The sequence below is a fragment of the Mauremys mutica genome, chromosome 6 (genome assembly GCF_020497125.1).
Source record: "Mauremys mutica isolate MM-2020 ecotype Southern chromosome 6, ASM2049712v1, whole genome shotgun sequence".
NCBI lineage: Eukaryota > Metazoa > Chordata > Testudines > Geoemydidae > Mauremys > Mauremys mutica.
The window spans coordinates 107,512,501-107,656,679 of NC_059077.1; the positions used below are offsets into that span (position 1 = coordinate 107,512,501).

General features: G+C 41.4%; 4 protein-coding genes across 4 annotated transcripts; 1 reads left to right on the plus strand and 3 right to left on the minus strand.

The window, feature by feature from the left end:
• Nucleotides 1-13,361: 13,361 nt before the first annotated feature.
• KIAA2026 (KIAA2026 ortholog) lies at nt 13,362-84,527 on the plus strand. Its single transcript, XM_045021351.1, has 8 exons — nt 13,362-14,065; nt 24,641-24,841; nt 33,959-35,400; nt 52,236-52,312; nt 60,539-60,628; nt 77,482-77,597; nt 79,131-79,318; nt 80,192-84,527. The coding sequence occupies exons 1-8, from the start codon at nt 13,536-13,538 to the stop codon at nt 83,845-83,847; spliced, it is 6,300 nt and encodes a 2,099-aa protein (XP_044877286.1). The 5' UTR covers nt 13,362-13,535; the 3' UTR covers nt 83,848-84,527.
• A 6,175-nt stretch (nt 84,528-90,702) lies between these two features.
• On the minus strand, nt 90,703-91,277 carry LOC123372526 (interferon beta-2-like). The gene is given in 2 exon segments (XM_045020693.1): nt 90,703-90,995; nt 90,998-91,277. Coding segments are annotated over 2 exon segments (573 nt in total).
• Nucleotides 91,278-100,280: 9,003 nt separating this feature from the next.
• LOC123372254 (interferon beta-like) lies at nt 100,281-101,566 on the minus strand. Its single transcript, XM_045020262.1, has 2 exons — nt 100,993-101,566; nt 100,281-100,324 (listed from the first exon to the last, which is right to left on the minus strand). The coding sequence occupies exons 1-2, from the start codon at nt 101,564-101,566 to the stop codon at nt 100,281-100,283; spliced, it is 618 nt and encodes a 205-aa protein (XP_044876197.1).
• Nucleotides 101,567-108,945: 7,379 nt separating this feature from the next.
• On the minus strand, nt 108,946-111,079 carry LOC123372255 (interferon beta-like). The gene is made up of 2 exons (XM_045020263.1): nt 110,506-111,079; nt 108,946-109,076 (listed from the first exon to the last, which is right to left on the minus strand). The coding sequence occupies exons 1-2, from the start codon at nt 111,077-111,079 to the stop codon at nt 108,946-108,948; spliced, it is 705 nt and encodes a 234-aa protein (XP_044876198.1).
• Between the last annotated feature and the right edge of the window lie 33,100 nt (nt 111,080-144,179).

The window sequence follows — 144,179 nt, forward strand, 5'->3', positions numbered from 1 at the left end:
GGCAGCCTATTTTCTAGAGCCGCCCCTGGATCTGAACCCACCAAGAGGCAGAACTGGGGGCTGACTCTCCCCTGGAGGATAAAAGGAGCCCCCTGCCCCACACCCTGTCCTGGGTCCATCCTTCCCTCATCACAGAGGCTCCTCCAGGAGCTGCATTCGGAGGTTTATAAATTACAGCTCAGCAAACAAGCTGCTGGCTGCCAGGAGCCCTAGGCAGCCAACCAAAGGCACACCAGCTCCACAACCACTGCACTACAGCCCCCATCTACACCACACTCGACAAACAATCCATTGTGGTGCAAGAACCCTGTGCAGGCCCAGCAGAGCATACAGCACCTCACCCCCAGCAACACAACCACAACACTGTACACAGCCCTCCTCCTCCCATACACACCATAAGTGACCTGAACTGCACAACCCCAAGTATTATACATCCCTCCCCAGTGTACAACCCCCAGTCCTCAACCACCACTGTGCAGACCCTCTCCCAGCCGCACAACTCCCCTGCTACACAGCCGCCCTGCAACACACAACTCTGTCCGGCGCACACACTATACACACGTCCCCACTACACCACTCCCCGAACTAAAAAATGCACAATGCTCTGAGCCGAGGGATGGAGGAAGGTGGAGTCGGGGCCGGGGGGGGGGGAAGCCTCGTGGGGCAGGGGGCCCCTACAGGGCCCGGGGCAAATTGCCCCACTTGCCCCCCGGGCGACCCTGGAGCTCGCAGCCCCGCCTTTGCCGGCTGCTCAAAGCAGCAGGACAAGCTGGAGCTCAGCTGAGCTGCCCAGCTGCCGGTGGCTGGCCTCTGCGGGGGGCGGGGGGGCATCCTCATGGGGCAGGGGGCCCCTGCAGGGCCCGGGGCAAATTGCCCCTGGAACTCCCAGTCCCCCCTTACCTTGGCGGCTGCTAAAAGCAGCAGGAGGAAACTGCGGCTGGCCACGCTGTGGCTCTGTGGGGGAGGGGCTGGGGATGGGGGGGGACATCCTCGTGGGGCAGGGGGCCCCTGCAGGGCCCAAGGCAAATTGCCCCACTTCCCCCGGGGCAGCTCTGGAGCTCCCAGCCCCCCCTTACCTTTTGGTGGCCGCTCAAAGCAGCAGGATGAAGCTGGAGCTCAGCTGAGCAGGGAATCCTGGGAGCTCAGGTGGGGGACAGGGCGGTCGCATGGGCCACATCCGGCCCGCAGACCAGAGTCTCCTACCTGCCTGGCTCTTTAACAGCCGGTTCTCTACCGGAGTCTAGTTCTAGCGAACCAGTGCGAACCGTCTGCAGCTCACCACTGATTAAAGCTTGTGAAGTGATCATATACTATGGTATCATGATGAGAGCCAAAAGTACCTAAGATTGCTGTCTTTGGAATGGGGGCAGAGGCTGAGATCCAGTTCTGCAGGTGTTATGAAATAGGAGCATGTTTTGCAATTGTTCTGGAAGGCTGCAATCCATTGCATGTATTATAATTATATACTGACTGTACTGTTCTTTAGCTTTAAAGTTGTGATTCTAATTGCACATTTGTAGCCTTATCTAGAGTTATGGGTTACTTTAACCAATCACCCACCCCACTCCAATGTTAGGGGTTATGCCTATTTTAATTTGTGAGGATTCAGCCCCAAGATTCTGTACAGTAAAGAAGTTGCAAATAAAGGGGAGACCCCATTGTGTACAACAGGGACAACACAATGGTCTTTTTGTAATAATTACTTTTGTTAGCCAACCAAACCATACACACAGAGCAATCTGGTAAAGGAGAAAGAACACAATTTGAAATGTCTAGCATTTCCATTACTCACACTGTCCCTTGCAGAGAAAACCAAAGTGTCAGTTATCTTCATTCGCACCATCATTACGAGTGCTCATAATCCTACAGCCCCTTGGCACACAGGCCAGGATACAACTTTTATAATGTGTTATGCTGACACCCAATGGGTTCATACATATTTAGGAAGGTATCAACCCCTTTTTCTTACTTGAACTTCCACACCCATAAGAATATAAGGACGGCCATACCGGTTCAGACCAAAGGTCCATCTAGCCCAGTATCCTGTCTTCCGAAAGTGGCCTATGCCAGGTGCCTGAGAGGGAATGAACAGAACAGGTAATAATCAAATAATCCATCCCCTGTTGCCCATTCCCAGCTTCTGGCAAACAGAGGCTAGGGACATCATCTCTGCCCATCCTGGGTAATAGCCATTGATGGACCTAACCTTCATGAATTTATCTAGTTCTTTTTTTAACCCTGTTATAGTCTTGGCCTTCACAAAATCCTCTGGCAAGGAGTTCCACAGGTTGACTGTGCATTGTGTGAAAAAATACTTCCTTTTGTTTGTTTTAAACCTGCTGTCTATTAATCTTATTTGGTGACCCGTAGTTCTTGTGTTATGAGAAGGCATAAATAACACTTCCTTATTTACTTTCTCCACAGCAGTCACAATTTTATAGACTTCTAGCATATCCCCCCTTTAGTCGTCTCTTTTCCAAGCTGAAAAGCCTCAGTCATATTAATCTTTCCTCAAATGGCAGCCATTCCATACCCCTAATAATTTTTGTTGCCCTATTCTGAACCTTTTCCAATACCAATATATCTTTTTTGAGATGGGGTGACGACATTTGCATGCAGTATTCAAGATGTGAGCATATCATGGATTTATATAGAGGCAATATGATATTTTCTGTCTTATTATCTTTCTTAATGATTCCTAACATTCTTTTTGACTTTTTTGACTGCTTTTTTGACTGCACATTGAGTGGATGTTTTCAGGGGACTATCCACAATGACTCCAAGATCTTTCTTGAGTGGTAACAGCTAATTTAGACCCCATCATTTTATATGTATAGTTGGGATTATGTTTTCCAATGTGCATTACTTTGCATTTATCAGCATTGAATTTCATCTGCCATTTTGTTGCCCACTCACCCAGTTTTGTGAGTCACCCCCTACTATTTGGGTGCCCTAGTTTTCATAGGTTTCAGAGTAGCAGCCGTGTTAGTCTGTATCCGCAAAAAGAACAGGAGTACTTGTGGCACCTTAAAGACTAGTTTTCATAGGCTCTTATTAGCTCCCTTTATACTTAACATTTACATCACTCAGTCAACATAACAACTTGTGGTTAGCACATTGTTAACACCCTCTGATTGCAAAATACTCTAAATGACTTTAACTGGTGCACTGCAATATGTATGTCCTAAATATTAGCAGTTAACACTTCTATTCCTGTGACTGACATAGGATCATTTCTGACATGCTACTCATGTCAGATTCTCTTTAGGCCTGAGGCCTTGTTTGGCTAAGTTAAATATCTAAGTTAAATAGTCCCAGTATTACAACATTAATTATTATTGTTCACTTTTATACCTAACTATACCCATTAACTTTTATCCTTGGCTATAAACAGGAAATTCAGATTTCACTCTTCCATTGGGAATATGTATCCAAGTTGGATCTTGGTATGGAGTCACATAACATATAAGCAGTAATACAAAACACATATATGTGTTTAAGATCACAGAAATAGGAGCAGTTCCTTCTGTGTTTTTCTGCAGCACACCAGACTGAAATTCTATAGCAAGTCTTCCTGTTTTCTCTTGTAGACAGTACTGAATTCTGTGGCAGGAAGAAACAAGTAGGAAATATTAAAATTAATAATAAATCGTGTTTGTTTTATTAAAGACCTTTCTGTGAATATTGTTCTATGAATTCTATTATAAAACTTTGAATTATGCTACAGAATTCAGTCTGTTGCTAAAGAACGTGGGGAGCAGCAGCTCGAAGGGGGATAGTACTTGCATTCCTCCTAGCTGTTGGCAGAGGTCAGTGTGGGGTTCAACTCTCTTCTGCCCAGGAGGGGACTTTCTCTTTCTATTCTTCTCCCTGCCTTATCATCCTCCAAAGGGGTAGGTTCAGCAGCTTCTCTTTCCCACTCTCGCTCTTTGTATGGTCCCTCAGGAGTGACAGTTGTTGTGCCCACAGCTTCTCATTGAGGCATTGAATCATTTTCCGCCCAAATCATCAGCCATTACTTCCACCTTTTACAGAACACCTCAGAGATGGAGAACATGATATTTCGGCGCATCACAGGAGCTAAAATAATCCTATAGTTCCATTAAGGTTTTATGCTTGGTTCCATCCATCTAAAATTACACTCTCAAGTTGTTGTAAATTTAGGTCTCTTTTCCCCCTTTACACGTTTGAGCTTGTTCATTTTGTGTTTTGCAAACAATTAAATCATATTTACTTCAAACATTCCTTCTGAAGCTTCTTGCTTCCACTAATTACAGGTGACATGCTTTCAAGAGCACCTCTAAGAATCTCCTTCACATTCCGTGTTTAACAAGCAACCAAGCCCCTCTCATCAGGGCTCTTGAGTTAGGCAATAGCACACTGCTGTGCTATGCTATTAACCCAGGACGTTAATAATCTTTATTTCATATCGTATTGCACCTATGCCGAGGGCCAACTCCAGGAACCAGCTCAGCAAGCAGGTGCTTGGGGTGGCCAATGGGAAGGGGCGGCACATCGGGCTCTTCTGTGGCAATTCGGCGGCGGGTCCCTCGTGCCACTGATTGCGATTGCGGCTTTTTTTTTTTCCCCCTGCCACTTGGGACGGCAAAAACCCTGGAGCCGGCCCTGCCTGTGCCTGATGTATCACAAATTTTATGGATTTAATATTTACTGACCAAAAGAGAATTAGAAATATATAACAGGGACAGTTAGGATGCCAGAAGTAGGGAAAATGAAGTGTAGGTAAGGGGGGGAAAGGATTTTCAGCAGATACTTGAAAAGAGATGACGAGCTGATAAGTCAGAAAGAGAAAGATACAAGAAGCCTGTTGCAGATGGTAGGAATTGCATAGGGGAGGCAAGTGATAATTGAATTAGGCATGGTGGTGGGATGTATATACCCTATCCCTAATTGAACCTAGAAGAGGTTGAACCCCTTTACTTGTTGGAAAGGTAAAGCCTCTTCCAGAGAGAGGTGTCAGCCTGGAGAAAGAAGTAAACAGTTGGAGCCCATTATGCAGCTGGGAGGTGTCTACAGTTGTGTTGCCTCAGCTGAAAAATCATAAGAAGCCATGAGATTGTTCCAGTGAGGGATTCTGAATGGACAAAATCTCTCCCCTTCCTGTTTGGTTGGGAACTAGGGAGCAGGGTTCCTAAAGTAAAGAAATAGTTCAGAGTCAGTGAAGAAAATCTCTAAAACTTACTTCTTTGCTCTTCAAAGAAGCTGTGCCAGATGGAAGCTAGGCTGAAGGAAGTTGGCCTGTTTCTTTTGTCACTGGGACTATGCTAAGGGAAGCCAGGACTGGAAAGGGGTGGTGGCCGCAAATCAGTTTGGGCAGCTGTTCCTTTATTGAGAGAGATAGAGATCATATTAGTACAGTTTGTAAATTGGAATGTGAAATGGAAGAGAATTCAGTAGTGTTCTTTAAGGATGGAATTATATGTTTGCATTGTTTCAAATGCATGAGAAGGTGGAAAGTAGCATTCTGTGTTTCTGGAGAGCTGGGACTTTAGCCACTTATACAACTGTAAAGTGAGTAAAATGGGATCACTAGTGTGAGTGGAGATAAGAGGTCTAGCCCATGACTAGGAGGCTGAAACTGTGTGTGGTGTCTGAAATGTGCCAACAGAAAACTGCCTATTGTAGCTATACAGGCCTCCACTGAAACAGACACTAGATTGACCTCGCTACATACTGAGGTATAAGTGGGAATTCAGAAGGAGCCTCTAAAGAAAACAGACCTCCCCCCCACCAAGAACTACACAATGTGTCCTCTACTCACAGCTGTTTTGAGAAGAGCAAAGGGATTATGCAACAGGGAGTAAAAGCTCTTCCCAAACTACCGTTTACCAAAATTATCATGACAATTTCTAGATTCCAAAATTATACAAAATTAGAAATATTTTGTTAAACCATACATAAAACTTCTTGAGCAAATAAAACTGAGAGGGAGCCTGATAACAGTCTTCAAATATGTTAGGGGCTGTTAAAAAGAGTACAGTGATTGTTCTCCATTTCCACTGAAAGTAGGACAAGAAGAAATTTACTGCATTTGCAGCAAAGAAGATTTGGGTTAGATATTAAGGAAAACTTTCTAGCTATAAGGACAGTTCAGCAATGTAATAGGCTTCCAAGGGAGGTTGTGAAATCCCCATCACTGGAACAGATTAAAACAACACCTGTCGGGCCTGGTCTAGGTATACTTGGTCCTGCTTCATTTCAAAGGACTTGACTAGATGACCTCTCAATCTCCCTTCAGTCCTACATTTCTATGACTCTATAACTCACCCAACAGGCTACCCTTTGGCTTTGGCTTGACTAGTATAAAATTTAATTCCCAGAGTGAATTTACTGAGAACCTAGGAACCATGATATGATCCTGGGCACCTTTGAAATACTTTTCATGTATGTATGTTCTAGCATAGAAAACCTATTTTTGGAAGTGAATTATTTTCAGTTACAGCCAAACGTGTGGCCACTTCACTCTTCCTTGCACAGATGAAAAGTACCTTATAAAATAATTTCAACTAAGTTGGTGCTGTTTCTTTTGGACAAAATACTATATTTGGCAGGCAGGGGCCCCATGGTGTTGGCTGAGGGGATAACATGACCTAGCGCATCCACCTGAAACTCCCCTTCGGGGAGGTCGGAAGTAGCCCCAGAAATGGACAGTGCTCCCTACAAAGCGATACTTTTATTGAAGTAGGGCAAGTGCTCAGCCCACATCAGGGGATAATACCAGGGAGAAACTGTACAGCAAGTTATAAATGCACATTTCCCAAAAGTAATACAGTGTTCTTCTTTGAGCAGTGTCTCTATGGGTGCTTCCCTGTAGGCGTGTCTGCATCCCTGTGCTGCTGATTGGAGAACTTCATTTTTAGCTTCCTTTGAAACCTCTTTTCCCCCCCTCATTCTACTTTTCTACTATGCTGTTGCCTAAAAAAAAAAAAGGAAGGAAGGATTTCATTCTTTTGTCAACCATTGGTGCAGGGAAGGGGGAGAGACCCCTGTGGACAAGGGTATGCCCAGCTCTCCGGGATTTAAGAAGTGCTGCACTTGCAGTGAGGCAATCCCATAGTGGAAAAGCATTTCCAAGAGCATCTGCTGTCTCGGCAAGGGCCACATCCAACAAGAGTGTTCCCTCTGCCAGCAGCTCCAGCCAAGATCCCGCAAAGACAGACAGCTTTGCTAAAAAAAGTCTTTATGCAGGCAGCATTCTGACTCCAATTTTCCGGTGGGTGTGAGTCTTCCCCTCAGCCTTCAACTATGAAGAATAGTGGGTCAAAGAAACAGACTGAGGACTCCTCCCACAAGTCAAAAAATAGAGCGGGAAGTCCCCTCAGTGAGTCCAGGAATAGCCGTAAGTGATCGCCATCTACCTCAGTATCCTCAGCACCGCCAGCACTGGGACCACAATCTGGCACCCATGCCTCACAGTGACTATCAGTATCCAGTGCCACTGATGGGCCCACAGACCCTTTGGGCATGGGCATCGAATCTCCAGTACTGAGGGATAGGGCAAACACCCTAAGGAGATGCTCCGGGTACGCAAATCCACATTGGTACTGCCAGGGACAATAGCCCACCAGGCACCGGAGAGATTGGTACAAATGAAGTCTTCATCCTCCCCAGCACGGCCACCACGACGATTAGTATCGGTGGAATTCCAGTGACCTGGGCATGATGGAGCCATCCAATTCTCTGCCCCTCACTACCAAGATCATGGCACCAAGCCTTGGCTGGACATGGGGCATTTCCCCGCAATCGTGCCATGCCCCTCCACTGTCAAATGAGGGGTCAGATAGTGAGCCTGAGGAGGTTTCAGAGTACTCCTTCCAAGCTCCATATGGGACCCACTATCAACAGGGTACAGGAATGTACCAGCAGATGGCACCACCACCATCGTGGTACAGCCATCCATGGGCACCTCCACCAGGCGCTATGCCACCACAATGACCATACTGGGATCCTGGAGTGGCACACCGACAGCCTGCCTCGTGAGCTTCAAGCATTGCCTGACAACCCTTCAGGCACGCTGCTTCAGCCACAGCATTGAGGGTCTCAGAGCCTCAGGAAACAGACAACAAGCCCTCATCCCTATCCATGGCAGACAACTTTCGTCTGTTCCTGGAGCTGGCAAAAAGAGTAGTGTATACCCTCCACATACCACTGTGTAGGGATATTAAAGAAGGTTTATATTAGACATGGTTTATATGAAAAATAATTTATTGTTAAAAATAATTTATTGTTAATTAATACTTTATAACTGAAGGTTTATATTAGAAGTAAATGTGATTCCCAAGATTTAGCCTCTAACCTGCAAGCCACCAGCTGTGTCTGTGTGAAGCCTGCTCAAAGAAATACTTTGTATAAAACTTATTAAACATTAATTAACTCTACGTAAGCCAAAACAGTAGCTGTTATAGTATATAGATAGAGACCCCCACCCTCTGTAAGTTTTCATCTCACTTTATTTTTGATTATTAAAAGACTGGGAGTCTCACATAAATTGGTAACACCCCAAAAGGTAAAGAGACAGTGAAATAGATGTGATTAAAATAAAAAATGTATGTGAATGAGTGTCTAGTTTAAATAATGAATGAATGGTTAGGGAGTTACCAGCCTGAAGAATTCAGTGTCGGCCAAAGAAGGTGTCAAGTGGAATCAACCAGATAACCCCCGGAGAGCAAACTGGAATCCACCCCACCACCTCAAAGGAAGGAAAAACAAACATCTGACAACATGGAGCCAGCCACCGGAGCCAGCCACCTGCTGATTGATTTAGCAACAGCAGAATAAAGCAACTCTCATGGACTGACATAGGAATAAATTCCTATAAAACTGGACTCTGAAGACTAAGGACTTTGAGTCTATGGTTCTGCTGCCGGCCTCCAGGAGCATCAGGTGCCTCTGACACAGACTCGGCTCCATCCTCATGACCAAGATACCTGGCCAGTAACTTGTCATGAGCAACGTCTAGGTTGGTAATTATAACACCTATACAGAACCTAAATGAATGATTGTGTAAATGAATATATATATGTATATGTGTGTGTGTGTGTGTATAAAAGAAATAAGTACTAATAGAAATAAGTAGTAAAACAACGTTGTTTGCTTTTATCTTTTGCTTTACTATTATATTTACAATAAATGTGGCATCTTTGCCTTATTCCTCTTAATAAGATCCTGCTGGTTTTTATTATATTGGTATAACAACTGAAGGAGGTCAATGACACACCACCAGCGCATCGATAACCTTCACTCTTAGTCCTCCTCAAAAATCACCCTCCCAATCAATGAGGCCATCTTAGATCTGGCTACACCGGTGTGGCAAACTCCGCCATTGGTAACCCAATGTGCAAGCATGCAGACAAGAAATATTAATATTATTATTAAAGGAATCAGAGTTCCTTTTCTCCCACCCATCACCCAGTTCCATCATGGTGGATGCTGTAAACTCTTGAGGCTGACAACATCATTCCATGGAAAAGCCCTATGACAGGGACTGGAAGTGCCTCTATCTCTTTGGCAGGAAGGTGTATTCCTCGGCCACCTTACAATTTCATATTGCCAATTACCAGGTGCTCACAGCAAAATAGGCGAGAATCCTTCAAGGCCATCTTTCGGGAGGGTCAACCGGTAGCAAAAACATCACTACAGTTGGCCCTTGATGTCACTGACATGGCAGCCAGATCCATCTCCCCAGCTGTGGTGATGAGACAGGAATCATGGCGCCACTAATCAGGATTCCCGAAGGAGGTACAGACCATGCTGGAGGACCTCCCCTTCGAGGTTGAGAAGACAAATGCCTTCCTCCACACCTTGAAGAATTCTAGGGCCACTCTCAGGTCACTGGGAATCTACACACCAGTACAAAAGAGACATTTCAGCCCCCAATCCCAACACAGGCCTTATTTGTCCCAGTTCCCATCACAGCTCCATTTATGAGCCCCCCAAAAAAAGGGGAAAATTCCCAAAATGTAAGCTGTCCGTAAGGGGCCCAATCGCTTTTCCTACATACGGAAGCAATGAGGCTATGGAACTGGTGCATCTCTCACAACATCACCTTGTCAGTGGCTTACTTCCCAGGCACTCAATATTGTACAAGCTCAGTTGCAAATTTCCGCACTTGGGCAGTGGGTGAAGCTTCCACTTGGGGAGGTTAGCTCCCTGACCTGCTTCTTCTGGCCAAGGCCATGCCCCTGCTTACTGCTCTCAGCACCCCCATAGCTGCTGAGAGCTCAGATGCGACCATGGTGGGGAGGGGGCTGAGAGCTCGGCCAGGTAGAAACAGCCTGATGCTCAGTACGAGGCTTGTGTGGCATTTCCTGCGCACTGCCACCTCCTTCCCTCAGGGCGTGTGGGGAACTACAGCTGCCAGGAACCCTGTAGCTCCCTCCCCTTGGCTGTGTCATGTATGTGCTCTGCCCGGTCCAGCAGCCTGTAGTGGCGGCCAGTAGCACCACAGCCCATTTCTGTGAGGGGAAAGGAAATTCTGCACAAAAAAACATTAATTTCTGCAAAATTCTGCATTGTGCAGTGGTGCAGAATTCCCCCAGAAGTAATCATAATGCATTAGACTTTCAAAATCCTCTTTCATGTCCTCAGATTAGTATCGGGTTGTCAAACATGAAATCCTTGTTCCTTTGACAGAGTCACAAAATGGTTTTAGCTTGACTTCAGCATAGAAACTCCTCATTCGTCATGGATTTTCTCAAAATCAAATAAAATGCTTTTACAAGCAAACTTGTAATTGTAGCTAACCTTCAGATTGCTGATTCAAAAAAAGGTGACTGTTCAACATGTTCAAAGAGTGCTTCAGCAGCTACTAGAACTGGGAATACATGTAAACCTGATCACTAAATCTGCAGCTGTCTTAGACAACAGAGCTTGGAAGGTGTTGAAAATGTCACTCTTCACTTTGAGAGGGGTGTTTTTGATGATTATGTTAGTATCTTTAGCTGTCTTTTTCTAGGTGCAACATGTTGAAAATTACTTTTGGTATTAATTTGGATTTTTGTGGATTGGCTACAGTACAGATGTGAGACATATTATGGATACTTGGAATCTCAAAATACTGCTGTATCAACTTTATAAATATTGTATGTATAATTTGGGCTAGGGATTGTATTATTGCTCCATAAGGGAGTTACAGGAGTTTCCTACAAGAACTAAAATCACTGGGGGAGGATAATAACCCATTTGAGGAAGCCTAACCCCCTGGGAAAATTGATGTATTAGTTTGACCTGGTTAAAGAAGGCTATCAAACAAAGAACAAAGAACCTGACGTAGGGAGTGAGGTTACTCTCACTTGACCCAAGAACAGAATGACACTGTGGCCAGGGAGGATAGAGCCTGAGGAAAGGGTTTGAAATACTTTGTCAAAGATGAATGACTGCCTGTAAGTTAACACTTGTATAAGACTATCAAACAGCTAACAGGAAGCTTTAACAGTACTGGAGGCCCTATTCAAAAGGCACATGGAAAGACTCAATACAGAGAAGAACAAAGGAAAAGATGGGCAGAACATTTTTAGGCTATTTTAAATAGCCCAAGCAAACTATTATAAATATGTGATGCAGACCTACACTAGAGCTTGATATTGATTTAGGAGATATTATAGTGGAAGTTATTAAAACCATCAGTAAACTGAAAACTTGAAAAGCAGATGGAGAGGATAACATTATTGGAGAGATGCTTAAAGCAAGCGACAAAACAATCCTCCAGACTTTCCTTGTGTTTTTGGATAGAACAAGGAACAGAGAAAAGAACCCAACCCACTGGAAGGGAGGCCTTATTGTAAAATAGCCAAAGAAGGGTGACCTTACCAACTGCAATAACTGAAGAGGAAACAGGTTACTCTTAATGCCTGGGAAAATCACGTGGAACATCATCTTGGAATGTATCAAGAAACAAATAGACTTGCAATGCAGAGAGAAACAAGCAGGATTTAGACCACTGATATCATTTGCAGACCATATTGTTGTTCTCAGGCCCACTATAGAACGAAGTGTGAAGCACAAAATTGTTTGAGAATGCAACAAGTGGGGGAATAAAGTTAGCATCCTCAGCGGATCAGAGGTGGGAGCTGACATTTTGGTAGCAAAGGAGAGAGGAAGGGCAGGAGGTGAGACAGGCCTTGGCAGTGAACAGAAGCAGCTCCCTTCGATGGGCTAGTAAAGGGGGAAGCAGGTGGGATACAAAGCGACAATGATCGATGCAGCAGCATGCTGCAGTGAGATGAGCAGGCCAAGGCTGCATTTGTCAAAGCCAGAGCAGAGGAAATTGCAGGGGCTGAGCTGCAAAATGATGACAGCAGTATTCTGGTCTTGGCCATAGCGTACAAACAGCCTCACTTCAGCAAGGGCTGGCTCCGGTGCGCCTATCTCCAGCAGCACCCTGGCTGCTGCCAAGCCACGCTACCCTGAGGCTGAGGCCAGCCCCACTGCTCCTGGCAAATGCTGTCACGCAGCGCCGTTTTCAGGTCGCCCATGCGCACTGACTTACCCGCCCGGAGGGGGGCGCGATACCCCCAGACTGCGCATGCGCCTTAGATTCGCACTCCCTCCCACAATAAGTCGCTGTCTAATGACGGCATCGCAGCTGGCGTCCAAAACAACCAGCGCACTATTTCGCGGCCGCCACTGTCATTACGCATGCGCGTTGGATGGGGGAAGGGGGGCGCCTCTCTTTCTCTCGCCCCTTCCCAACCTGCCCAGGGGGGCCGATCCGATCCCCTCCGCGGCCATTAACTGACAGCGCCGCCGGCTCCCCGCCCGCAGCCATGTCCCGCCGCGGGTAGAGGGGAGGGGGACAGGACGCCCGGCCGCTCCCCGCCGCTCAGACACGGGCCCCAGAGGCCGCCGCCGCCGCCGCGCGCCCGGGCCGAGGCACCGAGTGACCAGCGGCTGAGGAGCGGGGCCCCAGCCGGGCTCGGCTGCGCAGTCTGGGCCGGGCCCGGGGAGCGGCCGTGGGAGGTGACCCAGCGCCTGGGAGCGGGGCGGCTGCCGGGCCCGGGGAAGAGCGGGGCGGGCTCGGCTCTCTCGCCGGCCCAAGGTAGGGTCAGCCCGGCCGGAGCCGGGCGGCTGCTGGCGGGGGCGGGTTCCCTCTCCCGCCGAGCCGCGGCGGAGGGCGGCCGCTCCGGGCAGCAGACGTGCCCGGGTATGTGCCAGAGCCTCCTTGCTCCCCGGGAGAGGGGCGGCCATAGACCCGGGCTGCCTTGGCGCGTCCTGGGGCGGGCGCAGACCCCGGCAGGGAGGGAGGGAGGCTGGTGCGGGTACGGACCGCGGCAGCTTCTCGGGGACTGTGCATGGGAGTCGGCGGAAGCAGGCAGCAGCTTCCCCCCGGCTGGCACAGCGGGCAGACGGGCCCCCGAGGCGTAGGGCCGGCCGGAGCTGTGTGTCGGTGCGGAGCCCGCCCGGCCGCCGGCTGAGGGACTGGCCTGAGCGGGCTCTGGCTGACGCTGAGGAGCCCGTGCCCAGGCTCGGCCGCTGGCGGGTAGCAGGGGAGCCCGGCCGCAGCGCCTGTGGGGTGCATGAGCCTGGCGCAGCCCGAGGGGGACATGGAGGCTCCGGCCGCCGGAGATACTTCAGCCGCCCCCGCGCGAGTCGGCGGCCCGCCAGAGGAGGACGAGCAGCAGCAGCCGGAGGAGGCGAATGCGGGGGACGGCAGCCCTCGCTGCCGCTGGCAACAGAACCTGAGCCCGGAGCTCCAGCAGGGTTACCGGATCCTGTGCGAGTTTCTGCTGGAGAAGCACCGGCCACTGACGGCTCCTTTTCTGAAGCCCCTGCGAGACCAGGCCGCCGTCGCGGAGGAAGGAGAAGCCGCCTCCCTGGCAGGTCGCAGCGGCAGCGACTCTCTTCCACAGCAATCGGCCGGGATGTGGCTGCTGAAGATGGAAGAAAAATTTTCCAGTGGACAATACGCTGGAATCACGGATTTCGTGGCCGATTTTCGGCTAATGCTTGAGACGTGTTACCGGCTGCACGGGGTGGATCACTGGCTCTCCAAACAGGCCCAGAAGCTGGAGATGATGCTGGAACAAAAGCTGGCGTTGCTGTCCCGGTAAGTGTAGCGGACACCTACCTGTCTGTCTCCTCTAAAGAGATTCTGACAGGTGCCAATTATGTGGGTTAGGAGCACACTCCTAGGTGAACCTTATAGGGTTGGAGGACTCACTCCTGGCAAAAGCCACTTTGTGCTTCACTTTCCTTAAATTGTTTGTTTTTGTGAATGTGCAGGCCGAAATATGTAATGAAAACCAGATGCACACTAGGGCTCAACGCTTTGTGCTTAGGGAACTTGTTTCTGAAGGAGGAGCCCAAGCCTCCCACCTTTAATGACAGCTAAAAAAATGCATTTGTTTATTTTAGTATTGCCTCCAAGCTACTTCCTCTTGGATATTTGATACTGTTAGAAGCAAGTAAGAGTGCATAGCCACTGGAGAAATTCCTTTTGAAAGGAGAGCTTTACTGCTAGAGGTAGATTATGCATCTTTTAGTTTTGTTTGCACTATGATACAGTGACAAGCATTCTAATGTTATTTTACTTAGATATATCTAAAGATCCAGATCCATAAATCCTCAATGTTAGGCACCACTATGATCCACAGCTTCTCTCCCCCCCCCCCCCCCCCCCCCCCCCCCCCCCCCCCCCCCCACGTTGCTGTCTAATGTGATAGGCACCTAAACTCTCTCAGTGCCTAAGTTTTTTTTTTTCTGTAAAAATTCCATGGGTGGTGCATGAGCCAACTTTGGGGGAGGCTAGTCCCTGGCCCTGCCCCTCCTGCCTGAGGCCCCTCCGCTCCCTGCTCCTTTTGCAGCCTCCGGAACCCTGAGCCCCTCCCTTGCTCCCAGTGCCTGCTAGCTCTGCTGCCCCAGTCCTGGCCTGCCCTGCCCGAGCGCCACCCAAGCACAGGGCAGGCAGCCACAGAGCCTCCAGCCCTGGCGCTCCGGGTACTGCAGCCCAGTGTTGGGCGGCCTGAGCGCCAGGCAGCACGGCTCCAGTGCTGGGCGGCCCCAGCTGCCCCAAGTCCCAGCCACAGGCAGGCCGACTGGCCACCCTAGCCCCAGCATGCTTCCCAGAAGAGGAACAGCTTTCCTGGGCTGGGGCCATGGGTGAAGTGGCAAGCAGGGAGGGTGCTTTGGGGTGGAGCATGGGTGGGGCCATGAGGGGCAGATTGGGGAGGCTTAGCCTCTCCCAGCCTATGATACGTGCTGCTCATAAAAAGTTCCCTTGGCACCTAAGTTTCTGCATTTGATTATATGCATTATTGTCTCACTGTAAGCATCTGAACACCTGTCTCCTGCCTAAGCTCCAGAGCAGTGTGTGAACCCAAATGCCTATCTCGCATACAGGGCCCAATCCAGTATGCGTACTCAGAGGCTGCCTGCTGGATTGCACCCCACCCAAAATTGGGGGTGGGAGAAGTGGTGGTGCTCACTTCATATCTTTTATCTCAGTGATTAGAGCTCTCACCTCAGTGTGAGATGCGGTTCAGTTCCTGATGGGACTGTGATGGAGAAAGGATTGGAACAGGGATCTGCCACCTCTCAGGAGAGTGCCTCAGCCACTGGACTGTAGGATAGTCTCATGTGAATCCCCCTCAGTCTTTCCTGTTGAAGTTGTTCTACTTTAGATAGTAATTGGAGCCGGGGGAATGAAGCCTGGGTCTCCTACCTTCCGGGTGGATGCCCTTTTCACCGGGTTAGCGTCATTCTCACTCTTTCTCTGTCCCAGTGACTCTTAAGTATTTATACACAGTGGAACATCTTCAACAGAAGAGATTGAGTGTCCTCTCCTCGGCATTTCCCATTGGCTAGTTTAGGCACTCCTTGCCTAGCATGTTGCCTTTTGTGATCTCATTCTTAGGTGCCTATCTTTCCCTGTGCATTTTATAGGGAGTCTAGGGTGCAACTAAATTAGGTTTTGTGGCTCTCATTGTTGTTCCATGGATTTTTTTTTCTAGGCACCTAAAAGTTAGGTGCTGCAGTACCTAAGTTCCTTTGTGGATCTGGGCCCAAGAGTAGAGCCAAGATAAAAACTTTGCATTAGACCTCACTTCTGGGGTGCTGGAACAGATGGTGCCATGGCCCCCACACTTTTCACTGGATGTCAGGGCAAGCGATGGGGATGGGGTGGAGAGGAGTGAATGGAGGAGTAGGCTCTTGGGGGGGGGGGAAGAGGTGGAGTGGGGCCTTGGTGGGGGGAAGGGGCAGTACGAGGGTGGGGCCACCATTCGGGTGCCTCTGCCCCCCCCTCAAGGTGCTTCCACTGCTCCTGCCTCACTTCATTTGGCCCATAAATATTGTGGTTGGTGCCATAAAAGCAGAGGAAGATTCAGTACCTACCCCAAAGTCCCTAATCTAAGGAGGCGAAACAGACCCAGTGATATTGATAACCATATAGAGCCTTAGCAGATTTCTTTTTAATATTGATAGGCATGTATATCCCTAGTAGCATCTTTCTTTTTAGTCAAGACAACTGAAGAATGTGAAATAAAAAAAAAAGTGATTTAATTTAACCCTTCTATCTCAGAAGTTTCTTTATCAGCAAAAGTAGAGTTTTGGCTAGACTTCTTAATCTGTATCTGAAACTGGTGGGCCGGTCTGATAGTGAAAGATGAGTCAGTCTTTAATGGGAACATCTGTGGGTGTCCCCTGCCATACAGGTATTAGCTCTGATAGGTGGAAGTGGATAGCTGCTGGTGGCTGTGTGTGTGGACTAGCTTCAGATTTATTGGTGGCTCAGAATAATAATGGTTTGTAAATTAAATAATTACTTGGGTGTAACATACTTTGTACCTTCTGCAGGCTGAGCTCATTGGACATCAGGGACTCCTTGCATCCCTCTGTTCTAACACAAAAGGTCCCTGTGTGCCATCCTCCCATTGGCCTCTTTCAGGAACTTTCCCTGCATCTTGTCCCTCTGTGCACCTCCCATTCCCTCATGACAATGTCTCTTTTAGGCCCCCATTCATGGGGATTCTTGTGCTCCCTATTCTCCCTTCACCCCGTATCAGGGTCTCCAGTTTCCACCTCACCAGGGGTTCTGTATGCCTCCCATTCCCTCTTCCAGCTATTTCAGGGCCCCATGTTCTCCCGTGCCAATGGGCTGAATGCACACCTACATCCCACTTTCCCCTACCATCATCATTTGTCTAGGACAGTGGTTCACAAACTTTAATAACCTGTGAATCCCTTTTACTAAAATGTCAAGTCTCGCAAACCCCCTCCTAAAAATGAATATTTCCAGGGATTTTCTCCTTTACCTGAGTATAAATTACAAAAGCAGTGATCTTGGAAATATAAAATTTGGTTTTATGACATGTTTATTACACACTATTGATTTATTTGTCATTACAGTATTTTTATTACATTATGAAAATGGCAACACTTGTCCAAGATCTCACTTTCGTAGCTTGTATCACTTTGAATAAGCCTGTTATAAGACAAGGCTCCTGTGTTTCTTCAAGGAGTATCAGATGTGAAACAGCATGAAGGTATTTAAGAATCCACCTCAAAGAGTTCCTCCTACACAAGCATTCGGGTCTTGAGCAGTCCAGGCAAACAATGCACGTTACAACAAAGCTTAAACTTGTTCTTCATAATAATTTAAAAAACAATACTAGCTGCCTATTTAATATTAAAAACAGCAACAAATATCCACCTCCCTTTCCATTTCTTATAAGGAGTCTTAAAGTTTAAATCTCCTCAGTGTGATAGAGAAGCTTGCTTTGATCTGCTTAGCTTTTGGAAGTCCAGGGGCTCCGGGCTGCTGACCCTGTGCTGCCCGCCGTCCCTAGGGACAGCTCTGTCCGCCGTCCCTAGGGACAGCTCTGTCCGCCGTCCCTAGGGACAGCTCTGTCCACCATTAGGGGATTTTTTCCCAAGAACCCCCTGTAACATTTCGCGAACCCACAGAGGTTCACAAACCTTAGCTTGGAAACCACTGATCTAGGAGATAAGTCATTCAGGGTTAAACTCTAATGGGATGATGGGCAGAGATGAAATATAGGTATCGTTGTGGTGGAAGGCATTGGTGCCATCAACCATTTGTTTGATCTGTAGGCAATTGCAGAGATGCTAGAAGCTGCTTGTGTGGTAAACAGATGGCAGGGGTTCCAAGAATCCTCCATTTTCTCTCTTGCAGTTTTCTGATTTTCCAGAGTTCTGGCCATTGGTGCCTAGAACATTCCCTGAAAGTTTGGAATTGATCAGATGTGGCATTGAGGTGGATAGACAAACAGAGAAATGCCATCAAGTTGAGTATATGGCCTTCAAAGCTTGGCCAGTTAACCAAATCAGATTACACAGTTATACCTCTACAAATGGCTTTAAAATTGTGACAAGGATTCCCAGGGTACAACTTGGGGACCACTGTGCCTCCTTAGCTCTCTAGCCTGGGTTGTCTCTCACAAAGCTATGCCAGTGACCAGCAGAAACACCCCTCCAAGCGCTGTAATCACTCAGCCATCAACATCTGGAGCCACACACCCAGCTAAATTGTGTGAATGTTCCTTGATTCATTTATGAATCATACAGGGAGAGGCACCAGCCAGTTGCCCCAGAAATATACCTCTTACACTGCTCAAGGCTCCCATGGACAGTGCAAGCTCATTAATAAGTTTGCCACTTCTTCAAAGGAAAGTGGACATGCAACAGCCTTTGTAATCTGAGCTGCGATTCCCCAAGCACTTCAACTTGTTTTAGGTAAAATATAAAACAAATTTATTAACTACAAAGAGACTGATTTTAAGTGATTATAAGTAGCAGGCATAGAGATCAAAGTTGGTTATCCTAGACATTCAGTCTAAATTTAAACTTCAACAGACTAAGCAAGATTTGAATCAGTCTCTCACCCTGATAGAAGTTACAGGCAGCTTACACTTCTCAGTATTCATACTGAACTCCCTTCCAGCTTGGGACCAATCTCCCAATTTCAGTCTTTGACTTCCAGATAATCTTTCAGGTGTTGAGATTTTTAGGGGGGTGGGGGAAGAAGCCAAGTGTTGTCACTGTACCTCTTTTATACTTTCTTCCAGCTGCTAGAAAGATCCTTGCCCTCACCTGTGGGAGTCCCCATTGGTGAGGCAGTCCCCATTGCATATGTGCCCTCTCTGAGAAGTCTCTGGGATAGTGGATTCTTCTTGACGGGCCATTAATACCTATCTGGCCAGTGATGGTTGCTCCTTGTCCCAGTGAAGGGCCAGCTGTGGGCATAGACTCATAGACTTTAAGGTCAGAAGGGACCATTATGATCATCTAGTCTGACTTCCGGCATCTCCCAACCTCATAAAGTATTTTAGTAATACATGCAGCAACACTTCATAACTTAACATACAATGATAGTACATACAATTTAACAGGATATTAAGGTTCAACAGATCAAGACTTTTAAAATGATACCTCACAAGGCATGCATTGTAGGAAACACATATTAGTCATATGACAGTGTGAATATGGGTGTTCCAGGATGCTAATTTGAGGTACAGAGTGTCACAATAATGGAATGATAAGTGAGTTTTATCATGCGGGATGTTGTACTTCTCCATTTTGAAAAAAACAGGTAGAGTGAGTATTGTGAGTAATTATCACAGCCTCAAACTAGGCCATCTGAGTTATGATGACTGAACCTCAAGAAAGCTGAATCTGGATAATAAGTGAAGACTTGGATGTTGTTAATTTCTCAGAGGGACCTAATTCTATAATTGTTTTAAAAATATAGCTGCAACAGCTAGTTAAATTTATATTATAAACTACTGATGGGGAAAAATAGGACCCAGTTAATCTAAAATGGCAAATATAGCAGAAATTGGCAGAAGACTCTCTTAAAGATCTATATAGAAACTTTTCTAGTGCTGAGTCCTGGATTTCTAACCTTCTGCAATGGACTGTGAGCATCTCTAGAACAGGAACTGAAGAATGTCTTTAGATTACTACATCTAGCCTGAGTGGTGTGTACACAAGAATGGTGTGGGAATAAGACCTGATGTTTACAAGAAGATGAAGTCATAATAAAGCCCATTGAGGGTGTTCTCATCAATAAAAGGTGAATCAGATGTTTTGTCTGGGTGGTGAAAGATGCCAACTTCTAAGGAATTATACTCTTTTAAAGTAGCACAGCTATGGACCGATAGTAAATTGAAACTTCGTATTAAATATTTCAGGACTGAACTGCAGGGATATATCCAAGATTTCTGTAGTCAGCTTGATTGGGAATGATAAAATACCATGTAGAAAGAAATGCTTTTAGGAAGGTGGTCAACTACAGGGACAGTGATTTACCCCAGAAACCTTTTTTGTTTTTCAACTAGTGTATTTCAGGCCTTGGCTTGGAAACTTGGTTGCACCAATGCTGTTAGTGGGATTGGGGCTTAGTTGCTTGTGATTACCTGAAGCAGCTCCCCTTAGACAACACAGGAGACTGGCTTTGGGGTGCACTGTGTCTAGCTTTTGTCAGTTAGAAGGCTTTTCCAGTCAGATATGGGACATTTGAAAAGAGAAAACTAGTTCATATCTGTAAAGAAATGAGTTCACTTTGTAACAGAAGTTTTTTAAATATGGGGCACACTGTATCCGCACCCATGACTATCGGTGACCTGTTGGCTTCCTGTTTCTTAGGAAGAAGGGGGCGCTCATGGAACACTAATCTCGGAAGAATGGTTCAACAAAAAATGTTTTGGGAACCTTCGGTATATAAGGTTGCATTTAGATCTATAGAGAATTTGATTCTAAAAAGATACTCTGAAAACCACTTCCTAAGCAAACTGACACAGTGAATTTGTTGACCTTGAATTCTGTTTCTGAACATAAGTGAATGCTTGGAGTCACTCAGTAACTGGCTAAATGAGGTACCATACTGTTAATATCCTTAAGAGTTAGGGACTGATGAAAATGTGTGTAATTTTAAAGCTTCAGCTGAACTTGATAAAGTAAAAAACACTTAAAATCAGCACAAAAGCCCCTCTCCCCAAAAACACACACAATGTGTTATAAAAATATTCTTTGGGTATGAAAGCATGACTTTTGATTAAAGAGCAATCTTTTTATAAGGGTAGTAATCCAATCTCCAACTCAAACTATACACACACCTCTGCATTTAAAGACACTTCTACTGATATAGGCTAGATATTAAAAATCTAGTAACTGTAGTTCTTTTGGTACTGTATTGTCTGTGAAATATACACACATGGTAGGTACTGGATTGCTTTTCAGCTAAGCACTCTTGCACCTGTGGAAGGTGGAGTATCTCAGAAATTACCTTGTGTTGATCACCTGTGCACTCATCTCATTGCCAGGCGGCCTAATTGCCATCTAATTCTGTTCCTTCCTTTCACCACTCTAGATCAGACTATAATTAGAATTAGTGTACATGGGGGCACTCTGGAAAGTTAAGATGAAGTAACTAAAGTTTTGAAGTTAATGTATGTTAACTTAACCTCAGTTTTGATTAAGTCGTCATAGCTTCCCACGTAGACAAGCTCTTAGGCCAAGTCTATATGAGGATGTTAAATCCAATTAATTTGTTTGCTGTAAGTGAAGCTATTTAACTCCATTGAACTGAAGTTATTCCAAATTAAGGTACTTTTTCTTGCTAATCATTGTGTCCATGTAACTCTGTGCTTTTTCGAATTAACCACTCAGTATTCTGGGTAGACATCCCATGGTGCAAAGCTCTGCTACTCAGTTCTGTGCCCTGATTTTTCTCATGGTACATTGTGTGGTGAAACTACAGGAATTCTGACAAGGTGGCGGGTAGGGAGCAAATTAACAAACTCCGATGATTCCTTTGTTGCTCACAGTGTTTACCCTGTAGTAAGTAGAGCTAATCTTTCTTCTCTTTTTATGCCAGTTTATTGTGTTGGTGGTTCATTCCTTTTGTGTTGAGTAATTTGGGAGACTACTCTAAATATGGTTAGAATTGGACTCTGCTTTATCTCCTGTATATATGTATTTCATAATCATGAGCTCTTCGCCAAGGATAGTCTTGTCCCAATTTCCTGAGCTCAGATTTGGACTCCATCAGCCAAAGGATTACCATTGAGGATAACAAGTGGGGTGGGGGTTGCAGAGCAAGTGGCAACCATTCTGATAAACTATTTTTGTTACAGCAGTGCCTAGAACAGTGATCTCCAACCTTTTTATGCCCAAGATTACTTTTTGAATACAAGGGCAACCTAGAAGCTACCCCGCCCCTTCCCCAAAGTCCCGCCCCACTCACTCCATCCCTGCCTCTCTCGGACACTCGCTCTCTCCCACCCTCACTCACTTTCACGGGGCTGGGGTACGGGGTTGGGGTTCAGGAAGGGGTGTGGGCTCTGTGCTGGGGCTGAGGGGTTCATAGTGTGGGAGGGGGCTCTGGGCTGAGCCTGGGGCAGCGGATTGGGGTGCAGGGTTCAAGGGTGAGGGTTCAAGCTCTGAGAGGGAGTTTGGGTGCAGGAGTGGACTGTGGCAGAGTGTTGGGGTGCAGGAGGGAGTATGGGGTGCTGGTTCTGGGCTGGGGCTCAGGGCTGGTTTGGGGTGCTGGCTCTGGGAGGGGGCTCAGGGCAGGGGGTTGGGGTGTGGTCTCCCACTGGGCAGCATTTACCTCCAGCAAGCACCGTCCCTGCAGCTCCCATTGGCCACAGCTCCCCATTTCTGGCCAATGGGAGCTGCAGGGGTGGTGCTTACAAGCACAAGCAGTGTGCAAAAGCAGACCCCTGGGGCCGCGGGCCATGCTGGCCACTTCCGGGAGCGGTGTGGGGCGGGGACAGGCAGAGAGCCTGTCTTAGTGGCAGCCCTGCTTGGAGATCTTCCAGGATTGATCAGTTGAATGTGATCCACGGGTTGGTGACCACTGACCTAGAATGTGCTAGGTTTGTACAGACCTATAGGAAGACAAGGTTCCTGCCCTGCAGATCTTACATCCTAAAAAAGAGATTACAATCTAAGTGCTACCTTGTTATTGCCTGCTGCATGCTATTCCAGTTTGTTTGCCAGTGGGCCCTAACAACATCCTCAGAGTACATTGCAGTATAGTCTATAAGTGACCAATATATGGACCTTTTTATTATGCTTACAGTGGAGAGGAACAAGTAGAAGTAGTGTACAAGTACAGATGGGAATTTTCTGTTCTTGACACTTCCCAAGATTACACTTTTAACCAGGGCTTTGAAGCTGTGCTCTGCTCCAGGTCCAGGCAAGAGCCTGCAACTCCACTGTCCCGGAGCTTCTCCGCACTCCAGCTCTGGGCTCCGCTTCAAAGCCCTGCTTTAAACTGCTTCATTTTCAGGCCGGGGTAGTGAAGAGACATTACTTTAACATGGGTGTTATAGAAATACCTATATTTTGCTTCTTGCTCTCATTCTGTTCATCCTCAGTGTGATGGCTGATGTTGGAATGGCATTTTGCACACTCTCTGAACCTGAATGTGAGAAGTTTGTGGTGTTTGTGAGGTTTTTTTTGGGGGGGGGGGCATGGTAGCTCCCTTTTGTGCATTCTTTGTGCCCAAAACTTCTGCACCAGTATGTCAGGGAATATATTAAATTAATAATAAAGGTCCTCAAGTATGTTGGCAGCCAATATCTCTATTTTTTGCCTTCATAAAATTTCATAACCTGAATTACTATTATTTGCATCTTAGCTTACAAAATATAATTGCCTAGTCTTATTAATAACTGGTAGCTTGTTTTCTCTGTTTTGCTGTTAATACTCTTTACAAAACAACCTTTAACTCTTCAGTCTTTAACAAGTCTAATATCTTATTGTGTATATATTTTCCCTATTTATTTGTAGTAGAGAGAGACATTCTCTAATTTGTTAGGTACAGTCTGGGAAATTGGTGGCGGTTTGGGTTCTTACCTTTAGTAACCCTAGGGTGACCAGATGTCCTGATTTTTATAGGGACAGTCCAGATTTTTGGGTCTTTTTCTTATATAGGCTCCTATTACCCTCAACCCCCTGTCCCGATTTTTCACACTTGCTCTCTGGTCACCCTAAGTAACCCAGGAAAAGAGTGTGTAATTTTTCTTGATTTTTTTGACAATCTAAAATGATGACTAATTGAATAAAAAGACAGTGTTGTGAAAAGTATTTATCATTAAACTTCATTAGAGTTTCCTAACATAGTGTAAGAGAGAGATCCATAACAAGAAAAGATTATTCCTTTGTTTTCAGCTATTTCATTTTGTAAATATTTCAGAGTAAAATATTCCCAATTTTGTAATCTGCCAAAGTTTCAAATTTTAAATTGTCATGTTGAGTTTGCAACAAATCTTTTGTTTCGGAATGCTTTTGTGTGTTCTGAAAATGGCCTTATCTGAGCTCAAATATATAATACTTGTGTGTGTAGATGTTTAAAAAATACATAATGTGGAAATTAATTTAGAAAATCTAATTATTTAGGAGATAGCTATTCAGCATTTTAATAGTGTAGGTCTTCAAAAATTCTCAGGTGATGGCATCTAAGTTTAATATTTTGCAAAGGAGTGGTCATTTGATCTCTGAAGAATTTGTTAGTTCAGTTGTGGATAGTGAAGACACTCTAACAATATCAGTTTTTTCTGACCTAACCTAGTTGTTGTACGTTTCAAAGGTGTAGGTAGTGGATTGCTGCTGGTCAGGAAAAATTATTTTGCATTGATCTATTTTTTCTTGCAAGGCACTTGAGAGAGAAGACAACAATAACAGTAACATCCAAAGGGTACTATGGGTTGGAAGATGAGAAAGGAACAGCATGCACTTCAACAAGGCGTCGTTCCACACCTCGCAGTTTAGCAGGCTTGACAGCAGGCATTTTTGAGTCCATAATGGTTCAGGTTCTGAGACAAGAAGAACAACAGAGAGCAAAAGAAGAAAAGAGGTAAAAGGAAAAAGTAAATTTTTTTGTAGTCTTGCCTTTCCATTTCTCAAATGTTTCTCTTCTGGAAGACCAAATACATCACCTATTGTTTGTGGTACAGAGTTCACTTTTGAACCCTGGACTATAATATAGTTAAGAACACAATTACATCATGGTGATTGCCACTGTCCCAGAACCCATGAATTTTGCCATATATTTGAACTCAACACTGAAAGGTCACCACTGTCATGGAACCATTTTGCCATTTATATGGACCCCTGTGGCCACACATTAGCAATTTGTTAGTTTTGCATCAGTCTGTTCTCAGTGAAAAAAGGGCCAGATCTAAGGAAACTGACCTATAGTTAATGTGCAGCAGATGGTCAGTGCTTACTAATGAACTGTTCATGTTGACCCTGCTACTGCATATTAACAGGTCATAAGTTTGCCTTGATCAGCTGCTGTGCATTAACAGGTGATTAGTTCACCTTGATTGAGTCCCATTTCAAAGAGAACTAGATCAAAGTGAACTAACAAACTGTTAATGTGCGACAGCAGAGTCCACTAGGTTACTGTGACCATAATGTGAAATTCTGTTGCAGTTTTTTACTGGGACTGTGCCATGAATTACACATAATTTTACCATTACAAAATGGTATCCGCAAAGCTCTAGTTAGTCTTAATTCACTTTTGTTGTTGGAAAATTTCCCAAACACTGTAATGGTGTAAATGATTTTAAAATTGCTGATATTTTAATATCAGGAAATTTGTAATAGCATTTGAAAGTGAGAATGCAGTAGTCTATGGACATATTCCTTGTTTGCTCAATCCTGATTTACCATACTTCCCCTATGACCATTTTTTGTATGACTATAGCAGAACTATAAGCAGTCACTACTGAAGTGCAGAAAACAAGTAACTTGAAACATTCTTAGTCCACACTTGTTGAAATAAAAAACTACATATACATTTTAGTCTAGAGCAACACATTCCTTAATTCAATACATTTTGAGAATAGTTTTATTCATCCTGATATCAATAGCATATAATCAATTACCTTTTTTATTCTTTGTATGGTGTGTGTGTGTGTGTGTGTATGTATGTCCATTTATATGTTCTGTATAGGATGTTTTAAAGTATTGTTCAATAAATATTTCATTCTGTGGAGCACTTTGAAAGAGATCCACTTATGGACTGTCTCCTATCAATCCCAAACTTATCCCATAGTATTCTTTTTCTGTTCTGGGGCTCTGTGAACTATGTTTGAGGATCATTCTTACAAGGACTGTATGTTGATAGGGCATATCGCTTGTTCTCCTTTTCATTTGTCATAATGTGTAGTTCAAGGTCGTAGTATCCACATCCATGTAGAAAATAGTGGAAAGGGAGAACTTACTTATTAAATCCGAAGTCGTCTAAGGGAGCCTATTTCTGTGTTATCATTCTCCTCCAGATATGAAAACAGTAGTATGGAAAGGAACTAGGCTGGAGATCCGCAGGTAATTTCATGGATCTTGGCTCATGTACCTTCATGATGCCACTGCATAGTTTCCAAGTCTCTTCTTCTCCAGATCCGTCAATGGCAGCATGACCATTGAGCTACCCATGCTGGAATTGGCTCACATCTATTTCATGTGACTTTTTTGTGGGGACCACCATTAGGAGAAACTAATGAAGCATCAAACAACATTAACTTCCATGGTTGCTTAGCCCCCATTTCTGCCTCCTTGGGAGTAGAGCATGCCATGTCAAGCGGCTGTTCTCTGACTCTCTTTTAACTTCTTGGGTAGTCAAGGTTGATGTGGGGTTTTGTTTATAAACACCAGTTTTGGGCCTTAAATATCTGAGGGCAAGTCTACACTACAAAATTAAGTTGACTTAAGTTACATCGACGTACCGCCACTGGAATAATTAAATTGCTTTTGCATGTCTACTGTACACTCCTTGTGTCAGCAGTGCCTCACCAGGAGTGCTTAGATTGATTTAAGTGTCAGTGTGGGGCATTGTGGAACGGTTTTTGAAGCAACAGTTGATTTAAGCAACTCGGTGTCTACACTGACATTGAGTCAACCTAACCACATCAATCTATGCGCTTCACCTCTTACGGTGGAGGAGTTATGTAAGTGTAGTGGGCGAGTTACATCAGTGGGAGCTACATTGTAGTGTAGATGCTTACAGAGTTAGGTTGACATAGGGCAGCTTACGTCGACCTATCTCTTAAGGTGAAAGCACTGCAGAAAAAACATACTAAAAAAATAAAACCTGCATGCATGCTAATAACCTTACCAGAGATCCTCCTCTTCCCCCCACATCTCCAGTAGGGGCTCTTGTAGGAGTCACTCCTTCAAACCCCACCATGGAATTTTTCTGTGGTTACAAGTTACTAATGGCTTCAGTTCAGAACAAGCAGATCATCCCTGTTTTTCATGCAGCTCGGACCTTTTTCTCCAACCTTCAGGAACAGGTAACTAGCAGACAGTGGTTCTTTCTTCAGGGTGTAGTATCAAAAACTTGGGTTTTTGAATAACTGAAGATGGGGTGGAAGGAATTTGCATTCAACTCCCTCTAGATATTTCCCAGGAAATCCACTTCATATGTATTGTCCTTCAGAAGACCATTCTGTCTGTCATAGCAGCAAAGAATCCTGTGGCACCTGCAGACGTTTTGCAGCATGAGCTTTCGTGGGTGAATACCCACTTCTTCAGATGCAAGAATTCACCCACGAAAGCTCATGCTGCAAAACGTCTGTTAGTCTATAAGGTGCCACAGGATTCTTTGCTGCTTTTACAGATCCAGACTAACACGGCTACCCCTCTGATACTCTGTCTGTCATGTTGTTCAGTATAGTTTTTTTGATAATTCATGTCCACAATAATATATAATCTTTGCATTTAATAGGATGGACTCCAAAGATACTAAAACTTAATTCAGTAGGGTTTTCCCAGGATATTACCACATCTGCTACTTATCCATGTAAACAGCAATCACATCAAGGAAAAGAGTGCTAGATGGGAAATACTTTGTTTAAAGCTGCTAATTCATCTAAAGTGCAATTTAATAACATTCAAGATAATTGATATTTTTACCAAAAGATTATTCAGTCTTTTTCAAATCACAAAAAATTAGTTTGCCATCCTTTTCCCCCATGCAATGTTAAGTATGCTAATAAAGAACATTCACGGTAAACAAAACAAAAAAAAACAAAAAAAACTGGATGCCTGAAGAATGCTCAAGGTCTACTTGAGCGGGATTCAGCTAACCATTGTTGCTGATTATTTCATTTCATTAAAGGTGTGGAAGGAATGAAATTGTCCAAATCTATTATCACAAGATGGATCAGATGTTGTATGTCAGAAATATAATAATCTATGGATTATCCTACTTATCAGGCATTAATGTACTCGGTCTTATTTTGGGCAGAAAGAACCTTTCCTTCAGTGAAAGAAATATATAAAGTAGCAGCTTGGTTTTTCATTTGAGATTGCATTTATAGGTGTCTTTGGATGCATCTTTTGGGAGATGAGTACACTAGGCTGCTAAGTTTCTCTTGTTTTCTTAGCTTATATTCGTACAATACTACCATTCCTGTTGGTGATTCTTTGTTACTTCCCACTTAGAATGTATTCACAGATAAGCCACGAGAGAGGAAAAAATGAACATTTCTTGCCTGCTCATTTCTTTTCTGAATGGCATGTTCACCCAATCTGAGAAGAACCCCTTGAAGAACCAATGGGTGTGAACATTTTTAATAGAATGTGTTTATTTACAGTAGTTTATTTTACTTTATTGAAATTCACATTTTTGTGTTCTTGTTACACTAGCATCAAATTTATTATATTTTGTTTAGCAATTGTGTATATACACGTAATAACATCTGACTATTTTTTAATAGTCTCCTTGTGTTCAGTTTTCTCCATCTTCCTGATTCTATGGATTATCAGTTCCGCGTTGTGGGAGCTTTGTAAGACCCCATTGACTGCTTGCTTGAATTAAGAATAAAAGTTGTAAAACTGGGTTTAGTGATGTAGAGTCAGATTTTCAAAGGTATTTAGGCACCTACTGGAATAATCCCACTAGGCACCCGTCTGCATTTTAGACACCTAATATTTTTTCAAACTCTGACCTTCAGCTGTTCTATAGAAAATTACATTTAAAAAAACCCCAACCCTATGTTAAAAGAATGTAATTTAGGTTGCAAAGTCAAGCACTTAAAAAGTCAGGAATGACAGAATTAGGTTTGGCAACACAACCTTAATTCTGAACCCATGTGTCCTTTCTGTATACTGAATGAGGCAGGGGTCTTCTGGAACAATATTGTACACCTCTACCCCGATATAACGCGACCTGATATAACATGAATTCGGCTATAACATGGTAAAGCAGCGCTCCAGGGGGGCGGGGCTATGCACTCCGGTGGATCAAAGCAAGTTTGATATAACGCGGTTTCACCTATAACGCGGTAAGATTTTTTTTGGCTCCCGAGGACAGCATTATATCGGGGTAGAGCTGTATTTGATCATGTAATTGAAGACTCTGTCATAAGGTAAGTGAACAAGGTGGCAGATTTAAGGTGGTGTGGTCAACCATAATTCTAGTATTTCATAACTATTGAGTGCATGATTGAGCAACCTAAATAATGTTTGACATAGTAATATTGAATATAATTTCCTAATTTGTATTTTTAAAGAACAAATATGTCCAACAAAATGTATTATGTGCAACTATAACATGCACGGGGCCTGGGCATGGCACATGTATGTTGTGCCCACCTGCACTATGTACCAGTTTAAGGGCTGTGCATAACTGGGCCCTACCTGACTATACACAAGGTGCAATAAATAGCAAAAAAAATAAATAGTTTTTTAATCGCTTTCTGTCATACTCTGTTACTTTTAAAAGTAGCAGGTAAATAATTTTCAGGGAGAGTATGATTTTTTTTCCACAAATACTTTGCTTTCTTAATTTGTTTCAGATATATTTACCATCCAGCCGTTTATTTTTATGTTAATTTCAAATAGTTAAAATTTTGGAAGTTCTCTCTCCACAGAAAGCATAAGAGGAGTCTTTAAGTGCAAGACCCAGAATTGATAAGTTCATATAGCCACTAAAATTCAGCTAGAGCCCTTATTCAGTATAAATCCAGTTGAAGTCAGTGTGAATTTTTGCTTGTCTAAGGAATGTAGGATTCTACTATAAGAAGAGGAAATCTATTTATGACATCTTATTGGACATGTCATTCAGAGAGAAATGTTCAGATCAGATATTTTTATTAGTCAGATAATACGTAGTATCATTTTGTTGCAGTCACTCTTTACAGGTAAAAATAAAACATACAGACTCCCTTTTAAATGTTACTTTACACACAATCACACACCAAGTATTGATATCATGTTTTGATTTCTAGTTTCTCTTTCCAAACTAGATATGCAATACTGGAGATAAAATATGACCACAGCAAAATATTGTGTGATAAAATGAAATGTTGGAAAATATGGAAAGACTTTGTGCAATAAATGTTTATTAAATGATGTAGACTCATTCTCAAGAACAGGTTTTTAAAAACAATAAAATCTACACTAGTTGCATGGGTTTTTGGCCCCATACCGGTGTCTCATCTGCCCAGTAGTTTGTGTCCAAGGACATGGCAGTTGATGCCAAGAGGCAGCAGGGGAGGGAGCTCCAGCCCAGCCCCCTTCCTGGGAGTCCCCAGTGGGCATGGTCTGAAATCCATGGCCCAGGGAAGGTGTGGGGTGTGTGTGTGTGTTTGTCTTTCTCCCCTCACTCCCCCAGGCTCCTAAATCAGCTGCTGCATAGCAAATCATTTCCCTCTGGGACATCATGAATGGTGGCAATAGAGACTAATGTGTGAGACTGGGGAGGAGCCATCCTGGAGCAGCCCTCCCTACACCCTATTCTCCCGGCTGCCCCCCAGAACCTCTCCTAAACACTGTAGCTCTGTCACGCACAATCCCTCCCATACATACCCCTTACTGCACCCTCTACCCCCCCCCCCCCGCCCCGCTCACCCCTCACTTGTGTTTCTTTTAAGAAAGCGACCGGAGGACAAAAATGTAATGTTCAGTAGAGTTTGTAGTCTCCTCAGTACAAAAAATAATAATAATTGAGGGAATATTGATGCCTATACATTTCACCAATGCAGTACTAATTGCATGAATGTTTTACTAATTAGTTTAACTACTTTCAAAAATATTTTCAAAGTTCTATTGAACTAATCAGAACAGTAAAATAAAAAAACCTTAAATGTGCTTAAATATAGGGAAAATATTTATATAGCCAAATTTAGTACTTATATTCTGCATGGGTGTGGCTGCATGCGATCTTTGGCTGTCATTTCAACATCTTTAATAAATTAAGGATTGGTTTTGGTTATTAACAGCTATTCCTAGTGACCGGCCCCCTTCACCATCTGCTAAACCTGACCATTCCCTTCCCAGTGGCAACCCTGACACTCCCATCTCCAAGGTGCAGAAACCCTTTTGGTCCCACCTTTTTTTCAAGCCCATGGCTCTGATATACAGAACTTACCTGTACATCTATTTCAGTGTAGAGTTCACATATTCAAATAAACACACTACTGTATGTTAGAGTGTTTAGCTGCTTGGGAGGAAATAAGGCATTTGGAAGCCACCTTATACAGTTGTGAAGGAACGGCAGGCTTCTTGCAGGTGGATGAGAGGTTTAGGAGTGCGTGGCAATTGAGTGGATGTTGAGCACTTAACTTCTTTTATTTTCTTTTTTCTATTCTACTGCCCCACCCTCAGAAAATTAACTGAGAAACCCTATGTTAGTACAATATTGAAGTATAACAATTCAGTGGACAAAAGTTAGAAAATGTAGACGTGAAGGTTCCCAGTTAATTCGGACACCTTTGCACATGTGTGTTTGTTAATGGCATATATTTTTACTTCTTAATAGAGGCAGTCCTCGGACTTACGACACAATTGGTTCATGAAAATCGTGTCCTAAGTCAAAATGTTGTAACTGCGAACCACAGTACACTCAATTGCAGGGACCGAGTGTCGTAAAGTTGAAACCAGTTGTTGTAACTTGAATCGGGGTCAATTCAGAAACGTTGCAAGTGCTGTTCGTAGTAAGTCAAATGTCGTAAAGTCGAGGACTGCCTGTAATTGCTAACCTTGAAATATAATGCAGGACAGGTACAGCTCACTTTACTCTTGCAAGTAGTCCTGTTTACTTCAATGGGCTTAATCATCCAAGTAAAGCAAGCAAGCGTTGGCCTTATATGTATAATGTGGCTGAATTAACCCTAATGTGGGAACATCAACTTTTGATTTTACTGAAATTTTTTAATTTAAATTCTTTAGTGTTGCGTTAATATATCTTTCTGCGTTTAATAGATACATAAATAACAAATATCCAACAATATAGTATTAGGAAACTTCATCTTGGGGATCAATTACAAACCATTTGAACTTTCCTCATGATTTGTCAGTTGAAACTTTCATTGGAATTACATTTTGATATCACATATTTGTCTGTAGTTCTTGCACATTCATAAATACATATAGCATACTTACTCTGTGAAAAGTGCTAGTCTGTGGTATATTTCTCCCTTTTTGCAACAAAGATGCAATCTAAACTAGGCTATTAATGCAATACATAGTCATAAATCTGCCACTTTATACATTTTTATGTATACTTTAGAGGCTAGTACTTAATAGTTTTCTGTCATCAAATGGAGTCAGTGTTTGGGTCTTTTGGCTTAATTGGGAGGAGTTAATCCTTTGAATTTATATTTTATATTAATTCAGTTGTGTGTTGAGAGGGAGAATTGGGGCAAGCAGTTTGAAAATAAGATAATAGGAACTGCAATATTGGGTCAGACCAGAGATTGGGCTAGCTCAGTATCCTTGTATCTAACAATGGTCAGTACCAGATTCTTACACTTTCCCTTTGAAGCAACTCTGTAGTACGCAGTTCTGGAATAACTTTTCCATGGGGAAAAATTCTTCCTAAACCTGAGAGTTAGAGTCTAGTGTTTGCCCTCAAACAAGAAGGTTTATACCCCCATTCAAATTTTAAAATAAAAATCTTTCTTTACTGTCCATACATATGTCCAGTTCTTCTTTGAAATCTGCTACCTCTTGGCCTCTATCCTATCTTGTGGCAATTAGTTCCATAGGCCAATTTTGTGTGTAGTGAAAACATTTCCTTCAATCAGTTTTAATTTTGTTGCCTTTGCATTTAATTGAATGTACCTGTGTACTTGCATTATGAAAAAGATAAATAGAAGTGCCCTGTCTGTCTTCTCTATACGAGTTATTATTTTGTATACATCTCTCAAATTCCTCCTTATTAGTGTGTTGTCTAAAGTAGCTTTAGTCTTTTCAACCTCTCTACTGAAATTTTTCTGGGTAGGTCTCTATTTATATCATCGGCCTCTGAATACACACTATTTCTGCTGTATCCTTTTTGATGTGGCACCAGAACTGAATACATTATTCCAGCTGAGGGCATACCATTTATAAATGTAATATTATTTTTTCTGTGTTATTTTCCATCTCATTCTTTATGCATCCTCACATTTTATTTGTTCTTTTAAACCCATATTGCACATTGGTTAATAAAACACACATGGAAAAATGATGTATACATTACAATACCTTTAGTTAAGTGTGTATATTTATGTATAAATCAGAAAGATGTTAAATGAAAACAAGAGACAAGATAGCTGTTAGAAGTTACAGTACAGCAGTGTGAGGGTAAAATTTCCAAGAGTTATGCAGTTCAATAGGATTTTAATTGGATACTTGATGAGAAAACAGTGTCTGCTGACAAAAGGGCTGTAGAAGTGTTATTGGGGGAATACCTGATGGTATCTGCCAAGATTTTTCTCATCCCTCACCTCTTTTTCCAATTGACAGCTGATTGAAGTATAGGTAAAATATAATCACCTACACTTTCCCATTCTGAGTACTGATGTGTTATGTAATCCATATTAAAGACAAACTGAATTCTGATTTTACATGCTGTGTTCTTTGTTGCTTTAAACAAAGTATATTTGTTTTTTTCATTCTGTATTTCTGTCTTTTCTCCACTGTTTTTTTTAAGGTAAATCACATTTGAATTTTTGTGAAATTTCTTTTATTTCAATAGGCTACGAGAGCAAGAACGAAAAGAGGCAGAAGAAGCTAGTCAGAAAGAAATAGAAGAATGGGAAAAGTCACTTTTAGCTGAAGCAGCACCTACAAGGATGGAGACCATGTGGGAAATTCCAGCTATTGGTCATTTCCTTTGTTTAGCACAACAAATTCTAAACTTGCCTGAAATAGTCTTCTATGAGTTGGAACGTTGTCTTCTAATGCCTCAGTGTAATGCTTTTTTATCCAAAATAATGACTTCTTTGTTAAGTCCTCCTCATCGCAGATCTACCTTGCATCGAAGACCAACTCTTCCTTATAGGACTTGGGAAGCAGCACTTAGACAGAAAGTGCAACAGTGGTACACTGTTGTGGGGCAAACTGACAACCCTGATGGCTGTGCAGAAAAGCTTGGGCTATGCCCCCAGTTTTTTAAAGTCCTTGGGGAAGTTAATCCTTTGGCGGGAAAACCATTTCATGAGCTCCCTTTCTACCAAAAAGTATGGCTGCTAAAAGGCCTCTGTGACTTTGTATATGAAACACAAAAAGATGTTCAAGATGCTGTGCTTGGGCAGCCTATCCATGAGTGCAGGGAAGTGATCCTTGGTTATGATTTCTTGGAGAATGCCTATGTTCATTTTCCACAGTTCTGTGGTGCTGATGTACGGATTTACAAACAGAAGCCTTTTCAAGCCCCTGCATTTCCAGCTCTACCCATCAAAGTAAAAAAAGTACCACGGATTAAATTGGAGAAAGTGAAATGTGAGTATGTCAGCAAAAGCAATGGGGAAGTCCGATTTGGTGGTAGAGAAGAGCGGCTACCTCACTGTAAGTTAGAAGCAGGGAAAAGTATGGATTCTCTTCTTTGTTGTCCAGCAAAAATTCACTTGGATAGCTTCAGTATCACCACGGAAAAAGAAATGAAACCCAACTGTGAAATTAAAATGCATAGAGCCTGTGACAAAAAAAATCCTGGTTGCTGTAAAGAGAACCAGGAGAAGCCAATTAGTCCAGGAGAAATTGTTGGCTTTGGGGAACCTCTCAGCCCAGGAGAAATCAGGGTTGTAGAAAATGGAGAGAGAGATCATGAAGCTTCCCTAATAAAAACTGAGCTCAGCCCATTAAAAACCAATACCCTTAAAACCTGCCAAGTACATGTGAATGGGAGTCATAGCAACAATCCAGACATGAAATGCCACAAAGTTACTAGAGAAATGATTTTGGAGAATTCACTATGGAATAAAAAGAAACTAAAACTTACTAAGATGCGGGCGAAAAAGAAGAAAAAGAAAAAAAAGAAACTGAAAGACATTTTGAATGCACATCTGCAGAGAAAGCGTGATGACCTGCAGAGAAAGCGTGAGATTCATCCTCACCCATTCAAAACTTACAAACCTGAGATCCAGAATAAGTTGTTTATCATAAAAAAGAAAGCAAAACACAAGAAGCACAAATCTGGTAAGTTGATTTTATTATACACCACTACCTTGATATAACGCCACCTGATATAACACGAATTTGGATATAACGCGGTAAAGCAGTGCTCCGGGGTGGTGGGGCTGCACACTCCGGTGGATCAAAGCAAGTTCAATATAACACGGTTTCACTTAGAACACAGTAAGATTTTTTGGCTCCCAAGGACAGCGTTATATCGAGGTAGAGGTGTACTAAAAATGAGAGAGAAGGTGATAGTGGAGTGTTCTTAAAATAGACTTTGTAGTGTATTTGTTATATTTTATTTTGTGAATGGGAACAGTATCATACATTTTACGTTTCTGATATTAAGAATTTCACATTCAGTATATGGTATGCACAGAGCAGGTCCATCAGTTGATAAAATTTGACAAAACATGATTAATGTGCAGAATTTTCAGGGTAGCCTGTAGTGAGTAGTTTTCTGGGAGGCTTTTCACTTGATGCAAAAAACATCTGAGGCTATATCTACACGCACGGTAGCATACAGACACCACATGCCCCCTAGCACAAGTAAAATAGCAGCATGGTATTTAAACAGGATATTAATTGTGCAAGCTGTTTTACATGGTGCTGCCATACTTGTATTATCAAACTCTTTAGCAAGGTGATCATCACTAGCAGTGCTCTCAGAAATATTAATTGTTTTTTAAAGAAATGATTTTACAAACTCTTTTGCCATGTGTACATAGTGAAATGTTTTTTTACATTTTGAACATTCAGATTGTTGGACTGAACAAAGTGTCTGACCTTCCATCATTTTAAAATCAGTTGAAATTATGCTATTGACTTCAGAGGGAGCAGGAGCAGGCCCTTAAAAATTATTCTTTCTGATTTTTTTTTCTAACTGTTGTTACAAATACAATTTTTAATATGATAACTTGATTACTATGACCGAGATCAGGGAAAAATTGCTATTTTCAGTTGGTTCACATTGTATATCTTATATAGTGGATTGAGCACTAAAAATCTTGCTATCACAAATTCCTCATCTGTGTTAGCTGCTATAGCTGTAATTTGATGCCCAATTTTTGTAACATACTAACTTTTCATTTTGTTTTAATGCTTAAAACATAAATAACATTATCTTAAGGCAACTTCATGAACTAGGATCTGCTGTCAAATGAGTCTGTAGACAGTTGTAATTTGTTTGATTCTATTTTAAGGACTTCTTTATTTCTACTAATCTTTATTAAGGTATACTTTGTGTACCAAGCATGTTATATTGTGAGAGCCTGTTATAACAGAAATGAGTATGCTAGGCTGCAAATCTTAAAAAAATAAAAAAATGGGAAATGAAATAGTATTATATTAGTCATAAAATGAGCTTCTGTAACTAAGTAGTAAATCTAGCAGTAAGCTAATGGAAATACCTGGTTATTTATATCAAATTGCACTTTGTGTGGTAAGGAATCCTAGTTTCGCACTGGAATTATGGTGAATTTGTCATGGGAAATATTAAAGAATGTCAATGCTTTGTTAAATACATTTCCCTGTAATTCAAGTCTAGTATCTACACTTTTCCTTCATAGATTCCCACTCTCAAATTAAGTGGGCTCCAGCAGATGGCGTCGGAATGCTCTCACACATTAAGAGTTTTTCAGTATTTCCTTATCAAGGTGACTGTTGGGAATGTGGGGGAAATTGTACAGGGTGCCGACCCTCTATATATATATATATATATATTTTTGTGTAATACATTTATAATGTCCTTATCAGAAGGCATCTGAGTACCATGCAAAAGAGACAAATACAAAAAATACTAAAGCGAAATCAGCTAAGAGTACAATGTGCTGCATAAAACCCCCCTTCCCCCCCCCCAAGAACACCACCAAAGGATCAGTTTCGATCTAGTAAAAGGAATAGATAAAAGGTATTCCTCTAGGACGAATTTCCACAGTTGAGACTCTCAGACAGACATGGAACTTCCTACAGCCTTGCCCTGATTGAACCTAGAGACCAAGAGCAAATCAAGGCATCCACATACTGATGGGTTTGATGTAAGAACCTAGAGAGAAAAAAAGATTCACCCCAGCCAATGTCTGACAGGAACGTAGAGTAAGAGACGATCACTCAAGTTGAATTCCAGAAATTGACGTGGCAGGGGAGAGGGAAGGAAAAGGTGGGAGAGAACATCCTAGCTGGGTTTGGGGAGAACCGTGACCTACATTTTTTTCTCAGCTTGTTCTCTTGTGTGATGACAATCCTCATCTTCATAAACAGAGGAGCTGCTGCTGTGGAGATACTGTTCTATGACACATGGATCTCACAGCGGTAAGGGAGCCCCTTCTCCTCAGTCTTAGGATGCACAGTATGGAAGCATGATGAGGGACATATAGGGTCAGGAAGATTGCTTGACTGAATGGGGCAAGAGATTGTCCTGTGTCTGTCCTAGCCCATTCAGAATTTATGGCCCAGAGTGGTAGATATATGGGCTTCCAACACTGGTGGGCTCACCTCCTCAGCTCCCTCTTCTCTGTCTGCTCCCAGCACTAACATCAGCCCTTACTTACCCCATTCTCACCACACCAGCAGGGGAGGGAGAAGAGCTTACAATAAACCGTGAAGGAGATATTGGGCATTCCTCTCACCCCATCGACACTAGATATGCTTGATATAGGGAGGGGAGGGTGAAATCTACCTTGCAGAGCTCTGCTTCTGATGAGCCACCTGAGGTTTGTTGAAGTGAAGATACGCAGTCAGGATGCTCTGCCGCAGCAGATTTTGTAGCTACTACAAGGAAGAAAGAATGGAGAAGAGCAGCTAAAAGCAGATGCAAAATGGATCTGTAAAATCTGCTGGTGCAGCTCTTTCAGACTGTCAGCCCTTTAATGACCCTTTAATGGGGGAATTCTGTGCCAAAAATTAAAAATTCTGTCTACAATATTTTAAAATACTGCATATTTTGTCAAAATAACACAATATAATCACACCAGTTTCAATTATTTTAGTAATTTATTTCAAAATACCTGTCAGCACCTGTCTGTACCAGTACAGACAACAAAAAAGATTCAATAAATGTTTTTTGCCAAGTAGATTTCTTACTAGACATATTAATACAGAATTCTTGAGTAATAATTCATTTAAATTACAGTACAAAAATGTATTTCCTGCACCCTTCAGAAGCAGTGAAAAGGCTTGGGGGAGTCAGGGGTAATGGAGGAGCTGAGGGAGAGGTAAGTAATTGCTGGAAAGGAGCCTAGATGTGAACTTGGAAGGTTGTTGGGTGTGAGTGGGAGAAGTATGGAAGAGGGATTGTTAGGGAGCCTCCACCAGGCAGACCCTGGCTGACCCTTAGCCTCTGTCATTCAGTCAGGCACATATTCCCTGTCCCTATGTGTCCTTGAACCACCACTCAGCCACTCCTGCTCCCCCATCCCCAGGTGGCCCTGCACCCCACTCCTTCTGCCCCATGTGGCCTTGTACCCCCACTCAGCCACCCCTTCCACTTGTGTCCCTGTGCCCACACTCAGCCACCCCTCCTCCCCCCATCCCCATGTGGCCTGGCATCCCCATTTAGTCACACCCCCAATTTGTCCCTGCACCTCCCTGTTCCCATGTGTCCCTGTGCCCTCACACAGCCTCCACAATCTCCCCATGTGGCCCTGCAACCCCCTGACGCCATATGGCCCTGCATTCTCTACCCTACCCTCATGTGACCCTGTGCCCCCACTCAGCCACCCCCTCCCCATGTGTTCCTGAATCCCCACTCCCATTCAGCCCCTGCCTCAGTCAGTGACCCGCCCCCCCCCAAGAAGTCCCATGTGCCCCACGCTGTCCATCCCCCATATTTCATGCTTCCTGACCAGGCCCCCCTGGGCAGGGCATTGTGAGGAAGGCAGCCTCTTCTCTTCCCTATCTGCAGCTGGGGCTGGCCTAGGAGCGCCTGCTCTCTGTTCTGGTGACACAGCAGCCCCAGGTGGCAAAAGACATAACTGCAACACCTTTCCAGCAGAATGTATTTGGGAGGAAGGGGGGGAATTCTGCATAGCGCATCAATTCTGCATCTGTTCAGGAGTACTTGTTGGAAGCAGAACCCTGCAATGCAAGTTGCCTCTTCCCCCTCCCCCCCCATGGCTGAATTGGTTTTGTGTTATACTGAAAGTTACACTGAATAACAGAAATTCTTATTGTTTTAGCATATTTGAATATAAAAAGCATGATTTCACATACATACTCTTTCTAAATATTGCCAGTTTAAAGGTATGTATGTTATCTGAGAGCAGTTAATGGGATTTGGTAAAAAATGTCATAAAATCTCAGAAGTAGTGGTATCAGTATATATTTATTCTTAGGTATACTCTGCTTCCTTCAGAAGTAACAGGTTTTCATGTTTTGATTCTTAAAATACTCTTCTGTGTTTTTAATAGGCTGGTTTTCGAGTTATGTTAAATTGAACAACTAGATACAGCCTTAGCTTAGCTAGATTCTCCAGCACCCCTCTGTAATATGACACATTTTCCCCCATAAGAGTCTCAGAAGGAGAAACCCATTTTGTATCTTCATGTGTTGTCCCAAGATAACTCACAAAATATCTTTATAAACAATTATAGTTTATGAATTGCTTAGCTTAAAACTTTTCATAATTATTCTGAATAGGACTCACCAGAGAAAGTTGCCTTTAACCTGTCAAGAGCCTTGTGATAGATGTACAACTGATATAATGTTATGAATACTGAAATGTAACCTTTTTATGAAAAATTTGTGACAAGGTCAGTGAGGTAAAGTTACTGTGTAACTATGGTGTTTTATTAAAATGTCCTGTGTGATTATATTGATTTAAATTATATTGGAAATAGAAGAATGTTCATTATACAGTTGTAATGCTTGAATTCAGTATTGTTTGTACAGGATGGTGACACAATGGCTTTCCACATAAGAACGCCCAAGCACGCTCTGGGAAGACAGTGGCATCCATTCAGGGTCTAGGTTGAAGTGACTTAGCTGTTTTCTCAGGCTGGGAAGCTAATGAGCAAAAGGACTATAATCACTTAATTATCTTGATCTCCACAGAGGGCAGGGTGAGTCACCAGAGGCTCTCCAGAGAATGTCACTGAGCTCCAATAGGCAGACAAGGTGACAGAGAGACTCTGCGGAATAGTCTATAAGGAGCGGGTCCTATTAGGGTCCCCATGTGGAAGATGGTTGAACACCTGGTAAACTAGATGAGTTGTATTGTATTTTATTTAGGGCTGTCGATTAATTGCAGTTAACTCACGTGATTAACTCAAAAAAAATTAATGGCCATTTAAAAAAAAATCAATCATGATTGATTGCAGTTTTAATTGAACTGTTAAACAATGAATACCAATTGAAATTCATGAAATATTGTTTTTCTACATTTTCAAATATATTGATTTCAATTACAACACAGACTACAAAGTGTCCAGTGCTTACTTTATTATTTTTATTACTAATATTTTCGCAGTAAAAATGATATAGTATTTTTCAGTTCACCTTATACAAGTACCATAGTGCAATCTCTTTATCGTGAAATCACAACTTACAAGTGTGTGTGTGTGTGTGTGTGTATATATATATTTTTTTTTGTTACATAACTGCCCTCAAAAACAAAACAATGTAAAACTTTAGAGCTTACAGGTCCACTCAGTCCTACTTCTTATGCAGCTAATCTCCAAGAGAAACAAGTTTGTTTACATTTACGGGAGATAATACTGCCTGCTTCTTATTTACAATGTCACCTGAAAGTGAGGACAGACATTCACATGGTACTTTTGTAGACTGCATTGCAAGGTATTTACCAGATGTGCTAACCATTCGTATGCCCCTTCATGCTTTGGCCACCATTCCAAAGGACATGCTTCCATGCTGATGACGCTTGTTAAAAAAAAATGCGTTAATTAAATCTGTGACTTTCCCCCTCCCCCCCACAAGGAGTAAATGTATGTCTCCTGGTCTGTTTTACCCACATTCTGCCATATATTTCATGTGGTAGCAGTCTCAGATGATGATCTAGCATGCTGTTCATTTTAAGAACACTTTCACTGAAGATATGACAAAACGCAAAGAAGGTACCAGTGTGATATTTCTAAAGATAGCTACAGCACTCAACCCAAGATTTAAGAATCTGAAATGCCTTCCAAAATCTGAGTGTTACGGCGTTTGGAGCATGCTTTCAGAAGTCTTAAAAGAGCAACACTCCAATGCGGAAACTATAGAACCCGAACCACCCAAAAAAAAAGAAAATCAACCTTTGGCTGGTGACATCTGACTCGGATAATGAAAATGAACATGCGTTGGTCTGCACTGCTTTGGATCATTATCGAGCAGAACCCATTATTAGCATGGACGCATGTCCTCTGGAATGGTGGTTGAAGCATGAAGGGACATATGAATCTTTAGCGCATCTGGCATGTAAATATCTTTCAATGCTGCCTCCAATGGTGCCATGCGAACGCCTGTTCTCCCTTTCGGGTGACATAAACAAGAAGTGGGCAGGATTATCTCCTGCAAATGTAAACAAACTTGTTTGTTTGTCTGAGTGATTGTCTGAACAGGAAGTAGGAGTGAGTGAACATATTTTTGAATGCAGTTATTTTTTGTACATAACTCTACATTTGTAAGTTCAGCTTTCATGATCAAGAGATTGCATTACAGTATTTGTGTTAAGTGAATTGAAAAATGCTATTATTTTTACAGTGAAAATATTTATAATAAAAATATAAAATGAGAGCACTGTACACTTTGTATTCTATGTTGTAATTGAAATCTATATATTTGAAAGTGTAGAAAGCATCCAAAAATATTTATATAAATGGTATTCTATTGTTGTTTAACAGTGTGATTAAATCACGCAAGTCAGACCTGCTAAGATATATTGTGGTTGATACACAGGAGACTGCAACTCAAGGCCTGGTCTGAGTGTGGGACAATTGTGTGAATCTACATTGAGTGGTGACAGCTCCTGAGGCTTGAGATCTAGAGGGGTGTGCTTAGAGAGACCAGGAGAGATTAGAGGTACAGTACTATGACAACTCTACTAAAGTAGAAATTAAAATAATTATTTTGATTCTTGTAAATCTGATTCATTGATATAGAAAGCCCATTCTGGGATGGTGCGACAGCTCTCCCAGAATGCAAGAGATTCCATGAAATACTTTGCTTCAAAGGAACTTTGATATAAATCCTGAACCTCGTAATAATGTTCTAAGAGCTTCAAAGCAATACACTTGCTGAGTATTCACTGTTTCTCCCTTCTTTGTAGTCAAAATTGCAAATACTTATTTAGAACATAAACATGGTTTGTGTTTGGTATGGAATTCAGACTCTGAGATTTAAGTACTAATTCCTTATAACACATGCGTAATTAATCTGGTGGTGTTTAGTATAAATTCCATCCACACCCTCAACTCTGTTCTTGGAGATGTAAAAATTCTGTTACAGTAGCATCAAATGTAATCTAGATCAGTGGTTTTCAAACTGTGGGTCACAACCCAGTAGTGGGTTCGGAATGTAAGGCGCTGGATTGCGGCAGCTCTGGTCAGCACTACCTACCGGGCCATTAAAAGTCCTGCTGGCGGTACTTACTGGCTAAGGCAGGCTAATCCCTACCTGTTCTGACACCACGCTGTGCCCCAAAAGTGGCCAACAGCAGGTCCGGCTCCTAGGTGGGGGGCCAAGGGGCTCTGTGTGCTGCCCCTGCCCCGAGCATCGAGCTTGGGGGAGGGGGAGCAGTGCCTGTGGGTGAGAGCTGCCTAGCCGGACCTGCTGCTGGCTGCTTCTGAGGAACCTGCCTTAGCACTCCTGTGCACTGCTGACCAGGAGCCATCCAAGGTAAGATCGTGCCCCAATCTCCTGCCTCAGCCGTGAGCCCCCCCATCAAACCCAGAGCCCCTTCCTGTACCCCAAACACCTCATCCCCAGCCCCACCCTGAAGCCTGCACCCCCAGCCCAGAGTCCTGTCCCCCTCCTGCACCCCAACCCCCCATCCCAGCCCTGAGCCCCCTCAAACTCAGAGCCCCCTTCTGCACCCCAAACCCCTCTTCCCTGGCCCCATCCCACATCCTAACCCCCTCATTCCCACCCCCACCCTGCAGCCCTGACCCCTGCAGCCCAGCCCAGAGCCCCCTCATCCACAGCTCCACTGGGTCACGGGCATCAACAATTTTTGTCAAATGGGTTGCCAGAAAAAAAGTTTGAAAACCACTGATCTATATTTAGAAAGGCCTCTCAACTAGGTCATGAGCATATAATGAAATACTGTAGGACCACTTTATTTTTCTAAGTTGTAACAAGGTTCTTGAAGCATCAGGTCTCTGTGTTGTCATTCAGCACCAATGTCCTCAGAAATGTGTCATCACTGAGATTTCATTTTATTTGCTATCATCATTCTGTGTTGTGAGTCAGTTAATTATTCATTTTGTTGTAAGACCTCTGTTTTGAGAACAGGCAGATGCAGACAATGTCAGCATAGAAACACCTGATGTGCACTCTGTCTCTCGATTTGCTGGACTCCTGAACCTTGCTTATTTCTAGATGAGGAGCTGTTGGGTGGGACTAGAATAGTCTACATTTAAAAATAAAAGAAGCACCTAACAAATATGAGATTTCAGTTGCTCGCTGAACTTCAGGGAACAAAAGGAGGGGATAAAGTGTGCCCTACGCTCTTATAAAGGTAACCTAATCTACCACAACTCTACCTCTCTTCACCTCTCTTACCACCGTGATAGTTTAAGCACTAAAACTGAAGAAAAAATAAGGTCCCTGTTTTAGAACAGATCTGTGGAACTTTATATAGTACATGTTACTCCAGTTCAGAATAAGGAGGGAAAGCTCTCTCTATGGGAGGAAAGAGGGAGTTGCAATTAGATGTTCCCAGGCTGCGGAAAGTGAACTCTGATGATTTCTCCACAGGCACTTCAAATTTAGTAGTCCAACAAGGATTTTTGTTGTTGTTTTTCCCATTTGTTGGGCTTTGGTCTCATTCTCTCAAATAAAATAAAATATTGTTACCACTAGGAAGTTACAAAGGATTGGAAGAAAGCTAATGTTGTGCCAATATTTGAAAAAGGTAAACAGGGCCACCTGGATCGGTATATGTCGGTTAGCCGGACATCAGTCCTAGGCAAAATAATGGAAAGACCGATATAGGTCTAGATTAATTAAGAATTAAAAGAAGGTAATATAATTAATGCCAGTCAACATGAATTTATGGAAGATAAATCTTGTCAAGCTAACTCTGAGATATCAAGTTTGGGTGATAAAAATAGACATGTTGATGTAATATATAGGCAGTCCTTGGACTTGCGACACAGTCATTAGTTCCCTAAAAATTGCATCGTAAGTTGAAACGTCATAACTGGGAACTGCAACCCACTCGATTGTGGGACCGAGCGTCATAAAGTCAAAACCAATTGTTGTAAGTTGAATCAGCGTGTCAATTCAGAAACGTCATAAATGCTGTTTGTCGTAAGTTGAATGTTGTAAAGTTGAGGACTGCCTGTACTTAGACTTCTGAAAAGCATCTGGCTTGGTACTGCACAACATTTGTATTAAGAAGCTAGAATGATACAAATTCAACATGGCACACATTACATGGATTAAAAATGGGCTAACGGATAGGTTTCAAAATGTAAATGGGGAATCATCAAGAAGTAGTTGTGCTTCTAGTGCTAGTCCTATGCTAGTTATTTTTACCAGTGACCTGGAATAAAACAGAAAATCATTACTGATAAAGTTTGCAGATGACACGAAGATTGTGGGAATGGTAAATAATGAAGAAGATTGTTCTGGATCAGTGACCTATCTGGATCGTTTGGTCAGCTTAGGCACAAGCAACCAATATGCATTTTATTATGGCCACATGTAAAATCATATATTTAGGAACAAATAATGTAGGCCATACTTACAGGATGGGGGACTCTATCCTGGGAAGCCGTGACTCTGGAAAAAGACTTGGGAGGGTCCTGTTTGATAATAGCTCAACATGAGCTCCCAGGGTGAGGTTATAGCCAAAAGGTCTGATGCTATCCTTGGGTGCATGAACAGATGAATATCAAATAGGAGTCATAAGGAGGCTATATTACGTCTGTATTTGGCACTGGTGTATGACCACTACTGGAATAATGTGTCTGCTCAGTCATCTCAGTGGCTTACATTTTTCAGATATTTTAAAAAAAAAAGTCTGTGCATATATAATTTTTATACACCCGTGTTTGAATAAGTGTGTAATGCAAGGAGTGATTTGCAAATTAAACTTCTTGGCCCTGACAGCACCAGCTATGTGTGCAAGTGCAAGGCTGTCACATAATATTAGAGGGAAGCCATCTCCCTCCTAAAATCATATCACATTGTGTTTTGCAGTAACAGCAAGTAATCTAATCATAGTTTGATATATCACAAAACCTACTCTGTCTTGACTGAAAATTAAATGCTTGTGTGCCTTTTCCGCCTCATTCTCTACACATCTTCCACCTTCTACAGTGAATGACTGAGTCGTAGAAACAATGGCCATAGTCACTCCACACCCCTCATTCTATCACTGAGTACTAAATGAGGCAAAGGTCCTGTGGAAAAAAGATCATGTGATTAACGACTGAATTGTGGTGCATTCACATTATAATACCATGTAGTTCTTACATTTCACTTTTCATCAATAAATCTTAAAGTGCTCATAAGGAAGCAGATTTAATGAAGGCATAATGAATTCTGTAATTTCCTAGCTTTTGAATTTTTAGTAACATTTTTTTAAATGTAGCTGAGACAGTTCTTGGGGTACCCAGGACTCAGAGTCACCTTGTTATCCCTTGCCTTCAGCATGAGGGAGTCTTGTTTATGGCAGCTGAGTGTTAGCTCCCTAACATCACTAGCCTTTCAGCCACTCAAGCACTTTCATCTGGGCAATGCTAACTCAGCCTTCACCTTGCAGGTTAACAGGTACATCCCAGTTCCTGAATCCCTTTGAATTATTGCCCTGTGATATCTAGCCCCTGCCACTGGCTACTCATAGATATTCCCAATCCTGTGCCTCCAAAGGAGCAGTGTACCCCAGTTCACCAGTTTTACCTTAAACCACTGCTCTTGTAAATCATATAGTACCTGTGAGCACTTATAATAAAACAAAAGTGGATTTATTTAAGAAAGAATACAGATTTAACTAGAAACAAGACAGAGTGATGAAAAGAAATGGAACTCAAGCCCAATGTTGAGAACTTTGACTGTGACAGTGCTATCTATTTTTTCACGATTTTGTTCACAAACTCATCAAATTAGGCCTGTTCTTAATATAGTGCTCAAAACAGTCCACTACTGAGTTCCATTGTGGGAGAGTTAGCTTTTTCAGAGCAGCTGCTGCAAAGTGGTTGTTAACTGAAGTATTTTGCAATTTCAACAATATTCGCCTTTATTTCTGGAACACTGAAGTCTTTGGCGAGGAGGTGCATCAAATGAGCACTGCAACTGTATGTTATTAGCTTGGGACTCTCTTCAGTCTTTTCTAAATAATTTCTTCTCATCTTGTAAACATTTGCAGCATTGTCTGTGACCAAGCTGCATACTAGACATTTGAATTTTTTTTTCAATTTGTTATGGTTTTTACTGCTACTTCTTGTAAGTATTCTGCTGTGTGTGCATTTGCTGATATATCAATTGTTTCTGTAAGGAAGACATTCCCTTCTTCTGTTGTCACACAAGCACATACAACAGGATCATTGTGGATGTTGCTCCGCCCATCAAGACTCAGGTTAACAATTTTACCCTCTAGACCTTTTGCACACTGCTCAATTTCTCTTTCATACACTTTATCCAGCAATTTGCCTGCTACATCTGCTCTGTTGAGTGGACTGTATACTGGTCTTAATGACTGAATCATGTTAATGAAGTGTGGTTTCTCAATCATACGGAAAGGAGAGTTTGTTGCATAAACAAACAGGACAATTTTCCCATCGATGACCTCTTTTTGTAATCTGCTGGTTCTTATCACAAATTTATCTATGGTTCTGGAGGATGGAGATTTTTTTTCTTTTTGCTACAGGTGATATACTGTGGCTATGTGACATACATGATGTGACAAACGCTATCATTGGCAGATAACTCTGAAACTATAGAAAATGATGGTGATCTTGAAGATGGATAGTCTTCAGAATCCTGTATGTTGAGGATGGATTCTCCTAAACAAAATAAGTCAATGCAGTTATTTAATTATTATTACCATACTGCTCATTTCATATTACTCATTGCATTCACTGACACTCAGTACTACTTTAAAGGTGAAATTATAAAATAAATATCTATCTATTTCAGCTATTTTTTTTATCACAACTGCATCTAAAATGATAGTACCACAGAGTAACAACTATATTTTTTTGCTCAAACATGAGAATTCAAGAATAGTCCAGAAGGAAGACAGGCAGTCCTTAAGAAAGAAGTATGAAATAAAAAAGTTTACCAACTTGAAGATCCTCCATGTTCAGACCTATTCCTTTCATCATCTTCAACACAGCTTCCTCCTGAGAAGGAACACGTCTCATGATGTTGTTTCATTAGGGCAACCAGGCCTTGCATTTCTTTGTTGCACTGTTTGCATTTTCCATGCATGCCTGTTTTACCCACAGGTAGAAAAACTTCATTAAAATATTCCCACACTGGGTCTCTTTTACAGCCTGCTGCCATTATAGGTTTTCCCTTCTAATGAGAAAATGGTATGGTAGATCTCAAATCAATGAAGGCCATACTCAGAAAGACTTCTGGAATATGCTGCTCAAACAGTTTCATTTTTGTTTCTACTGCCTGTCCCTCCCTTCTCAAATTTATCTCTAGACTTCTTCTCCTTGTCCGGATCTATTCTGCCCCTAACAATCTTCTATTCATTGAACTTTTTGAAACTTTGTACTTTTAGAGAGAGGTAAGGGATTGATGCTGTGTACACAAATTTGCAGAGGGACAATAGGGTTGAGGTCTGTTATTTCTCACCCACCCCTATTTATTTAAAAACATTTTTGCTGTTAACAAACATGTTATCGCTGGAGACACAAATCTGCAGTTTGAGAACTGCAAAACTAAGCATCTCTGATGGTATCTTTTAGACTGAGCACTGAGTCCCATTGGGTAGATAGAAAGATTAACCTAAATAATCTATGCAGAAGCCCCTCGAGCCCCATCAGATTGGGTCCCTAATCCATGAACTATTAGAACTCATTTACAAAACTCATTTAAATATTACATGACTATATTGTCTCATACTATAGAATTAGAATTTATAATCCCTATTCCATGATGAGATATCTTTGAGCTATAATGTATCTTAATTAAAACTATTTTTAGATAAAATGCTTTTTGAGGAAAAAAACTTATCAAAAATTTTGATTTAAAAAAATCATTTTTTCCAACCTGATTTTATGCAAGATAAGTCATGTGAGATGTCGTTGGAGAAGTTATGCATATTGACTATGTATCTGTATTTCAAATGTAGTTACACCTCAGTAATTCCCAATAGACAAGATGCTTTCAGTCTAGATAATGGGTGGGGAAGGGCCTATTCATGGCAATGGGCCATTAGGAAAAAACAGTAGGCATTAGGAGAAGCTTATCTCCTACATAAGCCTTCTGGAGAACACTCTACACAGCCTGTGAGTAATGGCTGCTATGAATCTACAAGGACATGTGATCTGACCACATACTGCTGGACTCCATCTTGGGATGTCAGTATTTTTCCACAGACTGGTCTGGGAACCAAGCTTTGAAACAAAGGGTTCCCACCATATGCAAAAGCTATATAAGGCAGGGAGTGACTCCATGTGGTGGTCTTAACTACCTACACAAGAAGACTCCAGGAAACCCCTGAGAACGGACTGAACTGGGGGAAGTGCTGGGTCCAAGCTATAGGGATTTCTAGTTTGTGAATGAAACACTTGGGGATTCCAAGCTGAAAAGCAAGTGCAGCTTGCTTCCTAAAGAATCTGCAGCCTGCTTGTATCATCTCTTAGGGCGAGAATCTGCTAATTCATGTCCAGTCTATTTAGTATATTAAGATTAGCTTGCATTTTTTGTTTTTTTGTGCTAGGTAATCTCCTTATGTTTGCTATCCCTTATAATCACTTAAAACCGATCTTTTATAGTTAATAAATTTGTTTTTATTTCATCTAAACCAGTGAGTTGGCGTGAAGTATATGGGAATCTTAGCTCAAGGGGCAAAGACGGTTGCATATTCCTCTCCGTGTTGAGGGAGTGGGTGAACGTTATGAGTTTATGCTGTACAATTCCCTGTGCGGCGCCAGACAGTATAATTTTGGGTTTATTCTCCAGAGGGGGAGTTGCCTTAGCTGTGGCCTGCATGTAACTGCAGCTGGGTGTGTCCCTACCTGTATGTATGCTGGTGAAAGTGCAGGCTGCAGGGCTTTTCAGCTCGTCACAGCAGTACAGTGTGAGAGGGAGCCCAGGCTAATGGGTCAGGGGGCTCAGTGGTACCCCAGCTCGAGGTGGCACCCCGGGGGGAACCCATCACAGGGTCCCACAGGGATGTGTCCTGAGTCCAATTTTAGATATCTTCGTAAATTTGGATAATGGTATAGAGAGTGCAGTTAGAAAGTCTGTGGATAATACCAAGCTGGGAGAGATTGCAATACTTTGGAGGACAGGATTAGAATTCAAAATGATCTGGACATAAATAAATAAATAAATAGGATAAAATTCAGTAAGGACAAATGCAGAGTACTCTGCGTAAGAAGGAATAATCAATTTCACAAATACAAAATGGGAAATGACTACCTAGAAACAAGTACTGCAGAGAAGGCTCTGCAGGTTATAGTGGATCACAAACTAAATCTGAGTTAACAATGTAATAATGTTGCAAAAAAAGCAAACGTCATTCCAGGATGCATTAGCAGGAGTCTTGTAAGCAAGACACAAGAACTAATTCTTCCATTCTGCTCAGCACTGATAAGGCCTCAGCTGGAGTAATGTGTTCAGTTTTGGGCACCACACTTTGGGAAAGATGTGGACAAATTGGAGAAAGTCCACAGGAATGCAACAAAATTAATTAAAGATCTAGAAAACATGATCTATGAGGAAAGATTTATAAATGAATTTGTTTAGTCTGGAGAAGAAAAGACTGAGGGGGGGGACATGATAACAGTCTTCAGTTACATAAAAGGTTGCTATAAAGAGGGAAATAATAAATTGTTTTCCTTAGCCATATAAATGTGTGATCTGTTTTTGAATCCTATTAAGTAGTTGGCCACCATGAGACATTGTGACAATGAGTTCCACGCATTCTTTACGCGTTTTGAAAAAAAGGATTTCCTTTTAATAGTTGTATAATTTGTCACCTTTCAGTTTAATTGAATGTCCCCTTTTTCATATGTTGTTATAGCAAGTAGAAGTGCTCAGTCTTTGTTTATGCTATTAATTATTCCATGTTTGTCTATCATGTCCCCTTTTATTCATGTTCTTTTTAAATTATAATATCCCAGTGGTTTTCAGCTGCTTCTCATATGGAAGTCTTTCCACGTCCACCATTATTTTTGTCTCCCATCTCTAGACCACTTCTGTTTCTGCTATATCTTTTTTGAAATAGTGTGATGAGAACAGAATATTCTATAACAGAGTATTCCAGGTGACAATTTATCATTGATATATATAAATAATATTTTCACTATTTTCTATGCTGTTCTGGATACATCCTAACAGGAGCCATATCTTTGAATTTGCACTACAAATCACATTGCACACTAAAATAATTAAAATTTATCAGACCAAATTTGGAAAAATATGGACCAAAATATGATTCATGAAATTTTAATCACCTCACAAAAAAACCCCAAAACACTTACTCCAGGCAAGTCAATGAGAAGAATTTGGTAATTTTTTACCTGATCCATACTAGAGGGAAAAAAAAGGAAACTTTATGTGGTAGGTTGTTTTTAAATTATTTGGTTATTTTTGTTCATTTGCAGCTTTTTGCAAATTACTCTGAGGTTTGGAATGGTAATAGTAGTCTTGGCAGAGATGGATTAATGGTTAGAGTGCAAATGAAGAGATCAAAGATGTTAAATATGTACAGTTGTGGGTGGTTGTAGAAATAAAGAAACTTATCCCCTGGGTATCTTGCCCACGTGTAACATTTATAGCTATTTTGTTTGAGAGATTACAAGGAATATTATCCCTGATATTTTAAGGGTAAACTGATTGCCTTTAAAGTTTAATAGGAATTTTTCTTTCATATCATTACATTGTGCAGTTGGGAAGGAAATGCATTGTGTGGAAGGCGTTTGCCTTATTCTAAAGCAAGATTAGGTTTTGGCTGCTGCCAGGTACAGGTTGCTGGACTAGACTGAGCAGTGATCTCCTCTGGTATGGTAACTCCAGTGTGTCCATGAGGTGATTTCTAGAAATTACTTGTGCTCTGAGAGCACACTTAATATCACACGCCAAAGGCCCCAGGCCTAATGTGTGGATCAATGTGGGGTACTAATCAATGTGGGATACTAACAGCAGAGAAGAGTTTTTGTAGGTAAGGTGTTTTTATTTTTTTCCCAATTTATGTTTCTGGTTTAAATTATGCACACATCCCCCCCGCCGTCACAATGGTAGTGTGACTGTTTCTTTCATAGTTTACTAATGTTCTTAATTTTCATTTGGTGTGTTGGGGTTTATTCATTGTTGAAATAAAGCTGCCCCACACACAGGTACTTGTAGTTTAATGTTTGCTTTTGCTGAGTTTGGTTGTGTTTCATGATGTTTACATGACTCACCATCAGCTATCTGTTAGTTATAATTTAACTTTCAAGGTTGTATGTAATTTGGTTTTATTAATGAAGTGCAATAAACAGCATTATGAATCTTTTCTCTTTTAATCTTACAAGGAAAAAAATCCATATCTAAAAAAGCAATTACAAAGAAGAGGAAAGCTGTCACAAAGTCTTCGGTGCCAGAATTTCAGGTAAATGTCTTAATTTTGTTCTATATACTTGAAATCTAAATGTCTTTAGAGCATGTATCTCCTACTGCAATTGGCTGTGACTCTAGAAGTTATGCTTGCAATTAATGAGGAGTAACTTTCTTATTTTATTCCCATCACGGACAAGCAGATCCAAAGAATTAATCTGATAGCATTTTCAGATGTGTGTGCTGCTTTTGTGGTAGTAAATGTTTTTGTATATATTTAATCATGTACAGCCTTACATAGTGTTGCCGAGAGCTACTTAAGTAAGATCGTTTGTCAAGGAAAAAATACAGAACATGCTTTGAAAAACTAATAATGATTCAGGTAATACTGTGTACATATTAACAAACCTGTAGTTTCTATGGGTATAATTACCGGTAGTTGCATTTTTACATATTGTGTGACATTGCATATTCTTGTATAAGGGAAACCTTGCTTGATTTACTCTGAGGCTGAAAAAAGCCAGACTTGTGAAATCTTTTTTTTTTTTTTTTTTTTTTTTTTTTTTTTTTTAGTTTTAACTCTTATCTGTACATGAACTTCAGACTGGAGAGCTCAGAGAATGCTAACTATAATAGTGTTGTTTTCTTGTGCTACAACAGCTAAAGTCTTTCAGTATTTCTATTATAGATCATGATTTATGTATACATGTTCACTTGGATTGGAGCGCTCCTGTAACTACAAGAATGTCTTTTTACTCATTTATATCTCTTACCTAAAGAAAGGCATCAATAATATTCTTAGCACTAAGGCCTTACATAAATTGTAATCATTCTGGAAAACCACAAATAGAACCATTTCTTCTGTGAAGATGCAGTGTCCCAGAAGAGGTCACAGGAAGAATTTCTAAATGGTAATGCTTAGTAACTAACCCTAGATGCTAGATCACTACCTGTAGCTAAACATTTTTGTTGTGCTCCTTGTATGGTACTAGATTGCAACTAGCATCTGTAGAAGTGTTAGATTATAGAGGAGGAAAGGGTACTGATAAAAGAGAGGGGGGGGGAAGGAAAGTATGTTAAGTATGCCACAAAAACTGTATTTCCTTGGCACATTATCCACATGTATTTTAATTTACAATTATATATTCATAAGGCCCTGCATATGCTATTGGTTTTTTAAAAACTGTTTGTTAGTCGAGCTATGATTCCAATGTAGATAAGACATAACTTATTTAAAATGTCTTCCAGATAATATGGAGCCTCAATGAGTTTTAAAACTATTTTGATTAAGTTCTAACCTGTCAATACTGGCAATACAGCCTTACTAGGAAATCTTTTTTAATAGTGTGCAGGCAGGGCTGAAAAAGAGGAGTCCTGTCCAAGAATATATGCATATTAAAGGAGTTATAGTGGAAAGACTGCTAAAGTTTTTGGATATGGCAGGATAAAGTGTGCCTTTATAATGCTCTCCTGGTGCTCTGTGCTCTAAATATGTACTCAAGAAATATTTACAGCATTTCATTAATATAGTGGTAGTCTTTTAATTAAATGAGGCTCTGCAAGCCTGTTTTTAGGGCATGAAATATGGAAAGTGAGGCACTTTAATAATCATAAGAGTATTGCTATCCTTGCACATAGACCTATTGTAAAATAAATACATAAAGTTCAGAATTGTTCTCAGAAGTTGCTTTATATACATGAGACATATCTGGCAATATAGAAACTCTTCACGCTGTACAAAACCATAATGTGGACATGCCAATTACATATTATTTATTGAACTTTATTTTATCAGGATAGATCTTATTGGGGAGATCCTTTAAAAAGAATCTCAGTGGCTGAGCAAATTATTATTCACACCTTGTAACAGCCACAACCTGCCCAAAATAAACTAACAGCAGTAATAACTGGTGGAACCAGAGTCCCTTTTTGACTGGACATTCCGGTCAGAAACCGGATGCATGGCAACCGTAGCTGGGTGGGAGGGGTCACTGTCACCATGCCTCTGTGGGCCACAACTGAGAATACCAAATTCAGGACAGACTGCTGAGAAATAGGGCAGACACACCCCAAAACTGCTGGTTATGCTCCCAAACCAGCAACAAAAGTAAATTTCTGTTTCACCACACTGACTAACAAGAAGTCAAAAAAAGCGTCTCCTTAGGCATTCCAGTCTTGGATTCAACGCCCAGACACTAGACTTAAAGAGAGTGGTTATTTAAAACCCATTTAATCAAACAAAAGGGTCCTCTGTCCCAAAGGACCAGCCACATACCCAGATCAATATATAACTCAGATTTTACTCAATAATCATGCTATTGCCAATCCTGTAGTATCTAAAATCTAAAGGTTTATTTATAAAAAAAGAAAGAAAGGTGAGAGTTAAAATTGGTTAAAGGAATCAAATACACACAATAATTGCCAAGTCCTTGGATCGGTCTTGTAGCAGTGATGGAATAAACTGGCTTGCAGGGGCATCAAGTTTGTAGAAATTTTGGTGGTGCCCAGAACCTGCCCCCCCCCAACTCCGCCCCCAACCTGCCTAAGGCTCTGGGAGGGAGTTTGGGTTTGGGGAGGAGGTCTGGGGTGCAGGCCCTGGGCTGGGGCAGGGGATTGGGGTGCAGGATGGGTGAGAGGTTGGGCTCTGGGAGGGAGTTTGGGTGGGGGAGAGGGTCTGGGGTGCAGGCTCTGGGATGGAGTTTGGGTGCTGGGTGCAGGCTCCAGGCTGCGGCAGGGAGTGGAGGTGCAGGCTCTGGGATGAAGTTTGGATGTAGGCTCTGGGCTTGTGCAAGGGGTTGGGGTGCAGGAGGGGGTGAGGGTTGCAGGCTCTGGGAGGGAGTGTGGAGGGCTGGGATGCAGGCTCCGGGAGCGAGTTTGGGGGCAGGAGAGGGTGTGGGAGAAGGGGGTGGGGGTGCAAGCTCTGGGACGGAGTTTGGGTGCAGGCTCTGGGCTAGGGCAGGGGATGGGTGTCCAGGAGGGGGTGAGGGGTGCAGGCTCTAGGACAGAGTTTGGGTGCTGGCTCTGGGCTGGGGGTCGGGGTACAGGCACTGGGAGAGAGTTTGGGGGTAGGAGTGGGTGTGTGGGAAGGGGGTGGGGGTGCAGGCTCTGGGAGGGAACTTGGGAATGGGAGGGGGTGTGGAGGGAGAGGGTACAGGCTCTTGGAAGGCGTTTGGGGGCTGGAGGGGGTGTGGAGGGAAGGGGTACAGGCCCTGGGAGGGAGTTTGGGGGCCGAAGGGTGGAGTGCAGACTCTGGGAGGGGGTGGGGGAGTGTGGCACTTACCTGGAGCTCCTAGGCAGGGCAGGCCGGGAGTCTCCATGTGCTGCTACTCCTCCAGGCACTGCCCCCGCAGCTTCCCATTGGCCACAGAGGCTCTTGCGGCGAGACACAGACCCACCCCGCCCAGGGGCTGTAGGGAGGGGCCGGCAGCCACGTGGAGTGAGCAGGCAGGAAGCTGCTCAGCTCTGCTGCGCTGCCAATGATGAGTGGAAGCCATGGGCTGTTTTAAATGGCCTGGGGGATGCACCGGGTGGAAGGCAGGGCTGAGGGACAGACCCGGCCTCAGAGTGCTGGAGCCGGGCCCATGGTGCCTGGGCACCACGGGCCCATAGAACTTTCCGCCCATACTGTCTTGTTAAGTCTCTGGTTGCTTCCAAATCATTGGAAGGTCCTCAGTCCTTTGGTTAGAATGCTCCCATTAGCATGTTCATAGTCCAGAGGTTTGAGCAGGAAAGAGACAAAATGGAGGTGTTTCCAGGGCCTTTTATTGCTTTTGCCAATTGAAGGGAAATCCATTGTTCTTACTGTGGAAAATTACAGGTAACAAGATGGAGTTTGGAGTCACATGGGCAAGTCACATGTCCATGCATGATTTTGCTCAGTCATAGCAGAAGCCATTACTGGAACTCTAGTTAGAAGGTGTGGATGGACGTCTTCCATGGTCCATTGTGAGTTAAGTGTTCCTTGATGAGCCGTTTAACTTGTATAGTCCCTTCAAGATGTGCAGGCTAAATACCTTGTGGGCGTTACCACAGGAGCAAACATATTTGAAATAGAGGTATACAGCCAATACTCATAACTTCAAATACAAAATGATACATGCATCCAAATAGTATAATCATATTCAGCAAATCAGAACCGTTCCATAAACGCCTTACTTGACACACCTTGTATAAGATTTGTTGCAATTATATAACAGTGGTAGCAACAATAATCTACATGGTCATATTTTAATCAGATAATGTCACAGTCACCTCTGTATGTCAGTAGCTGCTTCTTGGGATTTCTTGGATTCAAGAAGTCCCTAACAGCAGAGCAGATGGAGGATAACTGCACAATGGAGGTGAAATTGTTGTGTAATGTTACAACAGCTGTGAAGGTTGATGAAGGCTGCAGCAAATAGAGCATTTCCAATCATCATGGTGTCCATGCCATTGGTTTCAAGTCCTCTATCTGTCAAGGATAGTTTGGTGACAGTTGTGCATCAGTCTTCCTACTTTAAAAGAAGTCCCGCACAGGCATCTTCCAGATTTTGGGGAAATGACTTTTGTACAAGTCAAAAGTCCAGTGGTGATCGGCGAGTGGCGATGGGAACAGGACAGTGAAATCTTGAAGTTCCTAGTCACAGACTGACACACAGGTGGTGGGTGTGTGATACAGTCGTCTTGCTCGAGGTTTGAGGCGGGTCGAGCATCTCGGCAGCTGCATCCACGACTGAGCAATCCTTTTTAGGATTCACTCTGCTCACCCCACATGGGAAGGGGTTTAGAAAAGGTACCTTAAAAATAGTCTTTCCTCTGTTTTTCCTGGCTGGATAGCCGCATCCAGCAGGATCACCACCTTAGCGGTCGAAAATGTAAGAAACTTTTCAACTTTGGAACTTGGAATGTACGTACCCTGATGGACAATTCAAACAGTGACCGACCAGAGCGAATACAGCCATTATTGTTTGTGAATTGAATCGGTTTAACATCAATATTGCTGCTTTGTCTGAAACTAGAAGAGCTGATGAAGGACAGGTGAGGGAGGAGAAAGGAGGATACAGCTACTTCTGGGAGGGAAAATCTATAGATGAACCCCGATTGCATGGAGTGGGCTTTGCTATAAAGAACAAGCTCGTAAGGTGCCTCTGTAAGGTATCAGTTGGCATCAATGAGCGGTTTATGACACTTTGAGGCTCACCAAAAATCAACAGGCAACTATTGTGAGTGCCTGTGCACCAACTCTGGATGCAGATGAGAATGTAAAGGAAGATTTTTATTCTCAGTTGGAAACCATTTTATTGGAGACCCCTACAGAAGACAAGATCATCCTTCTGGGGGATTTCAATGCACATGTTGGACAAGACTCAGACCTGTGGAAAGGAACTACTGGGAAAGAAGGAGTTGTCAAAAGCAATTCAAATGGAATTCTGCTCCTGAACAAGTGTACTGAACATAAACTTATTGTTACGAACACCCTTTTCTGACAAAAACGTTCAAAACATCTTAGAGACACCCACTGTCAAAGCACTGGCATCTCCTCAACTATGTCATAGTTTGTGCCTGAGATTGTAGCGACGTACTTCTCACAAGAGCAATGACAAGTGCTGATGACTGTTGGACAGATCATCGCCTTATTTGATCCACAATGAAAATTAAGATTGCTCTCAAATGGAGGCTGCAAAAGAAGCAGGTGAGGCGCAAGCTTGAACATTCAAGATTTGAAGGACCCTATTAAACATGGCCGCTTCCAAGCAGTCTTAGAAGAAAAGCTTCCATCAGAGTTTCTAGAAGAAATTGAGGAACACTGGAGCCAATTGAAAGTCGTAATCATCAATGCCTGTGAGGAAACCATAGGCTACCAAACCAGAAGACATCAGGACTGGTTTGATGAGAATGATGCTGAAATTGAGCAACTCATCAATGAGAAGAGAATGGCATTTCGTGCTAGACAGAACAACATAAATTGTAATATAAAGAGAGGTTTCAGAGTAGCAGCCGTGTTAGTCTGTATCCGCAAAAAAACAGGAGTACTTGTGGCACCTTAAAGACTAACAAATTTATTTTAGCATGAGCTTTCGTGAGCTAAAGCTCACTTCTTCGGATGCATAGAATGGAACACACAGACAGGAGATATTTATACATACAGAGAACATGAAAAGGTGGAAGTATGCATACCAACAGGCAGAGTCTAATCAATTGAGATTTCTAATAATCTAATAATTTGTTCAGCATTTGGCCAAACAGTGTATTTTCCCTATTTTCATTTGTGGAAATGGCTGGACCATTTTTGCTGAAACTTAATCAAAAAACAAACAAACACAAACAAACAAAAAATCATCAGCCTGAGGCAGAAACTTGGCCTGGGAAACTTCAGCTCAAATGGTTCATGTTTTGGCAAAGTTATAAGCAACTGAAAACAGTTTTGTAATAGAAAGAACTGAGCAACTTAAGAGTAGGTGGCGCTACTAGCTACCTGAAGAGCAGATTGTGCAAACATATACTTTTTGTTTTTGCAGTAAAGAAGGAATACTTTGAAAAAGCCTAAGATATATTGATCATTTGCTCACTTATTCTCTATTACTACTTGGTTTAATAAAGTTAGAGTTACTCCACTTTCTTATAAAGACACACTGAAGTGTGCATAAAACTTTTCTTTTTTCAGTAAAATGCTATGGAAAGTAATTGTTGCCTGTATGCATTAGCTGTCTTTCAAACCTCAGTATTTTGCCAAAAGATCGTATACTATATTTTATTAACAAGGCTATTTTTAAAAAATTGAGTTGGAGAAGGGAAGTATCAGAAACAACAACAAAAAATTGTATTGGGGGAAGGTAGGCGTATGGACCCTTGGAGCCTGAAATAGTCAAATCACCGTACATAAGATTTTATTTTAACTTGCTCCTGTGTTAAAACAACTGAAATCAGAGTGCATTAGAATAATTTGATGATTTGCCATAAATATTAGTAATTGTATTCTGTCATTTTTTATTTTGTGTTCTGTTATTGTTAAAAGATTTTATTATGTTTGTAATCATGAGAGAACATTTTGAAGATGGACTTGAATGGTTTTTGGTATCACTTATTTTGATATTTTAAATCCAGTGAACAACCATGCAGCATTATAGCCTTTGGAAAAAAAAATTTCTAGTTTTATAGTTTCTAGATTAAAAGCCTATTGTTGACATTAGTAACCCAGAATTCTTCTGCTATTTGCTCACATTGTTTGTACTCGTAGACCTGGTCTACATTAGAAGATTAGGTTGGTTTAACTACATTAGGATGTGAATAATCCACACTAATTAGCAGCATAGTTAAAACTACCTAAATCCCCATGTAGACAGCACAAGCTACTGCCTCTCGGGGAGGTGGGTTACCTACACCAATGGAAGAATCCCTCCCATTGGTGTGGGTGGTATCCACAGAACCACTTCAGCAGCGCAGCTGTAGTGGCACAGCCTTTTTAATGTAGACAAGCCTATAGTTAATCAAGAAATTAACAGCTACATTCTGAAAGGAAATATTAAGAAAACAAGCCATCTGTTGAAGAAATTAGTAACAGTACATTATATTGGGTTACATTATATTGGGTGCTTTATTTTTGTTCAAATCATGTTACTTTGTGAAAACAGCTGTGTTATCTGATTACCTTTCATGGGTGTCTAGTGTAAACATGTGCAACTCATTAAAATCAGTGAAGTTGTACTTCCTTACACCAAGACTGAATTTGGCCCATTGTCTTTTGTTGACTTTCTATTTTAAATGATCATTACACTTATTTACTGGTACTTTGTATAAACAAAAATAAGGTGTAATTACCTTACTAGCACAATTGCCGCTCAGTGTTAGCATGGATTCACTTGCTAAGGAATCGTTTGGAACATGCACAAAGGTATTCAGAGGCACAGTTAAAACTAGGGCAAGTTTCCTGATCTGTGTCATTCTGCACTGTGAGTTTGTCTTTTAGAAAGTACCTGGATTCTGATGCGCAGGCATTGACAAGTGGGGAAGTGTAAATTATGTAAGAACTTATGGAGACGCAGCCACCGGTATCCAAATTTCAGCGGCTCCATCTGTATGTAAGCTTGAAGACTGAAGTCTATCTAATAAGATTTTTCTCTAAAAGTTATGGGGATTTTTTCCTTGTTTGTTATATATTAATTGCAGAAGTAAAGAAAAGATCAAGTGGTAAACTTAAGCATTAGAATCTGTTTTTTAGATGAAGTGGTTTTTTTTAACTTCATTGTGTGTTTTTTAAATGATGCATTACCAAGTCTTTTTTGTTTGTTTGTTTTGTTTTTAGCTTATTTGCACTAATCTTGATGAACTCAGGGAATTAATCACAAAAATCGAGAATGAACTCAAAGATCTGGAGAACATAAGAAAGAAATCGGTATGTGATGTTCAAAAACTTTCTTTTGTATGGGTATAAAATTGTTCCAGTTATTTTCTGAAGCCTGTCAATTGTGAGAATGTGTCTTATGAGTAGTTGTATCAAAGCCTCTAGAGTTAACGAGTTAGAAAGATTTTATTTTTTATTTCCATCATATCTTTATATTAGTCTTCAGTTCACAATTGCTGTCAAGAAACAGTAGAATTAATAAGTATATAGCAATCTTTAACCATTTTTTCAGGGTTTTGATTCAGTAAAGCTTGGGCAGGGCAATAGTACTTTAAACAAGAGTAGGTTTATTTGTACTTATTCTTTGAGCACCTTTCCTTGGGGCCACATTCTGATACTAATTCAAAGTATGGAATCCTCACATATTTGTGGTCCTGCTTAGATTTCCAGACACACACATGGTTACACAGGGCCCTGTGATATAGCCACACAATGTCTACGCTGATGTCTGACTCGTCCCGTTCCACAAATGTGTAGTCAGATTCAGCTTAGCTGACTTTTGTATTTATAGTCAGCTGCTGAAGTGCTCATTCAGGGGAGGCAATGCATCGCGATCATTTCATCTGGCTTTGGAGTGGGGACTGAGGTACAGATTCATACCTAGCAGCCATTGGACCACATAACTCAAGACGCTGTAGCCAAGAAGCCAGAATCAGACCCATTGGACCAAAGAATCCAGCAGATATTGGGTGTGGTGGCAAAGAGGGAGAGTTTCCCACCAAGATGAATGTTTTTGAAAGAATAAGTGGTGGAACCCATTTGTTTTCTTGAGTCTCTGGCTCAAACCCCTTCGACTGAGCTCCATTCTCCTTTCTGCCTCTTGATAAAAGTTTCATCTATGGCAACTGTGATTAACAGAGTTCATAAAAATGCCACAGAAATGCCTAACAATTTTAAATGACTTTGTCTCTGTATTTTAGAAGGAAAATAGGCTATATTGCTTCAGGTGCTTGAAGACGTATGTTCAGGTCACCTTAGGTTATTGATACAACAAATATTCTATTTGCAAAAAAGAAAAAAAGGTGGATTTGTAGGTTTAGAGAAATGGAGGTGGTATTAAATGTTAACCTGGACTATGAAAAATAGAGGCTTCACTTTAAAAACTCAGAATGATGCCTGTAACAACACTCAAAGCTGCAGTTATGGACCCCATTTGAAATTATTTTGTAGCTGCAGGAGTGCGGCCTGGTTTCAAGACTAATAGTCTGAGAGAGGTTTTCCAGAATGGCAGAGATTAGTAATACAGAAGTAATATCTATGTACAGCAGTACAAATTAATAGTTGTATGTGTATTCTGCTGGTGTTCCTCCTATAATGGGTTATCTAATACTAGCAAGACTTTTAGAAGGGTATGTAAATATCTAAATTTTTCATAATTGCTCATTAAAATGTAACAACACCTTTATATATGCTGTGCTTGGTTCTGGTTGCCTCTAAAAGAATATAGCATAAATCCTGGGGAGTACAGATACAAACAATGCACAGAGTCAGGAAAAGACTTCCATGTAAAGCTCTCTGGGGGAGGGACCATCACATTCTATACATTTGTATAGGCCTACTATAATGAGGATAGCAAAGAATCCTGTGGCACCTTATAGACTAACAGACGTTTTGCAGCATGAGCTTTCTTGGGTGAATACCCACTTCTTCGGATGCAAAACTTGCATCCGAAGAAGTGGGTATTCACCCACGAAAGCTCATGCTGCAAAACGTCTGTTAGTCTATAAGGTGCCACAGGATTCTTTGCTGCTTTTACAGATCCAGACTAACACGGCTACCCCTCTGATATAATGAGGACGTGACCTGCTTGGTCTCTAGGCACTACAGCTGTGTAAATGGTACATAAAAATAAAATAAAAATGTAGGAACATGAAAAGACTGGGACTAAATTTAGTTTCGTTTAAAGAGGAGATTACTGAACGGGGAATTAATAAATAATAGCAGAAATTATGCAAAATAATGAATGCTATAGAAAAGGTAAATCATATGCTCTATTTATCCTTTTTCATTATGCAAGAATAAAAAGATATTCAGTGAAATCATTAGGCAACAAACTTAAAACTGATAAAAGGAAGTAATTCTTTACAACACGTGATTAACCTGTGGAGTTTATTGCCAGGAGATGTCATTGAAACTAAGAGTTTAGGAGGCTTCAAATAAATTTATGTTGATAATAAGACAGCCACAGTTGTAACATCCACAATAAATTAGATAAGAAATTTAAAAAATAGAATCGATATAAATTTTAATTCTCTCTCTGACAGAAGTTAACGGATTATCCACATGGAAACTTAGTGAGTGGCAAGCTGGGGTGTAAATCTACAGCACAGTGGCCTGCTCTGCACTAACTGGTCTTGTGGACCCTGCTACCACGCACTAAAAAGTTCTGTATTGCGTAGGTCGAAGTGTGATCTTGGACTTCTAATATACAGTAGCAGGATCTACAGAGCCAGTTATTGCATGGCAGGCTAGTGCGCACTAAGTGTTCCTGTGGATAAACCCTAGGTACGTCTAGATGACCCGCTGTATCGGCGGGTAGTGATTGATTTCTCGGGGATCGATATATCGCGTCTCATCTAGACGCGATATATCGATCCCCGAACGTGCTCCCATCGTCTCCGGAATTCCACCAGCGCGAGCGGTGGTAGCGGAGTCGGCAGCGGGAGCCGCAGACGTCGATTCCACGCCGTGAGGATGAGAGGTAAATCGATCTAAGGTACTTCGACTTCAGCTACGCTATTCACATAGCTGAAGTTGCGTATCTTAGATAACCCCCCCCCCCAGTGTAGACCAGCCCTAAGAATAACATTCCCTTTTTGGGAGTGTTTGCCATGAGGTTTCTTGCAACTTCTCTGAAACATCTAGTTGTCGCAGAGACAGCACCTTGCACTAGCTGTACCACTGTCTGATATGGTATTGCAGTTCCTATGTTATATTGCGTGTTATCACGCAATATAACAGTTAAGTTATAGTTATAGTTAAGACCAGACTCTCTTAATTTGTTGCCCAAAAAAAGGTTCAGCGGCTTTTTATATCTGATGGTCTTGGGCTGAGCTGTACTATTCTTGCGGCCTGTTTTGTTTTTCGCTCTCTCTGTGTGGCTGTCCAAAGAGTGACACTGAAACTCTTCTTGCAGGATCATTGGAAGAAGCTGAATTATCAGAGGCCTTTTTTTGAAGTTATGACCCCTTTGAAGCGGCTGGAATTTCTCTCTCCTTCATGACATTCCCCCTGCTGATCCCCACTGTAGGAGTTGTATTACCTGTCACAGTGAAACATTGCTGTGGGGGAGGATGTATGTCCCTCAAACCCATTGTTTTAAAACAGTGTATAAAATCTCCTACCCACAAGTCATCCCTCGGTTTCTCTCCACTAGTCTGTTCTGTCATGTAATATAACTCTCTCCCTCTGTAGTTGTATTATTAAATTTAGTTAGATTTTTTTCTTATCTTACTCTGTTAAAACTTGCTCACTGCTATAGTGTGTTGCATAGTCCATAGTTGTGTAGGTTACTGCTTGTTGTAAATATTAGGATTTTGTCTACTAACTTCTTTTTGGTTGCAATCAATGCTGCTTGTAGGCACACAGCTATGAAATTCTGGTCTTTCAATAAAGATGCAGACAAAGGTGATAGGCCTGCTATTTGAGGGGAGAAAAAGGGTGTATCAGAAGGGCCAATTCTATCAGCCGCTTTTCCTCCTTAGGTGGATTCCAGTCTTACCAAGGATCTAGGGCTAGTGATCTGGAAAAGATTAAGGGCTATTGGAGGCATAAACTGTCTTTTTTTGTTTGGTCTCAGGGCCATCAGGTTTTTGTAATTCTGGCTAAAAAGCTAGTATTAAGATTTACCAGAGGACTTTGGTAGCCTTACCCTTATTCTTCCATTTAGGGACCATCTGTGCTCATTTTTGCCAGATTTGGAAATGTTTCTTAAGACCAGTGAGTCCTTGAGTTTATCTGATGATGGGAGGAGCACACCCTCTAGTTCAAAACCAGCTTCTTCAGCTCTTAAGAGATTTTTTTCATGAGAGACTATCAGAAGAAGTTAACTTCTTAGAAACTGCAGAATTGATGCTAGAGCCTAACTAGGCCAGGGATTTTTATTCCTGATATTTAGTCATTCCAAACTTCTTTCTTCACTTACATACTTCATACGTACATTCATACATCTTCCTTCTCCTTGCTGCTTGGGCGCTAACAACAGGAGGATTCAGAATGCAGAATGCAGTACTCCTACTCTCAGTTCCTCTGCCCAGCACCACAGGGGATCCCTAGAGCCACGATGAGCAATTACTAGGAAAGTCCTGCTCAGCCCCTGCGGCTCTAGAAAGGAACATGCTCAATGAATGTATTGGGTTAGTGCATGTGCTGTTCTGTCAGCACTTAGGAACTGTGAGGAGATGGAGCGTGCTCAGTGCAGAGTAAATCTTCAGAGAATTTAGTTGCTAAGCTAACATATTTCTGAGCACATGCAAACTGCAGTTTTTAGAGTTTCGTCGTTTGGTCAAATTTGGGTGGATTTTCACAGGAATAGCAAATAAGCATATCCTTGATACACCTCTACCCCTATATAACGCGACCCGATATACCATGAATTGGGATATAATGCGGTAAAGCAGTGCTCGGGGAGGAGGGGCTGTGCACTCCGGTGGATCAAAGCAAGTTCGATGTAACGCAGTAAGATTTTTTTGGCTCCCAAGGACAGCGTTATATCGAGGTAGAGGTGCACTAAGGTAACTGTGCTGCCAAGATTCAGATCCCTGCTCCAAAACATGGAGGTGCCAGAGCCTCTTAATTAAACAGTTGTAAGATTTCTTTAACATAGGAAAAACAGCATATTTTCCTCAGATCTCATTTTCTGAAATGGCTAAGCAGTTTTATCTGAAATTTTCAAGACAGTTCAGCCTGAGGTAGACTTGTGAGCATGGAAAATTTCAGCCCTTATGGTTTTAAGTTTTACAAAATTATAAGCAACTGAAAATGGATTCGTATAATGGAAAGTGATGTGCAACCTTAATTTAGCTATCAGTGTTGCTATCAGCTGCGCCTGCAATAATGAAAATAATGGACCTATTGAAAAAGTTTTTCACTCATTCTGTGTCTGGATGTATCAAGCAACTTGATCCTAGACTCCCCTGTACAATTTAATATCTTTTGCTTTAGTCGTGGGTAGTGTTCTTCCATCAAGGAAAACTGTGCAGAAGAGGATCAATCTCCTGATTACTACTAGATTTGTAGCAGCCTAATGGCATAGATCACAGGTGTCCAACATGTAGCCCTTGAGGATGATGGGTTAAGAAGAAAATGTGTATTTGATTATGAACTGAAAATGAGCTACGCCTTTCATTTTTAAACTGGAATTGAATCAGCCCCATCGCTGCATCCTGCCAAATTGCCTCGCACCACTTTCCTTGCTGCCCCAGCCCTTCATAGCAGTACCTCTGATATGAGCTGGGTGCTTCCTGAGCAGCTACTGTCCTTTCCCTGCTGCAGCTGGTCAGCAGCTCCCCTGCTAGCTTACCTGTTGCTTTGCAGGGAATAAATCTGGCTAATCCATTGCTTGCTTGCTTTCTGGGCTGTGGGAGTCAAAGAGATGCAGGAAAAGGAACTTGAACAAATCTGCTTGAGCTTAGGGAAGTATCTAGCAAAGGATGGTGGCTCCTCTTCCCCATGCAGGTCAGGGCAGCCCCAGAGAGGGTAAAAAGAGGAGACGCTGAAAACTATCAACAAGGTACAGCTCCCTGATTTTCTGATGGCTGCTTTTGACTCATGCTAGCTGGCATTATCTTCTAGGAGAGGCCGTACACCAGCTAGGGATAGTTCCAGCCATTTCTTCTTCTCACTTCCAACACACGCTTTGTGCCAGGGGCTGTAAAAAGGGAGGCATAGGAGTTGGCTATACTAACTATAGCTCCAGGGGAATCTCCAGGTGGAGGCTAGTGTGTGGTTTCTCCTCGCTTTCTCTGCCTGAATGGTATAAAGGGAGTAGAATAGGGCAGAGTATCTGCCTCAAAATATTGATTTTGGCCCCTTGAGCTTTCAGAAACTATGTTTGTTCCTCAGGATGAAAAGAATGGACATGACTGATGTAGATTTTGTGATTTTACTTTGGCCGGTTAATGTAAAGCATGTGGTGTTTAGGATTCCAGTCCATTTACAGTAACTAGTTTCTGTCCAGAAGAGAGGACAGGGACAAGTAGAACCACTGGGTTTCCTATGTCTCTGATTCCAGCAACAGGCCAGTGTATTATCACACTTATACATGGAACATTTAAGTAACTAAATTTACACAGAGGAAAACATTCCATTTTGTAATGGACTTGCTACCACTTGCTTGTTGAAATTCTTGCAATCTGAAATAATTGATTGGGGTCCTACCAACATTTTAGTGAATTCACTGAAGCTCCCTAACTGATAAACTAAAGAAGCCTGCAGCGTCTTCTCATTCAGCACCCATGGAAACCTAATTGTTGCTTGTTTTTTATGAATATGTGGTAAGAATATTTTTGTTGTCATTCAGTTGTCTCTTAGTTTCATTCTCTTTGACTTACTTTTGTGAGTAGTGTATTCCATGTTAGGTCATAAAATTTATAACCTACAAAACACATTTGTTCTTTGAGTACCACCTTCATAATATTTGGTCAATGTAGTTATAGCAGGTTCTCGTTTTGATAAACCTACTGATTGTGGTACATGTTGCTGGTGATATGTACACAATGCTTTGAGACCCACTGCCATAAGGAGTTGCCTGTTATATTTCTTAATTTTCTTCTGTATTTGTGAAACTTAAAAGATAGGTAATGCTATTGCCTGAGATAAATATGGAAAAGTAAATAGTTGGAAAGGTGAATGGACCTTTATTCCTTTATAGCAGGCTGTAACAAAGTGAAAAATAAGATGATCTGCTGACAAAGTAGAACCACAACGGGCAAAATCTGGGCTTGCTTTTGGCTTACGTTGGGGTGGAGAGTAAGGATATAGTTTCATGTTAATGTACAGGGATTTATACATGCAACTCACTTTCCATTAGAATAAAAAAAAATCATCTGTAAAAATGTTCACACCCTTGAAACATTTTATTTTCACCTACATCTAGACTCTGGCTTACTATAGCCAGCTTCTCATTGCCCTGCCACTTCTTCCTCTGTAATGTCTTGACTAATGTTATCTCTACTTTCTGGCCTCCCTGTGTCTGTACACCACTTCTCCCTACTCCAGTCTTTCCATGGTAGTGTTGTCAAGGAACAAGAGTTTCAAAAATTGGAACCTAAAGCGAGGCGTGTAAATTTATATTTACATATGTAGGAGTGGCCTGATTTTGAAAACTTCCGAGAACTTAGAATTTTCCATTGTAGGATCTGTGGGAAGCTATTGGATGCTTAGCACTTTGGAAAATGAGGTCATTTATTAGGGGCCTAAATATGAATGAATAAGTCAAATCTTAGGTTCCAGTTTTTGAAATAGAGTCCAAAATAATTTTCTTCTTCTACTGCGCTGACTATATTTCCACCTATTTCCTCTTTCAAATTCCTTTCACAAGCCCATCAATTTCAAGATACTTGTCCCCACTTTCAAGGCTCTGTATATTTTTGCCCTAGCCTTCAGTTTTTTCTTAAAACACCTGTAATGCCTCTTCCTTCCCTGTATTTAACCCAAGTTTTTTTCCTAACTGCTCCGTTTGGCTCCTTCTCATACAGTTTTGTGTATTCTTTCATGATTTCTCTTTGTTGGAGCAGCTTTCCAGTGAATATTTTCCAAGAGCCATCCTCAGCCAACTCCTGACTACCTACTTGTTCTCTGAACCGTTCCAGCTGTAAAAGCCACATACTACTCTGGGTGTTCTGCATTTTAGTTTTCTTCATTGTATTGTTTCATGCCTTTAGACTGTGAAATATTTACGATAGAGATGCTGTTGTTTGTTCAACTTGTTCTAAAGTGCCTTATATATCTGAAGGTATATATTAATCTTCAGAAGTAGGTAAGGCAACATATCCAAACATCAGCAGTAGTTATAATTAAATATCTAACTTTTCTTTAAAATATTGGCATGAAATGATGTAGAGAAATGTTTGGTTATCAGCAGTTAAGAGGGTGGAAGATTCAACTAACTGGAAGGGAATTTAACAGGATTGTTAGTATTCATAAAGAAAAACCCTGTAAATCTTCAAGAGATGGCATATAGTATATGTTGTAATGTGTTAAGAGAAGGAATGTTGGTAAAAACCAGGAGCTTCTTTTTGACAGAGAGCAACAAATGACTAGTCCAGTGTTGAAGAATCTTACTGTCTCAGGTTAGTTTATAACAGTGGTTCTCAACCAGGGGTGCGTAGAAGTCTTCCAGGGGGTACATCAACTCATCTAGATATTTGCCTAGTTTTACAATAAGCTACATAAAAAGCACTAGAAAAGTCCGTACAAACTAAAATTTCATATAGACAATGACTTTATACTGCTTTATATACTATACACTGAAATGTAAGTACAATATTTATATTCCAATTGATTTATTTTGTAATTATATGGTAAAAATTAGAAAGTAAGTAAATTTTCAGTGATAGTGTGTTGTGACACTTTTTTGTATTTTGGTATTTGATTTTGTAATCAAGTAGTTTTTAAGTGAGGTGAAACTTGGGGTATGCAAGACAAATCAGATTCCTGAAAGGAATACAGGAGTATGGAAAGGTTGAGAACCACTGGTTTATAAAATTTACAGAGCTCATACTGAGAGTAGAAAAAATGTCTGCTATTTTTGAATTAAGCTTTCCCAAATTTTCTTTAAAAAATAAGATGCTATAAATTAACTAATGAAATGATCATTTGTTTCCTTAAGGGAAAGTAGAACACTTGGCTGAATGGGCTGACGATATCTCTCTGATTAGGCTTCTTGTAATTAAGACTAAACCACAAAATGAAGACATTATCAGCAGCTAGGAGTCTATTGCTAATTTGCTTTCATTTTGTGATGCCTCAGTATTTGAAAACAGAAACAAGATTTCTTTATTTTCATTGATACTGTTTTTCAAGACCCATTTCTGAAAGAAAAGTGCTGATGTAATCAGTTGTATTTTGCATGATTCTGAAAGTGTATCAGCTTGTTGATCTTTCATGATAAAACATAATTGGCAGTAGTTGTTTAAGGATTTAGTATAGCAAAGCTCTAATGGAACTGTTCTCAAACTGTGGGTTGGGACCCCAAAGTGGGTTGTGACCCTAATTTAATGGGGTTGCCAGGGCTGGTGTTAGACTTGCTGAGACCTGAGGCTGAAGCTAAAAACCGAATCCCACCATCTGGGGCCAAAGCCCAAGGGCTTCGGCACGGGGTGGCAGGGCTCAGGTTACGGGCCCCCCAACTGGGGTGAAAGCCTTAGGGCTCTCCCCCCCAGCCCTGGGTGATGGGGCTTGGGTGTCCCGTCGTCCCCCCCCCCCCCCCCCCCCCCCGCAGGGGGATCAGGCTTTGACATCCCTCCCCCCATGGCCTGGCGTCGTGTAGTAATTTTTGTTGTCAGAAGTGGGTCATGGTGCAATGAAGTTTGAGAACCCCTGGACATATAGCTCTATCTTCACAGAGGAGATCACTGTTGAGGTTTGGCAGTTTCAGATTGTCCAGCAATCACTTTGTTGGTAGTTGTACTCTTCTCAGGATTCTGTTATGTGGAGAACGTTGTTGTAACTAACCAGATAAAATTGGGATGTACCACTGGTGAGGAAAAGAATAGTTAACCATTAGGTGAGGATCTACAGAAGTTTTTTATTGTAGTCTGGCACATTTGCCTGCTAAGAGAATACACGAGCCCTAAGAGAAACAAATTATTACTCATTTTGTATTAGAAATTAAGTCTTATTTTCTGTTAAAGGAAGTACTATTAATATTAGTATACAGCCACTGAAAGGCTAGGCCTCATTTTTGAGAACAGCTTGGTTTTCTTGGCTCTCCTTGCACATCTTGAAGTCCCAACCAGATATTTTTAAAGAAACATATTGAGCTGAAGTCTGATAATTTCTCTGCCAGTTCCATAGCCACAGAAGAAATTCTTAACTATATAATTGATGGAGAGATGTGCAATGAGTTTTTTAGAAGTTCTACTTTCTGAATATGAAAGACAGTTCACAGATTTTCATTTGTTTCCACTCTTGTTCCTCAGATGACAACTAAAGCCACATATTTTATATATATTTTTTATTTGCAAATTATCTTGCAGAAGTTAAAATGCATCTCATTGACCTGCAGCCACTTTTATTGTTAACTAAAATGGAAGCACCTGTGTTTTATATTTTGAATGCCCCCATAAGGTTAAATCCTGCATTTTTAGTCACTCAGAACACCTATTGAATCCAGTGGGACTGAGTAAGAATCATTGTAGGATTTCTCCCATAACTAAGGTAAGAAGGGCATTCAAAACATTCTGGACTTAAAAGTTACCAATTTTTTTCTTTAGGTGTCTGATGTCCAAAGCAGCTGCAGTTCACCAGCTCCCTCTCCGTGTAACATCACTAGAACACGCTAGACTGGTGATGTCACACATTCCACCGAACCCCGCTGCAGAATGGAGCAGGCCTATAAGGGTAAGGTAAGTTTTCTCCTTCCACCACCACCCTTTTTGAACAATATTGCATGGTTTTATAAGATTCCTAATATTCTTTATTTTATGTCCTGTAGGATATAAAATACGAATTTTTAAAAATCTTATAAAACTGCATAATATTGTGGTTGTGTGTGTGTGTTTATTTAAAAAATAAAAGTTTAGTCCTTACCCCCTGTATACATATCCTGGCTCCAGTCTGCTTTGGGGTTCCATGATGAGTATGCCATTATCAGACTAGTGTATGCTGGGGCGTCACGGAGAGCGGAGTCAGCATTCCATGGCTGCTCTGGATGTCGGAAACCTAATTTTTTTTAAAAAAGGTAAGTTTTAAGTTCAGAATTTGTTGACTGTCTCTCTAACCTTAGTCATATGGGAATATTCAGCACATAATTCTAAATGATATTTTCCTTTTGTTAAATTTAGTTAAGCCACCAATAAAGAGAATATTTTACACCTTTCTTTATACAAATTTTTGATCATTTGTTCAAAAGTCCAAATATCATAACTTATTGCTACCAGAACAAAAATACTAATTTTTGCCACTGCCTATAAATAGGAGTCGCATTGGGGAGAAAAGCAGTGGTATTGGTACTCTCTTCCAGCTCTGCCCCCAGTTTAAAGCTCTGCCTACAACCCCAAAGTTGCTGGATATTTCTGTTTAAATGATCAGTAGAGGAATAGTTAAGAATGTTGATTGTAAAGTGTTGTTATAATCATGTTCTGCAGTAAGCTCAAGGAAACAAGTTGTAAGAGGTCACATTTCTCTTAAGAACAAATGTTGGACCTCTGCTCAAAAACTGTTTGGGGGAAAGGATCCTTACCCCTCCACTACAGTGGCTTGATGTGGAGCATATCCACTTCTACTAATATAACCCCAAAGGATTTGGTAATGTTGAAACCCGTATACATATCCCCGTCACTGAGGGAAGGAGTTGTGCATGGAATCATAAAGTGACAGATTTATTAGTCACTTCATGAAACCGCTTCTGTAGAGTTCCCTGAGCAGCCAAACCCTCTTTCTTTGTGCAGTAGAATCATAATTGTTCCACTGCATTTGGCCCTTTCTGTGCCCAAGGAAGAAAAGCAGCATTTGGTTGTAACAGCTATTTTTCATTCCATTTGTCTGTAGATTCGGCACTGAATCCAGTCACATTCAGAACATGGTCTTTGAGACAATAGGGACTAGAAATAATGATTTTTAAATGAAGGCTTAATTTCTGTAGAAACTAGTGGGCCACCAAGGAATTGCTTATATAAGCATAATACCATGAGCTGACCCAATCTAATCACTGCCTTTAACTGTGAATTAGTTTTCTCTGTAATAAAGAATACAAGGCTATATGTTCTACCATAGATGTGAAATAGAGTCCTGGTTATTTTGCACTTGTGTAGGAAGTAAAATACTGGGTTTTGTAATGTACCTCAGAAAACATGTTTTCTATTTTCATTGTTTTTGACTTGTTTTATGTATGAAGTATGCTAGCAGATCATTTATTCCACAAAAGGTCTTCTCACAAATCGCACTCTCTGTCCTGAAAGCTACATTGAACTGCACTGATTAAAAAAACCTGGTCCATTAAAACAAATGGCCTTGCACCTTTTTTTCTTACCAACTGTGTGCTTTGAACATATGTGAGGAAAGAGTACTTGGCACATTCTGTTCTACTCATCATTATGCATTAATACCAGTGGGTTTATCTCCAACAGCTATACTCCAGGATCCTGAGAAAAATGAACAGTTGGGATTCAAGAAGATAATTAGATTTCAAATAAGCCATGATATTTTGTATCAGTCGCACAGAAGTGATTGGGAAAACAAACAGAATGTGGCGTTGTCCAGAGATTTGAATCTGGATGACATGAATTTTCTTAAGAAATTGAATTTAGAATTTCCCATCTTGCTTTTTAAGTTAGAGGAATGTGACCTCTACACATCTGATGTTTCCTCCTCAGGTGATTTTAATTTAATAAAAGATCATAGTCCATTCTTACACTAAAGCCTATGCTTGTGCCAGTTTGGTCAGCACATTACACAACTTTTTACTTTAAAGTTTATTCAGTGGCCCAATCCACCTAATATAAATTCTGCTTTCCCTGCCCAAATCAGAATATCAGTCATCTCTAGAGGTAAAAGAATCTCAGAAAAATCCGTTTATTCCTTCAGTCTTTGTTCCACCCAAGCTTCATTTCACATATTAATCCATCATCTTTATCTTCCTTTTGTGTGTCTTAATTTGTGCTGCATTCAAGACATGTACAGTATCTCAATGTCCTGAAATCAGTCTCATTCTATTTAATTATTTTAATGTCTTGTTTTATTGTTACCCATTTTATGTATTCCAATAGTACTATATGATATACAAATGCATTTATGTCTGTAATTCTCTATGTGGAATTTTAAATATACTCTTTAAAATGAAATAAATCTGCTCAAACTAAGTATTTTCTACTGTAAATAGTTCTATTGGCTACTCACACGAGTAATCAGGATTCTAATTAGGCTAAATTGCACATATATAACTTTTTATTATAGTATCCATTGACAGTTTTTTACTTCAATATATAATATGTGCAGTGAGACCAACTTACACATGGGGGAATTAAAACATAATTTCCTGACTTTTCTGTGTGTTAAATCTTAATCATAACTTGGCATTAATGTATAGCTTTTCATTCAAGTACCTTGTTTTTTGTAATTTTAATTAAAGAATAAGCAATGAGTAGTCATTCATTCTGCTGTATAAAATGCAAATGATTGCACATCATAGTAAAAACAGGAGGACTGTTTTCAAACCAGCTACCAACCTGAGTGATCATGCTGTGGACTGGGGGAAGTCTCCTGGGAATGGGTGGAAAGAAATCCTTCCAACAAGCCATGGAGACTACTGCAGACTCTTGAAGGGCTGTAACTTCAGGCCTTAATCCAACTCTTCTTGCAGCCACCTGACCCAAAATCCCATGCATTCTAGGGTACAGAAGCAGAGCTCTGCAGCAAACTAAGGGTGCAGATCAAATGTGGAGATGAGTTCCCACCAACTCCTCTCCCTGTTTTTGCAGCAGAACCATGCCGTCTTTCCCTGTCTCAATATCATCTGTGGCAAGAGCAAATCTAGGATTTGGCCCATTGAGTCCAGTTCGTTCCTCTAGTACACTGAACTTAGTGGGGTGGCAAAAGTATGAGGACAGAGTCTGGATATCCAGACTCATTTTTATGACTATCTCAATAATTAAGCTCGTATATGTCCTGCTTTGTAAAGTGCCATGTAAATTCATAGTGTTATATTACTAATTTTTTTAAATAATCACAATTGATGGCCACTTAAATAACTAGTAAGAAAAACAATGTATGTTACTCTGTTTAACATGCATTCTTCATGGAGGATTATACAAACAAAGATTCCATTTGGAAAAAAAAACCATTTGAGTTATCTGAGTGGAAAAATTAAGGCTGTCAATTAATCTCAGTTAACTCGCGATTAACTCAAATTAATCACGATTAATTGCAGTTTTAATTGCACTGTTAATAGAATACCAATTGAAATTTATTAAATATTTTGGATGTTTTTCTACATTTTCATATATATTGTATTCTGTGTTGTAATTGAAATTAAAATGTATATTTTTTATTATAAATATTTGCACTGTAAAAATGATAAACAAAAGAAATAGTATTTTTCAGTTCACCTTATACAAGTACTGTAGTTCAATCGCTTTGTCGTGAAAGTGCAGTTTACAAATGTAGATTTTTTTTTGTTACATATCTGCACTCAAAAACAAAACAATGTAAAACTTCAGAGCCTACAAGTCCACTCAGTCCTACTACTTGTTTAGCCAATTACTAAGACAAACAAGTTTGTTTACATTTATGGGATATAATGTGGCCCTCTTCTTATTTACAGTGTCACCAGAAAGTGAGAACAGGTATTTGCATGGCACTTTTGTAGCTGGCATTGCAAGATATTTACGTGCCAGATATGCTAAACATTCGTATGCCCCTTCATGCTTCGGCCACCATTCCAGAGGACATACTTCCATGATGACGCTCGTTAAAAAAAGTGTGTGTGAATTAAATTTGTGACTGAACTCCTTGGGGGAGAACTGTATGTTTCCTGCTCTGTTTTACCCGCATTCTGCCATATATTTCATGTGGTAGCCGTCTCAGATGATGACCCAGCACATGTTGTTCGTTTTAAGAACACTTTCACTGCAGATTTGACAAAATGCAAAGAAGGTACCAATGTGAGATTTCTAAAGATTGCTACAGCACTCGACGCAAGGTTTAAGAATCTGAAGTGCCTTCCAAAGTCTGAGAGGGATGAGGTGTGGCGCATGCTTTCAGAACACTCCGATGCTGAAACTCCAGAACCCAAACCACCAAAAAAGAAAATCAACCTTCTGCTGGTGGCATCTGACTCAGATAATGAAAATGAACATGCGTCAGTCCGCACTGCTTTAGATTGTTATCGAGCAGAACCCATCATTAACATGGACGTATGTCCCCTGAAATGGTGGTTGAAGCATGAAGGGACATACGAATCTTTGGCACATCTGGCATTTAAATATTTTGTGACGCCGTCTACAACAGTACTCTGCAAACTCCTGTTCTCATTTTCAGGTGACGTTGTAAACAAGAAGTGGGCAGCATTATCTCTTGAAAATGTAAACAAACTTGTTTGTCTGAGTCAGTGGTCCCCAATGCAGTGCCCGCGGGTGCCATGGCGCCCGCGGGGGCATCTTAATGCGCCCGCGTCCTGGCCCTCGGGAGAGCACACGCCGAAATGCCGCCGGATTTCAGCGACATTTCGGCGGGGACGCCTCTCGATGACGATGCTTGCTGTCGACAAGTGACGTCATTGAGAAGCATTGCCACTGACAGCATTTCGGTGGGTGCTCCACTGCCGCAGTGGTCCTTCGTCTGGCACCTGCCAGACGAAAAGGTTGGGGACCACTGGTCTGAGTGATTGGCTGAACAAGAAGTAGGGCTGAGTGGACTCTGCAGGCTCTAAAATTTTACATTGTTTTATTTATGAATGCAGTTTTTTTGTACATGATTCTGCATTTGTAAGCTCAACTTTCATGATAAAGAGATTGCACTATAGTACTTGTATTAGGTGAATTGAAAAATACTGTTTCTTTTGTTTATTTTACAGTGCAAATACTTGTAATCAAAAATAAATATAAAGTGAGCACTGTACATTTTGTATTCTGTATTGTAGCTGAAATCAGTATTTTTGAAAATGTAGAAAACTTCCAAAAATATTTAAATAAATGGTATGCTATTGTTTAACAGTGAGATTAATCGTGATTAATGTTTTTAATTGCACGATTAATCATGATTAATATTTTTAATTGCTTGACAGCCCTAGAAAAAATCTGTCACAAAAAGAAAGTGCTCCTCCTTCTGTTTTCTGATAATTCAGATATAGCCCAGCATAGAACTTTCCCAAGAAACTCACCTTTGGATAAAATACAAATGTAAGACACGTTAGCCCCAAAAGTAATTTTCTGGGAAGTTTATAATCTTAAAAATTATAAAATATCTTTTGTTTTTGTAAAGTGTCTATATGTATCTGGTAATTCATAAAATATGTACCTTTAATTAAAAATAGTGTTTAGGTTTGCTGTAATACAATTTTAGGCCCTAATCTTGTAAACATTTACACATGAAACTTTACACATTTGAGTAGTCCCTTTGAGCTCACTAGGACTACCTCAGATGTTTAAAGTTATTCATGGAAGTAAAGTTAAGCACACGTCTAAACGTTTGCAGGATTGGACCTTAGTCCCAGTTTTCAGCATCCTGAAAAGGTAAACATTTCAGTAAGAGACCTTTATTTATGAGGATTTTGTTTCTGGGTTTGTTTTCAATAAAAGTATTCTGAATAAGATTAGTGTTTGCCTTACTAAAGCTGAGACTGGACTGCATTGATAAAGTCAAATGTAATATATAGTTAGTTTTGTATTTTCTTTTTTATACACCTCTACCCCAATATAACGCGACCCGATATAACACGAATTTGGATATAACACGGTAAAGCAGTGCTCCGGGGGGGCGGGGTTTCGCACTCCAGTGGATCAAAGCAAGTTCGATATAATGCAGTTTCACCTATAATGTGGTAAGATTTTTTTGGCTCCCTAGGAAGCGTTATATCGGGGTAGAGGTGTATGTTGCATGGAAGTACACTGACACTGGTGTCAGACTAATATATTTAATAGATGCAGCTATAATGAAATAATAAAGAAATGTTTTTATGTTTGCAGGGAAGATGGTACCATCGGAAACAAGCAGTAAAGGAATTGCACTGTACATTGGTACGACTGCTAAATGAATTGTTACCATGGGAACCAAAACTAATGAAGGCTTTTCAGAGAAACAGGTAAATGAGGTACTCCTTGGAACAATGTCAGAGAAATGAACAAAACACAAAAGTTACATTTTTTTTAAAGTAATAATTGATGCTAAAATCCTGGTGACAACAGTCCTTCAGGGCTATGTGTGAGGTATAGACAGTATTTTAGTTTAAAGAGCTAGCACTTCTGCATAACATAAAAACATCTAACAACTCCATAGATAAGATTGAGCAGAGCTTTTTGTCTAACAACTGTTTTTTCAAAATGTCGTAAAATCCCCATGCATACTCAGATTGTTTTTAGAATTACTATGCCAAGCCAATGCCCAGAGTAGAGTTAATTATGGAAATTTGGATTCCTTCGGTCCCATGGGTCCTGAGATACACCATCTTTAACTGAATACAGTTTTCCTGTTCTTACAAATTTTTTTGCATCCACTTGTGGTTCAAACTTTGGCACTGATTTGGACGAAACTGAGATTACCTGATTGGACTGACCTCAGCTGGTGTCAGATTTGACCTCAACTGTAGACCAGTGCCAAGCTCCACGTCCAGGAAGCTGTATTTGAAATGTTTTTAATAGGTCTTTCTAGCTTTGTAGATTACACTTGACCACTTTACCTGTTCTAGACAAATCTCCGAAGACTTGCTAGTTGTTAACATCTTGTACTAAGGATTCCCTCTCAGTCATCTTCAGTTACCAATGTTTTATCTTTCTGGTTCACTTTGATATATTCCAGCAAACTGTAGAACTTCTCAGAGCGGAAGTGCTGAACAGAGGACAAAGAGTGCCTGGTAGTGTGTGAATGCTAGGACAAATGTGGAATTCTGATGGGCATTGAGAATATGTAAAATTGTATTAAAATGGGGTGAAGCACTCTTATGGTCCCATCTTCTTGACATACCTAGTGGAATATCAGGCACTGGAATGTCAATAGCAACTGTTCCAGCAGCCCTGAGACTTGAGACATTTTAAAAATTCTTTCAGGCATTCTTAAATTTTTAGAGCCAAGAGGAAACATTATGATCATCTAATTGGATCTAGTATATAACACAGACCAAAAGCAGAAATCCCTGATTTCTCTAGCTGGAGCTGTACCTCAACTCAGATGTCAAGGTGAGCACAGGGAACTTGCTGCAACTGATTCCTGAACCAGTAGAGCTGCACCTAAAACAGTGAGGGTCTCTGAGAGAGTATGAAGAGGAATGATGGCATAGAATAGTGTTGGATACAACACAAAAAGTGGCAGATACTGTTAGCAATAGGTCAGATTCGATTTGGTCCCAGTACCTATTGCCAGCTCCAGGGGGACAGAATTTTGGTTGTGGCAAGAGGGGAGATGTTACCTTAGCTCTGTATTTCCTGGTTTTCAGAGGGTTAAGTTTAGTCACTGTGGTCAGTTTGGAAGAGCATAAGCCTGTGCTAGGGAATCTTAACTATGTTAATTAAGTTTTTGGGCAGTAAGTATAGGTACAAATATGAACAGTTAAGTATTTTCTTAATAAAATATTTAAAATAGGTTGCAGAAGTTAGTCATTATGTCTGACATTCTGTTCAAGGTCTCGACTGAAGAAGGACTATGATGATTTCAAAAGACAGCCAGACCATGATAAATTTACCAGAGAACTATGGAGTAATGAAGAAGGTGAAGTTGATAATGGAAAAGAATCTTTCAATGTAGTAGCCAGTAAATCTTCAGAAGCTGCAGAGCATCTGGAGATCCTGCAAAAAGATCCCTCAGAGTTTGGTAAGCACTTAGCTGGGATTTAGTGACCATGCGGACGTGCTGCAAGGCCTACAGTTTTCCTGTGTTTGGTGTTGTGGTTTTTTGTTTGTTGTAGCTGTGTATTACATGTTATTTTTACTATAGTGAATTATATCGGTCTAGATTCCGTGCTGACCTCCTTCAAAGCATAGCTGAGAGAAAGGGTGGGCAAAGGTGGCTTTGTGCTACCTTTGTGCCCTCTGGATTCTGGCCTGTGGTGGGTGCTGAAATGGTACCCAATGTGAATTAGAGCTTAGAACTGACAGCATCTGCTACAGGGCTGTCTATGGCTAGTTCGACACCGCAAATTCCTGTTGCCCTCAGTGTACCCTCCTACTCCTGATCAATCCCTAGCATTTTCCCTGTGCTTTTAATAGTTGGGATGAATTGGGATGAAAGGCAGTGAAGCCATAACTGTCTATTGGTTTTGTATAAAAACTTCTGGATTTCTTTTTTTAATTCCTGAATTTCCTTTAAATTAAAGCATTGTAACATCAAATTCTGGAAACTATGCTGTCACTTAGAATGCAAAAGTTGTAGTTTGATGCATTTATAAATACAAATTTAGGACTTGATGATTTTTAAATGAAATTCTGTGCCTGCTCAATAGGATTTTAAATGTAAATTGGTTGGAGCCTAAATTATTATGTTTTTTTTTAAATTATGTTTAAGCATGTAGATAATGAGATGATTAGTACTGTCATCCCATCAGAAACTATTATTGACATGACAGCATGCTTATAAACTACTGCATTGCTTTTAGCTAAAGACTAATAAACCATCATATAGCTGTGTCAGTTGCAAACATTTAACTTGTGATATATTTACAATTACTTGTTTTAATTCTTTCTGCAGATGAAATGAAACTGCTAGAAATGGATTTTCCTGCAGGAAGGAGCAGGCTACTGAAGAAAGAATTGACTTCTAAAGAAATACAGAAGACACTGCCCAAATCTATTAAACGTCAGTCCAAGCAAAATAGTTACCTGGATGATAGCACAAAAGACCTTTCACCAAGGAAGAAAGGTAAATTAAGCACAAATGAGGCTACAGTCCAGAGTGCAGAAAGTGAGATGCACACTAACAGTTGTTTGAGTGAACTGAAACAAAGCGAGCTATTGCCTCTAGACTCATTTGCCCTGACAGATTCTGCAACGTCAGTATCAAGCTTTCTGAAAGAGACCAAACCCATCCAGGCTTTGCTTGCTAAGAATATTGGGAACAAAGTGACCTTAACAAATCAGCTGACCACCCCTATGGGTATGGACATATTTGCTTCTGAAAAGGCAGTTATGTCACCTGTGGAGTCATCTCCACTAAAGCCAGCATTGCCCTGCGAGACCAATTCAAATAGTCCTTTACAAATGGTATACAAAATGCCAAGTGGCCATTGTGTACCAATAGATATCCATAACAGCTCAGTGAAGATTCAAATGCAGCCTGTGATTGACCCTAAAACAGGAGAAAAAGTCATGCAGCAAGTTCTAATTTTACCCCCAAATTTTCTCATACAACACAAAGAAGGAAAAGCAGTGGCAAAGCTGCACTGTACATCTTTTCCACAGGCAGCTCATGTTAATGATTGTTTAGCACCTGTTCTTGTAAATCCAACTGTAAATGCTACCACTCAACTGTCTTCTACAGTTTTTAACAAGAGTGTTACACATTTGTCACAAGTGACTAGTCCAGTGAACAGACCACAACCTTTGTCCTCTGTAACTGCAGCAAGTAACTTACAAGCATCATCAGTTAAAATGAGCCAAAGTGAAGCTGGCAAAACGAAGACTTCAGTTTCATCTGCCACATTTTCTGTACCTTTACCTTCATCCACTGTTTCCACATTAGGTCAGCCTTTGGCATCAGCAACAACACAAAGTGGATCTGCAAATACTACTTGTTCCATTCACAGTCTAGCACCACAGCAGACTAGTGACTCCTGTGAAGCTAAACAGGAGCTTAAAACAGTGTGTATAAGAGAATCACAGTCCATTCTTGTCACAACACGAGGGGGGAACACTGGAATTGTTAAAGTACAGACAAACCCAGACCAGATTTCACCTAATGCTTTATCTCCAAATTCAGTTTTCACTTATGCACCTCAGCTTCAGGCATTTTTGGTTCCAAAATCCACTACGTTGTCAACCTCTACTTTTTCATCTATAGTGACAGCCGCATCTAGTCTCCCACTGTTTGGTCAGTCTTTTGTTTCTGGGTTTGCCCCCTCAACAACATCTTCTGTTACCATTCCAGCCATTCCTGCAGGCTTAAACCAGATAATAGGGAAAAATCTCCAATTTCCATTAGGGCAGCTTCCCACTAGTGGCAGTTTGGATCAAGTAATAGAGAAAACTCAACAGGTATCATCTACTTTCTTGTCCTCCATTTCATCAACTAGCACTTTGGTGCCAGCAACTCCAAACAGTACTGTTAATGTAATTAGCATTTCTTCAGGAAATACTGAACAAAGTAGCACAGGCATTACCCAGACTCCTTCAACACAGCAACAAGTTAATATTAAAACCAAAAAATGTCCTGTTACACAACCTGAGACAGCTACAGCAACAAATGGAGATGTGATCCGTGGTACTCCGATTCAAAAACTTATGTTGGTCACAAATCCACCTATTCTTTCTCCTTGTGGAGCTACAGGAGTAAATATAATACCTGCTCCAACATCCACTGGTGTTAGTGCCCAAAAATTAGTTTTCATTAATACTCCAATTCCCAGTAGCTCATCAAACACCAGTCTAGTGGCAGAATCATTAAAACAGACCCTGCCTTCCTCCATAGGCAAAACATATGTTAACACCCCAGAACAACCTCAGTTACTTCTAATTCCATCTACAATGGGAGCACCAGTAAAAGTAAGTTCATCACCTACTGTGTCTCAAGTAAAAGATGTTAAAATTGGACTAAACATAGGTCAAGCCATTGTAAATACCACAGGCAATGCACAGCATGTTCCACCAATTAACATATTGAAGTCTGCAGCCCCCAAAGGAACAGATGACATAAACAGCAAGGGTTTTATTTTGCCTTTGTCAACAAGTGGTAGTTTCGTTCCAGGATGTTCAGGTTTTGAGAGTCAAAGTATTACATCTGTTAATGAATCTATAGGTGTTGCAACAAAAGCAGCAAAAGCTTTTACAGTAACAACAGCAAATGCATGTTTAGATTCTGTTTCAGTGACACCAAGTGGGACTTCTATTGGCACGCGACCCACTGTTTTGGTTAGTGGAAATGACACTTCTTCGAGAATAAGGCCAGTTTTAACTAATCGACTGTGTACATCAAATATTGGAAATACTGTGGCCATATCGACTGTGAAAACAGGACATCTTGCTTCATCTGTTCTTATTTCAACTACACAACCAAGAGTATCTTCTCAAAGTGTATCATCTGCTTTACAGTTTCCAGTTACCTTGCCTGGACCTGTGACAGCCTCCACTAAAGTCATTCAAACCGTTCCTCGCTTGACAGCAGTTCCAGCTGCTGCACAATGTCTGCCCCTTCCAAAAGGACAGCCCCCCACACTGATACAATTTCAGTCACCAGGAATTTCAGCTGCAGTGCCAACTAATGCAAACTTTCACAAACCTCAAAATGTAATGCCATCTGCTTCACCAAATACAGGTAAAATAATTAGTTTTTCCAACTTCGCTTCTCTCCCATGCCAGCAGATACCTCCTAGTTTAGCAAAATCAGCTCACGCTTACTCTTCTGCTCCAGGTGCCTCTGTCATTCAGACTGCTGCTGCTTCACCGATTGTAACTAGTCAGGCAATGGGTCTGTTGAATGAAACTTGTATTCCACAGAAAATAGTTATTAACACCTCTACGTCTTTGGCACCTGGAACTCATATCATGATTAATGGCACTCGATTTATTGTTCCACCGCAAGGCCTTGGAGCAGGCACTCATGTTCTTCTCATCTCTGCTAATCCAAAACATGGGCCTCCTTTACTTCTTAACAATGGCCAAGGGGCTCGAGGTGTACCATTTGTTAATCATATTCCCCAGAACATCACACTAGCACCAAGTAACTCATTAAGTTGGCAGACATCAAAACATCCTCTGAAAAGCTCTACAAAAATTGTGAACTCTCTTGGGACAGCAAACACTCTGCCCATCGTACATGCAACACCACAGATAGTAAACACTGCTGCTAAATCATGCGTTCCACCCTCTACAACAACACTGTCTGTGTCTTCAGTGATAAAACCTCCAGTTAATGTTTTGGCTAAAACTTCTTTGGTTCCTGCCATAAATGCTGGTAACTCTCAGTTACCAAGTAGCACTTCAGTATTTCACTTAGATACATCTATCAAGAAACTGTTGGTCAGCCCAGAAGGAGCCATTTTGAATGCTATAAATACTCCAGCATCAAAGGTGGCTTCTTCTCTGTCTTCATCCCTGTCACCAGTTGCAGTGTCCAAAAGCATAAATGCTACTAGTGTCTTCCCTGCTTTTCAGTCATCTGGCCTAGGTAAATCTGACAAAGCCGCTTCCTGAATTTGGAATGATCGAGCCAATTTCACATATTTGGGGCATTCTTTGGACTTTGGAAATCATTATAACTGTTGAACATTTCTTACACTGTTTGAAACATACTTTAAATAGTTGATTTCTTTAAACTACTTTGTATTAAATTGCAGCTGTTTTCACTTTCCTTGTGGGAGATGTAAGAGGTTCTGTTTGATTTCCCTCTAAGATAGGCTTTCAAAGGGTTATTTAATAAAATGGTCAGAATGACCAACTTGTAACTATACATAGCAAAGTGTAAAATTTGGTTTTAGTTTAAAGGAATCTAGCATTTTGCACATTTACATTGACATGTTTCATTTTACGATTTGAACCATTAGGCGGCATGGTTATAACAGTATGTCTTTTTTTTTTAATTTTTGTCAAATCTTATTTTTGTTTGATTTGTTTCTGTAAAAAAGATATTTATGCATTGTAAAAATCCAGTCCATGGTGTAAAATTGTACATATTCCTGATCCTTAACAATCTGTACTAAACTATATGTACAAAGAACTATGCTGTCTTATTTATGTTTTGTTTACATAATGTATAGTTTTTTAAGTATTTTAGTAATTTTGGACCAGTGTACTGTTAAGCAACAATGCAGAAGAATCTGCGTGTAATAAATCGAGTTGCTGTACTGCTTTGTTTTGACAATATTTTAAGACTGTATCTATTGCATCGTGGGAGAAGAATTTATGCGTGCACCTCTTTCCAGTGTGCATGCATTAATACAGAAAAATCTTGCAGTGTGGAACTTTGCCAAAAAGAATTATTTAAGCCACCAAGCTTTGAGCTGTGATTTGCATTACATATATGATTTCAATAGTTAGGAACAGGTTTCCTGTTTACAGATTACATATTTCAAAGACACTCTCATTATTGAGGCTGTGAGTCTTTAACGGAGGTCATGGAAGTCACTGATTCCGTGACTTTCCAGGACTTCTGCAGCTGCAGCAGCTGGTGTGTCTGACCCCAGGGCCGCCCGAGCAGCTGGGGTGGCCCTGGGACCAGCCGCACCGGCCACTGCTCTGGTAGCCCCAGACAACTGCACTTGGGTCCTGCCCCAGAGCAGTGGTCTGGGAGGAGCACTGCCGCCCTCACCCGGAGCAGCAGTGGTAGCAGCAGGGCCCCAGGCTGCCTCCTGCCTGGAGGTGCAGAGGCAGCGGCGGGGCCCCGGGCCACCCACCGCCCGGAGGAGCAGTGGCGGGTCCCCCCCAGGCCACCTCCTGCCCAGGGGAGCAGCAGTGGCAGGGCCATTGGCTGCCCCGCCCCGGGATCAGCAGCCCCGCAGGGTTCTGGGCCGCTCCCCTCTCCGCCCCAGAAGCAGCAGTGACGGCTGGAGCACCCCTCCACCCCCCAGCAGCAGCATCCGCTGAAGTGTCCCCTCCTCCCAGGCACGTAAGATTTAGTGACTGATTTAGCACCTGTGACTTTTACTAAAAATACGCCTGACTAAATCGTATTCTTACTCATGATGAAGTGATTTTTGACCTTTTTTGCTTTCTCTTTGATGTTGCAGAAGAAATCATTTTCATTACTTTCAAAATGGTGTTTCTGTCAAATCTTTTCTTTTGTGTGCTTATGATCTATTTTTTCCTGTTTCTTATAGCAGATTCATATTTTTTGTATGTATATGAATATTTTTCAGTAAGCTGGATGGGGGGAACCCAACAACACATAAATGTAACTTTTACTAATGTATGAAATTTCCTAATCATAGGAACCTTTTTCTATGGGTATCCATCCTGTTGGACAGAACCTACAGCAGGTACTCACTAGGCTGAGGACAATGGGGGACACTTAACTTTAAAACTACGTTCTGATGACAGCATCATTACGCTAAGTAGGGTGCCTGATTTGGGAAACCAGTTTGGCCAAGTTGGTGTTAAGGAGAATGGGAGTTAGGAGTTGAAAGTTACTGAAGGTGGACAAAGAGACAGATAACAAAAACAAAAGGTTCTAAAAGAAATCACGGGGGGAAGACCCACAGGACATTTGGGCAAGAGGAAGGAAGGGGATGAACTGGCCAAGGAAAGGTTATCTGAGCTGGGGAGAAGGCTCAGTTTTTGTGCATATAATAGTGATGCATTGCAACAGAAGGCTGTTGGATGACCCCAAGTGACCCAAATCCAGGCCCATAGAATGGCCTGGTGTGTTGCGGAAACTGAGGTAGGGAATTGCATATAGGGTTTACAATTTTTGTTCCCATCTGTGTATTTTCTGTGTGATTAAGTAAATAGCAATAGTGTTAGAACCCTGTGCAAAGTGTCTGAGTGTTATAATCTGCACTTACTACATGGCCCCTGGAAGAGGTAAACACCTATGGGTGTACTTCTGGGAGAGGACATGTTAAAGCACATTCTGAGCTTCAAAGACTTCCCAGTTCACATCTCGGACAAGCCCCCACTTATAATACTGACAAATCCCAGTTGTCAGCAGGCAGGATTGAATCTGGGACATTTGAACCTTAGTGTATGAGCCTTGACTGTATGAGCTGAAAGCCACATGGCTCTTAAGCCAAGGTTGTAGCAGACTCCTCAATCTCTAGATGGTTCAGGTGCCACTAGAGGGCTACAGAGCACCAACTAGGCATGGGTTGCTTACTTCCCCTAGCTGTGGAAGCACAACCCAAGCTTCAGAGACTTCCCAGCTGATATCCCAGCTAGGGTGACCAGACAGCATGTGTAAAAAATCGGGACGGTGGGGAGTAATAGGTGCCTAAATAAGACAAAGCCTCAAATATTGGGACTGTCCCTATAAACTTGGGGCATCTGGTCACCTAATCCCAGCTGCCCAAAAATGACACTTTAAAAGGTTGTCTGAGGCAACTCCATGCAGCCTGGATCAGCCCTGGAAAATATTACTTGGCACTGAAAAGATGGGGGCAGGGAATCTAATGGGACCAGAGCTGAGACAGATGCTGCAGATCTCTGTGTCTGGAGAGACCTTTTTGGTCAGTGCAGAAACCACAGAATCTGCTGAGTCTGGAGATGGAACGACAGCCACTTCCATGAGGAAGTCAACAGACAAACCCTCTCCTTCTTCCTCCTGCACAGGAGTGGAAGGCTATAGGAGAAACTCAGAGGGAGATATTTACAAATTTTTCCTCTGTTTTAAGACGTGCGAGCTGGGATTCCCCACAGTCATGGCTGTTCCTTATGATTCGGGTGATATTGTCAAAGAGCTCAACTGAACACTCTGTTCAGCATTCCTCCTTTTTTATTTAAGGTGTGATGGAATGAAGGGGAATAGTTTTCCCCAGAGCTGAATGAGTTTGGGGTTGTTAGACTTTTTCAGAAGAATTCCGTATTTTTCCTGGGTAGTAACTGACTGACGTATTCCACCAAACGGGGAGCTGCATTTTAGAGGTGACAAAGAGAAACTTTGATAATCCTAATACAAAATGGCCTCTTCCTGCTCTCATTATTCACATGTAATTTTGTTTGTGGTGTACGCCCAAGAATGAATTTAGCCTGGGCACACACAGAGGTAATGGGATCATGCAGCGGGGCCACAAATGTGAAAGGAGCGCATGTGAGCACAGACTTAATATTGGGGGCAGTGCTAGTAAATGTACTGTGGATAGGTGCTGGATACATACAAACCTGATTTGATTTTGGTGTGAGGAGAGGGTATGTGAATGCACATAAACCTGATTGATGGGATATGGGCAGGCTAATTACAAACTAACAATTGGTGTGTGTTAAGGGGTGCATGCACCAGTGTAGCCTCTTTCAACACAACCGTCTACTACACCAAACATCCAGCTTAACAACGTTTTTTGGGGAAAAGTAACCTGGTAAAAAGTAGAATAGTAAAAGGTGTCAGAGTTCAGGTGTGGTGTGTGGTCTGTTTGAATGGAAAGGCTAATTATCATTCAGTAATTATTATTTTTAATATGGAATTACTGCAAACTGTGACACTGATTCATCAATGTATTTAAGCATGTTCCTAACTGGAAGCGTCAACATCAGTGGATGGCTCACATACTTTGTTAGTTACGTGCATAAGTACTCTCTGGAATTGGCGTTTTAAGGCTGAACAATTACAGGGTTTTTTTTTATTCTCCTTTTCAGTTCAATAGCTATTTAATTCAAATCATTACTACTATAGGTTACCATTTTTCATAAAATATTTATTTATAAGTAACAAATATCTATGATAAATAAATAAATGACTGACAAATGTCCTGTTACAAATATCATAAAACAATCTGAAAATATTTTCACAGTGCACATATAGAATAAATAGTAACAACAGCTTTTAAAATTTGACTGCATCTCATTTTAAATCATGTATAAAATATTACTTGATTTTGGTCAGTACTTCTAAAAATGTTGGTATTTAAATTTCTAAACTTCTTTATGAGTTTGTCCTATGTTTGAAAACCCCATAATTCCACAGAGATTATCCTACTAGCACTGAGGCTGAACTGCTTGTCTTTTATGAAATAATTGGTATATCTTCACGTTCATCCTGGGAAACTGTAGGTCCTTTCTTCCGGTTGGAGAGTCCCATTTTCCATCACTGCAACCAAGTATGTCTCCAGACGCCCAACTGGCTGATGAGTCTATGTTGGAATCTCTGAATGGAACTCCCACCTCAGGTAGTTTCAGAGAGACTTTTGCAAAAGCAGCAGGAAATATATTGGAAGATTTTGTGGATTGCTACCTTGGCATTCCCCTTCAGGGTCACTCGAGGCTTGAAAACCTCTTGGGGCCACCTGAAACGTGTCTCTTCATTCTGACATTAGAGAAAAACTATGCACATCTTTTTTGTTTGAAAGTTTTTCCAGTTCACATTTGTTATGCTGTTAAGCTATATGTTACAGTTCACAGATGAGATTTGATCAGAGAAGAGTTGAACCACAGAAATATATACCAAACACATAATGTCAACGGTGTTTAAGGTCTAACTCTTAATTTTCTTGTAACTTTTTTGCATCAATAGCCTTCATTTTGAAATTTAAACTTTGAGTAAATCACCAGAGTATTATCACATAAATTGTCATATGGGCAGTTGGAATTTCATTATAGTGTGAGTGTATTGCATAATACAAGGTCAAGCATCATGGAGTCTTAGAAGTCACTGTGGGAAGGATCAGTAGAGAGGAGGGAATCCACTGCATGGTACATTTTCATCCAACTGTTTTAACCTCTGTAGTTGCTGCATCCTCAGCTGGAATGAAATGAGATTTGGTTGAAACACAAAGGGAAAAATAAATTTTCCATTGCATTTATGTCAATTAATTAAATGAAAATATCTTTCTACACCTTATAACCTTACAAGTCTTATGCTCAGTTCATATATTTTATAAATGTCTCTAGGAAACTTCTCAAGCTATGGTATATGATGAGGACAGATTAATAAATAGCAACCCTGGTCATAATAGAAATATACTACATATGTAGAAGTCAGCGTACTTTGGGGGTGGAGGGGAAGAATCATTATTTGATGACCAAAGTACTGGTGAGGTGGCTAAGGATTCCAAATATACATACTTTGTTGCATGGATTGCCAATTATGTAGTGCAGGGGTCGGCAACCTGCGGCACGCATGCCAAAGGCAGCACGCAAGCCGATTTTTAATGGCATGCTGCTACCTGCCGCCTGCTGGGGTCCTGGCCCCACTCAGCCCCTCTGCCCACCGCTCTCTCCTGCAGGGGCAGGAGGCAGAAGCTTGGTCCTGCCAGCAGCCAAGCTCCCCCTCCCTTGCTGCTTCCCCCAGCATGGTGCTTTCCTGCCCCTCCTCCTCTCCTTCCCTGTGCCGATCAGCTGATCACCCTTGCAAGGGGGAGGGGAGCGGAGCCGCAGAGTGCTCACTGCTCTGTGGAGGAGGCAGAGAAGAGGTGGGGACAGACGGGGCCCTGGTGAAAGGGGTGAAATAGGGGCATATCCCCTCCAGTCCCCTGCCGTGAGCTGCTCATGACAGGGTGCTGGGAGTACCTCCACGAGCTGAGCACCCCAGCCCTCTGCCCTGACCCCTACAACCCCAGCCCTGACTTCTGCAACCCCTGCATATACTCAGCCATCCCACACCCTGACTCCTGCACCCCCTCACACATCTCCAGCCCCCGTTCTGACTCTTGCACCTCCCCACATCCCCACCCCCACCCTGAGCACCAAACGGGAGCTCCTGCACACACACCCCACATTCCCACCTGCACCCCCGGCCTGGGGTCCCAGCTGCCGGCCCCGCTCAGCCTGCTGCCGGTCTGGGGTCCCGGCTGCCGGCCCTTTACCAGCTGGGGTCCCGCAGGCCCCGCTCAGCCCGCTGCCAAACTAGGTGAACAGAACCCCAGGCCTGCAGCGGGCTGAGTGGGCCGGCGGTGTAAGATCAGCATTTTAATTTAAATTTAAATTAAGCTTCTTAAACATTTTGAAAACCTTGTTTACTTTACATACAACAATAGTTTAGTTATATAATATAGACTTATAGAGAGAGACCTTCTAAAAAACATTAAAATGTATTACCAGCATGCGAAACCTTAAGTTAAAGTCATTAAGTAAAGACTTGGCACACTACTTCTGAAAGGTTGCCGACCCCTGATGTAGTGCATAACAGCACCTGATATGTGGGAGATTATGAAGAATTGCAAACCTAAATAATAGTAGAAACACAGAAAAATAAATCCATGTAATTGCAAATCCATTTCCAGCAGATGATGGGAAGAGTCTGAAGCCGCTGCCATGGAAATAAATTGCTATTTGGCCATTGACCCTGTAGAAGAAGGATCAGGCCCTGTATAAGCGGTGTTATAAAATATCTGCTATCTCTGTTCAGTTGGAGTAAATGAATTAATATTAGTGTCACTTATACAAGGAAAAGATTTGTACTGTGTTTTAGTTACTAAGCCTTCTAGTGAGTTTGTCAATCAGTACAAAACATCTGGGTATTTCCACGCAAATGATCTCCCAGGCACACAGGTTGTATTGCTTTTCTTTCAGGAAAGCATCTATCCCCTGAAAGTATTGTTTCACTCTCTGACTGGTGTGCTGGAGGTCCTCACTTTCTGGGTAGGTTAATTCCTTCTCCATCTGTGCCCTCCAACATGCCTCCAGCCGCTGGATTTGCTGGTAAAGTCCACTTTGGAACCTGACTATAGAAGTCCCATCCCAGGCACTTTAGGTGAGGATTTTGCTAAGATGTTGAAAATCTCTTGGAGGATCTCTTGGATTGCCATCTTGGCATTCTCCTTCTGGAACAGGGGGAGTTGGGAAACTTCCTGGGTGGGCTTGAAAGCTGCCCTTTCATGTATGCATTGTGAGGGGAAATTTCCACTCATTTTCTGCAGAAGCTCCAAGCTCTCTTTGTTCATTTTCTTCTGCTGGAAGTGAAGCATGGTACAGAGCCAAGATGCGATTTCAGTGGAGAAGAGCAGTACGAGGCAAACGAGCAGCAAACACCTGGAGGTCATGATGATGTCTATACAGCACTTTCCTTTGTGTGGAACCTTGAGCCTGGAGTTTGTTGAGGGTCCTATGTAGATTGTAGCGTCTTTCCTTCATGTCTCTGAATTTAAGTATTTGGTTGGAGAATGTTTCTTTGATCATTTTCTGTTTACAACATTTTCTTTCTTGGAGGTTTCAGAGTTTTTCTTTCTGTTTTTCTTGCTGTTTTCTAGTTTTTACCACGTTTCCTCCTCCTTTTTTTGTGAAAGTGACCACCTATGACAGTACATAACCCTGTTAGCTCATGTTGGATCCACACACACACAGCCTTTTTGTCATACATTAATTTTTATAATTTATGAAGATCATCCACAATTCCGAAATGGTACGGAAAAGACCTTCAATTCGTCACCCGGTGCACTTCCCATTCATAAACTCCTTCATTTGAGAGACAGAAATAGTTTAGGAATATTTAAAGGTTGCTAGACATGGAGGAAGTAAATATGGGAGCAAAGGGTTAGTCCTGCCAAAAATATTGGCAAACCTCAACTTTAACCATTTCTTCCAATTTAGAAGGCACATTTAAAATGTAGACAGCACAAACCGTTGGTATTTCCCTTCTGTGAAACCACAGGAGCTAGAATGCTCTGAGAAAATGAAACCTTAACTCATTGTTTATTTCCAGGTCTTTATATGTATACTGTAGCTGATGAGTAGTTGCAGTTGGAAGGTGTGAATATCATGTCCTGTTGATCACTGCAATAATGATAATAGTGAAAAATTGAGACTAATTTATAAAACAGGATGAGCAATTAGTATAGTAACATGCTAGGGAGGTACCCACATGGATGACTATGATTTACAATGTGGTCAGAAGGAGGTTATGCAGAGAAGTCCCATTATGTATTTTTTACCAATTGTGTCCCTGGGATGAAAGAATTCAAATAATTAAAAAAAAAATCAAATGCAAGGCCAGCGGGGGGCCCGCCGATGGCCACAATTAAAAAAAGATAAAAATGCATGTGAGCACAGGCTTAATATGGGGGAGGGGGGTAGTGCGTATATTGTGGGTAGGTGCTGGATACATACCCTCTTCCCCCACCAAAATCAAATCAGGTTTGTATGTGAGTGCACACAAACCAGATTGATGGGGTATGGGCAGGCTAATTACAAACTAATTTAATTGGTGTGTGTTAAGGAGTGCATGCAATCTGGATTACTAGGGAGGAGGGCACCAATCTAGCCTCTTCCAACACGACCATCTCCTACATTACACATACAGAACAAGAAGTTTTTTTGGGGGAAATGTAACCTGATAAAAAAGAGAAGAAGAAAAGGAAGCAGCGTTCAGGTGTGGTGTGTGGTCTGTTAGAATGGAAAGTCTAATGAGACATTCAGTAATTGTTGTTTTTAATATGGAAGTACTACATACTGGGACACTGAGTATTTAAATATGTTCCCAACTGGAAGCACTAACATCAGTGGACTGGGTCATATACTTTGTTAGTCATGTGCATATGTACTCTATGGAACTGGAGCTTTAAGGCTGAACAATTACAGGGTTTTTTTCTGTTCTCTCTCCATTTATTTATTATTTTTTGTTTAAATAGGTATTTAATACAAGCCACTACCACTCTAGGTTGCCATTTTGTATAAAATAATACTTTATTTATAAATAAGAAATATCTTTGTAAAATACATAAACGAGCAATAAATAATTAATTGACTTCCATAAATATCGTGTTACAAATAAATAGTAGCAACATCTTTTAAAATTCCACTGCATCTCATTTCACATGATGTATAAAATATCAATAGATAGTACTTCTAAAATGTTTGGTTTCCAAACTGCTTTGTGAGTTTGTCCTATAATTGAAAATTTTCTAATTCCCCTTGGATTCTCTTGCCAGCGCTGAGGCTGAATTGCTTCTCTGTTAGGAAATAATTGCTATCTTTTCATCCTCACAAGCGCTAGGTTATAGAATATCAGGGTTGGAAGGGAACTCAGGAGGTCATCTAGTCCAACCCCCTGCTCAAAGCTGGACCAATCCCCAGACAGATTGTTTGCCCCAGATCCCTAAATGGCCCCCTCAAGGATTGAGCTCACAACGCTGGGTTTAATAGGCCAATGCTCAAACCACTGAACTACCCCTCCCCCCAGGTCCTTTCTTCCTGGTAATAGAATCCCATTTCCTATCATTGCAACCAAACATGACTCCAGATGCCCAACTTGCTGATGAGTCTAGGTTGGAATCTCTGAATGAAAGTCCCACCTCAGGTAGCTTGGGAGAGATTTTTTGCAAAAGCAGCAGGAAATGTGTTGGAAGATTTTTCTGGATTGTCACCTGGGCATTTTCCTTCAGGGACACTCAGGGCTTGAGAACCTCTTGGGACCACCCAAAATCTCTCTCTTCATTCTAACATTATAGCATTTTTCTTTGGAAGTTGTTCTGGTTCACATTTGTTCTGCTGTTATACTGTCGTTATACTGCATGTTAGGGTCAGAGATGAGATTTGATCAGAGAAGAATTGAACCACATACAAATACAGCAAACACATAATGTCAGCAATGTTAAAGGACCAATCCTTTCTCTTAAAATTCGTAATTGTCTCGTAACTTTTTTGCATCAATATCCTTCATTCATAACGGTTTTCAAGTACATAAAAGGTTACTGCAAGGAGGTAGGAAGGAGAAAAATTCTTCTCCTTAATCTCTGAGGATAGGACAAGAAGCAATGGACTTAAATTGGAGGAGGGGTGGTTTAGATTGGCTATTAGGACAATTTTCCTAACTGTCAGGGTGCTAAAGCACTGGAATAAATTGCAGAGGGAGGCTGTGGAATCTCCGTCATTGGAGATTTTTAAGAGCAGGTTAGACAAACACCTCTCCTGGATGGCCTAGATAATAATTAGTCCTGCCATGAGGGGACTGGACTAGATGATCTCTTGAGGTCCCTTCCAGTCCTCTGATTCTATGATTGTGCATTTTAAACACTGAGTAAATGAACAGAATATTATCACATAAAATGTAATTTGTGCAGTTGGAATTTCATAATAGGGAGTCAATTGCGTAATGCAAGGTCAAGCATTATGGAGTGTAACAAGTCACTGTGGGAATAATCAGCAAAGAGGAGGGATTCCACTGCATCCTTCTGTTTTAACCTCAGTAGTTGCAGCATCCGGAGCTGAAATGAAATGTGAATTGGTTGAAACACAAAAGGGAAAAATATAATTTCCATTGTATTAATCTCAATTACTTAAATGAAAATATTTCTTCACATCAGAATCTCATAAGTCTTTTAGTATGTTCATATTTTTTTTATAAATAGATTGAGGAAGCTTCCCAAGCCTTGGAATACAAGACATAGTTCTCATGAGGACAGATGAATGAATAGAAAAAAGATAATCATAGAAATACACTACATATGTAACTGTCAGAGTACTTGGGCGGAGGTGCGAGGGGGAATATCACTACTTGATGACCAAAGTGCTGGTGAGGTGGATAAGGATTCCAGATATGTGTACTTTGTTGCATGGTCTGCCAATTACCTACTGCATGAAGCGCCTGGTAGGTAGGAGATTGTGAAGATGTGCAAAAATAAATGAGTAGAACCAGAGAAAAATAAATCCATGTTCCTGAAAATCCATTTCTAGTACAGGACAGGAAGAGCCTAAAGCTGCTGCTATGGAAATCAGTTGCTATTTGGCCACTGATCCTATAGAAGAAGGATCAGGCCCTATATAAGCAGAGTTATAAAATATCCACTATCTCTGTTCAGCTGTATAATTGACACTAATGTTAGCAGCCGAGCTCCATCCTCTTTGGAACCCCCTTCAGGTAGCTGAAGGCTGCTATCAAATCCCCCCGCCCCCTCTTCTGCAGACTAAACAAGCCCAGTTCCCTCAGCCTCTCCTTGTAAGTCATGTGCTCCAGCCCCCTGATCATTTTTTCTGCTCTCTGTGGGACTCTCTCCAATTTGTCCACATCCTTTCTGTAGTGAGGGGCCCAAAACTGGATGCAGTACTCCAGATGTGGCCTCACCAGTGCCGAATAGAGGGGAATAATCACTTCCCTCGATCTGCTGGCAATGCTCCTACTAATGCAGCCCAATATGCCATTAGCCTTCTTGGCAACAAGGGCACGCTGCTGACTCATATCCAGGTTCTTGTCCGCTATAATTCCCAAGTCCTTTTCTGCAGAATTGCTGCTTAGTCACTCAGTTCCCAGCCTGTAGCGGTGCCTGGGATTCTTCTGTCCTAAGTGCAGGACTCTGCACTTCTCCTTGTTGAACCTCATCAGATTTCTTTTGGCCCAATCCTCCAATTTGTCCAGGTCACTCTGGACCCTATCCCTACCCTCCAGCATATCTACCTCTCCTGCCCAGCTTAGTGTCATCTGCGAACTTGCTGAAGGTGCAATCTATCCCATCATCCAGATCGTTAATAAAGATGTTGAACAAAACTGAAGTCATGCTTTGTATTTTTATCAGGCATGTCCCTTGGTTGTAGTAATTCAAAGAATTTTTAAAAAATCAGAATCCATGTTCACCATTTTTACTGGTTCCTTCTCTTTTAACTTTTGCTTTCCCCTTGGCGTAGGCAGGGAAACCCTTCTCCTTTGTTTAAACCTCTTCATTTCCTGTGGTCACGTTTCATTTTCTGGTTCTCTTTCCCTAGCACAGACTGTGCTAGACTTTTCCATCATGTCAGGAAAATGTGTTTTCATTCAAAAAGAAAACTATTTTCACTGACGTTAGAAAGGAAAAATCACATGAAGAAACCATGAAAACATTTCTGTGCATATTAATTTGGTTAGCGCCTCCCAACTATTCCTGCACTTTTTGTAAGAAATTTCAGATTTTTGCATCAGCGACATGAACATTTCTGTAAAGCAGAGAAAGCAGACTTAGCAGAGCCCCCAGATCGCCATGGGCTGTGCTCCCCAGTTTCTGGTTACTTTCTGTGGGTGTTGGGGAGGTGTATTCCACACCAGGGTGAAGTCTAGGGGAAGATGTTGAGGCGAGAGGGAAATAAGTCATGTGAATACGACGGCAGGCTAAGGTAACCAAGTAAACACAGGATACTGGGGCGGGGGAGCCAAATCATCTTTTTCAGTAAATCCGTATGGTAACAGTCACAGGTTCCGGCTTCCTCCAGACCCCCGGGTGCTCAACCACCCCCTGCTCTGCCCTCGGCCCCACCCCCACCTGCCCACTTCCCACAAGCTCCCACTCCTGCCCCGCCTCTTCCTGCCTAGGCTCCTCCCCGAGTCCTGCCCTCACCCCTTCCCCAAACCCCTGCCCTGCCTCTTCCCATCCTCACACCACTCCTTCCTTGCCTCTTCCCACCCACTTCTGCCCCTCCTCTGAGCGTGCCCCATCCCCGCTCCTCCCCCTTCCCAGCGCCTCCTGCACGCCGTGGAACAGCTGATTGTGGTGGGTGGGAGGTGTTGGGAGGGAGGGGGAGGAATTGATCAGCAGGGCTGCTGGCGGATGGGAGGCACAGGGGGGGAAGGGAGGGAGATGGCTGCCGGTGGGTCCTAAGCACCCACTAATTTTTTTTCATTTTTTCAGCCCTGGAGCACCCACGGAGCTGGCGCCTATGGTAACAGCAATTCAGGGGTGCTGGAACAATTTTTATAGTGGGGGATGCTGAAAGCCATTGAACAAAAGTGTGACCCCCATATATGATGGAAACCATGCATTCGCTTCCTAATATTACTTCATGCTGGGCACCCCAGTGCCCCTGCTTCCAGCTCCCCTGCAGCATGTATGCGAACAGCTAGTCTATTGTTTGAGGAAAGTTAGTTCCAAACTGCTCCGAGCCTGCTGCAGAGGATCCGTGCAGGGATAGAGCCCTCTGCATGTGACTCTTACCTGTGCCACATGGAAGTGAGATGAGGGGCCAGGAAGTAAGATGCTTTTGCACATAGTTCCCGCTTGGGTTGTTCTTCGTACAGTTATGATCCACGTGGGGGGCCTTTAGCGAGCAGACGCGCATTCGGCTCTGGCAGTTAGTTCGCAACGTCAGCTGCACAAAAATTACGATGTGTAGAAAGACCTTGTGTTCTGTACAGAAACCAGAGCCTCATCTGTTTCTGTGATGAAAGCTGGAGACAAACCTGTCACTATTTCCTCCCGCCGACCAGTGGAAGGATGAAGGAGAGCTTAAGTGGGGATCTATTAGTAGCATATTCCTCCCTGTTTAACCCCCTGTGGTTGGCTTTCCCACAGGAAGGCCTAAAATCATAGATGATAGAAATCATCAAATGGCTCCTTAAAGAAATGAATTGATTCTTCCATGTAGCACAGCTTAAAAACAGTGTGATGGAATGATTGTCAGGAGGTTCCCCTCTGCACCGTAGGGGTAATGAATTAGTTAGACTTTGAAGAAGAATTTGTATGGCTCCCACATGCTCTGTTACTGCCGTGTACCCCCAGAGAGGGGGATACATTTTGGAGGTTGTGAACCAATCTGTTTATAATCCTTGACTTGTTTATATAGTGTGGTTTTTGTTTTGTTTTGTTTGGCTCTCATTTTCATGTAATTGTGTTTTGTCAATATAACCTGTAGGCTTCAACTCCACCAAAGAATGAATGAAGGCAGAGAGACTTGAGCAGGAAAGAACTACCACCACTGATGGGCACAGCTACTGAAAGCCTCCACCATAAGAAAGAATAGACATTTATTTTAAGAGTTAACTCTTTGTTCATGCCTCTAAACCAGCAGGTCCCAAATTGAGGTTCATGTATCAGTGGGGCACATGAAGGACCTGATGTACATTCCTAGTACTGAAATTACTATAAATGCATTCCTAGTACTACTTTTCTTTGTGAGCATTTGCTGTACCTGCCATGAAGGTGATACCTGATCTCGAATAGGTGGGGAAATGGTCCACAGAACAATTTTTGTAAGATTAGGCCCACATCATAAACTGTTTTAGAACCCCAGAGGAAAGACAAGCAAAGGCTTCTGCAGTGGCACCATCTGTTGACTTTGAATATACAGAGGCTCCTATTAGCAACTCCGTATTTTCGGTTGCATTATAAAAGGGATTTCCAGTAGGGAATATGTTCTTGTTTTTTCCCTAAAGTCAGATTGACAATCATTTGTGAGAATTCACACACAATTTGTTTTTATACTATTTGAACATTTAATGTAGTGGCTGTCTGATTTCTTTTAAAAACTTTTAAATAAGAAATCTCCGGATTTAGTGTCTGGCTTAAATTTGTCCTAGGCAGTGCTAGAATGCCTAGTAGCGCTTCAGAATACTATCTACGTACCCTGATTTGGCAGAGAGGCAGATCCTCACTAGGTCTGGTCTAATGGCTAGTTTTGTTTTGTTTTTTGTTTTTCAAATAATTTTTAATTATTGGGTTTAGGGTATTTTTTTAGTCATTATTCACATTACAACTGAAATTTTGATGCACTGTGCTCATAAAACTGGTGGTTGTTGGTGGAACATGCAGTCCATGAGCACGTGCTTGTTTTTGGGGCAGTAGGGGGAGAGCAAAAGGGGTAGCCCCAGGTGCTACAAACCTTAGCAGGAGGGATTGGGTACATGCAAACTTGATTGATGTCATTTGTGAGGCAAGTGTACCCAAGTCGTCTGACTGGAGGGGGAAAATTAGGCCCACACGTCGGAAAGGTGGTGGATAGGGAGACTGAGTATATGGAAACCTGACTAATTGGGAGGAAGTTCACACACACATCTCTTTAGTGGGAGGGAGGGGCAAGCATTTTTTGTATCATGACAACCTGAAGTCTTCCCCTCGGAATGCTAATCTCTCTATCACCCTTTTAACTGGCCCTTAGAAACCAGCCTATTTCATCACAATCAGCTACTGAACCATACACCACAACTACAAGTGCTGGGGGGAAAAATATCATGAATGTGGAGAAATGCAAAAGCTGCAGAACTGAGGTTGTGGTTTGTGGTCTGTTGGAGTGGTAAAATTAATTACCATGCCTATTTTCCTCTGGAGTCACTTCTGAATCAAGGTTTATGTTTACAAGGTACTTCTGCACGTGAACATAAGACTCGTGCACTTAACCTTAGGTAAATGTTGACAAGTCCTTTGCTGAACTGGAGTCTTAAGGCAGAACAAGATCAGATTTTTATTAGGTCTTTGCTTTTTTAAATACATAATAATACAAATCACTACTGCGGTAGGCTGCTATTTTGTATAAATAAATGTTTATAAATATTATAAAGTACATCTGAAAATGATAAATAAAAGTAATAAATAAATATTATCAATAAATAAAAGTAGATCAACACCAAAGTAGTTACAAATCCAGTAAAATTATCTGAAAATATTTTCACAGTGCAGGAGGAGGATATATAGTCTCACTAGTTTATAATTCCAGTGCACTTAATTATACATGACCTAGAATTTGGAGTGCTGTTGTTTGCTTTGTATCCTTGCAGCAAAACAGGCCTCCAGGAGCTCCATTTGCTTATGAGTCCGTGTTCAGGTCTTTGAATGGGATTGTCATTCCAAGCAGCTAGGGAAGGAATGTGGCACGAGATGTAGCAAATCTGTTCAAGGATTTTCTGGACAGCCACTGTCTCTGCCAAGGGTTGAGAACCTTTTTGGGGCCACATAAAGTCTCTCTCTTCTTTCTGACTTTACAGGAAAATTATCCTTCCGTTTTGTTTGGAAGTTGACCTGGTTCACATATGTTATGCTGAAGCGAAGCCAGTTACAGTTCAGAGGTGAGATTTCATTTTTAACAGTAGTCCAAGGGAAATTCTGAGCAAACGCGTAACATCAATGATTTGGAAATTGTAAGGTTTTTCTCCTTCCGTTCAAACACTATGTTGTCTTCTGGCATATTTTCAGCAATATCTTTTGTTTTACATTTTCTCATGTGAGTAAATCAATCTGGTAATGGCAAGAAATATATAAATTGTGCAACTGGAGTGTTGGAGGAGGAGTTTAATGCAAGACAGACAGATAAGAGTCTGGAAAGGAACTGCTTGTAGGATCAATTTAAAGACGAACCACTCCAGTGGAGGTATAGTTTCATTCAGCTGTTTTCGTAACATCATTACACGAAGCATCACATGCTGAAATGAAAAAGGGGAATAGTTCAAACATGGAGAGTTTCAAATATCAAATATAGACCATCTTTTTCTAACCAGATGTCAAATCATAAATCCTGAGCCTTACTGCACGTATGATCTTGTGAAAGTTCTTTTTTTTTTTGGTACCAAATGGTTGAAGTGTAGAGGTAAACAGAACAAAGAAAAGCACAGTAAGTAGCCTTGGCCAGCCCTATGTGCAGAAGTAACTGGCAGAATTAGATGGTGGGATAGAAATGTGTGCCCACAGACCATCCATTTTCTGGTGTCCTGATTGGAATTTTCTCTTAATAGGCAGTTGTTAAAAGTGGGCTTGTTGCTGTTCTTTCCCCCAGCTAAGATGCTTACTGGGCAAAGTTCTATTTGGTATGGTTAATTCTCAAAGGATGATATTTTGTCATTAGTTAACAGTTATGATATATTTGTATATTTTTCATATAGAATACTGTGTGTGGGGTAGCACTAACCTATATGCTACTCTAAAACGGGTTTTATTAACATGAGTTTGAAATAGTAATTTTACCCATACAGCTATGGGAGAAAGATTGGGCCCTATTAATAATAAGAATTATAAAATTATGACCCATCTCTCTTCAGCTGTTTTATTCGTATAATATTGGAGTTTTTCTAGGAAAAAAACAAATATATGGTACCTTCATTTTCAAGTCTTTTTGTGAGTATGTTGAGAATTGGAAAACATCTGGATATTTCCACACGGATGATCTCCCAGGCACATCGGTTGTATTGCTTTTCTTTCAGGAAATCGTCTATTGTCTGGAAGTATCTCTTCAGTTTCAGGCTGCTGAGCAGGAGGGTCTCGTTTCCTGAGTGGGTTATCTCCTTTTCCATCTCAGCACTCAAACACGTCTCCAGCTTCTCAATCTGCTGGTGAAGTCCATTTTGGAATTCCTTTATGGAAGTCCCGTCCCAGGCAGCTTGGGTGAGATTGTTGTTAAAGATATGGAAGAGCTCTTGGAGGATGTGCTGGATGGCTACCTTGGCATTCTCTTGCTGGGACAATGGGATCTTGAGGATATCTCTGGGCTTGAAAGCTGTCCTTTCATTTAAACACTGGAAGGGAAAGTTTCCACCCATTTTCTCCAGACGCTCTAAACTCTCACTGTTCATTCTGGTTTGTAGAACATGAAGGCTGTTACAGTCCAGACATGAGATTTCACTGGAGAAGAGCAGCAGGAGGCAAAATTGCAGCAAACTCCTGCTGATCATGATGATGTCTTAGATTCCCTCTGTTTGTGCAGAACGTGAGCAACTGGTGCCTGTTCAAGGTCTTTCGTAGAATTCTGTGTTTTCGACCCATGTCTCTTGAATTTAAGTGTTATGTAGGAGAGTTGTTTTTCTTTCATCACTTTCTAGTTTTCAAGGTATTCCGTGCCTGAGGTTTTTACTTTCAGTTTCCTACTTTTTATTTAAGGAAGCGAACAAACAATCGGAAGAACAAAACTGAAAAGAGTCCCTTTTTAAATATCAATAAAACCCTACATTTCTTTCCTTAGGTTCCCCCCTTCCCCATTAGATAAAGAAAATGTAAAGGGTAAGAAGAGTGATGATTAACAGTTGTCATACAGTTACAGGTTAGAGTAGGGACCTGTCTGTCTACTCCCAAGTACCTGTAGCTAGCACTGTTAGGTATGAATGTCTGTTACCTTAGTGCACTGAAGTGATAACAATGAATTTGGGAAGATGCCACGCGGGGAGGGGGCGACTAATGCAGAGCTTCTTTTTGCCAGACCCTGCAGATAAGAGCAGTGCAGTGATGTGTTAAGCTGCTGTTCCTTCACTTTGCCAGCAGATGGAAAACTTTCCCTATCTACAAAAAGAACAGGAGTCCTTGTGGCACCTTAGAGACTAACAAATTTAACTGGCATAAGCTTTCGTGCCCAAATAAATTTGTTAGTGTCTAAGGTGCCACAAGGACTCCTCGTTCTTTTTGCTGATACAGACTAACACAGCTACAACTCTGAAACCTTTCCCTATCTGGTGTGACACTGAAAATCATAAAATCCTGCTATGCTCTAGCTGTCTCCTTCCTTCCTTCCAAGCTTTCCAAGGGACCTCTGAAAATTTGATCAGGCGTGGAAGAATTCCTGTGGGAGACTGGGGCCAGACAACTATTAATCTCACGCAATTTCCTGGCCATTTGAAAGATGAGGGAGGAAAAACCTTGTGTGTAAGGATTACCAGGGGATGGACAGAGGGCACTGAGAAACTGGGAGCTCTACTTAGGAACCTGACACCAGCTGTGAAAAAGCAGAGGAACAGGTTTGGTTGAATTGTATGAACATGTTATCTTGTTGGGCACTTCTGAGTACTGTAGTTCCCAGGGATGTAGTGTAGTGACATAGACGGGAGTTGTCCAAAAAGATGATGTGGTAGGTAATAAATATGCTAGAGAGCCTGACATAAATGAATGAGGTTTATGGTTTCAAATGTGATTTGACTTTTCACCATTTGTGCTTTTTTTCCCCTTATTTCAATGTGTGGTGGGTTTTTTTTTCTGGTCTTAAACACTGAAACTGAAGTGGTCTCTTGAATGAGCAACACATTTTGTAGCAAGTTTCCCTTTCTGGTTTTCATGCCATAGCACTAGGCTGCCATGTTGGAGTTTCCATCAGTAAAGGGGGAATGGTTTTCAATCTATTAATGTTAATTTTTAAAAAGGAAAGGGAGAAAATATAAGAATATTTTGGTTTATTAGTTCTGTCACATCTCACTTCCCCCATCTCCTCACATGCTTTCTTTTATCATCATACAGAGTTTGTGCCCAAACTACTTGGAAATGTTTCTTTAAAGAATGAAGTTTATTGTATATAAATATACTGTATACAGGACCCAACACTTATACACCCCAGTCTCCCATGGGAGTTCTGGGTGCGCATTTTGTGGCAAATTGAAGCTTAGGAGGGAATATTTAAAAGAGAGAAATTTAAAAAGCTGAACCATAACAAGAAAAGCTAAAGTAAGAAAGCAATGGAAGTAAAGACACCGTCTTTCAGTATATTTGCATCAGCAATTAGCCTGTTTTCTGGGAAAGATTAGATGCAGACTCAGCTGGGTGAAATATTTGCTAGAATTTGATGAAATAGTGTATATTTAAATTTCAATTAAAAAGAGCAGAAAACTTTTCTGGGATTTTTTTTCCCTTTATATGCCAACCATCTTTATTTGTATGCATAATTAGATTAATTTGGATCCCTTATCTGCAAATCTGCAAATAAATTCAGATTTTGTTAATGTGTTTATTTATATTGAATTTGCTTTGACTATTCCCTATTCATAATTTACTGCTTGTTCTGTATGATGGTTCACCTAATCAATGTAATTATATCTCTTCTCTGATTGAATTCGAAGGCAACCAAAACTGCTTTCAAGATGGCTTTTCTGGAGAGAATCCTCTTTAAAATGCATATTTACAGACGTACTTGTTAAAATTTGTCTTTACCCAAATGTTCTTTTCTAACAAACTCACACGTACAAATATTTCTGAAAATGTTTACAAAGGGCCAAACATTTTTCATTAATGTTTAATAAGTCTCAGATGTTTAGGCTATGGCTGAAATTTGTTGTTTGTAGTGCTGTTATTGACTGATAGTGTTCTGGAGAGCTATCTTCATACTCAAAATGTGGTAGAGAAGTGGATCCTTACTAGATCTGATCCAACAGGCAGTTTTATTACCATCTTTTAAAATGTTGGAGGCAGGGTAATTTTTAGTCAATACCTGTGTTTTGTCAATATAAGTGATGCACTGCAACAGAAGGATGCAGGATGGCCCCAAGTGACTGTGATCCAGGCCCATAAAATGGCTTGAACTGTGGAGGAAACTGAGGCAGGGAGTTTCATGTTGGGTTTACTATTTTTGTGTCCTTCAGAAAAGAGCAATAGTGTGTTAAAATCCTGTGCAAAGTGCCTGGGTGTTCTAGGCTCACCTACCATATGGTCCTTTGAAGAGGTAAACAAGAAGGCTCACACCTATAGATGTACTTCTGGTAGAAGACATGTTAAGCTGTGAAAATATTTTGGGGGTCATGCTGGTCCTGAGGGTTGAAGGCTGATGAGCTGCAGGGCTCTATTTCCAGGAAGAGGTAATAGAGTGAGAGTCAAGGCCTAGGAAATGTGCCAGGGAGGCCAAGGGAAGAAACAGGGCTGCCAGGGAAGCTGAAAGTTCAAGCGGGGTTCAGTGTCTGGTGAGCTACCAAGAGGGGGCCCCAGGGAGATTTGTGATATGGGGATAAATGGGCTCATGCCTACAAGCCTGGGGGATGAAATTTGTGAGCTGAGTGACAGAGATAGGGATAGGTGCATGCAAGCCTGATTGATGGAGGGGGGTAAAGCAGGCTCTCACAAGCTTCATTAGTGGGGGAGAGAGAAGGGGCACACTGAAACCTGCTTGATGGTGGGGATTTGAAGGGCTGATGGCTGCGGCAACCTGTATGGAACTGAGAGGGAGGAGCACCGGTTGCAGGAGGGATGTTTAGAGGTGGCACTGGGAAGCCAGTCTGTGTGCACATTGTTGTAACTGCAGATAGCATTCCAGCCATCAGGGAGTCCCCACAGGTTCATACCCTGTATGTGGTATATGAAAGGGGTGCATGCCAAACTGATTGATGGTGAGGGGAGATGGCTGTGCTTATGCACATTTCATTTGTTTGAGAGGGGGAGGGGCAAGCAAGCCAGGTTGGTGCAGGGGAGTGAACGCAAATCTAATCTGGGAGATGTGTGTGTGTGTGGGGGGGGTGTATGAAAATGTGTGTGGTGGTGGTTGGTGGTAAACACAAGCCTGATTACTGCATGGATGCATGCAGTTGTGGGGAGATGGGAGTAGCCAGGCAAATGCAAACCTGACTGAGGGAAGTGAGGGAGGGCAGGGCCGCGCCGCCCGCGGCGGGGGAAGGGGGCAAGTGGGGCAATTTGCCCCGGGCCCCACAGGGGCCTCCATGAGAGGTTTTTTGGGGCCCCCGGAGCGGGGTCCTTCACTCGCTCCGGGGGCCCCGGATCTTCTTCCACTCCAGGTCTTCGGCGGCGGGAGGTCCTTCCGCTCCGGGGCAGAAGGACCCCCCGCCGCCGAATTACCGCCGAAGCGGGGGTCCCCCGCCGCCGAAGACCCCAGGCCCCCTGTATCCTCTGGGCGCCCTGGGGGAGGGTGCACTTGACCCAGCTATCGGGAGCTATGCTGTCTGGCACACAAGGATGAATTTAGCCTAGGCTGGGCACATACAAAGGAGTCAGCTGCGGGGAAGGAGAAGACATGCAAATCTGCTGGGAATGCGTGTGGGCACACACTTAGAGGGGGTTGATTGCTTGTAAATATATTGTGGAGACGTGCTGGATACATGGAATCGTAATTGATTTTAGGTTGGGGGTGTGTGAATGCAGGCTAACCTGATTTTGCGGGGACATAGATAGGCTGGTTACAAATGAGTTTAATTGGTGTGTTTTTTGGCAGGGCATGCAAACTTGACTGGTGGGGAGAGAACACCAAACTAGCCGCTCCTTACATAACCATCTTCTACACCAACCATCCACAACTACCGGTGTTGGGAAAAAATAATCTAGTAAAGGGTAGAAGAGGAAAAAGGGGTAGAGATCCGTGTGGTCTGTTACAGTGGAAAGACTAATTATAACACAGTTCATATTTTTTTCATATGGAAGACCAGTGAACTTGAGATTCGTCAGTGTATTTAAGTGTGTTCCCAGCTTGAAGCACGAACTTCAGTGGGATGGGTCTCATGTGCTTAAGTACTTTCTGGAATTGGAGTTTTAAGGATGAACAATTATAGAGTTGGAGTTGGTTTGGGGTTTGTTTTTGTTTATATAGGTGTTTAATACAAACCACTACTGTTGGAGGCTCCCATTTTGCATGATATAATATTTTATTTATAAGCAATAAATACCTATGATGTCATAAATAAGAAGAATAAATAAATAGTAGACTGACATAAATATAGTGTTACAAATACAGTAAAATGATCTGAATATATTTCCACAATGCACAAATAGAATAAATAGTAGCAACAGCTTTTAAAATTCCACTGCATCTCATTTTACATCATGTATAAAATATTAATTTATTTCAGTTAGTATTGTTTAAAAGGTTGGTATTTTAATATCTAAACTTCTTTTTGAGTTTGTCCTATAGTTGAAAACTTTCTAATTCCACTTGGAGTCTCTTGCCAGCACTGAGGCTGAACTGCTTCTCGGCTAGGAAATAATTGATATCGCTTCACTTTCATCCTGGTGAGCTCAAAGTCCTTTCTTCCTTCCTGGTTAGAGAGTCCCATCTTCCATCACTGCAACCAAACATGTCTCCAGATGCCCAGCTGGCCGATGAGTCTATGTTGGACTCTCTGAATGGAACTCCTATCTCAGGTAGCTTGGGAGAGATTTTTTGCAAAAGCAGCAGGAAATATATTGGAAGATTTCTTGGATAGTCAGGGACACTCAGAACTTGAGAACCTCTTGATGCCACCTGAAATCTCTCTTTGTTCTGACATTATAGGAAAATTATCCACACCTCTTTGCTTGGAAGCTGTTCCAGTTCACATGTGTTATGCTATTTTACTGTGGTTATATTGCATGTTACAGTTCAGAGGTGAGATTTGATCAGAGAAGAGTTGAATCATAGAAATATACAGCAAACACATGTCAACAATGTTTCAGGTCCAACCCTTTCTTTTAAAATTCTTAATTGTCTTGTAACTATTTTGCATCAATATGCTTCAGTTTGCATTTTAAAGAATGAGTAAATGAACAGAATATTATCACATAAAATGTGCTTTGTGCAGTTGGAATTCCATAATAGAGTGAATGTATTGCATAATACGTCAAGTGGTAGGAAGTGTTAGAAATGACTGTGGGAAGAATCAGCAGAGAGGAGGGATTCCACTGCATCCTTCTGTTTTAACCTCAGTAGTTGCAGCATCCAAAGCTGAAATGAAATAGGAAATAGTTGTAGCACAGCTTTAAAACAGTAAGCTGAGATGAATGTCATGAGATTCCCCGCTGCACTATACAGGTAATGAAGTAGTTAGAGTTTGAAGAGTTTGTATGGCTCCCAGGTGCTATGACTGCCATGTTTCACCAGAGGGTGGGCGGTACATTTTGGAGGTGGTGATTTTGTCATCCTTGACATTTTCATACAGTCTATTTTTGCTCTCATTATTTTCATATAATTGTGTTTTGTCAATGTAACCTGTAGGCTCCAACTACGTGAAGGAATGAATGAACGGAGAGAGATTTGGGCAGGAAAAGAACTACTACCTCTGATAGGCACAGCTACTGAAAGCCTCCACCATAAGAAAGAATAGACATTTATTTTAAGAGTTAACTCTTTGTTCATGCCTCTAAACCAGCAGGTCCCAAACCGAGGTTCATGAATGAGTGGTAGTACATGGAGTACTGGGTCATGGTCTAAAGAGAAGTAGCAGTTCTCACGTTCCTTTAAAGACAGCTAACATTATTTAATGCATTTCTAGTACTACCTTTCTCTGTAAGCATTTGGTGTACCTGCCACAAAAATGTTACCTGATCTTGAATGGGAGGGGAAATAATCATTAGAACAATTTTTGTAAGATTAGGCCCACATCATGAAATGTTTGAGAAACCCTCAGATAAAGAGAACAGAGGGCAAAGGCTTCTGCAATGCTGCCATCTGTTGACAGTGAAGAATTTATAGTCTCCTATTTAGAGACTCCATAGTTTGGATTGTGTTACAAAAGGGATTTAAAATGGGATCTGGTTTTTCCCAAAGGCAGGCTGCCAATCAGTGTAAAAATTCACACACCCTTTTTTTTTTTGCTATTTGAACATTTTAATGTTTTTTTGACTTCTTTTAAAAACCTTTAAATAAGAAATCTCCAGATTTAGGGTCTGGTTTAAATTAATCCTAGACAGTGCTATGACTGACTAATAGCTCTTCAAAAATACTATCTACATACCCAAACTTGGCAAAGAGAGAGATCCTTACAAGATTTGGTCCAATGGCCGGTTTTTGTTTTTGTTTTTGTTTTGCTTTCAGGTAATTGTTAACTATTGGATTGATGGTAATTTTTAGTCACTATTCACAGCACAACTGAAATTTTGATGCACTATGCTCATACAGCGGGTGGTTGTTGGTGCAACATGCAGTCTATAGGCACTCACACTTGTTTTGGGAGAGCAAAGGGAAGCAGCACCAGTTTACAAGCCTGAGTGACAGGAGGGCTTGGGTATGTACAAGCCTGATGCTGTTTGTGAGCCAAGTGTACCCAAACCTGACTGGTGGAGGGGGAAAATTAGGGCTACACAAACCTCCTTGGTGGGGGGGATATGGAGTCTGCACACATGGAAACGTGACTGATGGGGAGCCAGTTCACACGCATCTCATTAGGGGAAGGAGAGAACAAGCAACTTTGTACCACGACAGCCTGAAGTCTTCCCCTTGTAATGCTAGTCTCTCTGTCACCCCTTTAATTTCATCACAATGAGCTACTGCTCGAAACACCCGCAACTACAAATGTCTGGTAACAGGCAGACACACACAAGCTGCAGAGTTGAGGTTGTGGAGTGTGGTCTGTTGGAGTGGTGAAACTAATTACCATAGCTATTTTTCTTATGGAGTCACTGCTGAATCAGGGTTAATGTTCACAACATACTTTAGCATGTTCCCAAGTTTCACCACTTCTGTCAAAGGGAAGCTCGTGTACTTAAAGTTAGGCAAATGTTTACAAGTCCTTTGCTGAACTAGAGTTTAAGGTAAAACAAGAGAAGATTTTTATTGGGTCTCTGTTTTTTAAAAAAAAATCTAATTAATACAAATCACTACTGCTGTAGGTTGCTATTTTGTATAAATAAATATTTATTTATAAATATTATAAAACCTCTGAAAAAATAATTAAAAGCAATACATTAATATTGTGAATAAATATAAATGGACCAATATAAAAACACTCTTACAAATCCAGTAAAATGATCTGAAAATATTTTCACAGTGGAGGAAAAGAATATATATTTGCACTACTTTAAAATTCAAAAGTGCCTAAATATAAATGATCTAGAAACTGGGATATTCTTGTTTCTTTGTTATCCTTGCAGCGAAATACACCTCCAGAAGTTTCCCTTGCTTATGAGTCCATGTCAGGCTTTTCCCATGCGACTGTCGTTCCAGGCAGCGAAGGGTATTTAGCATGAGATGTAGGAAATCCAAGGAAAATTCAGAGCAAACACATAATATCATGATTAAGAAATAGTAATGTTTGTCTCCTTCAGTTCAAATACTACATTGTCTTCTGCAATATTTTCAGCAAAATCTTCTGTTTTACATTTTCTCATGTGAATAAATCAGTCCAGTAATGGCAAGTAGTATATAAATAGTGCAGTTGAAGTTTAACAATTTGCTTAATTCAAGATGAACTGAAAAGAGTCTTGAAAGGTGCTTCTTGTAGAATCAACTTAGAGACGAAGGACTCCAGTGGAGATGCGGTGTCACTCAGCGGTTTTCAGAACATCATTACTTGAAGCATCATGTGCTGGAATGAAAACGGGGAACGGGTCAAACATGCAGAGTTTCAAATGCCCAGTATGGGCAATCTTTTTCTAACCAGATGTTAAATCATACATTCTGAGCCTTAATATATTTATCGTCTTGTCACAATTTGTTACTAAGGCTGTCAAATTTAGGGGTAAACAAAACAAAGAAAAGCAGAATAAGAACCCTCTACCATCCCCACGTGCAGAATTAGATGATGGGATAGAAATGTGTGAACACAGACCCTCCATTTTCTGGTGTCCTAACTGGAAAGTTGTCTAACAAGGCAGTTGTTGAAAGGGGGCTTCTCACTGTTCTTTTCCCCAGCTTAGACACTTACTGGACAAAGTTATATTTGGTATGGTTAGTTATCACTTAATGATATTTTTGTCATTCGTTAGCAGTTATGATATATTTGTATATTTTTCATATAGAATATTGTGTGTGGTAGAGAACTTGAAGCACTAAGTTATAGGCTACTCTAAAAATATTTGAACGTGTATGAAATAACTGTATGCATAATATTACTATGGGAGAAAGATTGGGCCCTAAATATTAGGCGTTATAAACCTATCAACCATCTCTCCTCAGCTGTTTTATTCAAATAATATTTGAGTTTTTCTAGGAAAAAAGAAAATATGGTACCTTCATTTTCAAGTCTCTTTGTGAGTATGTTGAGAATGAGAAAACATCTGGATATTTCCACACGGATGATCTCCCAGGCACATCGGTTGTATTGCTTTTCTTTCAGGAAATCGTCTATTGTCTGGAAGTATCTCTTCAGTTTCAGGCTGCTGAGCAGGAGGGTTTCGTTTCCTGAGTGGGTTATCTCCTTTTCCATCTCAGCACTCAAACACGTCTCCAGCTTCTCAATCTGCTGGTGAAGTCCATTTTGGAATTCCTTTATGGAAGTCCCGTCCCAGGTAGCTTGGGTGAGATTGTTGTTAAAGATATGGAAGAGCTCTTGGAGGATGTGCTGGATGGCTACCTTGGCATTCTCTTGCTGGGACAATGGGATCTTGAGGATATCTCTGGGCTTGAAAGCTGTCCTTTCATTTAAACACTGGAAGGGAAAGTTTCCACCCATTTTCTCCAGACGCTCTAAACTCTCACTGTTCATTCTGGTTTGTAGAACATGAAGCCTGTTACAGTCCAGACATGAGATTTCACTGGAGAAGAGCAGCAGGAGGCAAAATTGCAGCAAACTCCTGCTGATCATGATGATGTCTTAGATTCCCTCTGTTTGTGCAGAACGTGAGCAACTGGTGCCTGTTCAAGGTCTTTCGTAGAATTCTGTGTTTTCGACCCATGTCTCTTGAATTTAAGTGTTATGTAGGAGAGTTGTTTTTCTTTCATCACTTTCTAGTTTTCAAGGTATTCCGTGCCTGAGGTTTTTACTTTCAGTTTCCTACTTTTTATTTAAGGAAGCGAACAAACAATCGGAAGAACAAAACTGAAGAGTCCCTTTTTAAATATCAATAAAACCCTACATTTCTTTCCTTAGGTTCCCCCCTTCCCCATTAGATAAAGAAAATGTAAAGGGTAAGAAGAGTGATGATTAACAGTTGTCATACAGTTACAGGTTAGAGTAGGGACCTGTCTGTCTACTCCCAAGTACCTGTAGCTAGCACTGTTAGGTATGAATGTCTGTTACCTTAGTGCACTGAAGTGATAACAATGAATTTGGGAAGATGCCACGCGGGGACGGGGCGACTAATGCAGAGCTTCTTTTTGCCAGACCCTGCAGGTAAGAGCAGTGCAGTCAGGGGCGGCAGCTTACATGGGCTCGAGGTGCTTAAGCACCAGGAATATTCAAGGCTGAGGGCTCTGCTCCACCAATATTTGGAGGTGGGTTTCTCCCCTGCCCCCGCCTCGGAGCTTCCCTGCCTGAAAGAAAACAGCCAGTGCCTCTCTCCTTTGTTTGTGCTGCTTCTGCCTAAGGCTATAAAGATCAGCGGCCGACAGCCTTTTGGAGCACCGGGGGAGGTGAAGAGGGAGAGAGGAGGAGGAAGGAGGCACACAGGTGCTTGGGAGCTCTCTCCCCTGCCCCCCCCCGCCCGCACCCAGGGGCAGCAGCAGGGGTGGGGAGGCCACACATGATGGCAACCCCCCGCCCCGGTGTGACAAACTGGGAATGTTCTTAATGTTTTCTCTGAATACTGTGTTGGTGCCTCGGTGTCCCCTATGCAGTTCTTAAGTATCTAGGTGGTGGATCAGAGTGTGTGATTGCTACAGAGCAAGGGGCCAGTGCACCTAAATGCCTGACACCGTCTCCTTGCAACTGATGGCCTGGGCCCCTCCTCTGCAAAGGTGCCAACTGAAGGTGTTGGAGACAAAGAGATCAGGTGACCTCCTGGCCCGGGAAAGGAACTGAGCAGAGAGGAGGGGCTGGAGGGGGTTTGGGAGTCTGGAGCTGGCTGGGGACGAGGAGGGAAGTGCAGACAGGGGGGCTCTGGCTCATTGCCCCCAGAATGGACCCGGCCGAGGGGTCTGGTTCACTGTACCTACAAGCTCTGTGTTAGACCGTGTTCCTGTCATCAAATAAACCTCTGTTTTACTGGCTGGCTGAGAGTCACGTCTGACTGCAAAGTGGGGGGGCAGGACCCTGTGGCTTCCCCAGGACCCCAACTGGGCGGACTCGCTGTGGGAAGCACACGGAGGGGCAGAGGATGCTGAATGCTCCAAGGAGAGACCCAGGAGGTGAAGCTGTGTGAGCTTCTTGCCCTGGAGACAGTCTGCTCCAAGGGAGAGGAGGCTACCCAAAGTCCTGACTGGCTTTGTGAGGAGCAGTTCCAGAGCATCGCCCGGGGACTCCGTGACACCCGGTACCCACCATAGGGGAGGCGAGTGGGCTTTCTGGACCTGAGAGAGTCCCTAGGAGCATGTGCAGTGACTGGTGCAGAGTGAGTGTGCTGTGGTGGGGACGGGGGGGGGAAGGAGAAGGAGGGGGAGGGGGGAGAGGAGGGGTCTCTCCCCTGGAGCTTGCTGTTGCTGGTAACGGGGTTGGGGGGGAGTCCTCTTTGGCCCTAGCCCTGGGGCAGCCTGTCTGCATCCCAAGTTCCTCATCCCCAGCACTGCCCTACCCCAGATCCTGCGCCCTCAGAATCCCAACCCTGAGCACCCTCCTGCACTGTGAATCCCTCATCCCCAGCCCCACCCCAGAGCCCTCACCTGAGGGGAAAAACGTGCAACTTAAATGTGGTGGTCAGTTTGGAGTATCGTGTTTAGCACAATACTTGATTATTTTATACCCCTTTAAAGTATATAACTAGTCTTATATAGGTGTTACAAAGTGGGAATGTTCTTAATGTTTTCTCTGAATACTGTGTGGGTGCCTCAGTTTCCCCTATGCAGTTCTCAAGGATCTAGATGGTGGGATAAGGGGGTGTGATTGTTGTAGAGCCCTAGAGGGCCAGTGTGATGCCATCTGCACAGAGAATGGCTGAAACCCTGTCTCCTGGTAACTGATGGCCTGGGCCGCTCTCCTGCAAGCTGCCAACTGAAGGTGTTGGAGAACAAAGAAATCAGGTGGCCTCCTAATTCCTGGAAAAGAGACAAAGGCCAGAGGAGGGAGTGTCAGTGCCTGTGCGGACTTCCAGGAAGCGCATGGTGTGGAAGGGGATGCTGGGATGCTTTGGAACTACTCCATACAAAGCCAGTCAGGACTCTGGGGGAGCCTCCATTCTCTGAGCAGACTGTATCCAGGGCAACAAGCTTACACCTTCCTGGGTCTGACCTCAGAGCATTCAGCATGCCCTTCCACACCTTGCGCTTTCTGCAGCGAGTCTGCCCAGGCAGGTCCTGGGGCAACCAGAGGTCCCTGCACCCCAACTCCGCAGTCAGATGTGACTCTCACCCAGCCGGTAAAAACAGAAGGTTTATTAGATGACAGGATCACCGTCTAAAACAGAGCTTGTAGGTACAGAAAACCCCTCAGTCAGGTCCATCTTGGAGGGTGGGGAACCTAGACCCAAGTTCTGGGCCTCTCCCCATTTCCCCAGCCAGCTCCAAACTGACACTCCCTCCTCTAGCCTTTGTGTCTCTTCCGGACAAGGAGGCCACCTGATCTCTTTGTCCCCAACACCTTCAGTTGGCATCTTGCAGGGGAAACTGAGGCACCCACACAGTATTCAGAGAAAACATTAAGAACATTCCTACCTTGTCACAACAGGTGCAACAAAATTTAATACCATATATTGAAGCAGGCAAGTGCTGCTTCTGACTTTCCACTTTTAATTGACCCTTGTAATCTTGTGGTGCTGACGCGTTGTAGCTTCATTTTATATCGGCTTACAGGGTGAGAGCGCGGGGGGGGGGGACACCACCATTTTGGGCACCACCAAAAATTATACAAACCTGCCGCCTGTGAGTGCAGTGATGTGTAAAGCTGCAACAACCACCTGCGGATCAGGATGATGTCTTAAAGTCCCTGTCTGAGTGTAGAACTTGAGCAACTGGTGTTTGTTCAAAGCCTTTTGCATGCTGCTGTGTTTTTGACCCATGTTTCTGAATTTAAGTATTTTGTAGGATAAGTTTTTTTTTCTTTCATCACTTTCTGCTCCTGAAAGTTTTTCCTTTTCACATTCCTTCTTTTTATTTAATTGAACTAGCAAACCATCAGAAGAACAAAACCACAGTCATTACATTTTTCAGTATTAAAAATAACCCCTTAAGTACTTGTAGTTTCCCCCATTAGATAAAGACGATGTAAAGGGTAAAGAAGAGTATGATGACTAACATTATGCTCCAGTTACAGTGTTAGAGTAGCCGGTCTGTCTACTCTCAAGTGTCTGAATTCATCACTTTTAGGCAGGTATGAATGTCTGTTACCAAAATAAGACCCTACATGCAGTTAAATGCTATCAATAAATTTTGAGAGATGGGGGGGTGGGGTGAGAATTAGAGTACTGCAGAGCTTCTTTTTGCTAGACCTGGTCATGAAATGCCCATCAGATAACAGCTGTTCCTCCACTTCACCAGTAGAAGGAAACCTTTACTTTGTCTGTCTGGTATGGCACTGAAAATCATAAAACTCTGCTATTCTCTCTCATTCCTTCCTTCCAACTGTACATCTTAAAATTTGGTAATTCATGAAAAGAATTTCTATTGGAGATGAGGGCTAGAAAATTATCTATTCGTCTCATACAATTTTCTGCAAATGTGAAAAACGAGTGATGGAAAAGATACATTTGTAGGGAATACCAAGTGATGGACAGAAACTGAGAGTTTTACTCATGAACCTGATGCCAGCTGTGAAAAACATACAGTATCTCAGGAATAGGTACATGTGAAGGGTGTGAACGTGTTATTGTCTCCATCACTTCTGAGTACACATGATGTAATACAGTGATATGGAGGAGTGCTCTCAAAACAGATTGTGCAGCTGATAATAAATATGCTAGAAGGATCCACATAAATGAATTAAGTTTACAGTTAAAAGAATGTGGTAAGATAGAAATTAAATTTTGTCTAATTTAACATCTTTCTTATGCAGCTAGGTATCCCAAGGTGATTTACATTAAGACAGTTTTTCAAATCTGATTTACTTTTCGCCATTCAAGCTTTTTGCTTTTTTCAATATTTGTTTCACTGGGCTTGGAAACGGAACCTCAATGATCTCTGCTTCCTGCGGGCAGTTTCACTTTGTGTTTTTCATAATATAGCAATAGTCTGTCATGTTGGAGTTTCCTTCAGTGCAGGGGAATGATTTTTAACCTAAAAATAGAAAATTATTTTCATTTTCATTTTAAATATGAAGAGGAACAAAACAGAAATATTTTTATTCATATTAGTTCTGTTAAATCTCCCTCCCCCATCATCTCAAGTTCTTTATTTAATCATATTCTCGAGTTTGTATCTAAAGTGTGTTGAAGTGTCTGTTTAAACAAAAGCAGTTTATTGTATGTCTAATACTGTATACGGTATAGGGTACTTAATGTTACTATGGATTATGCACCCTGATCTCCTATTATCTTCAGCAGGTTTTTTTTGTTTGGGGTTTTTTGCTGGGGCGGATGTTTCTTGCAAGTGGAAACTTCAAGAGAATATATTTGAGAAACAAATTAAAAATCTGAATCTTAACAGGAAAGGTTAAAATGCAAAGTAATGGAAGTAAGTCTTTCAGCAAATATGCATTAGCAATTTGCACAGCAATAGCCAGTTTACTGGGAACAGTTTGATCTGGACAGGCTGAAATATTTGCTTCAAATGGATGAAATATGTTTAAATTTCAATTAAAAAAGACAGAAAATCTACTTGTGATGTTTTCCCCTCTACATATCAACCAGCTTTATTTGAGTGCTCAATTAGAGTAACTTAGCTCCTTTTCCTATTTGCAAATGGTCCACAAACAAATTCAGATTTTGCTAATGTGTTTTTTCAAAATGACTTGACAAATGGTTATCATGGAAATGTGGGCCTGAAAAGGACTTTGATAGGTCATTGTAGTGGGGTGGCTTTCCCACTCCATGAGGAAAAAGGGCTGGAACTGGCCAGAGAGGATGCGCAGACCAGCAGCCAATCAGCAAAGGCCTGTGGAGAGCCAATCAGGCCCAGCCTGGGCCCTATATAAAGGCTGCCTAGCAAAAGAGAAGGTAGTCTCTCCCTGACTAGCAAAGGAGGAGGACTGGCTCCTGAGGTAAGGAGGTAGCACCTTGGACAGAGCAGTGCTGTTCAGGCTTGGGGGAGCAGAGGAGAGCTCTGGCCCAGTTACCTGCCAGGCTGTGGCCCCTGCTAAAAAGTGTTGAGAAGGTGCATGGGGCCAAAGGGGAAGTGGCCCAGGGAAGATAGGTGGACAAGAGAGGAGAGGAGGGCAGCAAGAGGCTGCCACTAGTGGGTCCCTGGGTCAGGACCCAGAGTAGCAGGTGGGCCTGGGTCCCCCATTTTCCCCCCTTGCACTGCACCTGGCCATGGAGGAGTGTGGCAGAGGAAGACTGAAACTTGCCCCTGAGGTGAGGGGCTAGATTTTAGGATTGTAGTTGGCCACTGAGGCAGGTGCAAGCCGAAGGACTGCCATTAACCCAGAAGGGGGTGAGAATGGAGTAGTGGGCGCTGCCAGAGAGCAGTGTCCTGAAGTGGACACCGCCAAGCGGGGAGCAAGGCAGTTCCCAAAATCAGCAGAGCAGACAATGGGTGAGACACCACGTGCAGAGGGCACTCCATAGCTGACAAGAGCTAATTCCCGGAGCAACCAGCAGAAGGCGCCAGCAGTGGTGAGTCCTGACCCTGTTACAGTCATTTAGTGGTCTAGCCTTCTGCACTGAGGCAGGACTAAGTTTTATCTAGACCATCCCCGGCAGGTGTATGTCTAACTTGTTCTTAAAAACCTGCACTGACAGAGATTTCACTACCTCCCTCACTAACTTGTTCTAGTGCTTTCAGTTAGGAAGTTTTTCCTAATATCTAAACTAAAACTCCCTTGCTGCAATTTTAGCCCATTGCTTTTTTTTCGTGTCTTCAGTGGTTAAGGAGAATAATTTATTTCTCTTGTCTGGCTAGTTGACTTCAAATTAAAAAGTACTTTCAAGATGGCTGCATGAAGTTTTCTGGAGAGAATTCTCTTTATAATATGTATTTTCAAATGTTTGTCTGGATACTTTCTCTTTATGTCAATAGTCTTTTCTAACAAACTCACGTGTACAAATATTTGTGGACATGTATATCGGGGGCATGAATATTTAACTGAAGGAATATTTGGACACTTATTTAGTGAATGTTCTTGTGACTTTAAAAACAAGCAGGTAGACAGACAATTAACAAAGGGGTGGTAAATACCATTGACGTGAGTCTCTAGCAGATTTTTAAATCCAAATGAAAGTTCAGAAATCCTGTTTCCATTATTATGTGAACCTTAGCTACTGATACGGTTGATATTGTTGGTGAACTAAATAAGCTGTACTGCTCTGTATTGTGTTTAGAGGGTGAGGCCTAGGTCTAAAATCAGGAATCCCAAATTCTAATTCTGGTTTTGCCTGAGCATGATGTTAGGTAACTCACTCACTTCCTTCCACCTCTGTGTAAGATGAGGCTGATAATATTTACTTGTCCCACAGGAGTGTTAAGAAGCTATATAAATTTTTGTAAAGTGTTTTGACTTTCCAGAACAGTTGGTCTTGTTTTCAGTTTTGAAAATGTGCCCAGTAGGACACACACGTGTGTTGCGATATGATAACTACTACTCATTGTTGTTGGGGTTTTTGTTTTTATAGTACATGGCACTATAAAAGCTGCTTTAGTTCAGATGAATAGGACTTAATTCTAAATTATGGTTCACGTCTGAAAGCAAACTTTGTTGTTGACAATGTAGTGGAGGGTTGGCATAGAATGAAAGTGTACAGGGAATCATCTTGGTGTTATGGGCTAGGCTGAAAAAATTAAGGTGTTTCTCAATGTTGGGGCAGGGGCATTAAATAAAGCTGATCATGTTTTTTGTACTTGCATTTGTGGAGTATAAAAACATTTCTCAGTTATCCTTAAACTCAGAGGGAAAATGTTGTTGCGTAGGTGCAACATATCAGAATTTGGCCCCATGTGCAACAGTCATAGTTAGCAATGCCTGTGGAAAGAGCTCAGATATTATATATGTGAGACTGTCATGATGAAGCATTTACTTTGTGGCTAAAAAAATGTGATGTGTATTGGAGCTGGTTTAATGGCAGAAGTGGCATTTTAGCAGCTTCAGCAAATATTTTCCTTCAACTTTCATGGAACTTCTCAGTCTCACGAAGCCTTGTCTAGATTGGGAAAATAGCTTGTGTTTTGATACAGGGTTACTAACTTGATTTTAAACAGAACTTCCGACCAAGTGTAGATGGTTGTGGTCCTTTGGTTTGTAGAGCTGCCCTATAGTTGTATTGAATCCAGGACTCAGTCTTACTCTGCCACTTGTACTAAAACATAAGTATATGTAGGGATTTCACTAGACAGACTTCTAGAAAGACTTTATTACCTGTGCCTTCATTTTATATATAAATGAGAGAGATGCTCCCCGAGTTACATAAACCCAATGTACACAAATCCAAGCTTACGGAAAAAATAGGAGTGTTTGGTGTGTGTTTTTTCTTTTGGGTTTTGTTTGCATAATGGTCGGAGATACATTTCCAACTTTGCAAAATTCAAGTTATGCACGGTGTTCCGGAACGGAACACTTGCAGAAATTGGGGAGCGTCTATAGTGATATTAAGTGCTTTGTTAGTTTTGCAATTCATATTAATACTTTTGTTATCAATTTTTATAATATCTTGGCAGATAGTATATAAATATTAATCTTTGGTAGGATATGATACAATACATAACATCACAGCTTGCCAAAAAGAATTGTATTTGACTTTGAAGAGGTCCTGCTAAGAATTTGAATAGTTGACTTCCCCCTACCTGCCCTGGAATTGGGTTCATATCATAACTTGATTTAACCTGACTTTTTTTCCCTTTTAGTAGAATCTTCAACATATTCAAAATATATAATGCTCCACAGTTTTGAAATACTCTACCTTTACACTATGACTTCAGCAGTTAAAATAATTTATCCAGAACTGCCACATCTTTCCCCCAAAAATCACTAGAATAACTATCCATTCATTCATCTTTGTTCTTTTTTCATAACCCAAAGTACCAGTTTGCATGAATATGTGCTTTCATATTTATTACACATAACATAATATTTGGACATATCATTAATTCTTAAACACTTCTGCTTGGCTCTCTTTTTAATACTTTTTATTTCTAGTGGAAGATAATAGTTAATTAAGAAATATAATAAATAAGCATAAAAGGCCTGATTCTATATCTGTTAATGGGAATGTTCTATTGCCTTCAACATACAGGTATGCAACCAGCATTATTTCCTTCTAGTTTATATCTGTTTGCATACTAAAAAAGATGCAGATAACAGTTGACTTAAGGATTCAATCCTCATGTGTCAGTGCAAGATGTATCATCAAGTAGCAGCTTTACAAGAAGTCTGGTAATGGAGAGTTTACAAACCTGGGAGTAGAACAGAGGAATAACTTTTTCTCTAGATTAACCCTGTTTAAGCCTGGGTACTTCAGTGGGGTTGCATGTTTTAACCCAGAGCAGATTTTGACTCCGAGTCCTCAGATGTGGTTTTAACCATTGTAATTTCACGATTTAAAACTGCTAGAGGCAATCATTTGAGTAGCAGTTACCCTAAGAGTGACCAAGACAAAGAGGGGTGTGTGTGTGTGTGTGTGTGTGTGTGTGTGAGAGTGAGAGAGAGAGAGAGAGATTCCCTAGTGGGTTTTTTCCTCATCTTAAAAATGTTTTTCAAGGAAGGTTCAGATGCTTGCTGTAGGAAGTGTGGGGAAGAGGTATTTTCCTCCATATCTGGTACTAACAGCCAATAGGGCTGAATTCTGGTTGTGGACCTTGGGCCAGACCCTCAACTGATGTAAAATAACAAATTTCCACAGAAGTTATGCCACTCTACTGAGGATCTGTCCCCATGGACTTAATCTATGAGATCACTGGGACCACATTATTCCTTGACTTTTCAGTGGTATTTTTAAACCTCCAGTTGGAGGTTCTCTATTGTGGCAACCCTTAAATTTTGTCCACTTTTATCTAATATAAAATAAATCAGTAGATAATGTTTACCTTGGTATCTGCAGTATTCCTTTGCACTTCTCTATACATACAATAGGTAATGCTGGCAAATATTGTGGTTACCTAACTGCAAATACATATTCAGATATCTAAGTCAACTTTTAAATTTTAAAGATCAGTGTTGCACCTCCTGAAAAACACAACAGACTGATTTTTTCCACCTTTAGTATCAAGGCACACCTTAGCCAAATACTGTGAAAATAAAAATCCTACAGATAGTATTGCTTGATTCAAAAGGGTGTGGGATGCTAACCATGGAAAGATCACTGATGATAAAAAGGGACCTAATAACTTTTGAGTTTAACTTCCATTTTTTAGAATCTGAACAAAATAACACTACAGAATTGTCCCAATGACTGGATAGATGTAGCAGTATTTTTTAATTATAATTTCACCTTCTTACGTGAATGTTTTTCTATTAGCATGGAACCAGTATGTCTTCCATCCTCCTCCCTTAGGTTTTCCTTCTTCATTTGTTTTTTGTCTCATTACTTCATGGAATCTCTAGACTGAGGATTCTGACTTTTTTCCACCTTTTTTTTTTTCTGGTTTGTTTTTTTCTGACAATAATTAAGACACTTAAAAAAAATCATGACATTAAGGTCTTTTATCAAACCCATTAACCCTTATTGCTAATCTAGGGGAAATTCTCAGGTTTAAGATATGACCACTCTTTTCTACATACATGTTAAGATTCCCCAAATTACATCTTATTAGCATTTAATAACTCTAATCATACATGTCGTCTTGCATAAGACCAAATAACATTTCAGAAGGGTGTCTCTTACCAAAATCTGAAACCTTAGCAAATGGAGTTTGCTACAGTAGAGTTAATATGAGGCTCAGATACCAAAACCAAGCAGAATACTGTACGTTAGAAGTATAGTGGGAATGTTGTTTTTATACTGATCCAGATCAGTGGAAAAGAGGCCATACAAGCTTCAGTTTTGCTATTACAGCTGCATCTCCAGTTTGCTATCTTTATATTGGTTATACTAAACAATATTGTAGTCCTTGTAAATTCCAATTAGGAGGCGGGGTGGGGTATTTTATTTTTGGAAATCAACATAGACATAAAGTAGTAATAGCAAATACACTGACTGTGCTGTAAATATATTGGTCACAATCATTCAGGTGTATCTTTATCCAAACCATTTCTTCTAAACTAAAGCCAAGGCAATGCAGTCTAAACTTCCATAAAGTGATTGGTTTTTTTGCATGTGCAAAATCAAAGGTGTGATTAAGGCTCTGACTGAAAAATTGGCCCTATTACCTGTATCAGTAGATGGTAGCTTAATAGCATTCACATGCTGGAAAACTATAGTAGCAATTTCTCCCTACACTTGTCAATAGCTTGACCATATATTTTTAAACTTTTACTTAGATTGCAGTATTCATGTTACACTTTAAATGGTGGTAATTAGTGTTATACTGTATTTCTTGTCTAATTGAGTTAAAGTTTAAAGTGCAATAACTCACTAAAAAATATAACATTTTCTATAAGGTACAGGAGAAAAGCATTGTATTTAATAGATGCTTTTTTCCTCTGGTGGTGATCATGGGAAAACGTAAGGCTCGGATGTTCCAGCACAGTCTATTCTTTGGTGCTGAATGAAAAATTGTTGGCTACAATTATTTTCTCTAAATATTTGATTTTCACAGCTGTTTTCACTAATGGGTCTTATTGTTGCTTCTTTCATTCTTTTCCATATATTTACAGTTGTCAAATCAGATTCACCCATCATGTAGTTCTTTAAAATCTCTGGTACCTTCTGAATTTAACTCTCTCACCAACTCACATCATTCTATTCCCTTTTTTGCTTCATAAAGAGGGAAGGGAAGATTAGAAGAGTTGTGTATATATGAAAACATTAATACAAACTTGATGATAAAAATGTTATTGATCTATGCCCCAGGTACTTGGGCCAACCACTTCTCCCTTTATAGGAAAGGCCTATAGAATTTAATAGAAAATGTTAACTTTATTATAGGGTTTAACAATTTTATGTAGTTAATATAAATTAAATATAGAGGAAAAGTATAGTTTTGCTATAGAATTCTGTATTTTTTTTTTAAAAGCAACAGGAAAAGTATTTTATTAAATTATGTAGCTTTTCAGATACATTTCTATGGAAAACCCTATAGATTTAATTCTACAGAAATTTCTTAGTGGACCCCAAAAGGTAGTTTTATTCATCTGCCTTGTCTTTATTTTTCATACCAAGAGCACTTCACAATCTGGCTGGTGATAATTTCCTTGTATTCAGGGACCACGTCTAGGGACCTACAGACTCCCTGATTTTGACCTAATTAGAGAAATGCCACCCACCTGCATCAATGGGTGGGGGAATTTGATGGGGCCAGCAGTGAAAGGGGAACAGTTCCAGTAGCAAGGAAGGGAGACACCTGCCAAGGGACAATAGGTGGCACCTCCTTCTGGGAGTCTCTGATTGGCCAGCGTGGGGAGGGGGGTGCTGATTGGCCAGCATTCCCCAGCTCCAAGGATTTAGCCCAGCACAGGGGCCATGTGGAGCATTCCAGAAGACCACTGTACCCACCCGAACTAGGAATTGGAACCTGGCCTGACACATGCTGAGGTCTAGCTGATCACCTGTTTAGGGGATCAGGAAGGAATTTTTTCTCCCATGGGCCAATTGGCAGAGGACCAGGGAGGCTTTTTCCTTCCTCACAGACCTTCAAGCCACAGTGTGTCAAGCAGGAATGCACTTAGTACCTAACTGAGGTACTGGAGTGGAGACGGTTGTTTTTGTTGCAACTTGCGGCTGGTTTCCAGCGCAGTCAAGAGAATACAATGAACGGCTCTCAGAGGTAAAAGACCTGGGGTTTTGGTGTTGGGCCTTGGGCTCATGTGATAAGGTGAGAGCTTGTGGCCTTCGCAGGCTGAGGTCATACATACTAGTCCTTGCAGGCCAAGATCCTCATCTTGATGCACCTGCTATCTCCCTTGCAGGAAGGACAGTGCTAGGCTCCAGAGAGCTGAGGCCTGGAGGGTAGGCTGGGCAGAGCCTACCCCACATTATGGATTATATGATATGGAGCCTGCTAACCCTGGCAATATATATGGGTTATATAGTAAGGAACCCTGGAACCAATTAAACATCTGGTATAGGAGAGTATGGGTGATGGGTGGGTAGTGCCCTTCCCCTGTTAAAGTTTAATAAAAGTTGCAGCCTGCTGCTTAATTCTATGCATCTGTCTGTCCTTATTTTGCTGCTGTGTTCACATCAATTGATCTGTTGGTAATTGAACCATTAGTGTAAGTAGCAATGGTGCATATTTGCCATACTGTACATTAGTTTTACCCTGAGTCCACATTTGTACTGTACAAATACCACTGAAGTTCTATAACCCTCTGGTTACCTATCTGACAGCTCCTGGCATGGCTACTTGAAACAGTGGCTTGCAGGAGATTTCAAGAGGGCTCTATCATGCTGTAGTTGAAAACTGTAGGCCATCACTTTAATTTGTAATTTCTGGTCCTTCTGGCAGGCTAGGAGACTCTATAGGAAAGCATGCAAAGGGTGCAGTCAGTCAGCAGAGACAGCCAAGAGTTAGGTGGCTTTATTTCAGGTAGCAGCTTGCATTGTCTCTCTATGGTTTGGGTTACTTGCATGTTCTGAATTCTAAGAAATAAGTGTTTGTTGTAACTCTTCAGCCAGAATATTGATGTTTTTGTCTAACTTCTGTGTGTGTATACTATAAACATAACAGCTGGAAGCTCAAAGATTGCATGAGAATGTTAAATTCCCATAGTTCTCTGGAAAACTTCCCTGAGTCCCCATGAGCTGGTGCTATTTTGCTAATTCTTTCTCAAAATAGGACCAGAGTGAAAACTCATCTGCTCCTTGGAGCTTTTTTCAAGAGTAAAATCTGAGGTGGAAGAGGGTCTTATTCTCTAGCTCTTCAAAGAGACCAACAAAAAAAAACAGTTCATGGATTTACTACTGCATTTGTCACAGCTCCCAACTCTAGGATAGCCAGTTCTGAGCAATCAGTCAACTTTTGGGCCCTACTATCACCACAGATTGAATTAGTCTCAAGATCTGGGATGAGAAATAGTGACTCCATAATTCTAGAAGAAGGAAAGATTTTTCTTTACTTCTGTGGACTAGCGCTGATGACCCAGCAGTAGCACTCAAGGAGGATACTCAACACTGACCGCTCTTGTAGACCAGAAGCCCCTCCAACCCCCACTTTAAAACCCCAGTGAATTTTTAAAATGCCTTTTCCTGGTTGTCCAGCTTGGTGAGTTTACCTCTATCTGCTTTCTGTTGTTGTGCGCAACTGCCCAGCTGGCCATGCTGGCTACAGACTCCAGACGTGCTCCTGCCTGGAGCAGACAGAAGATATTGGATCTCCTGGGACTTTGGCTGATTCAGAGCTGTGCCTCTTCTCTGCATAGAAACGTCAACCTCTATAAGCAGATTTCTCAGGGCTGGCAGATATGGCAGGACTAAAGCCAAGGAGCTGTGGCAGGCAGACCAAAAGGCCAAAACTGCTGTAAACAGCAAGGAGGAACTGTGGGATCCAGATGTGCAACGAGCTAGGAGATGTTTGAACTCTGTAGTCCAGCCTGATGTAGAGGAAGGAACCTCAGGTAAGAATGGAAATTTTCCATTACAGGGATGCCCCCCCACAAATTAGCAGGACACGGCTTTTGAGTTTTTCATTAATTTACTCTTACTAGAAGAGGTAGCAGTACAACAGAGGCAGACTTGCTATCTGCTTTTCATTCACCTCTAGAGTTAGGTGTTAGAGTTAGAGCAGGGATATGTAGAGCAGTTTGCATACATACACAGGGATGTCCCTTGAATCCTCCTGAAAGATCTTGATGAAACTTATGTGTAGGTGCACTGCAATCTTCTCCCAAAGGTTTCTAGGCATGACAGCCTTATTTTGTCCTCTGTCATAGGACACCTTCCCACTCCAGGCACTGATAACTTCAGCAGGCACTATTGCAGTAAACAAGCTAGCAAAATGCAGGCCTGGGCAACTTTGGGATGCCAGCAGCAGCCATGCTCTCTGCCTTTGTTACGCTCAGGAGTGAGTTCAGCTATCACCACCTGTAGAAAATGGTGCCTGTATTCAGTACTATTGCCCTATATTCAGTTTATGTAACCAAGCTTGCAAAGCTCCTCAATGCAATGCAGAGCTCTGTGGGTTCCACAATTCCCTCAGAGGTGGTGGACAGCAACAAGGCCTGTGGAGGGTTTGTAGGAAATTGAAAATAGGCATGAAAACTATGGCTTGAGATGATATTGTGGATAGAGAACATTGCATTATGGGAAGCTGACCATGCTCCCAATCACCCCTGTATGAGTAGTTTCTGCCCCACCATGCGTTGACAAAACTACCCAAAACACAGTATGCTGAATGATGGCAGGCTGCATGCTGGGATACCTACCCATAATGCACTGTACAGTGCACTGAGATGAGCACTCCTGGTGAGTACACACTGTAGATGCAAGGAGCCAAATATGCATATGGACAAGTGATATACTAACTGATGACTGTATGCTGATGTAACAAGCAATCCACTGATTTAAGTTTATATATAAATTTTAAAGTAATGATACAGAACATCCAGCTGACTGCTGTTTCACCAAATTTTGAAAGTCTTTTTGAAGCTTTTGCCTCTGAAGGATTTTGCCTCTTACTGCTGATGTACAGTACAGAGACTGGTAAAGAAAGTGGTTTTCAATCACTGAGCATGAAATGTTCTACATCAAAAACATCCCCTGTTATAACTTATACCAATATAAAAGTTTACCTACTGCTATCTTTTCACATTCCATACTCAAAGTGTGATAGATGTTAAATGGTTAGCACCCATTGAGGGCATATTGCTAGGGCTAGAAGCTACCTTGCCAGAACCAGGGCTGGCTCCAGACTCCAGCGCACCAAGTGCGCACGCTTGGGGTGGCATTTTGCTGGGAGGGCGGCAGGCGGCTCCGGCGGACCTCCCGCAGGCATGACAATGGAGGGTCTGCTGGTCCCGTGGCTCTGGTGGAGCATCTGCAGGCGTGCCTGCGGGAGGCCTACCAGAGCCACGGGACCAGCAGACCCTCCGTCGGCACGTCTGCAAGAGGTTCCCCGGAGCTGCGGGACCGGCGACTGCCAGAGCGACCCATGCGGCGTGCCGCCCTGCTTGGGGCGGCGGAATTCCTAGAGCCGCCCCTGGCCAGAACCCTGTGCACCCCTTCCCCCACTTGCTCTTCAAGGATACTAGAGGCTTCTGAAAAGAGATGTGTTCATATCTACATCTTGCTAGAACTAAACCCCATACAAATAAAAAACAGGCCCATTTATATCCTAAACTAACTTCAGACAAAATGAGGGATGAAAAATTCTGCATGCCTGCTAGAACCATCAAATGTGACTCTCCACATTTAGTAGTCAGGGGGTGCATGTCTAACATGTTTGTTATCATGAATGCTTCTGACTTAAAATGAAGTGCAACTGGTGAATCTGCATGACTAAGGCCCAGCATTCTTGTATTCAGTATCCTAGAGGCCACTCCTATGTATTTTTTGAATAATATGCAATACAGTGCAATTGAGGTTGATGGGAGTGGGGGCATGACTTGTAGTCTGGGAATTGCATTGCATTCAGTATAATAGATTAAAAACCTGGAGGCTAATTTGACAGTTTTCTTCATATTAATGGATTAAATACGGGATCCTATTTAGCAGGCAAATGGCACTGGCAACAAGACAAGCCAGCCAGTCATAACAGTGACTACTTTTGGAAATATGTCAAACAATCACTTAAAAAAAGTGGAAGGATTATTATGGATTGAAGATCCAAGGAGTTGTAGGTACAAGGACTTTCATAGTGCTATTTAATCCTTCTGGAGAAATACACACTTACATTTCTAGTATATTCTTGAAAGACTCATTATCCAAGAAGAATTATAATTTTGCATTATGTTTATGTACAATATGTATGCAGCCCGTGTCATTATTTCATGTTCTGTTATGACTGGAAACAGATTTAACATTCAACTACAGCGTTTCTTTAATGAGTGTACAGTTTAATATATTGAGTTAACAGTGAGAAAACAGACCTGCCAATACTCCACCAGATAAATATTCAACATTAAAATTGCATGAAACTTAGACTTTTTTGCTTTCCTTTTATATCTATGTAAAAGGAGTTTAAGTACTTATGAAGGCTGTCAGATTGACAATTTACAACACATTCTCTCCACCAACAGGCACATCTCAGGCAGTGCAAGATTTCCACCACCTTCCACCCCCCTAAGTTCTACTGCCCCACTACTTATCTCAACACAGACTTCTGTAGACCACATTAAACAGTTGCTGGGAAATTAGGTGCTTATATAGAGTGCTGTATATTGTCAACGTACCATAGTTAATAGTAGGGAGTAGGTGGTATTTCAGGAGAAAAGGCTAAAACTTCTGAATGTCCACATCAATGGAGAAAGTTGGCTCTTGCTGCAAATAGACGAGAACGATGACAATATGTTGGCATAGCAGGTTATTAGGTCAACAGCTATGCCAACATCTTGCCTCCCCTCAGGTCTGAGTAATAACTTCTTGCAAAGACTTCAGCAGTATTGGTATCCTCCTGTAATTTGTTTGATCTGAAAGAAAAAAAAGATACATAAATTGAACTTTTTTTGGTAAAACCTTGTGACAAACCCATAGTACATGTATATGGCAGTTCTAATCTGGCTGTGAAATGTAAATAGGCCCTGACAGTGGGCCAAATTCTGACTTCAGTGGTAGTTCTGTGTATGGAGCAGATGCAGATTAGGCTCAGTACTGGTTCACCAATTTTTACAAAGTGAAATCATGTAAATACACTGACAATTGTGTAAAGTTCAACAGAAGCTGATGGTAAAGAGTCCTAAGCTATATCATGTTTATATTATCTGTAAATATGTTCGCCTGTACCTTTAAGTACTCTGACTTTTGGATTTGGTCTGCCTCATTGTTTTAAATCTAATCCTATTTTAGCACTACTTTGTTTAGGTGAAACAAAAAACACACACCACTATAAAGATATACCACAGCAGCAAATGTTATAGTTAGATGTTGCATTGCAACCTTCTCAATACATTATAGTTAGTTTGTTTTGGGTTGGTTTTTTGATGGGGGGTGGTGGTGGCAGGAAGGGTGGTGAGACTGTCTCTTTGAACAAAAACTTTCTATTTGTCTCAACCAAAAGGCAGAGTATTGGGGAAATTGAAGGTGGCTGTAAAAACTCAAGGAACATTCTCTCAATTGCTCAAGTTATCTGAGCAGGAACTGGGGCAACACTTTTTCCTGCTTTAAAAAATTATAGCATCTATCCAAGTATCTGGGTGCTGTACAGTAGATAAGACAGCAATAATTAAAACAAAACAGGTTATCACATTATGGAGGAGCAGCCACTCAAGCAAAAGAAATTTTAACCAAATGTTTGGTTAAGTTATACAGGGTACGCTGACTTTTTAGCAATAATCCAAAGCAATACGTACCAGCAATATTGAATAGCTGATAAGAGAACCTTTAACTTCCAAACTTGTTTTCAAATTTACATCCTTAATGTTGTGTTCAGGTTTGTTATTTAAGCTAGTTATATACACTTTAATCAAAGGCCACACAAACTATGAATATGTATCCTGAGACATGCACTTATGATAGAAGCAAGCTTTTGGGGGCTTTGTGTAAAGCTGTGTACCTAGTAAAATGTGGTTACAATCTTGTTTGGGGCCTCTAGGCACCACTAGTACTAATTATAGATTCATTTAAAATGTTATCAGATACAAGACAAATGTTGTACAGAAATTCTGAAAGAATCTTATCTTCATAATGTAATTCTAACACGTCATCATTCTATTTAAGTTTATTAAACTTGCTTATCACAGTGGCATTTGGGCATCTCCAGACAACAGCCCGGTTTGCTGGATTTTAACAAGAATCAGGAAGGGATTTTGTCATTTTCCTGTTCAGAATAGTTCAAAAATAAATGTTACTAACATGGATGATGGACCAACTCATTTTTCTCTCATAACTCAGGTTTTTCCAACTAGTATTCCTATAGAAGAATATAAATTAAGAGGTGAAAGTTAGAAGTTTTTGGAATGTTTTCTCAATCCTTCAAGTTTTTAATACGGAATCTCTTTTCAATGATATTTAAACCAGGGTGGATTTGATTTAAATCAATGTTTTAAATCATGATTTAAATTGCTAGTCAAGAAGACTATTTAATCATGGTTTTCTACATAAAAGTGCATTCTTGTTGGTTATAACCTTAATACATATTCTTCAACTCAGATGTAGGTTTAGTTTTTAAGAAGGTAGGTACTATACATTTTTCAATAGTGACTTATTTTGAAAACTTTTCAGATTAGTTTTACAGCTATATCAGAAAATGAATAGATTGTTTGGCTATTTCATTTACCAAAGGTAACTGAAGCAGATATTTATGAAGTCACTGGGAGGCAAACTAGCTCCAATTCAATAGGTTAATCATTAATATTTGGAGGATTTTCTTGCCATGCTGTATTAGGAGATCATCACCAGACAGACATTTAATTTTTAGTTAAAACATAAGTATTTTGGATTTTTTTATTCAACAAACATATTTTAACAAAACAAGCATAAATAATCTACACAAACCTGTGGAACTCCATAAGATTGGATCCCTAATCCTTGAACTACTAGAACTCATTTACAAAACTTTTCTTAAACATTACATGAATATATTCTCATACTATAGAATCAGAATTTATAATCTCTATCCCATGATGAGTTTTAACTTAAGATGGGCTTTTTCCTAAAAGCTAGGGTGACCATATGTCCCAATTTTTGGGTCTTGTATAGGCTCCTATTTACCCCCCCTCCCCAACCTGTCCTATTTTTCACACTTGCTGTCTGGTCACCCTACTCAAAACATTATGATTTTTAAAAAAAATCATTGACTTTTATCCACTCTGATTTAAACTACCTACATAATTTAGAGAATTATAGTCTGTACATTCTATTGAAATATTAGATAGAAGGAATACAAATTGAATTCTATAGGACCTATCCATAAGGGCTAGTATATTGTATTTTCCCCTCCCCCATTGTGAGACACTACTTATAAATATTAAACTCAAGGTGTCACATTGCATAATTTGAAAAAAATTCCAGTACACAGAATAACTTCACTCTTTCCTGGGTGGCAAGCCTGCTTTTTCTTTGTACAGTATTTAAGTTTACTGATAGTGAAACTAATGATGACATGATCATTGTGTAAATTTAAGTGACTTTAGGGTTCCTTTTAAAATATTTTAATCTTAATAGTTATGGCTATGTCAAGACTTTTGTAATATACCTATTTTCACACGCTCATAGGTGAAGAGTTCTCCTTGAGACTGAAATTGCCCATGCTGGGGTCTGGGCCGCCAACACATGGCAGAGTGGACAAGATTTAAAACAAAAAGGTGAGTTTAAACCCATTTTGTTTTAAAAAAAGATCTTTGCCATGTTTTCCCACTTACTAGTTAGGTTGTTAACTATATACAGCATGTTCAATGTGGACAAGGAAATATTACCAGGAGAATCTTAGTAGTTTTGCTTTTTAAGGCAACACACAATATTGTGTTTTACATCATGATGCTGAAGAGAGAGCTTAAAGCATGCCTGCAAACAGGCACTTGCCCAAATTCAAGCCATTTAGTCTCTATATTCATATGGGAACAACCACAAAGTTTCTAAGCAGGGAACAATTGTTTGCATATGAGTTCTTCCAAATATCACATACCTCATAACCTATGTTTTTGGTTTTGTTTTGTTGGGTGGCTGAATCTGTAGCCGATGCTCCCAGACCTGACCATCTTAATATCTCCTACAATTACTCTTTCCTTAGCAGAACATGTCTGTGCTGAGGGTCAGTGCACAGAACTGCAGCTAGATCTTCATGTGACCACATAAGATTTTCAGCATTAATATAAACTTCTCTGTGCCCCTACTTTGAAGGCTAGCAGCACAGCATTGATAATCAGTTCAAACTATTGGCAAGTACTTCTGAGCAGCAAAGACTGCCTCTTGAAGTTAACAAGCCATTTGAGTCCATCATATAACTGAAAGCAGAGCATTGGGATTTCAAGAACTACAAGTGATCTCAGACTGCAGGATAGAACAGTACTGATTTTTCTATAAAGTACCACAGCTGCCATAGCTCATTCCAGACTGATAATGATCCCTGTGTGTGTGTGTAAAGCAAACTGCTAGAAATGAGTCACATTTTTACACTTGATCTTAGCCAAAAGGCTGAGAAATGTCACATTCTTAGTGGTTTTCCCTCTCCTCTGTTACTCTGAGAATAAACAAAGAGTGGACTCTTCCAAAGTGTTGTCAAATACACAGACCAAGCAAAGTGAAGAGACAGAATGGATTTCCTACTATTTTAATAAAATAGGGGGAAACCGCAGGTTATGACTTACAATCGACTCTGTTAGCTATTTCCCTAACATGATTAACAGTAACATCCAGCTACGGTACTTTGTATTGTGGAGAAATCAAGCATGAAAAGGCAATAAATAAATGAAACTACACAGAGCATAATCTAACTTGATGACTACATTTAAACCTGACTGTCCTGGGGACTGGTATGCTGCCCTTGACTTAAAAGATGCTTACTTCCATGTGGCAATCAATCAAGCTCGCAGAAAATACCTCCTATTACTGGTAAATCAAAATTACCAGTTCACTGTACTACCCTGAAGCATGTCAGCAGTGCCCAGGATCTTTACTAAGGTCATGCCAATAGTAGCTTCATTCCTCTGAAGACTGGAAGTTCAGGCTTACCCCCTACCTACATGACTGGCTTGTCAAAGGCCTGTCCATGCTGCAAGTGCAGAACATTGTTTCTCTGCTTCTGTCAATGTTCAGTGCTCTGGAACTGTTAAATACAGAAGAAGGGGGCAGGAATCTCCCTAGTCCAGAGTATAGCGTTTATAGGGGATGTACTGGACTCATATGAAGCCAGGGCCTTTCTTCCACATTCTAGTTTTCAGACAATTGGATCAACTGATATATTTGAAGGCTCACCAGGTCACAACATAACAAAACCATCTAAATCACATGGCCTCTTGCACCTACATGGTTCAATATGTCAGACTGCAACTCAGCACTCTGCAGGGCTGGCTGGCATCAGTCTACTAGCCAAGCCACCATTAGTTAGTCTTGGTGGTAAAAGTGCCCTCCCACATCATTACCTGCCTCGATTGGTGGCTATGGCCACCAAATGTACATGCAAATATTCAGTCTGCTGGCCCACAGCTGATTCTCATTAATGACAGATGCTTTGGCTCTGGGATGGGGAGCCCACCTGGATTCTCTACAAACACACAATCTATGCTCCTCAGAAGACTTATCTTTACCCATCACATCAGAGAACAAAAGGGGTCAGGCTGACGTGCCAAGTATTTCCATTGCAGATCAGGGGAAGCAGCCTGTTAGTCCTCATGGACATCACAGCAACAATGTTACCCCAACAAGCAGTGGGGATCTCACTCTTCTCCACTCTGTCAAGAAGCAACTACTCTGGGAACTCTGTATTGCCAGCTCAATAGATATAGAAGTATCTTACCTATTGGCCATACAAGAACAACCAAGAAGACTAGCTGAGCAGAACATTTGCGTCATCATAAGGGGTCTCTGTGCCCAGATACATCTTCCGGCAGTTGAGGTTTCTACAATCAACCTATTTGTAACTAAATCCAACAAAACACATCAGCAGTTCTGCTCCCTACAAAGTCACAGCCCAGATTCCATCAGAAGCCTTTTTACTTGCATGGTCTGGCAGGCTCCTCTACGCTATTCCATCAGTCCCACTCATTCACAAGATATTGCTGCAGATAAGACAGGAACAAGCCAGAGCCATGTTGTAGGTCCAGCATGGGCCCCATCAATACTGATTCTCCACTCTCCTGGTGCTGTCTGACATTTCCAGTTTCACTTCCACTACACTCAGACCTCATCTCCCAGGATCATGGTTCCCTACTCCACCTGAACCTACAAGCCCTTCAGTTAACTGCATGGATGCTCCATGGCTCAACACACAAGAGCAGACTTGCTTGAAAGACATTCAAGAGGTCCTGCTAAATAGTAAAATGGCTTCTACAAGAGGTACTATTCTTGCTAAATGGAGACATTTCTCCATCTGGTCTTGCCAGCATGGGGTATCCCCAACCAGTTCTTCAGTTCATCTTATACCTGAAACACCAAGATTAGGCAGTTAGTGCCATCAAATACATCTGGCTGCTATTTCAGCACTCCATCCTAAAGTGGACAATGGCTCTCTTTTCTCCAATGAGATTTCCATAAGGTTTTTTTTAAAGGGCTTAGTGAAATTATACCCTCATGTGCAAGATCCTGTTCCACTGTGGGATCTAAACTTAGTGCAATATTGTCAAGACTTATGGGTCCTCATTTTGAACCACTGTCTACCTGCTTGTTGCAGCATCCAAAGGTGGTGGCATTTTTGGTGCCCACTACCTCAGCAGCCTTGTTGGCATGAGTTCCAATTGCAGACACTTGTACAGCAGCAACCTGATTCTCAGTCCACACAGTCACCTGCTATGCCGTGGCTCAAGACACCAGAGAGACTGAAGTGGGACAAGTTCTCCAATCTTTATTGAAATAGACTCCAATCCTGCCTCCTGTCTTACAGATTGAGAGTCACCAAGGGTGGAATGCTCTCATACAATCACTCAAAGAATGGTTACTAACCTGTTCAGGCTGAGATGTGGTACACGTGTCCATTCCATGACCTACCCTCCTACCCTGCTTCAGAATTATGGCAAGTAGTAACTGAGGGTGGCTTGGGCTGGCTCTATCCTTCATATCTGCATGCAGTGGCATGTGGCAACAGGGGGAGCTCTAGCTGCCCCATGAGTACCTCTGAGGGGAAAAAGTTTCCAATGGCCATGTGCTGGGTGCACCGACCCCAAGAATGGAATGGACATGTTCAGCACATCTCAAACAATGTTACAGAACAGGTTAGCAACCATTTTCCCCTTAGACTTCTCAGGAAGTGAAACCTGAATACAGTTGAGTCCTGAACTGAAGGCAATTTCAGGAGCACAGCTTTAGGTGGATTACCTCTGCAAGTGTCTTATTCACAAAACAAATCACTTAAGTGTTGGCTTTTTTGGGAAAAAAATTCCTCCTAGTTAATACCAATTCAGCTCAACTGGGAACCCTACTGCAGAGAAGGTGAGGCTGTGACTTTTTTCCAATACGTTGCATAGACCTGCTTAGATGACCCAATGCTTTAAGTGCTGGTGGCTGCCTGGAGCCTCATTCATGCTCGGCTCCCACCATTGGTACCAGTAGTGGAACTGAATTGACATTAGCAATGCGGGGGTAGGGGAGGGGAAATCAGGGGGAAAAAATGCATGATGCAGACACAGCCTTAGGAGATGGTTAAATACCTGTAATTAATTTATACAGACCCACTAACTTTTAGGTCTGACTGCAAATTTGGCCCGCTGTACTAAGTTTGGGACACTGTCGGGAGGACTCAGATTTTAAAAACAACTATTTTGGCAGCTTGTGACAGGCATTATCCATTTCAATATGTTTCCCTCTAATTATAGAAAAACTGTGCCTAGTTTTCTAGGACTAACTGCCTGAGGTTTCTAAAGACAAGACCTCTGTCACAATAACTTAATTGTATCAGTTCATTACTTTTAGGTTTCATTTACTGCATTTGGTATTTTACTAAATGCAGTACATTTAAAACAAATTCTCCTTCTTTTGAAAAAGTAATTATACAGTATGAATGTGCATATACATGCTGAGCTTATTCCTAGAGGGTAGGGGCATTATTGGGAAGCACTCTAAGCAGGTTTTACTACCACCCTGTTATGGAATATGTGCAGTAGAACCATGTTTGTTGGAGATATGTGAAGCCTTTGAAGAGATGAGCCTTTCATCCAAAGGGGAAACCTAGACAGTTGTTTTTTTTAAAGGGGGGTGGGGGTGGGAGAGCTGCTTTCTAGGAGATCCGAAATATAACCAGACTTCATGCAAGGTTGTTTTCCCAACTAGTAACCCAGTTCAATAAAAAATATTAGTCTTAAGGCTCGAAATAGAAAAGTCTAAAACTGGTTGAAATATTCATTGCCAAAATTCAGAAAAGTTATTCTCAATTTCTTTTGATAAGTTATTCTGAATAACTGCCCCCATTATTTGACCATCTACAGCGATGGGCAGAGTGTTCCAGGAGTAGTTTTTCCCTAATCAAGCATTAAAAAAAAAATTCCTTAGAAATAATTTGATATCAGCCCTATAGGAGGCCCATTAGCTCATCCACCCCATCTTCTTGCCAGTACCCTTTTTAAAAAAAAAAAAAATTCTCCAGTCTAGTTTTTTAAAAGTCTCAACAGATGTGGCTTCTACTTTCCCTAACAGAACATTCTAGAGTCCAGTATGTATCACGGTCAGTGTTTTTTCTGATATGCCGGCTCCAAAGCCCACCGATCTCAATGAAGAGACTCCCCTTGATTTCAACAGGCTTTGGTGCAGACCCATTCAGTCTAAACATTCACTTCTTCGTTTCATCCTATCACTCCTAGTTACATCGCCATGGATTAACAAAATAAAATTTTCCTCACTCCTTGGCATTTACATCCTGCAGATATTTGTGGGCTAAGTTGTCCCCCACATACTCATTCCTTAGCCAAAACCGTCTGTATGGAACCAGTGCATAACATGCACAGGAGAGAGGCTGTGGAGAGATGGGGGTGGGGAGTTGAATTGTCAAGCAAAAGGAATCTGACAGTGTTTTGTTTTTTCCTTCCCCCTTGAAGACTAGGTCAGTCAATTCAGTTATGCATACACAGATGCAAGAACAAGACCATTTTTAAGATAACTAGGTATGTGAAATTCTACAGTCCTGTTTTTTTTTGTTGCAATAACATCTATTTGGACCTGAATTAATTTTGAACTTCTGTGAAATCAAACAGAAAATACAATGTAAATTGCATAGCTATATTGTTTCCGGAGAGTTTTGCCAATGCAAGAGACCAGGTGAATGGATTGTCTGCCTATTCAACATCTTTATTACTTGCTTGCAAAGGCTGGGGGGGGTAGGGGGGGAAGGTAAGGAGAAGAGTGTTACTCAGTCATGAACTAGGATAGACATTTTAAAGTGAGGGATAAGGATGCTTTCTATTATGCAGTATGTATACTGTCCCACAACCCTTACACATTATTAGCCCAGAAACAGCCTTTGCTAGTGGAGAAGGGCTCTCACTAAATTTTGCTTAAGTGAAGTAATTGCCCAGAGACAGTGGGAAAAATTCATCCCTGATGTAGCATTGACTTTGATGGAGTTAGGAGAAACTTGGAAAAAAATCTGAACTGCCATTTCTGTTTACACTATCCTTGCTGGTGTAGGGAAATGAGGGGTGCATGTTCCGAATTGTCATGACACTTCTGGCAACAGTTTCAACAAGACGGATAGACTGTTTCTGAACATCAGAAGATTTTTTTTTAAATATCTTCCTGCATGATTACAGCCCCAAAACAAATCTGTGTAGAACCTGTATCCCAGCATTAGTATTCAGCAAGAGACTTTTAAAATCAAAGCAATGGTGAGGAGATCTTCTCCTTCCTTTATTTACAATTGCTGGTTGGAGCTTTGCTTGCCCATAATTGCTAATCATTTGTAGAAGCACTATACAAAAGATTCATGCATGAACAGGAATATTGGCTGCTAATCACGTTTAAAATTTCAGCCACCTGATCTGGAAGGAATAGCAACCAGTTCACAAACACACCATAGCTGATAATTGTTCATACAAACTATTGTGAACATTTTATACTGCAAACATTCGCAGAAATGAGGACTGATTCAAACAAGAAAAAAGCCCTGAAGTTGTCAGAAAACATATCCACAGTGAATAATTTAGCCAGCTCTACTCCTCAATATACACCAGGATTTACATTTGTGGTATGAACTATTGTTCATACTGTATTTCTGAAACTAGTAACTCTTCCACCCAGTTTTACAGTGAAACTTGGGTTATTTGCTATACAAATGGTAGCTATGTACAGTAAGCTACTTGGCAACATTTTTTTACTTCATAAATTGGTCATCTCTGGGATTCATGCACCATTAGCAGAAAATGTGCATGTAGAGCATTGGCTTCACAGTGTTGTGCATTATGTAAGGTGAGAGGTTTGTGATCTTGTTCTCATGGTCAGGTGTCAGTGTCTGATTACCTGGTCCTATTAATGTTTATATGAACTTTTCTAATTCTTAAATTAATCTGTGTTCCCTGCTATTTTTAGTGTACCTGACCCTCCCCCATATCTGAAGTTCCCCATTATATATATTAAAGAAAGGTGTTGATAGAATTAGTTCTATATAGCTTTTCACAGGACTAGGTGCCTTACAAATGAGTTCTTGCACATTTAAACCTTTGTGGCATTTTCTGTGTATAAAGTATAAGTTAAAAAAATCATATGCCCTATTAGCTAGTCTGTCAGGAACATTTGGTTTGAAGAAATTAACTTGGATTAAATCTGGATTTTTCAACAAGGACATGTGGCTTGATCTTGCTCTAGTCAAGTCCATGGGAGTTTCCATTGCTTCAGTCTTTGGCTCAGGTCTATCCCTTACTGCACTGAAGAGGGCTCAATCACTACTACAGCACTGCTGCTACCCACCCTCCTCCCGCTTCTTTTTCTCTGCCTCCTCTCTGTAAGGGTCAGGGGTCCATACTGAAGGAGGGGGTGAAGATAAGACAGGTCAGTGACTATTCTGATTGTAAATCAGTCATGTACTAGGGACATACACAGGGTTACTGGTGTAGAAGCAGTTCTTTTCCTTTATGGTTTCTTGAATCTGGAGTTACAAAAGGAACCAGGATTGGTATAGTGACTTGGAAATACCCAAGTAGCATAGTGGGCCGGCCAGGACTGAGGTTGGGGGAATATGTTGATAGTCCCCCTTCTCTGTTCCTGGAGAAGATAATAAATGCAGCCCCAGGCAGCACTGTCTTTTCTGCTGCCTCTTCTTCAGAGAGTTCCATGGCAGCCCCAATGGAGCTGTGCTTCCAGGCAGGCAGTGGGATGTCAAAGCCAATGCAGTGGCCTGAAGAGAATTACAGAAGAAAAGTTCTGCCTCTCATGTGTGAAGATGTTCTTATCTGGAAAAGGGTCACTAAGGCAAATAGTTATTTGAGCAGTGCTAATCATGCCAAGCACACTTCTGAAAGTGTTTTAGTTTCTAATGTGTGAAGTTAGTAAGTGGTGGTTTACTTAGATGCATTATACGATCAAACCATAAATGCACTAGCAGAAGAATATTCACAACAAAAAATATCATTTGGAGAAGTCCTATAGCAGAGTTAGTAAAGAATAGCTTTTGCATCAAATTTTAAGGCCCACCTATAAAATTCTGTAGTAGAAAATTACATTCCAGCTGAAGATATTAAGAGTAACTGCTATAGAAATAGATCATAGGCTTTTCTTTAAAGTATTCCTTTGGATTTTTAAAATATGCATTGAAGTGTAATTCAGGTAGGGGGTGAAGCCTATGAACAAGGTAATTTCAGGCAGCTATTTCATTTTTTTTTTTAAGAGCAACTAGACTTGAGGGTTACAATGCAACAAGCTGGGCAATTTATACATAGTGAAACAACCTATTTTTTTAAATTGGAGTAGCTAAAATTATGTGGTAGCCACATCTTCAAGTTACCTTTAGCCTTTCCATGTGTGTTGCAATCATTCATTTACATCTTTCAAAAACAAAAAGATGCAAGTTAGGGTATTGAAATGAAGTGTCTAATTCCTCCATCCTTTTGAAGTCAATATGATGTGTTGGAATCAGGCCTTAAACATTAATTCATTAAAAGCAGTGACAATGGCAGCTTGCTTCGAATGGGATGGAGAGATAGGAGGGGAGCAGGTAGAGTGATTTGCATGGGAAGTTGGTGGGGTGAGGGGAGAACTGAGACTCTGGGGAGGAGGGGAAGAGAAGGGGAGAGCCAGCTCAAGGATGGGAAGAGGGGTCCCAGCAGTTCGTCTCACAGGCTGCTGGGCCATTGGGAATAGCAGTTCCTGACCACAACCCAATCTGCTCCCTGACTCAAATCTTGGTGCCATGGCAGCCGCTCACTTCTGCCACCTCCACACCCGCACACAGTTTACAGAGATCACTGGTTCCCAGAATAGTGGGACGATTTGCAGGGTGGAAACAGATGAGCCCTCAATATTTCCACAAGGCCCGCTGCAGCCCTTCCCCCAGTTAAAAGATCAAATGAGGCTACAATTTAGTAAAGATATTTTAAATATCACTTTCTATAATGAAACTATGAAATGAATGTCTTTCTAAAAAAATGGATTGTTTGACTTGCACCATTTAAAATATAGTTGACATTTAAATATTTCCCCCTAAAAAGTGTAGTTGCCTTTTGAAATTTACACCTACTATATTTAAGAGGAACTGCTGCTTGTATTTTAATATTATGATTGGCTCAATTCCACAGGCTGAGAATTTTATATTAATATCAATGGGAGTCACTGGTGCTCAGGTTCTTGCTAGATCAGGTCCCAGTAAATTATTTATTCACTACAAAATGTTGACCCCCTATTTAAGAAGAAAGTTGTCTCATTTTCATCAGAACTTCTGAGTTTGCAGCAACAAACTCAAGCGCCACCATCTTTAATTACATCACATACTATGTTTTCCATAGGACCTGTGCCTCGTTCGGTGCACTGAATACACAGGTGGTCTTCTCAGAACAAATCAGGGCTGTGCAGTAAAGCAGACTTGTCTGGATGACCCCTGATGCATCTGTTGCAAACATTCAAAGATGTGCGTGAACAAGGCAGGAAACTACAAAGAGAAAGGAAGGTCTTATGTTTTAGGCATATGCAAATCCTAACCTGGGGAACTGGACTCCTAATCCTGCCTCTGCCACAGCATCACTATCAGATGCTGGGCATGTCACTTAACCCAAAGTTTTCAGAGGTATTAATGAATTGTGCATGCCTGGTTTCCCGGATGCCCAGTGAGACATCTGGAACCAGATTTGCAGAAGTACTTAACTTCAGTTGGTGTCAGTGGGAGCTGTGCTTTGAACTTATGAAGTGCCATATTAATGCTAAGTAATCTGAAATAACCAGGCCCAAGGTGTCTCAATTTAGGTACCTAAAGGTATGGACACTTAGAACAAATTTTGGCCTCTGTCTGTGCCTCAGTTCTCAGTCTGTAAATGGGGATAATGCTGCTTAATCTCACAGGAGTATTGTGAAAAACTCATCTGTAAAGCACTCATACTATGGTGAAAGAAGCATAGAAATGCACAGGAAGAAATTAGTAATGTTACATTCAATGCCAGGTTTGGATGGTGTGCATTAAATAATGCCTGGTACACACCGAATGAGGAGGGTGAATAGTAGTTTTTGCTAGCTACCCATTCATTGAATGAGGAAGAGGTCCTGTGGAAGAACATAGTACAGTATGTGATCATGTAATCAGAATTAGATTGCATCAGATTGCATATGCATAAGGGGCCCAAGTTAAGGTTGCCTGAGCAACTTTAGTTTTGGTGTTTCTTAATTGGAATGTTTGATTTTTTGCAATCAGTGTTCTTTGAATGTAGTGTAGTGGGGGCAGTCACCCCTCTCTGGTTAGAAAGGGGTTAAAAGCAACCAAGGGAGGCGGCTTGGGTAGTCAGCCACAGGTGTGGTTGCACCCAATTAGGGCACAGCTGGCCATGATAAAAGGGCAGGCTGAGAGAGACTCTTGCTCCAGCTAGGGAGCAGAGTAGACCAGGCTGCCTGGGAGAGCAAGCAGGGTACCAGAGACAGAACATGGCTAGGGAAGAGCTGAGGCGCTCTAGCCTGGTGAGTCCTCAGACTGAGGCCTTGCTTTCTAGCTGTGACTAGAAAGACAGCAGGTCCAACCCTTGCCAGTGATGAGTGGCCATTTCAGACTGCAGTTTACACCTGAGAGAAGGGGCTAGATGACTGGTAGTAGCCACTGAGGCAAGGTGGGTATAGGGGGTTGGGGTTCCCCTGGGAGGGAAGACCCAGACTCTGGTGGCACAGCTGTGAGGCAGCCCCCCAAGGCAAGGGGCACTGGGGTCTGAGAGGGATGTGAGGCCAGAGGTGGAGGAGACTACAGGGGGTGAGACACTGGCCCACAGAGGGTGCTCTAGGGCTGAGAGAGCTGATTCCCTGAGGCAACCAGTGGGAGGCACTGCACCTGTGAGGCAGTGCTCTGCTACAGTAGTTTTCTGGGTTTAAGATATTTGCAATATTTGCTTTTAGATATTTACAATGGAGAATAAAACTGATTTTTTTAATTGTTTCATCTGCTAATATGGGGAATGGACAGCAGAACACATTTAGGCTGAAGTCCACAGTACCAAGTGATGAAGATTGATTGATTGTGCTGTGGAGCAATCCATCTCCTCCCATTGTGAAGCTCTTGTGGGTTTTTTAAATGAACAAAACCACCACAATTAATTCATGTGTGCCACTGACAAAAGTCAACAGCTTTCACCTGCAAACATCCCTCTCACTATGCCCCTTCTTAAATGTAGAAGTCTCATGTTCATCTGCCTGGTATGCAATGTCAATTAGAAGTGAAAGTGGAGAGTGTCAGAGCTATTTCAGATTGTGACTCCAACATCAAAATTCACTGAAAACTTGTAGGCAGCTTTTTGAAGAAAAACTTACACCCCCACAAATAGAAGTTTTCACAAGTAAGTTGCCAAGAATCAAGTGTTTGATTCCTTTAGTACTACCCTCCAGATGTATTGTTTGCATCCCCAAAATTATGCATGTGAAGTGTGGGCACTAGCTCAACTAGTCTTTTTCCTACTGTTTAAAATAGCAGGTAGTAGTATTTACATGAGAGATTTTGAAAGCCAAATGGATTTCTAAAGTAAGACAGTACAATATAATGCAATGATAGGAAGAATATCCAACTCAGTGATTAATAGGAAGAGGCATTGTACCATGGTAATCTTTAGCTTAATGTACTACAAAAGAAGAAAAGTCTTGCTCTTAAATGTAGTTCTGCTCTTCTTATCCTCCACCCTTAAACAACTTTCTTTCCTTGCTAGCTAGGTTCTGTGATATTGGTGAATAAGCTACCTATGGAACAGCTAACATGAGTGACAGCTGGGCTCCCCCCAAAAACCAAGAATGGTAGCTCATTCTCCACAAATGACTTAAGTTCCAAAGTAAATCTAAGAGAAAACTTAGTTTACTTCTTGGAATTATTTTAGGCCAGTGGTTCTCAACCAAGGGTACATCAACTCATCTAGATATTTGCCTAGTTTTACAATAGGCTAGATAAAAAAAGTACTAGCAAAGTCCAGTAAAAACTAAAATTTCATTCAGACAATGACTTGTTTATACTGTTCTGTATATTATACACTGAAATGCAAGTACAATATTCCAATTGATTTTATAATTGCATGGTAAAATGAGTAAATTTTTCACTAAGTGTGCTATGATGTTTTTTGTATTTGTCTGATTTTTGTAAACAAATAGTTTAAGTGGGTGAAACATGGGTGTATGTAAGACCGATTGTACTCCTGAAAGGGGTACAGTAGTCCGAAAAGGTTGAGAACCACTGATTCTGACGTTAGAAATCAGAGAGGCTTTCAAAGAAGGGAGTGACTAGGGTTGAAAACTAAACAGTGATGGTACTGCTGGGTTTAATACAAGAGTGGGATGGCTCTTTCATTGTCCCTACCAGCCAATGTTTTACCACAATTCATACCACCAGAGAGAGATTCTGAATCTGTTCTCAAACCAGCATCTTCTGTATAAAAATTGCAGAGTGCTGAGAATAGGTAAGCAAACTGCATGTAATGTCTCAGTTAAAAATAGTTACTGCGCATAAGGGTCCCAAATCTATTAAGTCTAATCTTTTAATGTACTACCCTTTAATCATGAGTTATGTGCATCCTGAACAGATGCCATAAAGTTTTGTGAATTCTTATAGAATATGATGCTATGTTCTAGGCAGCCAAGATAGTGTTGTTCCTAAAACAGTAATCCAGTATCTAATGGATCAACCAACTATACAGTTGCCAAATTCTGTTCAATTGCCTGGGTACAACTGCAGAGCATAATTCTGTTAAACTATGCTAGTTACTTATTTAAAATCTGTTAAACATTTGTGATCCCAATTTTTAAAGTCCTCACTGAAGAAAATTCAAACTACTTACTCAAAATTGAGTGTCCATGTTATTCATGTGACCAATATTAGTTACAACAAGAATTAGTGCAGGCCTAATGCTTAGTCCTGCCTCAGTGTAGGGGATTGGACTAGATGCCCTATTAAGGGCCCTGCCAGTCCTACATTTCTATGGTTCAGTGTCAAATTATTGAAAAGTTAGGCCTTTTCCTCATTTAGTACATGCTGTGGGGCAGACTCCGATATTGAAGATGCTTAAGGAAATCCCCTTACTCTATAAGCAGTGACAATGAACGTCAGTGGGACTATTTATGGAGTTAGTCAGTACTATGGGTTTCAGAATTGGGCTCGCTCTCTTCAGAAAACACGGTCAAGCTATTTCATAACTTTAGTATGCTTATGGCCGTTTTGAAGTTAAATCCTCTTACAAGTATGTTTCCTTCAGTGTACATGCACATTAGATACATATTCGAGGGTAGTGCATAAATAGGGTTGCTATTGTT

Excerpts from the sequence above, each read along its gene's own strand:
- LOC123372255 (XM_045020263.1), bottom strand. The coding sequence starts at position 111,079 with ATGATCAGCAGGAGTTTGCTGCAATTTTGCCTCCTGCTGCTCTTCTCC. Across the intron at positions 109,077-110,505 it reads AAAGAGACTTGAAAATGAAG|TTCAGCAAAGGACTTGTAAA; the intron begins GTACCATATTTT and ends CTTAAACTCTAG.
- KIAA2026 (XM_045021351.1), top strand. The coding sequence starts at position 13,536 with ATGAGCCTGGCGCAGCCCGAGGGGGACATGGAGGCTCCGGCCGCCGGA. Across the intron at positions 35,401-52,235 it reads ACACAAGAAGCACAAATCTG|GAAAAAAATCCATATCTAAA; the intron begins GTAAGTTGATTT and ends TAATCTTACAAG. Across the intron at positions 77,598-79,130 it reads AAGGCTTTTCAGAGAAACAG|GTCTCGACTGAAGAAGGACT; the intron begins GTAAATGAGGTA and ends ATTCTGTTCAAG.
- LOC123372254 (XM_045020262.1), bottom strand. The coding sequence starts at position 101,566 with ATGATCAGCAGGAGTTTGCTGCAATTTTGCCTCCTGCTGCTCTTCTCC. Across the intron at positions 100,325-100,992 it reads AAAAAGACTTGAAAATGAAG|CATGTGATGCTTCGTGTAAT; the intron begins GTACCATATATT and ends TTTTCATTTCAG.